This window comes from Equus quagga, chromosome 9, assembly GCF_021613505.1.
Source record: "Equus quagga isolate Etosha38 chromosome 9, UCLA_HA_Equagga_1.0, whole genome shotgun sequence".
Classification (NCBI taxonomy): domain Eukaryota; kingdom Metazoa; phylum Chordata; class Mammalia; order Perissodactyla; family Equidae; genus Equus; species Equus quagga.
Window position 1 is genome coordinate 92,709,614 of NC_060275.1, and position 107,440 is coordinate 92,817,053.

General features: G+C 40.6%; 2 protein-coding genes and 1 pseudogene across 3 annotated transcripts; all 3 read left to right on the top strand.

The window, feature by feature from the left end:
• Nucleotides 1-8,629: 8,629 nt before the first annotated feature.
• LOC124244525 (UDP-glucuronosyltransferase 3A1-like) lies at nucleotides 8,630-30,987 on the top strand. The gene is made up of 7 exons (XM_046671151.1): nucleotides 8,630-8,850; nucleotides 11,213-11,314; nucleotides 17,904-18,018; nucleotides 21,084-21,615; nucleotides 23,944-24,175; nucleotides 25,612-25,831; nucleotides 27,578-30,987. Exons 1-7 carry the CDS (start codon nucleotides 8,757-8,759, stop codon nucleotides 27,852-27,854), a joined length of 1,572 nt encoding a protein of 523 aa, XP_046527107.1. The 5' UTR covers nucleotides 8,630-8,756; the 3' UTR covers nucleotides 27,855-30,987.
• Nucleotides 30,988-43,632: 12,645 nt separating this feature from the next.
• Nucleotides 43,633-64,931, top strand: LOC124244505 (UDP-glucuronosyltransferase 3A1-like). 2 transcript variants are annotated; one of them, XM_046671099.1, is made up of 7 exons: nucleotides 43,633-43,806; nucleotides 46,722-46,823; nucleotides 52,614-52,728; nucleotides 55,165-55,696; nucleotides 57,812-58,043; nucleotides 59,796-60,015; nucleotides 61,773-64,931. In XM_046671099.1, the coding sequence occupies exons 1-7, from the start codon at nucleotides 43,713-43,715 to the stop codon at nucleotides 62,047-62,049; spliced, it is 1,572 nt and encodes a 523-aa protein (XP_046527055.1). In that variant the 5' UTR covers nucleotides 43,633-43,712; the 3' UTR covers nucleotides 62,050-64,931. The 2 variants fall into 2 exon arrangements, with proteins under 2 accessions (XP_046527055.1, XP_046527056.1); XM_046671100.1 differs by having other exon boundaries at nucleotides 43,700-43,802.
• Nucleotides 64,932-79,202: 14,271 nt separating this feature from the next.
• Nucleotides 79,203-98,345, top strand: LOC124245178 (UDP-glucuronosyltransferase 3A1-like; annotated as a pseudogene).
• Nucleotides 98,346-107,440: the final 9,095 nt, after the last annotated feature.

The following is a 107,440-nucleotide window of genomic DNA, read 5'->3' on the forward strand; positions in this document are numbered from 1 at the left end:
TTCCTTCAATAAGTTTTATAGTTTTCATTGTATCAGTCTTTCACCTCCTTGATTAAATTTATTCCTAGGTATTTTATTCTTTTTGTTGTGATTATAAATGGTATTATATTCTTGAGTTCTCTTTCTGTTAGTTTGTTACAAGAGTATAGAAATGCAATTGACTTTTGTAAGTTGATTTTGTACACTGCAACTTTGCTATAGTTGTTTGTTATTTCTAGTAGTTTTCCAATGGATTCTTTAGAGTTTTCTCTATATAAAATCATGTTGTCTGCAAACTGTGAGAGTTTCACTTCTTGCTTGCTAATTTGGATACCTTTTATTTCTTTTTCTTGCCTAATTGCTCTGGCCAAAATCCCACTTGATCATGATGCAGGACCCTTTTAAGGTATTACCGTATTTGGTTTGCCAATATTTTGTTGAAGATTTTTGCATCTATGTTCATCAGCTATATTGGTCTGTAATTTTTCTTCTTTGTGCTGTCCTTGTCTGGCTTTAGAATCAAGGTGATGTTGGCCTTGTAGAATGAGTTAGGAAATGTTCCATCTTCTTCACTTTTTTGGAATAGTTTGAGAAGGATGTGTATTAAATCTTCTTTGAATGTTTGATAGAATTCTCCAGTGAAGCCATCTGGTCCTGCACTTTTATTTTTTGGGAGATTTTTGATTACTGTTTCAATCTCCTTACTTGTGATTTGTCTATTCAAATTATTTCTTCTTTATTCAGTTTTGGGAGGTTGTATGAGTCTAATAATTTATCCATTTCTTCTAGATTGTCCATTTTATTGGCATATAGTTTTTCATGTTATTCTCTTATAATTGTTTGTGTTTCTGTGCTATCTGTTATAATTTCTCCTCTTTCATTTCTAATTTTATTTGAGACTTTTGTCTTTTTTTCTTAGTGAGTCTGGCTAAGAGTTTGTCAATTTTGTTTATCTTCTCAAAGAAACAGCTCTTAGTTTTATTGATCCTTTCTACTGCTTTTTCTTTTTTGGATCAATTTCATTTATTGCTGCCTTAATTTTTATTATTTCCCTCCTTCTGATGACTTCGGCCTTTGTTTGTTCTTCTTTTTCTAGTTATGTTAGGTGTAGTTTAAGATTACTTATTTGAGACTTTTCTTGTTTGTTAAGGTTGGGCCTATATTGCTATGAATTTCCCTCTTAGAACTGCTTTTGCTGCATCCCATAAGAGTTGGTATAGTGTATTTTCATTTTCATTTGTCTCCAGATTTTTGTGTGTATGTGTGTAAGAAAGATTGGCCCTGAGCTAACATCTGTTTCCAATCTTCCTCTTTGCTTGAGGAAGATTGTCACTGAGCTAACATCTCTGCCAATCTTCCTCTATTTTATGTGGGATGCTGCCACAGCATGGCTTGATGAGTGGTGCTAGGTCTGTGCCTGGAAGCCGAACCTGTGAACCCTAGGCCACCAAAATGGAACATGCAAAATTAACCACTATGCCACTGGGCCAGCCCCTCCACATAGTTTTTGATTTCTCCTTTAATTTCTTCAATGATCCATTGGTTGTTCAATAACGTGTTGTTTAGTCTGCACATCTTTGTCACTTACCCAGCTTTATTCCTGTAGTTGATTTCTAGTTTCATAGCATTATGGTCAGAAAAGGTGCTTGATATAATTTCAATCTTCTTAAATGTATTGAGGCTTGCCTTGTTTCCCAACATATGGTCTATCTTTGAGAATGTTCCATGTGCACTTGAGAAGAATGTGCATTCTGCTGTTTTTGGATGGAATATTCTAATGTATATCTATTAAGTCCATATGATCTAGTTTTTCATTTAATTGCACTATTTCCTTGTTGATTTTCTGTCTTTCAGACAGAAGGTCTGAATGGTCTATCCATTGATATTAGTGGGGTGTTGAGGCTGCTCACTATTATTGTGTTTCTGTTCATTTTTCCTTTTACTTCTTTGTGTTTTTATTTTGAGGAAGATTAGCCCTAAGCTAACATCCACTGCCAAATGCCCTGAACCAACATCTATCCCCATCTTCCTCTATTTCATACATGGGATGCCTGCCACTGCATGGCTTGATAAATGGTGTGTAGGTCCACGCCCAGGATTCAAACCAGTGAACCCCAGGCCACTGAAGCGGAGTGTGCAAACTTAGCTGCTATGCCACTGGACTGGCCCCTCCTTTTATGTCTTTTAATAGATGTTTTATGTACTTTGGTGCTCCTGTTTTAGGTGCCTATATATTTATAAGTGTTATGTCCTCTTGGTGGAGTGTCCCTTTTATCATTATTTACTGCCTGTCATTGCTTTTTTTATCTTGAAGTCTATTTTGCCTGATATAAGTATGGCAACACTTGCTTTCTTTTGTTTGCCATTAGCTTGGAGTGTCATCTTCCATCCATTCACTCTGAGCCTGTGTTTGTCTTTAGAGCTGAGATGTGTTTCCTGGAGGCATCATATTGTTGGATCTTGTTTTTTAATTCATCCAGCCACTCTATGTCTTTTGATTGGGGAATTCAGTCCATTTATAGCTAGAGTGCTTATTGATATATGAGGGCTTAATACTGCCCTTTTATCACTTGTTTTCTGATTGTTCTGTATTTCCCTTGTTTCTTGTCACATGTATTTCCAACTGCCAATTCACTTTTGCGACTCTCTACGATGGTTTTCTCAGTTTTTCTTTATTTATCATTTGTGTCTCTGTTCTGATTTTTGTTTAGTGGTTACCATGAGGTTGTATAACAGATCTCATAGATGAGATAGTCAATTTTCCGATAGCTTCTTATTTTCTTAGTCTAAGCAGATCCCATCCCTTTCCTCTTCCCTGTCTAAGTTATTGTTGTCCCAATTTATTCCCTTTTGTATGGTGAGTTTGTGATTAAAATGAAGTTATATTTATTTTTGATGCTTTCCTTCCCTCATCTTTAATTGTCTGTTGACCTGTTCTGATAGAAAGCTACAATTTTCTGATTTTGTATGTGTATTTATCTCCTTGCTCAAGGCTTTGTAAAAGCTTTCTGATTTTCTTTCAGGTATGAGGCAACTCCTGTCCTCCACATCATATCTGCTTGCTAGTTTTGCTACAAATTCCTGCTCACTGGCTTCTTCCTATGATCAGATTTTCTTACTTGGCACTTGTGGCCCTCTTTATTTTCCAGTCAGCAAGGACTCTTCTGTGATTCTGTCGCTGGGTCATTTGGACCAGTGACCCTCAGATTTTAAACCTTGAAGACTGCCTTTCTTATCACATCCTTCTTGCAGGCCCTGAGCATGAACCATTCCACCCTCCATGGCCAGTATCTTCTGAGCCTTTTTCCCTCACTCCTGCTTCCACCACTTCTCATGGATTAACACCTAAGATGGGCACTTTGCTAATTCTTTCATTTTCTATTTGCTTCTCCTGCAAACTCTCTCAAGCTAAGGAAGCTACATGTATCCCTTTGAACAGGAAAATAAATGTTTTCACAGAATTATCTTCCCCCCTCCTCCCAGTCAAGAGACTTTTGTCCTCATTGCCCAGAATTCTGTCACCTGGCTACTCAAGGCTGCAAGGGAAGCTGGGAAAATATCTGCATTGGCAGCTGCTGAGGACTAAGAGAGATGGAAGTAGGTTTTGGATTAACCAACCTGTGGTGTCTGAAGCAGGTGGCAAATGGCCAAAAACCTTCCACAATGCTTGATGGGTCAAAGCAGAATATTCTGTGTTCTGATATTTTGTCCTGGTCTATATTTGTACACCAAAGCAGCCAGAAATCTTGGACATGATAGAAAATAAAAACTTTTGTCTCTTGGTTACAGTCTCTGGCTGGACCTGTGGAAGCACCTGGTCCAAAGCTGGCCTCAATGACTTCCTAAGTGCAGTGGGGACCACAGGCAAGGAGAGGGAGGGGATAACCTCCATCATGAATCCCCAGCCCTTGAGTCCTGTGCAGGTGAGAAGGGGAAATGGAATTGTGGCTGTTGATTCCAAGGACAGCACAGAGAGGGCTGGGTGCTGTCCAAAGGGACTATTGCCAGAAACCAATGGGCAATGAGGCTAAAGTGGTATAAGAAGGGTGAAAGACACCCAATTTGGTGTTCTGTTGAAAACGTGATTTGCAATAGGATTCTCTTTTAGTTTCTCTGAAATCTTACATTCTAAAGACTTTGTACTAGTGACGAGAGGGTAAGTATTAACATAGAAATGTCCTCACGCGTGTGGGAGAATGGGGACTTTACACTTATCAATAGGTGTTAGAATCAGCCTGAGCGTTCATGCGCATGGTGCCCTTATTAAGCCTACCTCACTCTTGCCAGTCTCCTCCTCTTTGGCTGGCATTAAGGTTTATAAAATCCTGGAGTGGGTATCAGGATAGAGGACATGCCGCATGCCACAGGGAATTTTCTCCTCCATGGCCCTCCACAGACTACATGTAAATTGATGCCATATCTACCGTGAAGATCAACTCAAAGAGCAAATAAAGCTGACTCCTTCCCTTAAGTAGAAAACTCAACATCAGATTTTAGCAGAGCTGTCTCCTGAACTCCTGCTACAAAGCTTTGTGGAGAGCTAGTGAGTCCAGAAAAATAGTCCATAAAAGAGGAAAGAGCCACAGAAGGCCCCACGACAAGCTAAAGCTTTGCCCAGAAAGATAAACTCCACATTATGTCTGAAAATTCTGAAAAAGAATCCTGGGAGACTAAAGCTTTGACACCAGGAAAGAGACGGAAATATATGAGGGAACGAAGGTAACTGTCCTGGAAAGGCTTCATTTCTGAGGGAGACAAGGGTAAAAGAGAAGGAGGGAGGCATTCTTTGAATATTGGTGATGAAAGAAGAAAAGAAACCAGGAAAAATGTGGGGCCTTCCAGAAAATATGAAACTAGAGAGTCAGATAAGGTAAACCTTGTCTAAGCCCTCTGCCTAAAACAAAAGCCACACAGTAAGGAGACTTTCATTGCAGATTATTTCTATAGAATTCTGCATATCAGTGGATATCTACATCTGTCTTTCACTGGATATTTATGTCATTCAGTGTGTTATGAACAGGAACATGAAGGAAACAGTAACTCTTTCCCACAATTAAATATATCTGTACAGTGTATGTACAGACCCATTTGTCTGACATGTTTCATGCCTATGAAAACTTAGTAAGTTTAGAATATTTTGCCTGACTCAAAATTTCTTTTTCACCAAATGTGAAATACCATATTGATGTTGTGGGAAATAACTTCATTAATTAATCTCGAAATGAACTGGGTTTATGGAAACTAAGAAATTATGGAAATTGACAGTAGGAGACAAGTGGATCAAATATCTCTTTTTTCTCTTAATGACCTTATCTATTCAATAGTTGAATAGATAGTTGAACCCTATCTAGTTCAATAGAATTGATTAAAAACATCAAGTTGTTTGCTGTTTCAAGAGACACATCCAAAATATGAGGATATGTGAGAGTTGAATACAAAAGGATAGAAAAAGACAGATCATGCAATACTAATGGAAAATAAAACCTGAATAGTTAGGAATAGTAACAGACAAGATAAACTTTAGGTGAAAAGCATTACTAGAGACAAAATTGGTGCTTTCATAATGGAGATTAATTGTTTCACTGGGAAGATATGGTACCTGAAACTGTAATTGTAAATGCGTACGCATCTACTGATGTGGCCTCAAAGTGTATAGAGCAAAATTGAAATAACAAGAAGAAAAATTAAAATCATACTAGGAGAGTTTTAAAAACTTTTTAATGAAACACTTCTAACATTCATAAAAGTAGAACTTCCCATGTGTAACACAGCTTTGACGATTACTAACTCCTGACAGATTTTCTTTCCTTTATATACTCACCCAGTTTCAACCTCACCTCCATCCCTAACCCCAGACATCATAACGCTTCATCTATAAATGTTTCAGAAGTATCTTAAGAGACAAGGAATCTCTTTTTAAATAACCACAATATAACACTGTAACACTTCTCTAAATTGATAGTAACTACTAAATATCATCATACATTGTGTTCCTATTTCTCTGATATTCATAAATGTTTAGAGTTTGTTTGAATCATACCATCTAAAATTTTAATATTCCTGATACCTCACCCTTCACATCTCCTTGCCTATTGGATTTTCCTGGGTAGCATTTGCCATTAACATACTATATATTCTATTTGCTATTGTGTTTAGCATCTTTCTGCCCAGCAGAACAGTACCTGAAATATAATTAGGTATTGATTTAGTTTTTGAATAAATGCATAAGTCTGGAATTAGATTAAAAAATCGTTTATTTTGCTAGCACTATATGAGACGTACAAGAAGAATATATGGGCTGGAGCCTTGTGATGCCTGGTAAAGCCCTGCTTCTCTCTCTCTCTCTCACCACAATGGGCATGGCTATGTGAAGGATGCTCACATGTATAAGAATGTAATGTTTTAAATTCAGATGGGAAAATAAGACCTGTAGACAGAAGACAGTAAGAATACAAACAAAATTCAAGAACCCACTTCATCCTGTAGGCATGGAATACATTGAAGGACTTTCTCTGCCTGTTTTAAAAAAATTTTTAATTAAAATTTCTTTTATTGAGGTATAATTGGAATACATTATATTGCTTTCAATTGTACAACATAATGATTTGATATTTGTATGAATTGTGACATGATCACCACAGTAAGTCTAGTTAACATCCATTACCATAAATAGTTGCGAACTTTTTTTCTTGAGATGAGAACCTTAAAGATTTACTTTCTTACCAACTTTCAATTATGCAATAGTGTATTAACTATAGTGACTATGCTGTACATTACATTCTCATGACTTATTTATTTTATAAGAAGAAGATTCTACCTTTTGACTCCCTTCACAAATTTTGCCCAATTCACGCACCTCGCCTCTGGCAACCACCAATCTGTTCTCTGTATATATGAGCTTGGCTTGTTGGCTTTTGTTTTAAGATTCCACCTATAAGTGAGATCACACAATATTTGTCTTTCTCTTTCTGACTTACTACCCTTAGCATGATGTCCTCAAGTTCCATCCATGTTGTCACAAATGGCAAGATTTCATTCTTTTATGGCTGAATAATATTCCATTGTATATATATACCACAATCTCTTTATCATTGATGGACACTTAGGTTGTTTCCCTATCTTGGCTATCATAGATAATGCTGCATGAACATGAGGGCACATATATCTTTTCAAGTTAGTGTTTTTATTTCTTCAGATAAATACTCAGAAGTGGAATTGCTGGATCATATGCTAGTTCTATTTTTAATTTTTTGAGGAACCTCCATACCATTTTCCAAAATAGCTGCACCACTTTTCTTCCCACAAGCAGTGCACAAAATGTTCCCTTTTCTTCACATCCTCACCAACACTTGTCATTTGTTGTCTTTTTGATGATAGCCATTCTAGCAGGTGTAGGGTGATATCTCATCGTGGTTTTGATTTGCATTTCCCTGATGATTAGTGATGTGGAGTACCTTTTCATGATTCTGTTGGCCATCTGTATGTCTTCTTTGGAAAAATATCTATTCAGATCCTCTGTCCATTTTTTAATTGAATTGTTTGATCTTTTGCTCTTGAGTTGAATGAGTTCTTTATATATTTTGGATATTAGCCCCTTAACAGATGCACAATTTGAAACTATTTCCTCCCATTCAGTAGACTGCCTTTTCATTTTGATGGTTTCCTTTGCTGTGCAGAAGCTTTTTAGTTTGGGGTAGTCCTGCTTGTTTATTTTTGCTTTTGTTGCCTTTGCTTTGTTGTCACATTCAAAAAAATCACCAAGACTGATGTCAAGGAGCTTACCACCTTGTTTCCTTCTAGGAGTTGCATGGTTTCAGGCTCTACATTTAAGCCTTTTCTCTGACTGTTTTAGATTACATGAAACCTTTACTGAAGCCAGTCTTGTTTCGGGGACAGAAAATGCAAAGATGATTTCTGGAGTTTGTATGCCTGTCTTTCCTAGGGCTGCCATTACTGAAAGCAGAATTACAGGATCTCCTCAGCTTGTGCCTGAAGAAACTGTAGAAAGATCTGCAGTCCTATTTTATGATGTTCGTTCAGAATTATAGTCTCAGCTTTAGAGGTTCAGTCCTCAGGTAAAAACCTGGACTTCCCGAGTTAGGACTCTAGCACCTGTTCATGAGTAAATCCCCTCCTTAAGAGGCCCTCAGAGAAATAGTGCAGGAATGGTAGGTCAATTTCCCTTTGGGCTTTGCTTCCAGAGAGTAGAAACAAGCTACTCCCTGGGAATGAACACTATTTCCAGGGTGCAGTATCCCTTGAGTTTGGGACACTAGAAGAGACTTTAGGCCGGTACCTACGGAAATAGTGCGTGAGGAGGGCAATGTGAGGTAATTAGATCAGTTAGATGTGAGGTGGAGTACCATAAGTTCAGGAAGCGTCCATAAACAGAGAGAGCTCTGATCCACTTTGAAGTGGAGCTGTCATCCACGTGATTTCCTAGGTCTCCACCATTCCTGGTTCAGAGCATTTTCTATGGGGACAGAGTCGTGAGTACCTGGACAGAGAGGGGTTAAGGATCAGCTCACTAACCCCTCCTTCCCATTGCCCATGGGTAGGGAGGGTGAGAGGGGAATACCCAATGGGACAGAAGCCTGGGAAGCAGGGCGAAGGGCACCAGAGGGGACTGAGAGAAGAGAGACAGGCAGGATCCATCTCTTACCACCTCCCAAGCTCCCAGCCAGATCCAATCCTTCACGCTTGGGCGCCAACTGTGTCGGGCGCACACAAGTCCCTTGTGGCACGCAGGGCGCAGGGCACGCAGCACAGGAGCGAGCATGGGGAGCCTGAGGGCGCTGCTTCTCATCTCCTCACTTCTGCCTGGGCTCCTGCTCTCAGAAGCCGCCAAAATCCTGACTCTGTCCTTGCTGGGTGAGTGCTTGGCCAAAGAATCCAGAGACAGGCGTGTCCTAGGCACTCACGCCAGGGCTCAGGCAAACAGCCATTAGTCAGAGGGTCATTCCCTGTGGTTTTGCAGACTGGGCGGGTTTGTTTCCCTGACTGGAAGATGAAGGGGTGGGTGCTGTTTGTAGAGGCAGAGAGAGGCCTCTCCCACCACGGAGGTGGAGAAGATAGTTGCAGAGAAAACAGAAATAGTCTTTCCTCTCCCTTCTAACTCAGGAGTAGTTCCCTATAACAGCAGGCTGGGGCCAGAAGGTTAAGATACAGCCCAGTGCAGGAAACTGCTGGCCTCCTTCTCCTGGGCTCGGGCTGGACATGCAGAGGCTCATCCAAAACTTTTAAGTGTTGTGCAGCAATTGCCCGTAGTCGGTGGCTGGGTTTTGCAGGCTTTTGGTGGTCAGGGCAAAGGAAGGTAGGGTGCTCCTGGGGCAAAGCACTAATTTTCTGAGGCTGTGTAGAAGTCAGGGTGGAGCAGGAGAGATATTTCAATGACACTTAGGAAGATGGAGTGGTTTTATCCCAGGGAAACCTGGAGAGCTGATCTGGGCTGAGGAGGAAACCCTGAACATTCCGGTCTCTCTGCATGCCCTTCTCTTTCCCCTACCCCGCTGGAAGTGTTTGAAGGAATTATAGACGTATTAATTCTGCATTTTGTGGCCTCTATTTTATTTCCTTTTTTTGTTTGTTTTTTTTTGCCTCAAAGGGAATAGAATTTGAAAGGAAAAAATTTATCAGGATAAAGGGTCATCATAGGATGGAGCGTCTCAAGATTTTAATCAACCCACAGTGGGATCTCTTAGATGACTTTTAGATCACTGAGAATCAGGGATCTTAGAGGTGGAAGGACGTATACATAAATCATTTAATTCAGTCCCCGCTATGTTTTCCTGAGCAGGAAACCTATGTTCAGGGAAGCAAGGTGCCTTTGGCAGATGACACCAGACCTCCCTGAGGCAGACACCATGAATTCACTCAGCGTTTCTAACCCCAAGACCATCCTCTCCACAGCTCCCACTCTCACCACTTTTCAGTGGGGGGTTTTTATAATCACTCCTTAAGAAACCCTGTAACACCATTGGAAACGTTTTTGTACTTTCTGATTATTAGTAGCAATGAAGCAAAAGAATTTCCTCACCTCTTGAAAGCATGCTGTTCTCCTGCCTCAGACTCTGAGAGGGAGATGGTGTGCTGTGTGAGGTGCTGGAAACCCCGTCTCTGTCCCAGGATGCACTGGGGCTCACAGACCCTCCATGATGGGATGCCTGTGGGGTCACCCCTTCTCCTGGGCTCCCAGGTCTAATACGGATTAAAATGTGAGTGTGAGATGTGAGACATTTGTACTTTATACCTCCTCTGGTACTTCAGACTATGCAAGTCTGGATGTAAAAAGCTGAGAAATAGCTATACACCATTTGTCTAGCACTACACCCCTCTAACCCCAACTCCAAATTCTTGACATTTCCCCTTAACTTCTCTCCTGATCTGACTTTCTTTGCTGCTAACACCCTTAGATTCAAGCAAAGGTTCCATGTTGGAGTGGGATACAAGAGAAGACGTGAGTGTGATGGAACTTGTACCTCCCCCACGATCAAGCTTCTCTTTCCTTAAGATCTCAGGGTTGTCCTAGGATGGGTGATGTCTCAGTCTTCATGCATATAGGATCATGCAGGCCCATTTCACGGCCCCCACAGTTAATCTGAATGTCTTAATTTGATTTTCTGCTCAATTCAGACCCAGCTGAGAAAACTCCTGTCAAATACATTTGAATCTCAAGAATTAGGGCTGTAAGTGGTGGCTCCATGTCCTTCTGCTCCAATGGCTCTTTCTTGGACTCACATTCAAGCTACCGCATTTCTGGCTCCTACACTAGCATAAATTCCCAAAGAGAAGGATTCCAGAAATAGATCTAATTGATTGCCCACAAGGACCCGTCACATTCACATGCACAGCACTGTGCCCAAATTTCTTCTGGAGCACTTATTTCTTTAGGACACGATGTCCCATATGGCCACAGTTAAAATCCATTATGCGCCTGAAGATCAGGAACTCCTTAAGTCCTGAGCACCAAGAAGTTCATCACATTGACATGGAGACCAGAGTCTCATGAGGGGATCTTTGATGGAGGTTTGCCAGAGGTCAAGGATGTGGGCCAGCAGGCTCTGGGGGAGTGGGCTAGGGTGTACACAGATTGATATGGAAAGTGTGACTGACGAAGTTCATCTTTGTCTACTCGCCATCAACCTTCTGTTTCCCTATCCTTCCTTTTATGGATTTGTCACCCCTCAACCTCGGCTCTCATCGTTACAAAAATGAAGTTGTGCATTGTTCCTAGGTGGAAGCCATTTTCTACTAATGGACCAAGTGTCTCAGATTCTTCAAGATCACGGTCATAATGTCACCATGCTTCTCCAGAGAGCAAATTTATTAATACCAGGTATCTTTTCTCACTAATTCTTGATTTCTTCTACTCCAGGCAAAGAGCAACAAGGCTTTTTGCATACAAGAGCTTTTCAAATAGTTTTAAAAATCTTATTGGATTGAAAGAATGATAAAATTATCTGAATGTGTGTGTGTGTGTACGTCAGGTGTTGAAAATCTTCTGAGCTCTGTAGTCCCATGTTTTCCTCCTCTACCTGAACTTCTACTCCATCCATGCAATCCTCCACACTTTATTACAGATTATTTGGTAAATGCTGCTTTATAACGTGGCTTGAAAATACATTGAACAGAAGTGTTCAGCCATAATTAGGATTTCTAACTGGTAAGGATAGCTTTTCTTTTTCTATAGCATAGATTAAGTTCTCCTCCTATGATATCTGAAATTTAAGGAATTTCTCAGGGAATTCCTTATTTATGCAGCTATGATCAGAATCTATCATGGAGATGATCTTGTTTTCTTGAAAAATCAGTGACTGCCTGTAAGTTTGTGCATCGTGATGTTAGAAGTTCCTAACTGCGTCATTGAATCAAAAAAATTTTAGCAAAATGAGCTCATAAATCTTATCAACTCTTCTTTTCTGACAGACAAAGGAATAATACGTCAGAGAACTGAAATGACTTACCCAAGGCCACATGCAGGCTAAGAACAGTGTTAAGTGGATTTAGGACTTTAAGCTCTAGATTGCTCAACCTGAAGGGTTGCTCAGGCTCTGATTTTCAGAAAAAAAAAAAATCCAGTATTAATGAACAAAGTATTAAGCTTTGAGGAGCAAAATTTTGAGAAATTATGAAATTTTGGAAGTGACTTCATGCTTTGTTATTGTTCAGATTGTTTTAAAACAATTTTTTTCAGTGAAAATTCTTTTAAGCTTTTTATTGTGGTAAAATATGCATAACATAAAATTGACCATTTTGACCATTTTTGTATACAGTTCAGTTACTTTAAGTCCATTCACATTGTTGTGCAACCGTTACTGCCATCCATCTCCAGAACTTGTTCATTGTCACAAACTGAAACTTGGTACTCTATAAAAATAACTGTCCATTACCCTCTTGCCCTCAGTCCCTGATAAGCACTATTCTACTTCATTTCTCTAATAATTTGACTATTCTAAATACCTCATCAAAGTGGAACCATACAATATTTGTCCTTTTATAGCTGGTTTATTTCACTTCACATAAATTCTTCAGGTTCCTCCAGGTTGTAGTGTATATCAGAATTTGTTTCCTTTTTGAGGCTGAGTACCATTCCATTGTATGTATATACCACATTTTGTTTATTCGTTCATCTGTCACTGGACATTTGCATTGTTTCCACCTTTTGTGAATAATGCTGCTATGAACACTGGTGTACAAATATCTGTTTGAGTCCCTACTTAAAACTATTTTAATCACTTCTAGATTAGGTTCTGTATTCTCCACTAAACATCAGTTATATGCGTATCCTTCTGTATCTGCCTTGACGGCAGATCTGATAAAATAGCTGTAGTATATTAATTTTTAATGTAATTCTTTTCAACTTAAAAATTGTAATTAAATTTAACAAAAATTATAAATTAAATCAAGTTATATTAAAATTTGGTATTAAAAAATTGCAGAGGCCAGCCTGGTGGTGCAGTGGCTAAGTTCGCATGTTCAGCTTCAGTGGCGCGGGGTTTACCAGTTTGGGTCCCAGGTGCGGACATGGCACGGCTTGGCAAAAAGCCATGCTGTGGCAGGCGTCACGCATATAAAATAGAGGAAGATGGGGACAGATGTTAGCTCAGGATTAATCTTCCTCAAAAAAAACCAAAAAATTGGAGATTGCCCCATGGTCTAGTGGTTAGTTTCGGCAGACTCTGCTTCGGTGGCTTGGCTCACCTCCCAGGCACAGACTTACACCACTCATCAGTGGCCATTCTGTGGGGGTGATCCACATACAAAATGGAGGAAGATTGGCAACAGATGTTAGCTCAGGGGGAATCTTTCTTAGCAAAAAAAAAATATTGGGGAGTTCCCATGAACTTTGAGAAACTGCTACAAATGACAAACCTTCTACCTCTTTGAAAGCTGTATGTACACCAAAATCTATAACCAATTCAGGAAGTTCACGGATCCCTTCAGTTTTATCCTCACTTTCCAGGATTAAGTCTCTAGAGTTTCTTTCACTATTCCCCATTCATGAGCATTTTTGAAGCTTTGAAACAACATATTCATTCTTCACTTCAGTTGTGCAGCCTGGATAAAAATCTGCAAATAAGCAAAACTCATGATTGGGTTATTATTTCTGACCTGATGCCCATTTCAGTGTGGAAAACTTTGAACTTTTCATTGACTCTTCATTTGGACACACTTCCCCATCTTGTTTATTTATTTACAGCTTTAACAACTAAATGACATTAGTGGTACTGAAATAGTAATTGTCTCTAATGCTCACATCAACTAATGATCCAACCAATATCTGAAATCACAATTGGGTTATAGGTAGAGGCTGATAGGTCATTGAGGAGCCTGATAGAAAAAGCCTAGACTGCCTTGAACAGACTGTTAGTAGAAATGCAGATGTTAAGAACTCTGCGAGTGAGGACTCAGAAGGAAGTGAGGAGCATGGTAGAGAAAATCTATTTGGTCTTACACAATATGTAAATCATCCTAAACAGAATTTTGGTAGAAATATAGATGTTAAAGGCCTCTTGATGCTTATAGTAAAACATGAGAGGCAAGAGATGAATTGAAGGAAGAACTATGAAGCATAAAGAAACTAGGACTTTGTGATTTTGGAAATCGGCAGCCTATCTAGATTGCAAAAGATTCTGAAATTAGGGGATTCATTGTGAGGAAAGCAGTGAATTCTTTTCTCTTGTAGACATAACCAGTGATGTGGATGGACAACTTTTTGCTATTGCCCCTGAAAGATTAGAAAGTCAGAATATTTAGTCTTACAGAGAACTCTTTGAGGATTAAGTTTGTGACTCAAGGATCTCATCAGCCATATTGGCAGATGCCATAATAGAGATGAAATTCTTTTGTAAAATATGTGGAGGTGCCTCTTCTGTAGTGAAGTGAATTCCCATGACATACCCAGGAGATCCACAAGGTACTTGAGAATTTTATACCAGAAGAAACATTGTGAGTTTTGTTGGTGTTGCAATCCAATGTACACATCAGGATAGATGTGGAGAGGGCTGATGGCCACTCTGAGTTTATTATAACCAGTGTTTCAATATATACATAGCTTACATCTGTTAAACAAACACAGGTGTTCTGGATGAAGTAATTGGCGAATGCCCAGAATTCTTAGTGATTTCTCAAGGAGCCCTCCCATGGCCTCTGTTTTGATATTATCATGTTATTGCTGTGCTTGTATATTTTATCTCGGAGCAGGCAAGGTCTCCTAGGCAATGGCTCTCCTGCTCCCAATATCGATATCGTGTCTCCATCTGTGTCCCCGGGGCGACCGATGCCTGTCTCAGGTTGCCTCCCCCTGGAGGTCTTACCCGTCATTGGCTAACCGGCCTTCTCACCTCCAGGTCACAGTTTGTTGGCAAGCTTTTTCCAGTGATTATTAACCCTTCCTGCGTCAGGGGCGGCTACGAGTTTGGACTGAAAGAGACAGAGAGAGGATTACATGAAAGAAGGCTGTTAGACTCCCCAAAAGTAAGAAAGAAGCTGATAAACTATTCAGCTGTAGTTTCGTGATACTTTTTTTGAAGGACAAAGAAGAAGTCTGAGACTGAAGCAGTGAGCCCAAAAAGTAGAGCTTCAAGCTCACAAGGCTGAGTTTCTAATTACAGAAGATTATTTCCAGTCCTTAAATTCTAACACTGTTTGCCCTTTTGGATGTCAAAATTTGTTAGGAGGGGCAGCTCATTTTTTTCTTTTCATTTTGTTTCATTTAGAATGATAAGGTCAGTAACTGGTTATTTTATGCCTGTCCCATCATTGTTTCTTGGGAACAGATAACTCCTTTCCTAATTTCATGAGTCTACTGAAGGAGAGAAATTTTACCCCTGGATGGACCATACCCAGACTCTCACCTATGCTTGATTAAATTCTTTGGATGATATAATTGGAGACTTTTGAGCTGATAATATTTAGATGAGATTTTGAACTATGAGTTGATGGTGTAATGGTTTGACACTTTTTGGGATGTTGGCATGGGGTGAATGCATTTTGTATGTGGAATATACAAAAGCGTTTCAGGTGCAGAGGGCAGAACATAGGGGGAAGATGATGTCCCCCCAAAGATATCCATGTCTCAATCCTTGGAACAAGTGAATATGCTACCTTATATAGCAAAGGGACTTTGAAGATGTGATTAATATAAGGATCTTGAGATGGGGAGATTATCCTGTATTATCTAAGTGGGCCTTCTATCAGAAAGAAGAGAACAGGAGAGTGAGGGAATGAAGCGGGATGATGGAAGGAAAAGTCAGAGTGACGTGGTTGCAAGCTGGAAGGAGGCCATGAGCTAAGGAATGTAGGCAGCCACTAAAAGCTGGAAAAGACAAGATAATGAATTATCATCTAGGGCTTCCGGAAGGAGTGCAGGCTTGCCCACACCTTGCTTTTATCCCTATGAGACCCATTTTGGACTTTTGATATCCAGAACTATAAGATAGTAAATTTGTGTTGTTTTAAGCCACTAAGTTTATAGTAATATTTTACAGCAACAATAAGAAATTGATACAATCTTCTTATTGGTCAGGAGAACTCCAGGAGGCACAAGAGTTAAAACCTCTACAGCAAAGGCAACTTTGGGGGCACTCACGGCAGTGCCTATTGTATTGCAATATGGACAGAATCTAGAGGTTTTTGTTGTTGGAGGTTCTATTCAAAGTGGGCTGATTTTTTTTTTTTTTCCTTTTTCTCCCCAAAGCCCCCGTGGTACATAGTTGTATATTCTTCGTTGTGGGTCCTTCTAGTTGTGGCATGTGGGACGCTGCCTCAGCGTGGTTTGACGAGCAGTGCCATGTCCGTGTCCAGGATTTGAACCAATGAAACACTGGGCCGCCTGCAGCGGAGCGCGCGAACTTAGCCACTCGGCCACGGGGCCAGCCCCCAAAGTGGGCTGATTTTTAAGTTAAAAGCATAAATAGCCTTAAGTAAAACATAGAAATGAAAAATATGTTCTCCAGAATGCAAAAAGACCTAAAGATGTTGGACTTTAAATATTGTGGTGTCGCCAGTAAATAGTTGTTTCTTGACAGTGTCATGGATAGAGAGGCCATAGACTGACCACACAATTCCCAGGAATATAACTGAGGTACTGGCCTTGAGCTGTGTGTGGGGGCAACAGCACATCCCTTTGTGTGAGTCCTTTGTGAATGTTTTCATGTCTCGAATGATTGCGGCAAATGAATCTCCTTGGAGGAAGAAGTCCTCACTGTAATGTTATACCTGTGCTCCTGGAGAGAGTTGGATATGGTTAAGATCTTGCTGAAAAAGATTGTGGCCAATGGTAGGGCGATTAGAGTCCCCCATGGGTAACCAGTTAAAGGAATATTCTGTTCCTTCCAAGGTGAAGGCAGCTACAGGAGAGAGCCTGTTGAAATAGTTACTGAACAGAACATATTAGCCAAATGTATGATGGAAAGTATTTGCCAGTAAACACTTAGATAAAGTCAGTATTTTCACTAAGATTGGATCTGGGAGCTTTCATGTGTGGGACCACGCATTAATCTCTCCCCAGCCTCTACAGATGGTTAGGTTAAATGTCACGACTGATGAAGGCCCACCTGCACTAAGAGAGTATGTAAAATTTCTCACTCGAATAATAAGGCCATTTTAGAAGAGCAGAAAAGGCTCTGAAGAAAATCTGAAAAAACAGGTTTCCAGAGCAGGGAGGGATGTCTAGCTTGAGTTTTTATTGTGGGTGGAGGGATAGGATGGGGTGAGGGTTCCCCCCATTGGTCTGACTTGCACGGTTTGAAACTCCCACTAGGGTTAAGGGAGGGATAATGGGACTTTCTTAACAGTTTTTCCAGGCGAGACACAGAAGAGGATGAGAGTTGGGGCTTGAAGCCTGTCAGCAGTCAAACATCAAAACAGACTCAGAGTTTTTATTACTTGTGGGTAAGGGGTGGGGGGCAAGTTGGGAAGTAGAGGTGCAGAGGACTACTATTTCATTAAATCATTGAGTACCTTTTACTGAATCAAAAAATGACTTGGATGGATCACTTTAAATAAGGAGAATGAATTTTTCTAAACCAGATAAAGCAGAGGCTCTGGAACCAAAGAGACCTGTATTTAAACATAAACTGTACCATTTCCTATGTGTGCAACTTTCACAAATTATTTTAAAGTCAGTTAACTTTGTTTTCTCATCCCTGGAGTGAGACCAACATACCTTCAGTGGCAACTTTAAATGGGACCTTTCATAACTGTAAATTGAAAAACATTCCTGAATCTTTGCAAGGTTCTCAGTACCTGTTTTCAATATAAGATTGATTGAATAAGAAAGCAACCAAACCTAATAGATCAAAAGGCAAACATTCCAATAAATACAAAATTATTGGAACAAATAAATGTTGCTATCATGATGCTTATGTTAACCCATGTTGTGAGACATATTTACCATTTTTAACTGATTGATATTTTCTTAGGTTTTAAAGAGGAGGAAAAATCATATCAAGTTATCACTTGGCTTCCACCTGAAGATTATAACAAAGAATTTATGAACTTTTTTGATTCCTTTATGAAAGACGCTTTGGATGGGAGGTAATTTCTTTTTAGTGTTTGAACCAAAGAGTCACTCTTTTAGTGAAACAAATGAATGGATGGATATGTGTATGCTTGGACTGAGGATATGAGAAAGGGATTGATGAATGGATGGATGGATGGATCGATGGATGGGTGAAGGGATAGATGATGAGCGGATGGTTGGGTAAACAAATGTTTCTCACCAAAATATCCAATCCAGTCTCTGGGGATTCTTTCTTACTCTGTACTGTCTTCTGCTCTAGGCATGAATATATCTGTGTAGAAAGTGGAGCTTGTTCTTTCTGGTACTCCCTTGCAATACTTCACTTACAATTTTGTCTATAATCTCTGCAAAGCAGAAGCATAAGCACCTCAATAGGGAAATGAGAACCACCTTTTCCCACTGATTTTTCCTCTTTTTTCCTCACATGTATTCACTATTGAAGGGAAGACTTGTGAGCATTGAATTGTAGTACTCGACCTTCTGGCCATGTAAAGTCTTTTTAAAAAGCAATCAGCCTCATGCAAAACAAGACATGAAGCTAATTCCTTTTGCTTCATCTTGAATGAAAAGGAATGTGTAACTCCCTAAAATTAAACATAAAAGTGGAAGTACAGAAATCCATGTCTATCTGGGTTAATTACAGTGGCCTTCCTCCTTCCTTTGACCTTGAAAATTCTATATACTAATCAAGTTCCTGCTCAAATCTGACTTTTTCCCTAAAGCCTTCTTTCCTCCCTCAAATTGGAAGATCCCAGGCCCTCCTGTACAGGTCTGATCTGACCTCCTTCTTTGACACTCACTGTTAGTCTGTATCGTCTTGAATTGTTCATTACATATTTTAAGTATATGCTTTGTCTCTTCTCCCCTAATTTAATATATTTTAGGACAGGTATAGGTAACCGTGCATTCTTGAAGTATTTTTTTCTATGTATTAGCTAAATTTGAAATATGATTAATGAACTATATGCTAGGAATTTTTACAGCATTACTGATATTATCTAAAATATTTGGCAACCACTCCTATGTTACTTGAAATCTTTAAAAATACCCAGCAATAGATGGCTTCAGCCAGTTACTTCTGTTATGAGATTTGAAGTTTACCCTGAAGATCAGGCAGAGATTTGCATATTGCTAATGTGTTCATCACACCTATGGGGTGTGATGCTGCAGTGGTGCACAATTACAAGTGTGCCAAGGTGTTGATTCTCTTGCTCCTCCAGGCAGCCGGCAGGCCCCTGATGTCTTGAGCCCTTGCACCTGTTACCTCTGGTGCCTTAAAGTGCAGGTGGGCATCCTCATCTATTTCCCCACAAATTAGACAGACAAGAAAAATGATCACGTTCCACACAGGCAGTGATGGGAAAGCATCACAAGAAGATAGGTCTCTGGAGTAATCCCATAGACAAAGTTTTAATTACTTGTCAGTAAGCTTTGCCATTATCTTCTGTGGATACCACAGCGTGCACTGAATTGGAAAGGCTAATACCATATTTCAAAACCAGGGTTTGTTTTCGTTGCTTAACCCATGGGCAGAATTTCTATTTTTTAGCTGAGATTTTTAATTCTAATACCATCAAGGAATCCCTTGGGTGAGGTGATCTGTCATATGCGGAATGCATGGTGATTTTAAAAATATGTCAATATGTTTGGGACTGTGTCATCGAGTAACTTCCACAGTATGGCTGAATAACAAGATAATCACTTATAAAGAGTCAGTATGTAAGTGAAGGTTAAGGAAAACATCTCAGAATTTACCAAGTAGAAAGAGATCTGTGAGGTCTGCTGTGGTCATAGTGATACTGGATTCAAACATCAGTTCCTTACCCACCACACAAGAGGGGCCAAGTAAACCTGGAACACCAGGCTTATGGCAGAAGGTTTTTATTTTGGGTGCTGTGAGCCAGGAGATGAGAGTGAGCCCTCAAATTCATCTTGTCTCCCCAAAATATGGGAGGCAAGGCATTTTAAAGGTTGCAGGGAATGTGGCTGCCTGTAGGGAGGGGGAGCCGGTGGCCTTGCCTGTTGGCACTTTCCTACCAGCCTGCATTTGGCTTTGTGAGGCTGCTTTCAGAGAGGGAGATGGTGAGATAAGGGAATCCACAGGTGGATGTCCTTGGTTGTCTGCCTCCTTGGTGGATGGTGGATTCTGGTGCCAGGAAGCTGAGGAGTTGGGGTCTGGGAAGCTTCAGCTTCTTGATATTCTCTGGATATCAGTTTCCCTATAATAAAACTTCAAAGGACCTGTAACTAGCCAAAAATGTTAGCAAAAGGCCACCTGGGCTTTAACAATTTATAACTTCTTTTCTCAAAGATTGGCAGCTGAGCTAACATCTGTTGCCAATCTTGTTTTTCTTTTCCTTCTTCTCCCTAAAGTCCCCCAGTACATAGTTGTATATTCTAGTTGTGGGCCCTTCTAGCTCTGCTATCTGGGATACTGCCTCAGCATGGCTTGATGAGCACTGCTGAGGAAGACTGGCCCTGAGCTAACATCCATGTCCATCTTCCTCTACTTTATATGTGGGATGCCTACCACAGCCTGGCTTGCCAAGCAGTGCCATGTCAGCACCCGGGATCCGAATCAGTGAACCCCCGGGCTGCCGAAGCAGAGTGTGCGCACTTAACTGCTGCACCACTAGGCTGGCCCCTGAGTGCTTTTGGTTTTAACCCCATATATGCTGGGTTTAATGTAGGAAAACTGATATCAGGGCCAATATCAATAGAAGGCTCCCAGAGGAAAAGGCCCAACAGTGGCAATTTAATTTCAGTTAAGGTAATTCAAGTGTGCCTGTGGATTTCAAGGACTGAGAATTCCAAGACAAATTTTCTGATGAACTGGCTTTGGGATCTTTTGGGATTTGGATTGGAGGGGAGAAGGGAGGGGAGGAAGGAAACACTCTCAGAAGTAGAACATCTGCCAGCCTGACTGAGAAGAGGGTGTTAAAGGGCAATGGTGGAACAGAATGCTGCTGCTCCGTGTGGTCTTGCTCACCTGGGAAATTTCTTTGTAGCCCAAGATTCCTTATGTATTGTGAAATTAACGCCTCGAACTAATGTTTATCACTGATTTTCTTTCTCTCAGAGACTCATTTGCAGACTTTTTAAAGTTGATGGAACTATTGAGTCTTCAGTGCAGTCATTTGCTAAAGAGAAATGATATCATGGACTCCTTAAAGAATGAGAACTTCGACCTGGTGATAGTTGAAAGTTTTGACTTCTGTCCTTTCCTAGTTGCTGAGAAGCTTGGGAAACCATATGTGTCCATTCTCCCCTCCTCGTTTGATGCTGTGGACTTTGGACAACCAAGACCTCTGTCTTATGTGCCAACGTTACATTCCTTCCTGACTGACCATATGGATTTCTGGGGCCGACTAAAGAATTTTCTGATGTTTTTAAATTTCTCCATGAGGCAATGGCAAATCCACTCTAAATTTGACAACACCATCAAGGAGCATTTCCCCGAAGGGTCTAGGCCAGTTTTGTCTCATCTTCTAAAGAAAGCAGAGTTGTGGTTTGTGAACTCTGACTTTGCCTTTGATTTTGCTCGGCCTCTGCTCCCCAACACTGTGTATGTTGGAGGCTTAATGGCCAAACCTGTTAAGGCAGTACCTCAAGTAAGTAAAACTTTAGCTCTCAATATGGGCTTCATGCAGAGGTCTTCTGTGCAGAGCTGGTGGCTGCCTCTGGCAGTGTAATCCTGAGAGTGAAGGCAAGTGAGGCTCCTAGGGCACACTTCTTAAGGAAGTACTCATTTTCAGGGTCATGCAAGTGCAGTGATAGCACTAGTACAATCCTAAGATTGAGGACTTCCTTAAATGGTACTCCAGGGTCTTCTCTTGCCTCACCCTAGTCCAGGTCCTGGCAGGATAAGCCTTTTAATAAGTTGATAATTTTTGTTCACATTTGTAAGATCATATGGATGGTAAGTATGCAGTAAGCATCTGTCACATGCAAGAATTGTTAAGGAGGTGAGTTCTTCACAATGAAACACACAACACTGTGAGACAGGCTGTAACCAAGGCGGGACTACATGGGACTGACTGTAGGCATCATCTCCAGTATCCCCAGCCTGTAGAGCTCTGGTTCCCTGGTTCAACTAGACCTCCTGATTTGGCTGATCTGGGGTCTAGCCTGGGCATTGTCAGTTGTAAAAGCTGCTTAGTCATTTTTGAATGCATAGATTCAGAAGCACTGTTAGAAGTTTTCAAAATGGTGGGAGCTGAGATTAGTTGGCTCTCTGTTGCCTATCAGCACTGGTTTGACATTATATGAAATTTATCTTTTATACATATTGCCACCTAGAGGGTAGTATGACGATCTCCATTTTAATAAACAAGAGGACAGAGGCTCAGGTGGTGCGAGTGACTTCTGCACTATTTTTCATTTCAGAGCCAAGAAGAGCCCTGATTTGTCCGGGCCTTTCAGACGCTAATGTGTCTACCTTTCCACTACTGACTTTGCATTGAATGAGCAGAAAGAGTTGAGGAATGATCCATGGGCTAGATGGGCTCTGAGTTGGTGGCAGGATGTTTTAGGGATGGAGGTGAGAGGAGAGGCATTTCAGGACGGGAGAACATGGAGTCCCAAGTGTGGAGGTAGAAGTGAGATGACCATGACTCTGGGTTCCTTGGGTGACTCTGTCTAAACTAGAGAGTGGAAGATTCAATTGCACAAATATAACCAGGCCAGATTGCAGAGGTCTTACCCAGAAGATTGACTCCAGCCTGGGCCATAGGGCCAGGGGAGGGAATTGTTAAGCAGGAGCATAATGGGAGTGAGGGTTGCAATGGCTGTGAGATAATGGAGGCTTTTCTCAATTTATCTTTTCTGTATTTTCCAATTTCTATGTAATGGTCTTATGTTGGTTTTTTTTTTGAAGAAGAAGATTGGCCTTGAGCTAACATCTGTGCCCATCTTCCTCTACTTTATATGTGGGATGCTGCCTCAGCGTGGCCTGAAGAGCAATGCATAGGTCTGCACCCAGGATCCGAACCAGCAAACGCTGGCCCACTGAAGCAGAGTGCGTGAACTTGACCGTTAAGCCATGAGACTGGCCCCCTTATGTAGCTTTTGTAATTATATAAGGCTGTTTTAAAGTCATCCTTTGAGATGGTAAATTAGGCAATGTTATGCTGGATGGAATCAACCCAACAGAATGAGAGTGTAGGAGCTGGGAAGGAGGCACAGAATCCCAGAGAGAGTCAGAGTCCTAAGAAACATTTGGAAGTAAGAATTGACAAAACTGCTGTTAAAGGCAAGATGGCAACATTAGGTCACTACCCTCCTTAAGAATTGCCTGAGGAAATTGAAAAAGTTGCTAATGTGCCCAGGCCTGGGGTTGGTGCTGGGCATTGCCATTTTTAAAAGTCTTCCCATGTGGATATAATTTGCAGTCATGTGGGTGAACCACTGAGGTAGGAGATGAACTACAAAGATCAGTGACTGAGAATATCATGGAATATCAGAGCAAAGCATGTGACATGGCGCATTGGGTGTGGGTGGCTAGGTGCCTTCCCTATTCTGCCTCCACTTCTTATGCCAGAGGTCTTCTCCCAGCCTCTCCTCTCTAACCTCCAGAAGACCCACCTCCCACTGCTGGACCCTGATCCCCACTGGAATTCCTCCTTACACCACGACATCTGGTCTGGCTTTGGAAAACTCCCAAGTGCCCATGTCTCCATGCGCCCAAAATGAGTAGAGAGATGGCTCTGATTCTAGTGTCACGGTTTCAAAGAGGAAAAATGTTCCCACCAACACAACCGGGACGTGCATAATGCAGAGGATACTGAGCTGTCCCGGGAGCTATGATAATAGATTCAGGACAGTGAGCTCTAGGAGTGACAGGAAGGTGTCTTCAGTAAATAAGCTAGCTTTCATTCCTCACTATGCTGGGTTTCATAAACAACTTTGTAAATCTCTTTTCCTTTCTTTCCTTTCTCCAGGAATTTGAGAATTTCATTGCCAAGTTTGGAGACTCTGGTTTTGTTCTTGTGGCCCTGGGCTCCATGATCAGTGGCTCTTCATCCCAAGAATTTCTCAAGGAGATGAACACTGCCTTTGCTCATCTCCCTCAAGGGGTCTTATGGAGGTGTAAGCCTTCTCATTGGCCCAAAGACATCAAATTAGCAGCAAATGTGAAAATTGTGGACTGGCTTCCTCAGAGTGACCTCTTGGGTGAGGACTACCCGGGTCTACTTCTCTCTTATCATTTACATGTCTTTAGGGCTCCTCAGGGCTCTGACCTCTAGTTGGGCAAACCCATCATCATGAGAAGGAGCTGCTAAGAGCTAAAGACAAGTCTCCTGGGGGCAGAAGCAGCCAGCTGGAGTTCTTGGGGAATCAGGCTATACTTCCAGTGAGATCAGATGCCAAAACAGCCATCTCCCCTTCAGTCTTTTCTATCCCAGGGTGGATGTTAGCAGCAATTAAAGTCACATTGACTTAAGGCATTCGGTCTTGAACAAGGTCACCTACATACAGGCCAAAATAACCCATGAAATCTGAGAACACATACCAGAGGCACATTGCCACTGTATTTAGTGTCTTCATGAGCACCTGTTCACCCATGTCCCCTTACACACACACACACAGATACATCTTCCTTAGCTGCTAAAGTGTGAATGACTTCTACCTTCACAACACTGATATACACAGTGTCTTTAGGATGTGCCAAAATACCTCAGTGTCAAGCTGAGTTACCTTATAGCCAGTTATTTGGTCTATTGAGCCTCTAGTCCTAGAGAGTCTCCTTATTCCTCAATAGGTTTGCTCTGTGCCCACTGATGCTCCTTAGAGACTCCTCACTGCCATGGCCACTGGCTAGATCAGAGTCTCTTAACCATGATTATGACTCAAAATCATCTGGGGAATTTAAGAAACAGATTCCTCATTCCAATTCTGCAAATGTATTTCTCTAATCTGGGGTGGAGCACATGATTCTTATTTGAAAGAGACATAAGGAGATTCTGATGCGCATTCCAGTTGAGTGGCACAGGCTGACAGGAACTCTTCATTATCAGCAATCATTTTAGTTAGCTCTAAATAAGCGTTGGATGAAAACACTGGAACTGGAAGTACTGAGGTGTAGGTTCTAGTCTTTGCTTTCAAGGATCTTCTCATATATTTGAGGAGAAAACCCAAACACTGTAAGTTTTATGAGTGCCACATATATTGTGATGTTAATGAATGTGTTAGGAATTCTGAGAAGTGGAAAATTAGTTGGCAAGTGAGAAAAGATTGCTCAAGAGAAAGAAACAGAGAAATGCAAACAAGAGATGAGAGAAGCAAAGAAAGGCAGTGGGATGACAGAAGGATGGATGGGTGGATGGATGGAGATACATGCCTTGCTTAGCATGATTCTCTACAGAATTCATTGGGTTATCAGTCTTAGTTGGGTTCTATCTTTGGCAAGGAGTCTCTGTACAAAGGCAAGACTTGGAATCCTGTATGTTGGAACACACACCTTGAATGTGTATGAAGCAAAATTATCTTTACAATGGTTTGAACACAATTTGAGAGTCCATTGTTATTTTCTTCTGCCCTTTCTGCTTTACTTGGTATTTTGAAACTTTTTATCCTCAAATGTTCTGCACTCACTCTTATTTGGACAGCTCACCCTCACATCCGTCTCTTTGTCACCCATGGTGGGATAAATAGCATCATGGAGGCCATCCAACATGGCGTTCCCATGGTGGGGATTCCCGTCTTTGGAGACCAGCCTGAAAACCTGTTCCGAGTAGAAGCCAAAAACTTTGGTGTCTCTATCCAGTTAAAGCAGATCAAGGCTGAGACACTGTCTCTGAAGATGAAGCAAGTCATAGAAGACAAGAGGTATGTGGCTCTCTGGGCTTGTGGTCACGTAGGCTGAATGAAGACATCAAACATGAAGGGCGACATGTGTGTCTTTTTTGCAATAAAAAATGCAACTTCCAAGATATGGAATAATATGTGTGCAATGTTAACAGCTGACCTCTTTCCTCTGTGAGCAAAACTAGGCAATTTAGGTAAATGCTAAGAATAGTTTTCTGCTTTATGGGTTGTGAGGAAACCAAACTACTTACGCAGGTTCTCTCTGAGAGGTCTTATTAATTGGGGTGCTTTAAGTAGAATCCAACTGGGTAGGAGGTGGCCTTCCTGTACCAAATGTGCCACCCTGTTCCTTACCTCAGGACCTTTGTCTGAGCTGGTGCCTAGAGCACGCCTTCCCTTCTCTTCACAAGGCTGGCTCCTTCATCACTTTTGGGTCTTATGTCCAGTGTTACCTCCTTAGAGAGGCCATCTTTGTTTTTCATTACTATCTAGACTCCTCTCCTGCCACTCCGATCTTCATTCATTGTTTCCTTCTTGACATTCCTCAGGATCTGAGTACTTCATTTCTTTAGGTTTTAATTTATTGTCTGTCTCCCACACTAGAAAGTAGAGAGTAAGCGCCCCAGGACAGCATGTGTCTCTTGTTTTCCACAATGTTCCCAGCACCCAGCACAGGGCCTGCCACAAAGTGAGTCTGAAGGAATTTCTGTTAAGTGAGCCAACAAAAGGGCCCATTGATCTCTTAGTTGACTTCCCATCCAGCACAATGATCTCAAGTGAAGAGAAAAATATGTGTATATTTTTTATAACTAAGAGAGACTGAATAAGTTGGAGTTCAAGGGCACAAACCTCAATCAGACCTCAAGACCTAACATATTACCTTGCGTGTAGGAACCCCACAAGTTGTTCTTATTTAGATGAGTAGGAAACAGCCATACAGCTTGTGATTCTTAGCCCTAGAAAAGGTGTTAAGTTCCAGGGGTCAGCAAACCCAGAAATTTCATGTATATTTGATATGTAATTGTTGCAATTTTCATTTTCTGAAGAATGGTTTTCTAACATTTTTGGTTTTGAAATACCTAGACCCAAAATGGCCATGAACTTCTGACCCCTGTGAAGGAGTCATTTGGTCTGGGATCGTCCCCAGACATGCATCAGGGCTGGCTTCATAACTTGTGGTGGCAGATGTAATATGGAAATGTAGAGCCCCTTGTTATGAACTTTAAATATTTCCAGCTGGTGACAGCAGAGAATTAAATCAAGCACAGGACCCATCTAAGTGTGGGGCCCTGTGCAAATATGCAGGCTGCAGCCCATGGAGCTAGTGCTGGTCAACATGATGCTCTGAAGGGGCAGGAAAGTGCTGGTGTCCTCCTGGGCCACAATCTCTAGAGTCACATGAGTCGCTAGTCCAGACATAAGCTCAAAGTAGGTGTGCACTGTCTCTATCTCTCCCTCTCTCTAAATTACATTATGTGTATATTTTTATATAGTATATTATGTCTCCTTGTGGTAGAGACTAGTTCTTACAAACTTATTCGATTTTTATAGTTTCTCCCTTTTAGCACTAAGTGTAGATCATAGCATGTTGGTACCGGTTGGACCTTTTTCAAGGGGACAGAGCTAGCTAGTGGCAAGCCCAGGCCAAGGACTTTTCCTTGAAATGGAGCCTTTGTGCGTATGGTGGGAAGTGCCTGTGTGTGATACAAGGACTCTAAGGCTTCTGAGACCACAAGAGTAACGCCCCGCCTCTGTCTCTACCAACAGGTACAAATCTGCAGCCATGGCCGCCAGCATCATCAGACGCTCCCACCCCCTGACTCCTGCCCAGCGACTGGTGGGCTGGACCAACCACATCCTGCAGACAGGGGGTGCAGCGCACCTCAAGCCCCATGCCTTCCAGCAGCCATGGTATGAACAGTACCTGCTCGATGTCTTCTTGTTCCTGCTGGTGCTCACCGTGGGCACCATGTGGCTCTGTGGGAAGCTGCTGGGCATGGTGGCCAGGTGGCTGTGTGGGACCAGGAAACTGAAGAAGCCCTGATGCCAAGAGTGGCCTGGGGTGGCAGTATTTGGGGGGGGTCACCGTTTCTTGGGAGGTTCCCACTAGTTCTGGCAAGCCCTGTTCTCCACATCATATCCACTTGCTAATTGTGCTATGAATTCCTGCTCACTGGCTTCTTCCTATGATCAGATTTCTTTACTCAGCACTTGTGGCCTTCTTTATTTTCCAGTTAGCAAGGACTATTCTGTGATTCTGTCCCTGGGTCATTTGGACCAGTGACCCTCAAACTTTAAGCCTTGAAGCCTACCTTCCTTATCATGCCCCTTATTCAGGCACTGAGCCTGAACCATTCCAGCTTCCACGGCCAGTATCTTCTGAGCCTCTTTCCATCTTTCCTGCCTCCACCACTTGTCATGGAATAACACCTAAGATGGGCACTTTCCTAATTCTTTCATTTTCTATTTGTTTCTCCTTTAAACTCTCTTCCAAGTTCAGGAAGCCTGTCCTACACATCTGCCTTCAGGGCCAGAAACACCCTTGCAGGACCGTGTCTGGCTCCTGCCTTGGTTGCTGCAGAGAGCTCCTTCCTTGCTGGTCAGGTGTGGAGGCTGCAGAGTAGTCAGGGGCTGAAGTCGCCTTGGTCACTGTGTTTCATTGCAGTGAGCTGTCTTCTAATTTTCCCATTAAAAAAAATAAAGTCATGAGAAAGAAGTTCATTTCTTTTTAAACTGAGTGTGCTTTTGTGCCTCTTGACAGTTGAGCCTTTCTCTACATGACATACTCTTGGGAATTGCATCCACCTGATAGTAATAGAAACCAGAAAAAAAGTGGCTGTGACAGCTAAGAGTTTTCTTCTCTTTCTTTTGTTTTTTGCCTCATGTAAAAGAGATCTGCAGGTAGGCAGGCAGTGCAGGGCTGGCATGGTGGCTCCATGATGTGCTCAACAGTGCAGATTTCCTGTCTGGTTGATCTGCCTTCTTCAGCAGGTAGCTTTCATCCTCAAACTCACCCTGGTTTTGCCAGATAGTCTTTTTGTATCCAACCAGCACCTGGAAATTTGGGCAAGACAAGGGAAAATTGGGAAAAGTGAATTAATCAGGTCCTTGCCAGCTGAGTCAGCCCTCATTAAAGAGATTTCCCAGACACTCCAGCCACCCAAAGACTCCACTTACATCCCATTCACCAGGCCTGAGTCTCGTGACCACCCCTACCTGCACAAAAGGTTGAAGAAATGTCCCCATTTCCATTTCCTGCTGCTGGGTTGGGTGTTGTTAGAAAGAAAGACAAAGGACAATGAATAATGGGAGGAAACTAGAGCCTCGACCACATGTGGAGCTCAGGCAGGAAGTGCTGAATAGATGTCTTGTTCCACCTGTGACCCTGTGACTTAGTGACCTCAGGGAAAGTCTTATACCCACTGTAAATGCCCCAGGTGGAAAGCAGACCTTTCAGAGTGGTGAACAGGCAAAATAGCAACAGCAGTCCTTTACCGTGGTGAAGTGTGTTATGTTTTCCTGGTTCTTTCATCTCCTTTCTGCCATTTAACTGGGTAGATGTGTCTAAGCAGCCCAAGTCAAGGAAGCAGGTACTAGCAGGGGCCACCACAGATGGAGAGGGAGCCATGGTGCTAATTAAGAAGAGAGCAAGAAAACCTGCTGCCTCCTCCATCCAAGACACAGGGCTTGGGGAGTGGAGATGGGCTGGTTTGAGCCCCTACTGGTCCCTCTTGTGGGTTCCTCTTTGCAATGAATAACCTGCCCTACCACATGGTGGTCCTGGCTGGTGGACCCTCCCGCCAAGGTGATTCCACGCCCACGCGTGCAGAGGGGAGTTTGATCAGCTAGGGAATTCTCTTGGGGTATTTTGTTTTAGGCGTATTTTTTTCCATAAGACCTAGGGAGCCTCCTTTGTCCATGCCAGCCTTTAAATTAGTTAATCATTTATTTTTTATAAGTATTCAAATGGAATATTTAGAACTTTAGAGACACAGATCTGTCAGAGCGAATTTTTCTATACATTTCTTCAAATTTTATCTCAAGATAGCAGTAATTAGCAATCAGATACCACTTGCATTAGTGATTCAATCCTCTGGGTTTTCTTTTTCCTGATTAAAAATCCAAGATAAATTTTAAGAGATCTTGTGTTAGGACAAATGCAAAGAAGAGAAGCTTCCACAAACAAGAGTGGTAGACACCTCCAGGTGACGGAGACCCTCCCTTGTCTGTAGATGAGATCCTTGAGAGGGATGGCACCCAGTGACCACTATTCCTTTCTCATTTTGATTGAGTGGTGAGTCTTTTCTGTACTCTACAGTGATTTCACAAATAAGCAAGCCTACAAATATAACGGAATAGAGCTACAGACGTAAAGACCAAATAATAATTTGTTTCATTTCATTCTTTCCCCTTGTCATAATTTCTCTCCTGGAATTTTATTGAGCAAGGCTTTTTGTTCCATATTCCTTTAGTGACCATTTATGAACTTCGTATTGCCTCAGATGAAAGATATTGTCATTGAGAAATCAACTAGCCAGCAGCAACTGAAAGCCTCGGCAGAGGGGCTTAAGTCAGTGGCCTTCAACCTGGGCTCTCTGCGCCTTAATGTGTGCATGAAGACCTTTCCAGGGCTGAATGGCACACAGCCTCTAGAAACAATAAGTCTCCACCTATGTGTACGCTACTTTCCTAACACTGGTCTGCCTAACACCGTGATGTGTTTATTTGATTGAATCTGTTTCCTGTCACACTTTTCACAATTTCCTCTTATTTTGCAAAAGAAACACACAGCTTTTACGCATCCCTATTCTCAGCATGGTGCACTGCCCCAGGGTTGAAAAACAGGGGTACCAAATAGACAGTTCGAAATGTAATGACTAAGCAAGAACTCTTTGTCATTAAAATGATTTGGAATTCTTTGTTTTTAACAAAAATAAAGAATGAACTTTGATTTTTCAGCTATTAGACCATTAAAAGTAACTTTTCATGATGGATTTCTGTGTGATTTTTGGCGTATCATTTTCAAGATGGTCATAATAAAACTCCTACTACTCTTGTTACTTATTGATGTGAATAATTTTTTCATTTATAACTTATATAGATATAAAAATATCTCATTCCAGAATTAGATAATTTTTATCTAGAGACACATGGATTAATTTTAAAAGATTTGAAAATAGCCCTTTATCTCATTGTAAGATGTGTATTTTGTGTTTGGTAATTATTAATCAAATTGGAAATATGTGGGGTGTTTTTGCTAATTTAATGCTTTTAATAAAATTTAGAAAGATAATTTGGTAAAAATATTCATCTCTTAAAGCCTCATTCTTATAGGAAATAGAAATATTACTTTGAATTTGAATACATATTTATGATGCTTAAGGTTATAATAGAATACCTGACATAATTCTTTCAAGGATAAATTCATAGAGAATAGAATTGAATTCTCTGAAGAAAGTGGAATAGAAATAATAATTCAAGGAAACTATGGAATGATGTAAAATTTCCAACTGATAGTGAGAAGCTTCTTTATCTATGTCAGGAATGGATGGTCGCGAGTATCAAACTGCTGAGACATTAACTGACTGCATCAATTGAACAGAGTGACATAACTGTTTACTTTAAAATCACAATATTTTATTGCACCAGAAATGACATCCTACTCAATTATTTAACTTGTGATGAGAGATTTTAGAAGTCAATTTAAAAATGTATTTTTACAAAAGTATTGTTAGCTACAGTTGAGAAAAAAAATTGAATATCACAATTTTTTTTTCACATGGACTTACACAAAAAGAGTTATTTTTCCTACATAAAAAGTAGATGGGAGGTAGGCAACTGCTGGCCTTGTTTCAATACCTCTGCAATGTCAAGAAGAATGCGTTTACAATTCTTGCCCATTAACTCATGGTTACAAGATGGCTGCCCAGCTCCAGATATTATGTGCATCTTCCAAGAAAGACACAAAAGGAGAATGGGTTAGTATGAACTGTGTGTATCCCTTTGATCAAGAGAGCACACTTCCCACAGAATTATATTTCCCCCTCCTCCCAGCCAACAAACTTCTGTCCTCATTGCCCAGAATTCTGTCACCTGGCTACTCAAGGCTGTAGGGGAAGCTGGGAAAGTCTCTGCATTAGCAGCTGGAGAAGACAAAGAGAGCTGCAGGTGAGTTTGGGTTACCCAACCCACAGTGTCTGAAGCTGATGGCAGATGGCCAAAAAACCCTCCACAATGCTCGACACTTCAAAACAGAATTTTCTGTGTTCTGTTGTTTTCTCCTGGTCTGTATTTATAAACCAAAGCAGCCAGCAATCTCGGACATGATAGAAAATAAAGCTCTTTGTCTCCTAGTTACAGTGTCTGACTGGGCCTAAGGCAGCACCTTGCACAGAGTTGGTCTCAGTGACTTTCTGAGTGTGCTGGGGCCACAGGCAGGGAGAGGGAGGGGATGATCTCCATCATGGAGCCCAGCCCTCGATTCTTGTGCAGATGAGAAGGGGGAAGGGAATTGTGGCTGTTGATTCCAAGGACAGCATCTCCCTCAAAGGTCTATTGCCATAAACCAGTGGGCACCAAGCCTTAAGTGGTGTAGGAAGGTTGCCCAATTTGGTGTTCTGTTGAAAATGTGATTTGAAATTGGATTCTCTTTTTAATTAACATGGCTCTGAAATCTCCTTTGCAAAAGACTTTGTGCTTGTGACCAGAGGTAAGGATCAACACCAAAATGTCTACACATGTGGGAGAATGGGGACTTTACGCTTATCAATAGGTGCTAGAATCAACTTGAGCATTCATGCATACGATATCCTTATTAAGCCTACCCGACTCTTTGCCAACTCAACCTTTGCATTGAGTATGCAATACTAATGGAAAATAAAACCTAAATAGTTAAGAATAATGTCAGACAGAAAAAGACTTTAGGTGAAAAGTGTTACTAGGGACAAAAGTGGTGCTTTCATAATGAAGATTAATTGTTTCCCTGGGAAGATATGGTACCTGAAAGCATGATTGTAAATGTGTGTGCATCTGCTGATGTACGCTGAAAGTGTATACAGCAAAAATTGAAATAATAAGAAAAATGAGAATCATAGTGGGAGAGTTTAAAGACTTTTTTAATGATATGTTTCTAACATTCATAAAAGTAGAATTTCCCATGCCCAACACTTAGCTTCAATGAATACTAACTCTTGACAGATTTTCTTTCCTTTGTATTCTCACCCACTCTCAACCTTGCCTGCATCCCTCACTCCCTATCGTTTTGAACCCAGTCCCAGACATCATAACACTTCATCTATAAATGTTTCAGAATGTATCTTGAGACAAGCAATCTCTTTTTAAATAACCAAAATTACATTGTGAAACTTCTCCAAATTGATAGTTACTACTTAATATCATCACATATTGTGTTCCTGTTTCTCTCCATATGGATAAGTGTTTGGAGTTTGTTTGAATCATACCATCTAAAATTTTAGTATTCCTGATACCTCACCCTTCACATCTCCTTGCCTATTGGATTTTCCTGGGTAGCATTTGCCATTAACATACTATATATTCTATTTGTTATTGTGTTTAGCATCTGTCTGCCCAGCAGAACAGTACCTGAAATATAAATAGGTATTGATTTAATTGTTGAATAAATGCATAAGTCTGGAATTAGATTAAAAAATCCTTTATTTTCCTAGTACACTATGAGAGGTACAAGAGTAATATATGGGCTGGAACCTTGTGGTGCCTGGTAAAGCCCCACTTCTCTCTCTCTCACTACAGTGAGCATGGCTATGTGAAGGATGCTCACATGTATAAGAATGTATTGCTTTATATTCAAATGGAAAAATAAGACCTATAGACAGAAGACAGTAATAGTACAGACAGAACTAATGACCCACTTCATCTTGTGGCAAGGAATCCATTGAAGGCCTTTCTCTGCCTTTTTTTTTTCATTTTTAATTTAAGTATTCATTATTGAGTTATAATTGAAATATAATGTTATCTTACTTTCAGGTGTACAACTTAATGATTTGTTGTTTGTATGTGTTGCAAAATGATCACCACAATAAGTCTAGTTAACATCAGTTACCACAAATAGCTACAAATGTTTTTTACTGAGAAGAGAACTTTTAAGATCTACTCTCTTACTAACTTTCAAGTATGCAATACAGTGTTACTAGTGATAGTCATCATGCTGTACAGTATGTCCATATGACATTTATTTTATACCTGGAAGACTCTACCTTTTGACTCCTTTCACTCATTTTACTCACCTCCCATCCCCCACCTCTGGCAACCACCAATCTGTTCTCTGTATGTTCGAGCTCGGTTTGTTTGTTTTGGTTTAAGATTCCACACGTAAGTGAGATCATGTGGTATTTGTCTTTCTCTGTCTGACTTATTTCACTTAGCATGATGCCCTCAATATCCATCCATGTATTTGCAAATGGCAAGATTTCGTGCCTTTTAAGGCTGAATAGTATTCCATTGTGTGTATATATATATATATATATATATATATATACACACACACACCACAATTTATTTATCCATTCATCCAGAGATGGACTCTTAGCTTGTTTTCTATCTTGGCTATTGTAAACAATGTGGTAATGAACATGGGGGTGCATATATCTTTTCAAATTATTGTTTTTGTTTTCTTCAGATAAATACGCAGAAGTGGAATTGCTGGATCATATGCTACTTCTATTTTTAATTTTTTGAGGAGCTTCCATCCTGTTTTCCATAGTGGCTGCACCACGTTATTTCCACCAGCAGTGCACAAGGGTTCCCTTTTCTTCACATCCTCACCAACACTTGTTATTTGTTATCTTTTTGATGATAGCCGTTCTAGCAGATGGGTGGTGATAGTTCATTGTGGTTTTGATTTGCATCTCCCTGATGATTAGGGATGTTGAGTACCTTTCCATGTATCTGTTGTCATCTGTATGTCTTCTTTGGAAAAATATATATTCATATCCTCTGTCCATATTTTAATTGGATTGTTTGGTTTTTGCTATTGAGTTGGATGAGTTCTTTATATATTTTGGATATTAACCCCTTAACAGATATATGATTTGCAACTATTTTCTTCCATTTGGTAGGTTGCCTTTTCATTTTGTTGATGTTTTCTTCTGATGTGCAGAAACTTTTTAGTTTGACACTGTCCCAGTTGTTTATTTTTCTTTAGGTTGCCTTTGCTTTTGGTGTCAAGTCCAAAAAATCATCACCAAGACCAATTTCAAGGAGCTTACCAGCTATGTCCTATGTTTTCTTCTAGGAGCGTTATGGTTTCAGGTTTTAAATTCAAGTCTTTTCTTTGCCTGTTTTAGAGTTGCACTGAAAAGCTTTTCTAAAGCCAGTCGTGTTGATGATAGAAAATGCAAAGATGATTTCTGGGGTTTGCATGCCATGTCCTTCCCAGGGCTGACGTTACAAGGGGGTAGAATTATAAAATGTTCTCACCTTGTGCCTAAGGAGACTGTCCAAAGATCCCCAGTCCTATTTTATGACGTTCATTCAGAATTACAGACTCAGCTTTAGATGCTCAGTCCTCTGGGTAAAGACATGGACTTCCTGAGTTAGGACTCTAGCATCTCTTCCTGAACAAATTACATTCTTAATTGGCCTTCAGCTTTTATACCCTGCAACTTTACTGTATTTGTTAATTATTTTTCATAGTTTTTTTGGTGGACTCTTGAGAGTTTTCAGTATAGAATTCTGTCACCTGCAAATAGTGACAGCTTTAATTCTTCTTTGTCTACTTGGATCCCATTTATTTCTTTTTCTTGTCTAATTGCCCTGTCTGGGACTTCTAATATTATGCTGAATAGAAGTGATAAGAGTGAGCATCCTTGTCTTGTTCTCAGTGGGATAACTTTCATTTTGTCACCATTGAATATGATGTTGGCTCCGGATTTCTCATACGTGAGCTTTGGTATATTGAGGTACTTTGCTTCTGTATCCATTCTATTGAGAATTTTTATCATAAATGCATGTTGAACGTCAGCAAATTCTTTCTCTGCATCTATTGAGATGATCATGTGATTTTTATTTTTCAACTTGTTAATAGGGTATATCACATTGATTAATTTGTGGATATTGAACCATCCCTGCATCCCTGGAGTGAATCTCACTTGATTGTGGTGCATGATCTTTTTAATGTATTGTTGTACTTGATTTGCTAATAATTTGTTGAGGATCTTTGCACCTATGCTCATCAGTGATATTGGCCTGTAATTTTTCTTTTTTGGGTTGTCCTTGTCTGCTTTTGGTATCATATTGGTAACATAAGTAATGTTGCCCTTGTAAAATGATTCAGCAAGCATCTCATCCTCTTCAATTTTTTGGAAGATTCTGAGAGGATAGGTATAAAATCTTCTTTGCATGTTTGGTAGAGTTCACCAAAGAAGCTGTCTGGTCTTGAACTTTTTTTCAGGGGGAAGGTTTTTGATTACTGTTTCAGTGGTTTTACTTGTGATTGGTCTATTCAAATTTTCTATTTCTTCTTTTTTTTAATTTTTAATTTTTATTTTATTTATTTATTTTTTTTTTGAGGAAGATTAGCCCTGAGTTAACTACTGCCAATCCTCCTCTTTTTGCTGAGGAAGCCTGGCCCTGAGCTAACATCTGTGCCCATCTTCCTCTACTTTATACGTGGGGATGCCTACCACAGCATGGCGTGCCAAGCAGTGCCATGTCTGCACCCGGGATCTGAACCGGTGCACCCTGGGCCGCTGAGAAGTGGAACATGTAAACTTAACTGCTGTGCCACCAGGCGGGCCCTCTATTTCTTCTTGATTCAGTTTTGTGAGGTGGCATGATTCTAAGAATTTATCCAATCTGTTGGCATTTTGCTTTTTATAGTATTCTTTATAATCCTTTGTATTAAGGTGCTATCTGGTGTAATTTATCCTCTTCAGTTTCTGATTTTATTTATTTGAGACTACTCTCTTTTTTTCTTAGTGATTCTGGCTAAGCGTTTGCCAATTTGGTTTATCTTTTCAAATAACCATCTCTTAGTTTCAATGATCCTTCTTATTGTTTTTTAAATTGTCTATTTCATTTATTTCTGCTCTGATTTTTATTATTTCCTTACTTCTACTGACTTTGGGTTTTGTTTCTTCCTCTTTGTCTAGTTTTTTAAGGTACATTCAGTTGTATTTCAATACATTAATGAGGAACTTTCAGAAAGAGAAATCAAGAATACAATCAAGAATACAATCACAACAAAAAGAATAAAATATCTAGGAATAAATTTCCCCAAGGAGTTGATAGATCTATGCACTGTAAACTGTAAGACCTCATTGAAAGAAATTGTAGAAGATATAAAGAAACGGAAAGACATTCCTTGCTCATGGATTGGAAGAATAAATATAGTTAAAATGTTCATATTACCTAAAGCAATTTACAGATTGAATGCAATCCTAATCATAATCCATCCCAATTACATTTTTCATGGAAGTGGAACAAAGAATCCTAAAATTTCTATGGAACAATAAAAGATCCCAAATAGCCAAAGCAATCCTGAGAAAAAAGAACAAAGTTGGAGGTATTACATTCTCTGATTTCAAAATATAATACAAAGCTATAGTAATCAAAATAGCCTGGTATTGTCAGAAAAACAGGCACACAGGTAAATGGAGCAGAATTGAGAGCCCAGAAATAAAGCCACACATCTATGGATAGCTAATCTTTGACAAAGGAACCAAGAACATACAATGCATAAAGGATAGTCTCTTTCGTAAATGGTGTAGGGAAATCAGGACAGCCACATGGAAAAGAATGAAACTAGACCATTATCTTACATAATACACAAAAATTAACTCAGAATGGATTGTAGACTTGAATTTAAGACCTGAAACCATGAAATGCTTAGAAGAAAACGTAGGCCGTATGCTCTTTGACATCCATGATAGCGGGAGCTTTTTGAATACCATGTCTTCTCAGGCGAGGGAAAGAAAAGAAAAAATAAACAAACGGGACTACAGCAGAATAAAAAACTTTTGTATGGCAAAAGAAACCATCAACAAAACAAAAGGACAACCCACCAACTGGGAGAAAATACTTTCAAATCATATATCTGACAAGGAATTAATTTCCAAAATATATAATGAATTCATATAACTCAACAACAAAAAAATGGACACTCAATCAAAAAATGGTGGAGGATATACACACACATTTTTCCAAAGAAGATATACAGATGGCTAATAGGCACATGAAAAGATGTTCAAAATCACTAATTATTAGGGAAATGCAAATCAAAACTACAAGGAGATATCACCCCATGCCCAAGAGAATGGCTGTAATTAACAAGACAAGAAATACCAAGTTTTGGAGAGGATGTGGAGAAAAGCGAATCTTCATACACTGCTGATGGGAATGCAAACTGGTGCAGCCACTATGGAAAACAGTATGAAGATTTCTCAAAAAGTTAAATTAGGAAATACCATATGATCCAGCTATTCCACCTCTGGGTATTTATGCAAAGAACATGAAAACACTAATTGGATAAGATATACGTACCCCTATGTTCATGCAGCATGAGTTCACATTAGCCTAGACTTGGTTAGTCTAGCTAAAGGCTTTTCAGTTTTGTTTATCTTATCAAAAAATCAGCTCTTGGTTTCATTAATTTTTCACGTTGTTTTCTTAGTCTCTATTTCATTTATTTCTGCTGTGATTTTTATTATTTCCTTCCTTCTACTGATTTTGGTCTTTGTTCTTCTTTTTCCAGTTCCTTTAGGTGCACTGATAGATTGTTTCTTTGGGATTTTCTTGTTTGTTGAGGTGGGTCTGAATTGCTATAAACTTCCCTCTTAGAACCGCTTTTGATGTATCCCATAGATTTTGGCCTGTCATATTTTCATTTTCATTTGTCTCCAGGTATTTTTTTATTTCTTCTTTGATTTCTTCCTTGACCCAATCATTGTTCAGAGGCATTTTGTTTAATCTCCACATTTTTGAGGCTTTTCTGACATTATTTCTGTAGTTGATTTCTAGTTTCATGCCTTTGTGGTGAGAAAAGATGCTTGTATTATTTTGATCTTCTTAAATTTATTGAGAGTTGTGCTGTGACCTAATATGTGATCAGTCCTTGAGAATGTTCCATGGGCATTTGAAAAGAATGTGTATGCTGTGGTTTTTTGGATGGAATATTCTATATATCTACTAAGTCCATCTGGTCTAATGTGTCCTTTAAGGCCAGTGTCTCCTTATTGATCTTCTGTTTGGGTGATCCATTGGTGTCAGTAGAGTATTAAATTCCCCTACTATTATTGTGTTACTGTATATTTCTCCTTTTATGTCTGTTAATAATTGCTTTATGTATTTAAGTGTTCCTATGTTTGGTGCATAGATATTTACAAGTGTTATATCCTCTTGTTGGATTGTTCTCTTAATCATTATGTAGTACCCTTCTTTGTCTCTTGTTACAGTTTTTGTTTTAAAATTTATTTTTTTCTGATATAAATGTTGCTATCCCTGTTTTCTTTGCTCTGCCATTTGCATGGAGTATCTTTTTCCATCTTGTGACTTTCAGTTTGTGGGTGTCTTTAGGTCTGAACTGTGTCTCTTGTATGCAGCATATATATTGGTCTTTTTTTTTTTTTATCCAATGGGTCACCCTATGCCTTTTAATTGGAGCTTTTGGTCCATTGCCATTGAAAGCTGTTATTGATAAATATGTGTTTAATGCCATTTTGTTACTTATTTTTTTTTATGGGTGTTTTAGTAGTTCTTCTCTGTTCCTTTCTTCTTCTCTTGCTCTCTTCCCTTGTGGTTTGATGGCTTTCTTTAGAAATATGTTTGATTTCTTTCCTTTTACTTGTTTATTTATTATAGGTTTCTTGTTTGTGATTACTGTGAGGTTCCTATATAATATTCTACATATATAAGAAACTATATTGAGTTGATAATCTCTTTGGCTTACCTCTTTCTAAAAGCTATATTCTTTTACTCCCCTCCTCCCACATTTTATGGGTTTTTTTTTGAGGAAGATTAGCCCTGAGCTAACATCTGCTGTTAATCCTCTTTTTTTTTGCTGAGGAAGACTGGCCCTGAGATAGCAGCCATGCTCATCTTTCTCTACTTTATATGTGGAATGCCTGCCACAGCATGGCTTACCAAGTGGTGGGTAGGTCCACACCTGGGATCTGAACCGGTGAACCCCAGGCCACCAAATCAGAATGTGCAAACTTAACTGCTGCACCACCAGGCCAGCCCCTCCCACATTTTGTGTTTTTGAAATCATAGCTAATCTCTTATTTTGTGTATGTCTATCCATTACTCTCTTATCATCAAAATAGGTAATTTTAGTACTTTTGTCTTTTAACCTTCATATTATCTTCATAGGTTGTTGATCTGCTACCTTTACTGTATTTTTGCCTTACCAGTGATTTTATTGCCTGTTTTGGGTTTTTTTGAAACTTTTCTTATCCCTATTTTTGGTCTTCTCTTTCCCACTTAAGTGCTTTTAGCATTTCTTGTAGAACTGGTTTCTTGCTGATAAACATCTTTCCTTTTTGTTTGTCTGGGAAGCTCTTTATCTCTCCTTCCAATCTGAATGATGACCTTGCTGGATAGAGTATTCTTGGCTGTAGGTTTTTTCCTTTCAGTACCTTAAATAAGTTGTGCCACTGTCTTTTAGTCTGTAGGGTTTTATCTGAGAAGTCCGCTGATAGCCTTATGGGCTTTCCTTTGTATGTCACTTGTTGCCTTTCTCTTGCTGCTGTTAGGATTCTCTCTTCATCTTTAATTTTTGACATTTTACTTATAATGTTTCTTGGTGTGGGCCTCTTTGGGTTTGTCTTGTTTGATGATCTCTGTGCTTCCTGTACCTGAATGACTGCTTCCTTCCTAATGTTAGGAAAGTTTTTAGCTATTATTCCTTCAAATAGATTCTCTGCCCCTTTGTTTCTCTCTTCTCCTTCTGGGACACCTATAATACGAATGTTAATGCACCTGATATTGTCCCAGAGTTCCCTTAGACTCTTCTAATTCTGTCTAATTCTTTTTTATTTTATCTATTCAGCTTGAGTGATTTCCTCATCTTTCTTCCAGCTCAAGGATCCATTCTTCTGTATTATCTACTCTGCTATTGAGTCCCTTTAGTGAATTTTTCATTTCCAGTATTGTATTCTTCATTTCTGATTGGTTCTTTTTTATATTTTCCAGGTCTTTGTTGACATTCTCACTGTGTTCATCCAGTCTTCTCCACATATCAGTGAGCACCCTTATGAGTTTTTGTTTGAATTCTTTGTCAGGTAGATTACTTATTTCTGTTTCATCTAGTTCTTTATCTGGGGCTTTGTTCTGTTCCCTTGCTTGGAATGTATTCCTTTGCCTCCTCATTATGCCTCTTTCTCTGTGCTTATGTTTATGTATTAGATGAGTCAGCTATGTTTCCTGATCTTGGAGAACTGGCCTTATGTAAGAAATACCATTTGAGGCCTGGCAGTGTGCTTCCCTCTTGTCATCAGTCCAAATGTTCCAGGGGTGACCCCTGTGTGGGCTACTTGTGTTCTGCTGCTGCAGCAGGGTTGCTTTACTGCTGGTACCCAAGGAGTCTAGGCTTTCCCTCCCTGGCCGATTGTTTGTAAACTGGGTTTGGGGAGCCCCCACTGGCTCCAAGGTCTAACAGCCCACTCCTGTTGCAGTTTTCCTGTTAATTGGGTAGGTATCCAGTGTAGCTGGTTGCTAGGCTCAGGGGCTTACAGTTGCTCTAGGCCTCAGGCTTGCAAGGCTTTTGTCAGCTCACTTAGGATTGCAGCTGAGTGGGGCTGGCCCCAGGCATGGGAGCACCCAATTTTTTCAGGCTTTGGAAGGTGGGACTGATCCTCTTTGTGGCTGTTTGTGAAGCACAGGTCTTTTGCCACTGATAAGCCCTACCCCCCCACAGGCCCACACACACCATCAACACAGTCTTGGCCCCTGCACACTTCCCAAGCCCCTGGAGTATACCCAGTCACCCCACTGCAGAGGTCTCCACCTCTCCACCAACGTCCCCCACAGTTAACATAGTCCTCACACAGGCCCTGTTCCACAGAAGTATACACACTCGCCTACCTGTAGAGGATCAAGTCACCCAGTCTATGCAGGCTGACAAGTAGCCTGAGGGCTTGCTGTTGGGTGGGGCTGGTCCCTAGGGTGTGCTGCCTGACCTGGCTGAACTGGATTAAATCTGAACTCTAGTGGGTATGGCAAACTCCAGGGCTAACAGGCTAGGGGAAGAACTTTAATGGCGTCTGCTAGTCTGTGTCAGCAGTCCTGTACTAGGTCACGACAATGGCCTTCACCAATATCTCAGTCTCCACAGAGGTCTCCTCTCACTGAGATGCACCTAGAGCCTACCAGGTGAGTCTCTTTTCACCAAAGGTCTGTGCAGCCTTCTTTCTGGTGATTTTAGGTTGTTCTCTGAGATGGGTAAATTTGTGCATAGGCCCTTTAAGAGCTGGGTTTTTCAGCATTCCTCCAATAGCTTTTCTGGGGATATGCCCCTTGCAGTTAATAGCCAGTGAACCAAATAGTAGTACACTCGTCTCAGTTGTGCTGAGTCTGAAGGATGCTTATAGTGATAATGTGCCCCTACTCAGATCCCCACTTCTCCAGGGAGAGCTGCATACCTTAGGGTGACTCCCACCTGGCTGGCTGTGAAGCTCTGGTGCTTGCAAAGGTGGCTTTTTTTTCTCTCCAGAAGGAATTTCTGTCTCTTCTACCTCAGTCAGGACTGTCCCTTGTTGTGAGGGTTCTTTTTATCCAGTTTTAAGTTCTCTCTCTGGGATAATTTTTGCAAGAATAGTTGTAATCTGGTTGTGTTCATGGGAGGAGGCGAGTTCAGAGTCTGCCTACACTGCCATCATGACGAGATTTTCTCCACAATAGCCATGACTTGGAAGCAAACCAAGTGCCCATCAATGGATGAACAGTGTATTTACACAAGGGAATATTGTTAAGCCATGAAAAAGACAAAGTCATGCCATTTGCAACAACATGGTTGGACCTTGTGGGAATTATGCTAGGTGAAATAAATCAGACAGAGAAAGACAAATACTGTATGATTTCACTCATATGTGGAAGATAAACAAAAAACACATAGAAAAGGAGAAGACTGGCGATTACCAGAGAGGAAGTGGTGGGATGGGGGCAGAAGGGGTAAAGGGCCACTGATGTATGGTGACTGATGGAAACTAGGCTTTTGGTGGTGAACATGATGCAGTCTATACAGAAGCTGAAATACAATGAATTTATATAATGTTATAAATCAATATTCTCTCAAAAAATAATAAAAAGTGAAAAAAAGAAAATAAAACAGGACCTCGGAGGTATAATATAGGAATGGTAGCTTGATTTCCCTTGGGGCTTTGTTTCTAGAGAGTAGAAACAAGCTACTTCCAGGGAGTAGTGTCCCTTGTGCTTGGGACACTAGAAGAGATTTTAAGCAGGTCCCTGGGGAATGGGTCATGGGAACAGCAGTGTGAGGTAATGAGAGCAGTTTGACTGGAGGTGGAGTACTATAAGTTTGGGAAAGGTCCATAAAACTGAGATAGTTCGAGTCACTTTGAGGTGGCGCTGTCATCCACGTGATTTCCTAAGGTCTCTACCATTCCTGGTTCCGAGTATTTTCCATGAGGTGAGTGTGGTGATTACCTGGGTAGAGAGGGGTTAAAGATCAGCTCACTAACCCATCCTTCCCACTGCTCACGGGCAGGAGGGTGAGGGTACAATGTCCAATGGAGCAGGAACTCAGGGAGGAGGGGCAGAAGAGGAGGAGGAGACAAAGAGAAGAGAGACAGGTGGAATCCATCTCTTCCCACCTCCCAAGCTCCCAGCCAGCACCAATCCTTCACTGCCTGTGCACCACGTGGTCCCTTTTCTTGGAGGAGGCACAGGCTCCCAGCAAGGAACCAGCATGATGAGGCCACGGGTGCTGCTTCTCATCTGCTTCGTCCTACCTGGGCTCCTGCCCTCAGAGGCTGCCAAAATACTGACTGTGTCCTTGGTGGGTGAGTGCTTGGCCAAAGAATCCAGAGACAGGAGCGTCCCAGGCATCCGTGCCAGGGCTCAGGCAAATAGTCCTAGGTCAGAGGGTCATCCCATGTCATTCTCCAGGCTGAGTGGGTTTGTTTCCCTGACTGGAGGATGAAGGGGTGGGTGCTGTTTGTGGAGGCAGAGAACGGTCTCTCCCACCACTGAGGTGGAGAAGACAGTTCTGGAGAAAACAGAAACACTCTTTCCTCCCTCTTCTTACTTGGGACCAGCTCCCTATAGTGCAGAGCTGGGGCCAGAATTTTGAGATGCAGCCCAGTGCAGGAGACCCAGGCCACCTCCTCCAGGCTGCCGGTTGGACATTCAGGGGCTCATCCTAAACTTCTGGGGGGTGCTCAGCGGTTGTCAGTACAGACTGTGGCTCCTATTTGTCAGTTCTTGGAGGCTGTGGGGGAAAGGTGCTCCTGGGGGCAGCAGCACTGATTCTCCAAGGCTGCACGGGAGCGCGGGTGGAGCTTGAAGATATTTCCATGATAAGCAGGAGGGTTGAGAGCTCTCATCCAGGGGAAACTGGGAGAACTGACCAGCGCTCAAGAGTGGACCCTGTCATTCTGATCTATCCCATTCCTCCTACCTTTCACCCCTGTTGCTGGAAGTGTTTGAAGGACTCATGGAACTCTTCATTTCACATTTTGTGGCTTTAGTTTTATTTCTTTTACTTTTGCACCAATGAGAATAGAAGATGAAAGGGAAAAATATATCACAATGAGGGTGATAAAAATATATCATGATAGAAATTTCGACGAAAATAATCCATAACCAATCTATAAATGAAAATTTGGGTGAGTTTATTCTGAGCTAAAATCTGAGGACCATGGCCTGGGGCCTTTCTTCCCAAAGGAAGAAAGTGCACCAAAGAAGTGAGGTATACAGAGTGGTTATATACCCCCAAACAGGATGTTTCACATATGATTGAAATGTCCCTCCCACAATAGTTACAAGATTGCCCTGTCAGCACAGCGCTTGATGGACACAGCAGGTAGTGGGTCTGCTATCTCAGACAGCGCAGCTGGAAGCAAGTCTATTGTCTCGAGCTGGGTGGTCATGGGTGAGCGCAGCAATCAGTTTCTAGCCTAAGGAAAGATGCTTAATCCTTAAGGAAATGCCAAGTTGGGAGGGGGAGGGAAGTTGCACCTTTATCTCAAGGGCCTTTGTTCTTGCCATAGGGAATCTCTAAAGCAGATATACAATGCGTACTCAACGGTCACGGTCAGGCCCTTTTGGAAAGACAAGGTCAGGCCGAATTAGGTTTACACCAAAGGGCTTCCTCATATACTCCAATATATTCTATTGCTTGCCATTTCTATTTGTCAGGATGGAGCTTCCCAAAACTTTATTTCAACCCCTTATATCACTTTTGGGTCATGAGATCTTAGAGCTGGAAGGAACCACAAACCATCCACTTCAGTTCCCACCATAGTTTCCTCAGCAGGAAACTAAGGGTCAGAGAAGGGAGGCACATTTTACAAGGTGACAACAGAGCTCCCTAATGGTGGACACCATGAATTTACTCAGCGTTTCTAACCCCAAGACCATCCTCTCCACAGCTCCACTCTCACCACTTTACAGTGGGGCGTTTTTATAATCACTCCTTAAGAAACTCTATAACACCATTGGAAAGCTTTTTTCCTCCTTTCCAATTGTTAGCAGCAGTGAAGCAAAACAGCCTCCTCACCTCTTGAAGGCACACTGCTCTCCTGCCTCGGACTCGGACATGGAGCTGGTGTGGTTGTGAGGTGCTGGAAGCCCCTTCTATGCCCCAGGAGGCACTGGGGCTCACAAGACCCTCCATGATAAGATGCTTGTGAGGTCACCCCTTCTTCCTGGCTCCCAGGTCTAATAAGGATTAAAATGTGGGTATGAGATGTGGGACATTTGTACTTTATACCTCCCCTGGTACTTCAGACTATGCAAGTCTGGGTGTAAAAAACTGAGAAATAGTGACACACCATTTCTCTAGCACTACACCCCTCTAACCCCAACTCCAAATTCTTGACATTTTCCCTTAACTTCTCTCCTGATCTGACTTTCTCTGCTCTAACACCCTTAGATTCAAGCAAAGGCCCCGTGTTGAATCAGGATCTAAGAAAAGACATGAGCATGATGGAACTTGTACCTCCCCTGAAGATCAAGCTTCTCTTTCTTAAGATGCCATGATTGGCAGAGAATGGGTGATGTCTCAGGCTTCATGCATATGGGATTCAGCAGGCCCATTCCACAGGCCCCATGATTATCCTGAACATCCTAATTTGATCTTCTGTAAAATTCAGGATCCAAGTGAGAAAAATTCTGCTAAATATGTTTGAATCTCAAGGATTTGGGCTGTCAGTGGTAGCTCCATGTCTTTCTGCTCCAATGGTTGTTTCCTGGACTCACATTTAAACTCTCATATTTCTGGCACCTACACTGGCATAAATTTCCAAAAAGAAAGACTCCAGAGACAGCTCTGATTGATTGTCCATTAGGACTCTTCACATGTACAGCATAACACTGTGCCAAAATTTCCTTCCAAGCAGTTATTTGTTTAGGACACGATGCCTCCATTTCGCCATGGCTGAAATGCAGCATGCATCTTAGGATCAGGAATCCCTTAGGCCTAAGCACCAGGAAGCTCATCACATTGACATGGAGACCAGTGTCACATGAGGGGATCTTTGATGGAGGTTTGCCACAGGTCAAGGATGTGGCCCAGAAGGCTCTGGGTGAATGGGCTAGGGCGTACCCTGATGGATATGGAAAGAGTGAATGAAGAAGTTCATCTTTCTCCCCTTATGATCAATTTTCTATTTCCTAACCCCTCCTCTTCTGGACTTAGCAACCTCCGAACCTCTGTTCTCATCATTACAAAAGTGAGTTTGAGCATTTTTCCTAGGTGGAAGCCATCATCTACTAATGGACCGAGTGTCTCAGATTCTTCAAGATCATGGTCATAATGTCACTGTGCTTCTCCAGGAAGGAAATGTATTGATACCAGGTATCCCTTCTCACTAATTCTTCATTTCTTCTGCTCCAGGCAAAGAACAACAAGGCCTTTTGCATAGAAAGGTTTTTCAAATAGTTTTTAATGTGTATTTACATTATTTGGATTTGGATTGTGTATTTGGATTGAAAGAATGAAAAAGGTGTGTATCTCTGTATGTGTGTGTTTCTGTCATGTGCTGAAACACTTCTGGGCTCTGTTGACCAGCACTCCACACTCTGTAGGCCCCTATTTTCCTCCCTTACTTGGGCTTTTACTCCATCCATGCAATCCTCCACATTTTATTACAGATTATTCTGTAAAGGCTGCTTTGTAACCTGGCTTGGAAATATATTGAACAGAAGTGTTCGGCCATAAATAGGGTTTCTAATAGGAAAGGATTACTTTTCTTTTTCTCCTCTCATGATATCTGAAATTTAAGGAAGCTTTCTCAGGGAGTTCCTTCTTTATGTAGCTCAGATCAGAATCTATCATTGAGATGATCTTGTTTTCTTGAAAAATCAGTGATTGCCCATGAGTTTGTGTAAAGTGATTCAAAAGTTCCTGAGTTGTTGTATCCAAAGCAGTTTAGTTAAATGGGCTCATAAATCTTATCAATTCTTCTTTGCTGAGGGACAAGGGAATGGCAGGTCAGAGAACTGAAATGATTAGCTCAAGGTCACAGGCAGGTTAATAACAGTGTTGGGTGGATTTAGGACTTTAAGCTCTGGATTGCTCAATCTGTAGTGTTTCTAAGGCTTTGATTTTTCAAAAGAAGAATCCCAAATTAAGCTGAATTTTTGGGAAACAAAATTTTGAGAAATTATAAAACTTGAAGGTGACTTCAGGCTTTGTTATTATTCAGATTGTTTTGAAACAATTTTTTTCTGTCAAAATTTCTTTTAAAGATTTTATTTTTTCCTTTTTCTCCCCAAAGCCCCCCCGGTACATAGTTGTATATTCTTCGTTGTGGGTCCTTCTAGTTGTGGCATGTGGGACGCTGCCTCAGCGTGGTTTGATGAGCAGTGCCATGTCCGCGCCCAGGATTCGAACCAAGGAAACACTGGGCCTCCTGCAGCGGAGCGCGTGAACTTAACCACTCGGCCACAGGGCCAGCCCCTGTCAAAATTTCTTTTAAATTTTTTATTGTGGTAAAATATATATAACATGAAATTGACCATTTTGACCATTTTTGTATACAATTTACTGACTTTAGCTCCATTCACATTGCTGTGCAGCCATCACCACCATCCATCTCCAGGACTGTTTTGTCATCACAAACTGGAACTCTGTACCCTGTGAACAACAACAGTCCAGTATCTCTTGCCTCCAGGCCCTGATAAGCACCATTATACTTTATTTCTCGAATTATTTGACTATTCTGGATACCTCATTAAAGAGGAATTGTACAATATTTATCCCTTAATGCCTGGCTTATTTCACTTTGCATAATGTCTTCAGGCTCATCTAGGTTGTAGCATATATGAGAATTTGATTCCTTTTTATGGTTGAATAACATTCAATGTATGCATTTACCACATACTGTTAATCCATTCGTCTGTCACTGGACATTTGGGTTGTTTCCGCCTTTTAGATATGGTGAATAATGCTGCTATGAGCACTGTTGTGCAAATATCTACCTGAGTCCCTACTAAAAACCATTTTAATCACTTTCTAGAATTAGGTTCTGTATTCTTCATTGCACATCATTTTTATACATATCCTTTAGCATCTGCCTTGACAGCAGACCTGATTAAACAGCTGTAGTATGTTAATTTTTGTCATTATTTGAATGTAAAAAATTATAATAAAATTCAATTAAAATATTAAATTACATCAAGTTAGATTAAAATGTTAGAATAAAAATAATTTTGACTGTTCCTATGAATTTTGAAAAGCTACTGAAAGCTACAGACCTTCTACCCCTTTAACAAACATCTGTACACCGAATCTATAAACAATTCAGGGAGTTCATGGAGCCCTTCAGTTTTATCCTCAGGTTCCAGGCTTAAGTGGGTGGAGTTTCCTTCACCATTCTCCCCTCATGGGCATTGTTGCAGCTTTGAAAAGGCATATTCATCCCTCACTTCAGTAGTACAGCCTGGCTAATTGTCCGCAAGAAGGAAAACACACGATTGGGTTATTGTTTCTGACCTGATGCTTGTTTCACTGTGTTGAAATATTTGAACCATGCACTAACTACTTGTTTGGACACATTTCTCCATCTTGTTTATTTATTTGCGACATTAACAAATGAATGCCATCAGAGGCAGTGAAGTAGTAAAGATCTCTAATGCTCACAGGTACTACTGCTCCACCATTATATAGAATTACAATTGGGTTCTAGGGAGAGTCTGATAGGACATAGAGGAGCTTGACAGAAAAAGCCTAGACTGCCTTGAACAGACTGTTAGTAGACATGCCGATGCTAAGAACTCTGCCAATGAGGACTCAGATGGAAGTGAGGAACATGGTAGAGAAAATCTATCTGGTCTGTATGTCTAAAAGACAATATGTAAATCATCCTAAACAGAATTTTCATAGAAATATAGATATTAAAATATTCTTGCTGCTCATAGTAAAATTTCAGAGGAAAGAGATAAATTGAAGGAAGAACTATTAGGCATAAAGAAACCAGGACTTCATGGTTTGGGAAATTCTCAATCTATCCAGATTGCAAGATTCAAAAATTAGGGGATTCACTGTGAGGAGAGCAATGAATTCTTCTCTCTTCTAGAGAAATGCAGTGGTGTGGTTGGATAAGCTTTTGCTGTTGCCTCTGAAGGATTAAAAGGTCAGAATATTCAGTCTCACTGAGAGCTCTTTGAAGATTAGATTTGTGACTTGTGGATCCCTTCAACCATATTAGCAGATGCCAAAAAAGAGATGAAATTCTTTTGTACAATCTGTGGAGCAGCCTATTATCCTGAGGACTGAATTCCCATGACATATACAGGAGATGCACATGGTACTTCAGAATTTTATACCAGAAGAAATACTGCTGGTTTGGACTGAAAGGGACAGAAGATGACATGAAAGAATGCTGACAGACTCTAAAAATATGAAAGAGGCTGATAACTATTCTACTGCAAATACATGATACTTTTTATAAAGAATGAAGAAGAAATTGAGGGCAAAACAGTGAGTCCAGAGGGTAGAGCTTCAAGCTCATATGGCTGAGTTTCAGGTCACAGGGGATTATTTCCTGTCCTTAAAACTTAATGTTGTTTTCCCAGTTGGATGTCAAAATGTTGTAGGAGAGACAACTCATTTTTTGGTTTCTTTTTGTTTTTTTGAGTGATAATGTCAGTAACTGGTATTTTGTACCTGTCCCACTATTGTTTGTTGGCAGCAGATAATTTGTTTCCTAATTTCACAGGTTCAGAGATGGAAAGAAATTTTGTCTCTGGATGGATAATTTCCAGACTTTCACCAATACTTGAAAAATTATTTGGATGACATAAATTGGGGATTTTGAGCTGATGATATTTAGGTGAAATTTTGGAGTACAAGTTGATGGTGTAATGGTTTGAGAAGTTTGGGGACGTTGGGATGCAGTGAATGCATTTTCCACGTGCAATGTACATGAGTATTTCAGGTGCACAGAGCAGAGGGTAGTTGAAAGATAATGTCCCCCAAAAGATGTCCATGTCTTAATCCTTGGAACCAGTGAATATGCTACCTTACCTGGCAAAGGGTCTTTGCCGATGTGATTAATGTAAGGATCTTGAGATGGAGAAATTACCTAGATTATCTCAGTGGGCCTGATATGATTACAAGAGGCCTTCTATCAGAAAGAGGAGGACAGATAGTAAGAGAAGGAAATGTAGTGATGGAAGGAAAAGTCAGAGTGGTGTGATTGCCAGTTGGAAGGAGACCACGAGCCATAAATGCAGACAGCCAGTAAAATCTGGAAAAGGTAAGAAAACAGATTGTCTTCTAGGGCTTCCAAAAGGAATGCAGGGCTACCCACAACTTGCTTATATCTCAGTGAGACTCTTTTTGGACTTCTGGTATGTAGAAATATAAGATAATAAATTCGTGTTAAGACACAAAGTTTATAGTAATTTTTTCATAGCAGCAGTAAGAAACTACTACAGTCATCACAGGAGGTGAGGAGCGCTGCAGGAGGTGCAAGAGTAGTTTGTCAAAGCCTCTACAGTAAAGGCAACTTTGGGGGACACTCATGGCATGGCCTATTGTATTGGAAATTGGACAGATTCTAGAACCCTTTGTTATTGGGGACCATATTCAAAGTATGCTGATTTTCAAGTAATAAGCATAAATGGAGTTAAGTAAAACATATAAACAGGAAATATGTTGTCTCCAGAATGCAAAAAGGCCTAAAGATGTCTGGCTTGTTGAAATTTTGTGGTGTCGTCAGTGAATAGTTGTTTCTTGACGGGGTCATGGATAGAGGGGCCCTAGACTGACCACACAATTCCCAGGAATATAACTGAGGCACTGGCCTCATCCAGGGGGCAATGGCACATCCCTTTGTGTGAGTCCTTTGTGAATGTTTCCATGTCTTGAATGAGTGTGGCAAACGAGTCTCCTTGGAGGAGGATGACGTCACTGTAATGTCATCCTGTGCTCCTGGAGAGAGTTGGATATGGTTAAGATCTTGCTGAAAAAGATTGTGGTCAATGGTAGGGCTGTTGAAGTCCTTGATGGGTAACCAGTTGAAGGAATATTCTGTCCCTTTCAAGGTGAAGGCAGACTACAGGAGAGAGCCTGTTGAAATAGTCACTGAACAGAACATATTAGCCAAATCTGTGGTCTAAAATACTTGCCAGTAAATACTTGGATAGAGTCAGTAATTTCACCAAGATTGGGTCTGGGAGCTTTCATGTTTGGGACCACACATTAATTTCTCCCCAGTCCCTACAGATGGTTAGGTTAAATGTCATGACTGATGAAGGCACTTGCATTAAGAAAGTATGAAAAGTTTTATTCAAATAATAAGGCTTTTTTTTTTTAAGAGCAGGACATTTTCCCAAGCAAATCTGAAAAATGGCTTTGCAGAGCAGGGAGGGATGCCTCGCTTGAGTTTTTCCCGTGGGGAGATGGCTGGGATGGGGTGAGCGTTCCTGCTGATTGGTCTGACTTGCATGGTTTGAAACTCCCATTAGCTCCATGGGAGGGAGCATGGGGAGTTTCTTAACAGTTTGTCCAGGTGAGACACAGAAGAGGGAGTGGAGACAGAGTTTGAGACCTGTCAGCAGTCAAACCTCAAGAGCTGACTCAGACTTTGTCCTACACGTGAGTGATGGGGAAGAAGCCAAGTTGGTAAAGAGGTGCAGAGGACTACTATTTTATTAAGCCATTGAGGATGTTTTACTGAATCAAAAAATGATTTGGATGTATCACTTTAAATAAGGAGAATGAATTTTTCTCATCCACAAAGAGCAGGGGCTCTGGAATCAAAGAGACCTGTATTTAAATACAAAGTCTACCACTTCCTACAGGTGTAACTTTGACATTTTATCTTAAACTCAATTAACTTTGTTTTCTCACCTGTAAAGAGAGACCAATAGCTATACCTTCAGTGGAAGCTTTAATGGAAGCTTCCATCACTTTAAACTGAGAAGCATTCCCAAATCTTTGCAAGGTTCCCAATCCATGTTTTAGTTTATAAGATTGAATGAATGAGAAAGCAACGAAACCAAACAAAAACAGTTCAAAAGGCCTACATTCAAATAATTATAAAATTATTTGAACAAACAAACGTTGTTATCATCATGCTAATGTTAATCCATATTTTGTGACATATTTATCATTTCTAACCCTTTGGTGTTTTCTTAGGTTTTAAAGAGGAGGAAAAATCATACCAAATTGTCACTTGGTTTCCACCTGAAGATGATTTCAAAGAATTTTGGAAGTTTTGTAAGTTCTTTATGGAAGAAGCTTTGGCTGGCAGGTAATTTCTATTTATTCTTAGAACCAAAGAGGCACTACTTCAGTGATACAAATGAGTGGATGGGTATATGTATGCTTGGACTGAGGTTCTGAGAAAGGGATGGATGGATGGAGTGATGGAGGGAGGGAGGGAGGGATAGACGATGAGTGGATGATTGGGTAAACAAGTATTTCTCACCAAATCATCCAGTCCAGTCACTGGAGATTCTTTCTTGCTCTGTACTCTCCCTTTTCCACTATAGGCCTGAATATACTTCTGTAAAGTGGAGCTTTTTCTTTCTGGTACTTCCTTGCAATACTTCACTTACCATCTTTGTCTATAATCTCCCCAGCATAGAAGCATAGGCACCTCAACCTCTCCCTGTTGATAGGGAGATGAAAGCCACCTTTTCCCTTTTATTTTATCTCCTTCTTTTCACAGATATTCATTAGTGAAGGAAAGACTTAGGAATGTTGATTTTGTAGTACTTGAACTTCTGGCCACACAAAGTCCTTTTAAAAAGTAATCAACCTCGTGCAAAATAAGACATGAAGCTAATTCCTTTTGCTACATCTTGAATGGAGGGGAACACATAACTCCTTAAGCTTGAACATAAAAGTGACAGACAGAAATCCATGTCTATCTGGGTTAATTACAGTGTCCTCTCCCCTTCTTTTTACCTTGAAAATTCTACTTACTGATCAACGTTCTGCCCAGACATGACTTTTTCCCTAAAGCCTTTTTTCCTCACTCAGATTGGAAGATCCCAGTTGCTCTGTACAGGTCTGATCTGACCTGCTGATCTGACACTTGCTGTTAGTGTATATGATCTGGCATTGTTTGTTAGATATTTTAAGTGTATGCTTTGTCTCTCCTCCCCTAAATTAATATTTTTTGAAAACAGGTTTGGGTAACAGTGCATTCTTGAAATTTTTTTTCTATTTATTAGTAAATTTTATTTTAATTTATTTTTTTATTGCCACCTGACCTAACAACTGTTGCCAATCTTTTTTTTTTTTTTTTCTTCTTCTCCCTAAAGCCCCGCAGTACATAGCTGTATATTCTAGTTGTGAGTGCCTCCGGTTGTACTATGTGGGATGCCACCTCAGCTTGGCCTGATGAGTGGTGCCATGTCTGCGCCCCGGATCTGAAGCAGCAAAACCCCGGGCTGCCAAAGTGGAGCACACAATCTTAACCACTCGGCCACGGGGCCGGCCCCTATTAGCTAAATTTTAAATGTAACTAAAAAACTATATTCTGGGAATTTTACAGCAACACTGCCATTATCTAAAATATTTGGCAACTACTCCTTTGTTAGGTGAAATCTTTAAAAATACCAAGCAGTCACTTCTACTGTGTGAGTTGAAGTTGATCCTGAAGATCAGGTAGAGATGTGCATATTGTGAACGAGTTCTCAGATTGTGAGACTTCTCTGTCTGGGATGTGATGTTGCAGTGGTCTACAATTAAAGGTTTTTTCAGTTTTGACTCTCTTGGTCCTCCAAGCACCTGGCAGGCCCCTGATGTCTTGAGCTGTTGCACGTCTTACCTCTGGTGCCTTAAAGAACAGATGAGCATCCTCATCTATTTCCCCATATGTTGTACAAACAGGAAACAGGATCATTTTCTATATAGGCAGTGATGGGAAGGGATTAGAAGAAGTTTGTCCCTGGAATAATTCCATAGGCTGAAGCTTAATTACATGTCAGTAAGATTTGCCATTATCTTCTCTGGATACCACAGCATTTATTGAAGTGGAAAGGTTAATAATGTATTTCAAAACCAGGCTATTTTTTTTTCATTGCTTAACCCATGGGCATAGAGATGTGGAATTCCTATTTTTAGCTGAGATTTTGAGTTCTAATACAATCTAAGGATCCCTTGTGTGAGGTGATCTTTTATATGCCAAATACACAGAGATGTTTTATAAAGTCTGTATGTCAATATTCTTGGAACTGTGTGTCAAGAAACTTCCCCAGTTTGGCTGAGTACTCAAGAAAATTACTTATAAAAAACCAGTATGTAAATGAAAGTTAAGGAGAACATCACAGGATTTATCAAGTAGGAAGAGATTTGTGAAGTCAGCTATGGTCATAGAAGGCTCTCAGGGCAGAAGGTCCAACAGTGGCAGTTTGATTTCAGTTAAGGTAATTCAACTGTGCCCATGGATTTCAAGAACTGAGAGTTCAAAGATAAAGTTTCTAATGAACTGGCTTAGGGAGTGCTTGAGATTTGCTTCATAGAGGAGATGAGGAAGGGAGGAAGGAAACATTCACAGGAACAGAATATCTGCCAGCCTGATGGAGAAGAAGGTATTAACGGACAATGGTAGAATAGGATGCTGCTAATAGATGTGGTCTTGCTCACCTGGGAAATTTCTTTGTAGCCCAAGATTCTTTTATATATTGTGAAATTAATGCTTTCAAAGAATACTTATCTTTGATTTTCTTTCTCTCAGAGACAAATTTGAAAACTTTTTAAAATTCATGGAACTACTGGGACTTCAGTGCAGTCATTTGCTAAAGAGAAATGATATCATGGACTCCTTAAAGAATGAGAACTTTGACTTGTTATTTGTTGAAGGATTTGACTTGTGTTCTCTCCTGGTTGCTGAGAAGCTGGGGAAGCCATTTGTCTCCATTATTTCTACCTCGTTTGGCTTTATTGATTTTGGACTACCAAGCCCCCTCTCTTATGTGCCAGTATTTGATTCCTTGCTAAGCGACCGCATGGACTTCTGGGGCAGAGTGAGGAACTTCCTGAAATTTTTTGATTTCTCCATGAAGCAATGGCAAATTCACTCTACATTTGACAACACCATCAAGGAGCATTTCCCCGAAGGCTCTAGGCCAGTTTTGTCTCATCTCCTAAAGAAAGCAGAGTTGTCGTTAGTTAACTCTGACTTTGCCTTTGATTTTGCTCGGCCTCTGCTCCCCAACACTGTGTATGTTGGAGGCTTAATGGCCAAACCTGTTAAAGCAGTACCACCAGTAAGTGAAACCTTAGTTCTCAATATGGGCTTCGTGCAGAGGTTGTCTGTGCAGAGCTGGTGGCTGCCTCTGGTAGTGAGATCCTGGCAGTGGGGTAGGATGAGGCAAGTGAAGCACCTAGGGCACACTTTTTAAGGAAGTACTCACTTTCAGGGACATGAAAGTAGAGTGATAGACTTGCACAACCCTGCAATTGAGGATTTCCTTAAATGGAACACCCAGGTTCCTTTCTTGCCTCAGCCTAGTCCTGGCCCTAGTGGAAATAAGCTTTTTAATAAGTTGATATTTTCATTTGAATTTTGTATGATCATATGTACAGTAAGTATGCAGTAAGCATCTGTCACATGCAAGAATTGTTAAGGAGATGAGTATTCACAATCAAACACACAACACTGTGAGACAGGGTGTAACCAAGGTGAGACTGCATGGGACTGACTGCTGACATCATCTCCAGGATCCTCAGCCTGTAGAGCCTTGGTTCCTACCCCTACCTATACCTCCTGATTTGGTCAATCTGGGTCAGTATTGGGCATTGTCAGTTGTAAAAGCTGCCCAGTTAGTTTTGAATGCATAGACTCAGAACCACAGCTAGAAGTTTTCACAATGGAGGGAGCTGAGATTAGTTGGCTGCCTGTTGCCTATCAGCAATGGGTTGCCATTTCACAGAATTTATCTTATATGTATTGCCACCTAGAGGGAAGTATGATGATCTCCATTTTTATAAATGAGAGACAGAGGCTCAGGTGGTGTGAGTGAATTTCCCACAATCATTCATTTCGGAGCGAAGAAGAACACTGATTTGGCCTGGGCCTTCCAGGCACCGATGTGTCTACCCTTCCTCTATTGACCTTGCGTTGTGAGCAGGAAAAGTTGGGGAATGATCCATGGACTAGATGGACTCTGATTTGGTGGCAGGACTTTTACGAATGAGCAGGAGGAAAGGCATTACAAGTGAAGAGAACAGGGAGCACCAAATGTGGAGTTAGAAGTGAGATGACGCTGGGTTCCCTTGGTGACTTGCTAGACCAGATAGTGGAAGAGTCACTCACAAATATAACCAGGCCAGTTTTCAGGAGGTATGACGTAGGAGGGTAAGTCAGGCCTTGCCCATAGGGCCGGGGGAGGGAATTGTTAAGCAGGAGCATAATGGGAGTAAATGTTGCAATGGGTATGAGATAATAGACGCTTTCTTCAAAAAATTTTCTTCTCTGTATTTTCCAATCTCTAATAATGGTCTTATGTTGTTTTTGTAATTATAAAAGGCTGTTTTAAAGTGGTCCTTTGGACAGGTAAACAGGCAGAGTTATGCTCGATGAAATCAACATAATAGAATGGGGGTCTAGGAGTTGAGAAGGAGCCACAGAAGTACAGAGAGAATCAGGATCATAAGAAATTTTGGAATTCAGAATTGACAAAACTGTGTTAAAGGCAAGATTGCACCATCAGGTCACAACTCTCCCTAAAAACTGTCTGGAGGACTTTTAAAAATAAAGTGCCCAGGTCTGGAGTTGGGATTGGACCTTGCTCTTTTTAAGTCTTCCCATGTGTATGTAATTTGCATTCACGTAGGTGAACCACTGAGGTAGGAGATGAACTACAAAGATCAGTGACTGAGAATATCATGGAATACCAGAGCAAAGCATGCGACATGGCGCGTTTGGTGTGGGGGGCCACGTGCCTCCCCCATTCTGTGTCTACTTCTTCTTATGCCAGAGGCCTTCTCCAAACTTCTCCTCTCCAGCCTCCAGAAGTCCCACCATCCACTGATGGTCCCTGATCCCCACTGGAATTCTTCCTTACACTACCACCTCTGTTCTGGCTTTGGAAACTCCCAAGTGCCCATGCCTCCATGCTCCCAAAATGAGTAAAGAGTCTGGAATGCCTCTGATACTGTGTCAGGGCTTCAAAGAGGAAAGATGTTCCCACCAACACAGTGGGCATAAGCACAATGCAGAGGATGCTGAGTTGTCTCTTGGGCTCAGATAATAGTTTCAGGACAGTGAATTCTAGGTGTGACAGGAAGCTGTGTTCAGTAAATCACTGACTTTCTTTCATGGATGTCCTGGCTTTTGTGAAAGCTTTGTTCACCACCTTTCCTTTCTTACCACTCTCTAGGAATTTGAGAATTTCATTGCCAAGTTTGGAGACTCTGGTTTCATCCTTGTGGCCCTGGGCTCTGTGGTGAACATCTTTCAGTCCCAGTATGTTTTCAAGGAGATGAACAGGGCCTTTGCTCATCTACCTCAAGGGGTGATATGGAAGTGTAATCCTTCTCATTGGCCTGAAGACATCAAATTGGCAGAAAATGTGAAAATTGTGGACTGGCTTCCTCAGAGTGACCTCTTGGGTAAGGACTACCCGGATCTGCATCTCTCATCTTATTTACATGTCTTTATTGCTCAGCAGGGCTCTAACCTCTGGTTGGGCAATCCCATCAGCATGAGAAGGAGCCACTGGTAGTTAAAAGCAAGTCTTCAGAAAACAGGAATGGAACAGCTAGCTGGAATTCTTGGGGACTCAGGCTATGCTACCAATGAGATCAGATGTCAAAAGAAGCATCTCCCTTTCATTCTTTTTTATCCTATGCTAGATGTCAGCAGCCATCAAAGTCATATTGACATGGGGCTGCCCCATGGCTGAGTGGTTAAATTTCCACATGCTCTGCTTTGGCAGCCTGAGGTTCACGGGTTCGGATCCCAGGTGTGGACCTACTCCACTCATCAGCCATGCCATGGAGGCATCTCATATACAAAGTAAAGGAAAATTGGCACAGATGATGGCTCAGGGCTAATCTTCCTCAAGCAAAAAAAGAGGAGGATTGGCAACAGATGTTATCACAGGCAAATCTTAATCACAGAAAAGAAAAGAACATTTTTAAAAAAGTCACATTGACATGCTGCATTTGTCTTGAATAAGGTCACCCAAGCACAATCCAAAACAACCTGTGAATCCTGAGAACACATACCAGGGGCAGGATGTCACTGTATTTAGTGTCTTCATGAGCACCTGCTCACCCACATGCTCTTACACACACACAAACACACACCACACAGACACACAGATACAACTTCCTTAGCTGCTAAGCTGTGAACAATTCATACCTTCACAACACTGAAGCCCACAATGTCTTTAGGATGTGCCAAAATACCCAAGTGCCAAATTGAGCTACCTCATAGCCACTTCTTTGGTCCATTGAGTCTCTGGTACCAGAGAGTCCCCTCACTCCCCTTCAGATTTGCTCTGTGCCCACTGATGCTTCTGAGAGACTCCTCACTGCCATAGACATGGGCTGGATGAGAGAGCCTTAACCAAGATTACGAATCAAAATCATCTGGGAAATTTAAGAAACACATTCCTGGCTCTACGTCTGCAAATGTATTTCTCTAAGTGTGGAGTGGGGCACATGATTCTCATTTCAAAGGAAACAAGGAGATCTGATGCAGCACAGGCTGAGATGAGCTCTTTATTGTCAACAAACATTTTAGTTAGCTCTGGTTAAAGGTTGGATGGAAACACTGGAACTGAAAATACTGAAGTGTAGGTTACAGTCTCTGCTTTCAATGGTGTTCTTGTAAATTTGAGGAGACACACATACGGTGTACTTTTATGAGTGCCACATGAGTTGTGATGTCAATGAATGTGTCAGGAATTCAGAGAAGAGGGAAGTTAGTTGGCGGATGAGAAAAGATTGCTCAAAACAGAGGGAGACAGAGACAGAGAAAGAGACACAAAGAAAAAAGAAAAGAGAAAAGCGAAAAAAGGCACTGGGATGATAGAGACAAGGATGGAAGGATGGACGGGTGGAAGGATGGATGGATGGAGATACATGCCTTGTCTAGCACCATTCTCTACAGAATTCACTGGCTTCTCAGTCTTAGTTGGGTTCTGTCTTTGGCAAGGAGTTTCTGTACAAAGGCAAGACTTGGAATCCTGTATGTTGGAACAAGCACCTTGAATGTGTCCCAAGCAACATTATCTTTACAATGCTTCGAACACAATTTGAGAGTCCATTGTTGTTTTCTTCTGCCCTTTCTTCTTTACCAGGTATTCTATAACTATTCATCCTGAAATGTTCTACTTTCTTCATTATTTGCAACAGCTCACCCTCGCATCCGTCTCTTTGTCACCCATGGTGGGATAAATAGCATCATGGAAGCCATCCAACATGGTGTCCCCATGGTGGGGATTCCCTTCTTTGGTGACCAGCCTGAAAATCTGTTCCGGGTAGAAGCCAAAAACTTTGGTGTCTCTATCCAGGTAAAGCAGATCAAGGCTGAGACACTGGCTCTGAAGATGAAGCAAGTCATAGAAGACAAGAGGTATGTGGCTCTCTGGGCTTGTGATCATGTAGGCTGAATGAAGACATCAAACTTGAAGGGCACCACGTGGGTCTTTTTTGCAATAAAACCTACAACTTCCAAGATATGGAATAATATGTGTGTGATGCTAACAGCTGACCTCTTTCCTCTGTGAACAAGACTAGGCAATTTAGGTCAGATGTTGAGAATAATTTTCTGGTTTATGGATTGTGATGAAACCAAACTACTTACACAGTTTCTCTTTGAGAGGTCTTATATTTTGGGGTGTTTTTAGTAGAATTCCAACTGAGTAGGAGGTGGCCTTCCTGTACCAAATGTGCCACACTCTTCCCTACCTCAGGACCTTTGTGTGTCCTGCTGCCTAGGACACATCTCCCCTTCTCTTCACAGGGCTGGCTCCTTCATCACATTTGGATCTCATAACCCATATCGCCTTCTTAGAGAGGCCATCTTTGTTTTTCATTCCTAACTAGACTCCTCTCCTGCCCACACCAGTTGTCATTCATTGTTTCCTTCTTAACACTTCCCAGGATCTGAGTACTCCATTTCTTTAGGTTTTAATTTATTGTCTGTCCCCCACACTAGAAAGTAGAGAGTAAGCCCTCCCAGGACAGTACCATGTGTCTCTTGTTTTCCACAATGTTCCCAGCACCCAGCACAGGGCCTGCCACAAAGTGAGTCTGAAGGAATTTCTGTTAAGTGAGTCAGTAAAGGGGCCCATTGATCTCTTATTTGACTTCCCATCCAGCACAATCATCTCATGTGAAGAGAAAAATATGTATATTTTTTCTTATAACTAAGAAGGACTGAATAACTTCAAGGGCACAAACCTGAATCAGACCTCAAGACCTAACATTCTACCTTGCATGTAGGAGCCCCACAAGTAGTTCTTCTTAGATGATGGAAAAACAACCACATAACTTGTGATTCTAAGTCCTACAAAAGGTATTAAAATTCAGAGTCAGAAAACTCAGAAATTTTATGTATATTTGGTATCTCATGTGTTACAAATGTTTACTTTCTCAAGAATGGATTTGTAACTTTCATTGGAGTTTCAAAGACCTTGACCCAAAATGGCCATAACCACATGCCCTTGTGAAAGAGTCATTTGGCCTGGGATGGTCCCCAGACATCGTGGATCAGGGTGGGCTTCATAATTTGTGGGGCCCGATGCAACATGGAAATGTGGAGCCCTTTGTAATAAAGTTTAAATATTTCAAGATGTTGACAACTGAGAATTAAATGAAGCGCAGGAGCCATCTAAGTGTGGGGCCCTGTGCACACATGCAGGCTGTAGCCCGTGGAGCCAGTGCTGGTCAATGCGATGCTTTGAAGGGGAGAATAGTGCAGGTATCCTCATGGGCCACAGTCTCCAGAGTCATATCTGTCACTAGCCCAGACACCAGCAAAAACTAGGTGTGCACGCTGTCTCTTCCTCTCTCTCTTCATATATAAATTATATCATGTATCATTTTCTGGAGTATATCATAAGCCTCCTTGAGGTAGAGACTAGTCCTTATAGACCCTGTCACTCTTTTATAAGTTAGCACTTTCAGCATTAAGCGTGGATTGTAGCAGGTTGATACCAGTTGGAACTTTTCAAGGGGACACATCCAGCCAGTGGCAAGCCCAGGCCAACGACTCTTCCTTGAAGTGGAGCCTTTGTGCATATGGTAGGAAGTGCCTGTGTGTGATACAAGGTCTCTAAGGTCTCTGAAACCACAAGAGTAATGCCCCGCCTCTGTCTCGGCCAACAGGTACAAATCTGCAGCCATGGCCGCCAGCATCATCAGGCGCTCCCACCCCCTGACTCCTGCCCAGCGACTGGTGGGCTGGACCAACCACATCCTGCAGACAGGGGGTGCAGCGCACCTCAAGCCCCACGCCTTCCAGCAGCCATGGTATGAACAGTACCTGCTCGATGTCTTCTTGTTCCTGATGGTGGTCACCGTGGGCACCATGTGGCTCTGTGGGAAGCTGCTGGGCATGGTGGCCAGGTGGCTGTGTGGGACCAGGAAACTGAAGAAGCCCTGATGCCAAGTGTAGCCTGGGGTGGCAGTATTTGGGGGGGGGTCACCGTTTCTTGGGAACCTCCCACCCTTTCTTGGGTTCTGGCAAGCCTTGTTCTCCACATCGTATCCACTTGCTAATTGTGCTGCAAATTCCTGCTCGCTGTTTTCTTCCTGTGATCAGATTTCTTTACTCAGTACTTATGGCCTTCTTTATTAGTGAGTCAGCCAAGGCTAGTCTATGATTCTGTCCCTGGGGCATTTGGACCCAGTGGCCCTCAGACTTTAAGCCTCGAAGCCCTTCCTTATCATGCCCCTCTTCCAGGCACTGAGCCTGAACCACTCTAGACTCCATGGCCAGTATCTTCTGAGCCTCTTTCCCTCTCTCCTGCCCCACCACTTGTCATGGAATAACAGCTAAGATGGGTGCTTTCCTAATTCTTTTATTATCTGTTGGCTTCTCCTCCAAACTCTCATCAAAGGTAGAAAGTCTGTCCTGCGCATGTGCCTTCAGGAGGGAACCACCCTTGCAGGACCCTGTCTGGCTCCTGCCTTGGTTCCTGCAGAGAGCTCCTTCCTTGCTGATCAGGTGTGGAGCCTGCAGGATGGTCAGGGGCTCAAGTGGCCTTGGTCTCTGTGTTTCATAGCATTGAGCTGTCTTTCAACTTTCATATTAAAAAAATAAATTCATGAGAAAGAAGGCTATTTCTTTTTAAACCGTTTTTTTGTGCCTCTTGACAGTTGAGCCTTTCTATATGTGACATACTCTTGGGAATTGCATCCATTTGATAGTAATAGAAACCAGAAAAAAAATGTAGCAGCCACAGCTGAGGGTTTTCTTCTCTTTCCTCCTTGTTTTTCTCATGTAAAAGAGATCTGCAGGTAGGCAGGCAGTGCAGGGCTGGTGTGGTGGCTCCAGAATGTACTCAATGCAGATTTCTTGTCTGGTTGATCTGCCTTCTTCAGCAGGTGGCTTTCATCCTCAAGGTTGCCCTGGATTTTCAGGAATGTCTTTTTGTATCCAGCCAGCACCTGGAAATTTGGGCTAGATAAGGGAAAATTGGACAAAGTAATAAAGCAGGTTTCTGCCAACTGAGTTGCCCTTTTTATTCACCCAGACTCTCCAGCTACCCCAACACTTCTACTTAAATCCCGTTGACCAGACCTGAGTCACATAGGCACCCTTAGCTGTACAAAAAGTCTAAGAAATGTCCCCTCTCCTGGCTCCTGGGTTGGGGTTGGTAGAAAGAAAAACAAAGGACAATGGATAATGGGGGGAAACCCGAGCCTTGGCCACTTGTGGAGGGCAGGCAGGGAGGGGCTGGATGGGATGTTTTGTTCCACCTTTGACCCTGAGACTCAGTGACTTCAGGGACAGTCTTACACCCACTATTTCCACCTGTAGGTGGAAAGCAGACCTTTCAGAGTGGTGAATGTGCAAAATAGGAACAGTAGTCTTTTATCTTGTGAAGTGTGTTCTCCTTTCCTAGTTCCCTCCTTTTGTTTCTGCCATTATGGGGTGGATGTGTCTAATCAGCCCAACCCAAGGAAACAGGCACCAGCTGGGGCAACCACAGATGGAGAGGGAGCCATGGTGCTAATTAAGATGAGAGCAACAAAACCTGCTGCCTCCTCCAACCAAGGCACAGGGCCTGAGGAGTGGAGATGGGTTGGTTGAGTACCAACTTGTCCCTCTTGTGGCCACCTTTTTGCAGTGAATAACCTGCCCTACTACATGGTGGTCCTGGTTGGTGGAAACTCCCCCTCAGGCTGATTCCCTGCCCACACATGTAGAGGGCAGTTTGATCAGCTAGGGAATTCTCTTGGGATATTTTCTTTTAGCCACATTTTTTGCCCCTAAGACCTAGGGAGGCTCCTTTGTCCATGCCAGCCTTTAAGTTAGTTAATTGTTTATTTTTTATAAGTATTCAAATGAAATATTTAGAACTTTTAAAACTCTGTCAGAGTGGATTTCCTACAAATTTCTTCAAATTTAATCTTAAGATAACAGTAATTAATAGTCAGATAACACTTGCACTAGGGATTAAGTCCCCCGTGTTTTTATTTTCCCTCATTAAACCTCCAAGGTGAATTTTGAGAGATCTTCTTGTGTTAGTACAAATGCAAAGAAGAGAAGCTTCCACAAACAAGGTCTGTGGACGCCTTCTGGTGACAGGCCCCCTCTCTTGTCTGAGGTGAGACCTTTGAGAGGGATGGCAGCCAGTGACCACTCTTCCTTTCTCATTGTGGTATCAAGGTGAGCTTTGTCTTCTGGAGAGATTTTACAAATGAGCAAGCCTACAAATATCACAGAAAAGAGTGCCAGAGGTAAAGACCAAATAATAGTTTAGTTCCTTCACTCCTTCCCTTTGTCACAATTTCTCTCCTGGGATTTTATTGAACTAGACTATTTTGTTCCATATTCCTTTAGTGGCCATTTATGAACTTCATGTTGTCTCAGATGAAAGATTTTGTCATTGGGAAACCAACTGGCCACCAGTAATGCAAAGCCTCAATAGAGGGGCTGAAGTCAGTGGCCTTCAGCCTGGGCTCTCTGCCTTAATGTGTGCGTGAAGACCTTTCCAGGGCTGCATGGCACAGAGCATCTGGAGGTGATAAGTTTCCACCTGTGTGTACTCTAGTTTCCTAACACTGGTCTGCCTAACAATGTGAAGTTTGGTTGGTAGAGTCTCTTTCCTGCCACACTTTTCACAATTTCCTGAAACTTATTTTGCACAAGAAATACACAGCTTTCATGCCTCCCTATTCTCACTGTGGTGCATTGCCCCAGGGTGGAAAAACGGGGGTACCAAATGGATAGTTTAAAATGTAATGACTGAGCAAGAACAGTTTGTCATTAAAATGCTTTGCAATTCTTTGTTTTAAATAAAAACCAAGAATAAACTGTGATTTTTCAGTTGTTGGACCATTAAATGTAACTTTTGGTGATGGATTTCTATCAGATTTTTTGCATAGCTTTCCGAAGGTGTTCAAATAGTTGAGGCGCATCTTTTTCAAGATGGTCATAACAAGATCTTGTCAAGGTGGTGGTGTGAGCAGATGTTGAACTCGTCTCCTCCCACGAACACAACCAGGTTACAACTATTTTTGGAAAAATTACCCTGGATAGGAAACTGAAAACTGGATAAAAAGAACCCCCACAACAAGGGACAGTCCTGACTAAGGCAGAAGAGGCAGAAATTCCTGCTGGAGAGAAAAAAACCACCTTTAGGAGAAGTGGAGCTTCTCAGCTGGCCAGGTGGGAGCCACCCTAAGGTACGAGCCCTCCAGGGAGGATCAAGGTCCGGAGCGGGCCTATACTGATATACGCATCCTTCAGACTCAGCCCAACTGAGACAGGAGTCTTACTGACTGGCTTTGCTGGCTATTAACTGCAGCGAAGACACTCCCAGAAAAGCTACTGGTGGAAAGCTGAAAAGATCCGGGTCTTAAAGGGCCCACGCACAGACTCACTGATTGCAGCAGCCTAAAATCACCAGAGAGAAGGCTGAAGGTCCTTTGGTGAAAAGAGACTCACCTAGTGGGCTTTGGGAGCAACTTGGTGAGAGGAGGTACCTCTCCGGGATTGAGACATTGGTGGGGGCCATTGTTTTGACCTGGTCCAGGCGTGCTGACACAGACACAGGTAGGCACCATTGAGGTTCTTCTCTTGGCCTGTTAGCCCAGGGATCTGCTACACCCACTAGAGCACAGATTTAATCCAGTTCAGCCAGGACAGGCAGCCTGCCCTAGGGACTTGCCCCATCCAACAGCAAGCCCTCAGGCTACTTTTTGGCTGCACTGACTGGATGCCTTGATCCTCTACAGGCAGGTGAATGTCTCCGCCTCTGTGGGGCAGGGCCTGTCTGAGGACCAGCTGAACTGTGGGGGGCATTGGTGGAGAGGTGGGGGCCTCTGCAGTGCAGTGTTGGGGTATGCTTCAGGGAGTTGGGAGTGTGCACAGACCAGGATTGTGGGATACAGGAAAAGCAATTCTAAGAGGGAAGTTTATAGCAATTCAGGCCTACCTCAATAAAAAAGAAGAATCCCAAATAAACAATCTAACAGCACATCTAAGGGTACTGGAAAAAGAACAAACAAAGCCCCAAATCAGCAGAAGGAAGGAAATAATAAAAATCAAAGCAGAAATAAACAAAATAGAGACTGAAAAGCAATAGAAAAGATTAATGAAACCAAGAGCTAGTTCTTTGAAAAGATAAAGAAAATGGACAAACCCTTAGCTAGACTCACTACAAAAAAAGGAGAGAAGGCTCAAATAAATAAAATCAGAAATGGAAGAGGAGAGAGTACAACGGACACTGCAGAAATACTAAAGATAATAAGAGAATACTATGAAAAGCAATACGCCAACAAATTGGATAATCTAGCAGAAATGGATAAATTCTTAGAACCATTCAACCTTCAAACACTGGTCCAAGAAGAAGTAGAGAATTTGAATAGACCAATCACCAGCAAGGAGATCAAAACAGGAGTCAAAAACCTCCCCAAAAAGAAAAGTCCAGGACCAGATCGCTTCCCCGGTGAATTCTACCAAACATTCAAATAAGACTTAATACCTATCCTTCTCAAACTCTTCCAAAAAATTGAAGAGGGGGGAGAATTCCTAACTCATCCTAGGAAGCCAACATTATCCTGATACCAAAACCAGACAAGGACAACACAAAAAAAGAAAATTACAGGCCAATATCACTGATGAACATCGATGCAAAAATCCTCAACAAAATACTAGCAAATCAAATACAGCAATACATAAAAAGATCATACATCATGATCAAGTGGGTTTCATTCCAGGGATGCAGGGATGGTTCAACATCCACAAATCTATCAATGTGATACACCACATTAACAAAATGAAGAATAAAAATAACATGATCATCTCAATAGATGCAGAGAAAGTATTTGACAAGATACAGCATCCATTTATGAGAAAAACTCTAAATAAAATTGGTATAGAAGGAAAATACCTCAACATAATAAAGGACATATATGACAAACCCACAGCAAATATCATTCTCAGTGGAGAAAAACTGAAAGCTATCCCTCTAAGAACAGGAACCAGACAAGAATGCCCACTGTCACCACTCTTATTTAACATAGTATTGGAAATCCTATCCAGAGCAATCAGGCAAGAAAAAGAAATAAAAGGGATCCATACTGGAAAAGAAGAAATAAAACTGTCACTCTTTGCAGACAACATGATTTTATATCTAGAAAACTCTAAAGAATCCACTAAAAAACTTTTGGAAACAATAAAAGAATACAGTCAAGTCATGAGATACAAATTCAACATACAATAATTGGTTGTGTTTCTATACACTAACAACGAAGTGGCAGAAAAAGAAATTAAGAATACAATCCCATTTACAACTGCAACAAAAAGAATAAAATACCTACGAATAAACTTAACCAAAGAGGTGAAAGATCTGTACACCAAAAACTATAAAACATTATTGTAAGAACTCAAAGAAGATACAAAGAAATGGAAAGATATTCTGTGCTCTTGGATTGGAAGAATTAACATAGTTAAAATGTCCATACTTCCTAAAACAATCTATAGATTCAATGCAATCCTTATCAAAGTTCCAACAACATTTTTCTCAGAAATAGAACAAAGAATCCTAAAATTTATATAGAACAACAAAAGACCCCAAATAGCCAAAGGATTCCTGAGAAAAAAGAATAAAGCTGGAGGTATCACACTCCCTGATTTCAAATTATACTACAAAGCCATAGTAACCAAAACAGCACAGTACTGGCACAAAAACAGACACACAGATCAATGGAACAGAATTGAGAGTCCAGAAGTAAACCCACAAGTTTATGGACAGCTAATATTCGACAAGGGGGCCAAGAGCATACAATGGAGAAAGGAGTCTCTTCAATAAATGGTGTTGGTAAAACTGGACAGCCACATGCAAAAGAATGAAAGCAGACCATTTCCTTACACCATGCACAAAAATCAACTAAAAATGGATTAAAGACTTGAATGTAAGACCCTAAACCATGAAACTTCTAGAAGAAAACATAGGCAGTACGCTATTTGACATCGGTCTTAGCAGCATATTTTTAAGTCCCATGTCTGACCAGGCATGGGAAACAAAAGAAAAAATGGACAAATGGGACTACATCAAACTAAAAAGCTTCTGCACAGCAAAGGAAACCATCAACAAAACGAAAAGACAACCTAACAATTGGGAGAAGATATTTGCAAACCATATATCAGATAAGGGGTTAATATCCAAAATATACAAAGAACTCATACATCTCAACAACAAAAAAACCAACAATCCAATTAAAAAACAGGCAAAAGATCTGAGCAGAGATTTCTCCAAAGAAGATATACGGATGGCTAACAGGCATATGAAAAGATGCTCAGCATCATTAGCTAACAAGGAAGTGCAAATCAAAACTACAATGAAGTATCACCTCACTCTGGTCAGAATGGCTATAATTAACAAGACAGAAAACAACAAATGTTGGAGAGGGTGTGGAGAGAAGGGAACCCTCGTACGCTGCTGGCGGGAGTGCAAACTGGTGCAGCCACTATGGAAAGCAGTATGGAGTATCCTCAGGAAATTAAGAACAGTTCTACCATATGATCCAGCTATCCCACTGCTTGGTATTTATCCAAAAACTTGAAAATGCAAAGGCATAAAGATACATGCACCCCTATATTCATTGCATCATTATACACAATAGCCAAGACTTGGAAGCAACCTAGGTGCCCATCCAGGGACGAATGGATAAAGAAGATGTGGTATTTATATGCAATGGCATACTACTCAGCCATAAGAAATGATGAAATTCAGCCATTTGTGACAACATGGATGGTCCTTGAGGGTATTATGCTAAGTGAAATTAGTCAGAGAGAGAAAGTCAAATACTGTATGATCTCATCCATAAATAGAAGATAAAAGCAATGACAAACACATAGCATTAGAGATTGGATTGGTGGTTACCATAGGGGAAGTAGGGGGAAGGCAAAAGGGATGATTAGGCTCACATATGAGGGGATGGACTATAATTAGTTCTTGGGTGGTGAACATAATGTAATCTATACAGAATTTGAAATATATTACCATGTACATCTGAAAGCTATATAATGCTATAATCCAATGTCACTGCAATTAAAAAAATAGAAAATTAAAATAAAATTTAAAAAAATCAAAAAAAAGATGGACATAACAAATGTCATACTACTCATGTTACTTATTGATGTGTATAATTCTTTCAGTGTTGACATAACTAAGAGATATAGACACAAAACTATCTCATTCCATATTTAGGTAATGTTTATCTATAGACACATGAGTTAATTTTAAAAGAATTGAAAAGCAGCCCCTTATCTCATTGTGAGATAGGTATTTTGTGTTCAGTAATTATTAATCAAATTGGAAATATGTTTATATTCCTTTAGCTAATTTAATGCAATTATTAAAACTTAGAATGATAACTTGGTAAGAATATTCAACCCTTGGAGCCTTATTGCTATAGGAAATAGAAATATTAATTTTAATTTGAATACATATTTTTGATGCTTAAGGTTATAATAGAATACTCAGTATAATTCTTTCCAGGATAAACATGTATAGAATAGAATTAAATTCTCTAGGGAAAGTGGAATAGAAATAATAATTCAAGAAGAAATGGAATGATGTAAAATTTCTAACTCATAGTGGGAAGCTTACTTATCTATGTCAGGAATAGATGGTGGTGAGTATCAAACTGCTGAGACATTTAGAACCCACTGCATCAGTTGAACAGAGGGATGTAACTGTGTACTTTAAGATCACAACATTTACAATGCAGTGGAAAGAACATCCCACTCAATTATTTAACTTATGATGAGAAATTTTAAAAGTCAATTTAAAAATCATTCCTACAAAAGAGTTGTTAGGTATAGTTGAGAAAAAATTTAAAAATCATGTGATTTTTTTTGGCATTGACTTACACAAAAAGATGGTATTTTTCCTACCTAAAACGTAGATGGGAAGTAGGCAACTGCTGGCATTGTTTCAATACCTCTACATTGTCAAGAAGAATGTGTTTACAATTCTTGCCCCTTAACTCATTGTTGTAAGAATGCTGCCCAGCTCCAGATACCATGTCCACATTCCAAGGAGGCCAAAAAAGGAGAATGAGCAGTATGAGCTACATATATCCCTTCCATCAGGAGAGCAAAAGCTTTCAAGGAATTATGTTCCCCCCTCCACTCAGCCAAGAGACTTATGCCTCACTGTCCAGAATTCTGTCACCTGGCTACTCAAGCCTGTGAGGAAAGCTGGGAAAGTCTCTGCATTAGCAGCTGGAAAGGACAAACAGAGCTGGAAGTGAGTTTGGGTTACCCAACCCAGAGTGTCTGAAGCTGGTGGCAGATGGCCAAAAATCCCTCCACAATGCTTGACACATCAAAACAGAATTTTCTGTGTTTCTGATATTTTGTCCTGGTCTATATTTATACACCAAAGTGGCCAATAATCTTGGACATGACAGAAAATAAAAACTTCATCTCTTGGTTACAGTCTCAGGCTGAGCCTAAGGAATCATCTGGCGCTGAGTTGGCCTCAATGACTTTCGAAGTGTGGGGACCACAGGGAGGGAGAGGGAAGGGATGATCTCCATCATGGAGCCCAGTCCTCGATTCTTGTGCAGATGAAAAAGGGGTAGGGAATTGTGGCTGTTGAGTCTAAGGACAGCACAGAGGGGGCTGGGAGGTGTCTATCAAGGGGCTATGCCAGAAACCAATGGACACAAGGCCTTAAGTGGTACAAGAAGGGTGAAAGTCATCTTATTTAGAGTTCTGTAGAAAACGTAATTTGCAAATTGATTCTGTTTTCAATGAGCATGGTTTTGAAATCCTCTGTGCAAAAGATTTTGTACTATTGACTTGGGGGTAGGTATTAATTTAGAAATGTCCCCACAAGGGTAGAAGATGGGGACTTTAGACTCATTAATAAGTGCTGGAATCAACCTGAGCATTCATGCATGTGGTTTCCTTATAAGCCTACCCCACTCTTTGCTAATCTCCTCCCCTTTGTCTGGCATGAAGGTTTATAAAATGCTGGAGTAGGTATCAGGATGGAGGACATGGAGCATACTACAGGGACTTGTCTCCTCCACGGCCCTCCACAGTCTGCATGTAAATCGATGCCATACACACTGTGAAGATCAACAAGAAAAGTAAATAAAGCCCATGTTGCCGTAAGTGGAAAGCTCAACATCAGATTTTAGCAGAGCTATCTCCTAAACTCCTGCTACAAAGCTTTGTAGAGAGCTAGTGAGTCCAGAAAAATAGTCCGGAAAAGGGAAACAGGCCACAGAGGGCTCCCAAATGAGGCAAGACTTTGCCCAAAAAGAAAAAAATCTACATTACTTATGGAAATTACGAAAAAGAATTCTCGTCGATTGAAAGTTCAACAACCGGAAAGGGAAATGGAAGCATGAGGGACTCTAGGTAACAGACTTGGAAATGCTTCATTGCTGAAGGAAGTGAGGATAAAAGGGAAGGAGGGAGGCACTCTTTGGATAAAAAATGATGAAAAACAAAAAAGCAACCGGGGAAAAGTGGGGTTTTGTAGGACAACAGGAAATTACAACTTTGGACAATGCAAATCTGTAAGCCAGTTGCCAAACACAAAAGCCAGACATTAATGAATCTGTCGTTTGGATTATTTTAACAGAATTCTGCATATCAGTAGATATGTACATCTGTCTATCACTGGATATCTTTATCATTCACTATGTTATGAATGGGACCATGAATGAGAGCGACTCTTTTTCCACAACTAAAAATATATGTACAGTGTATGTACAAACTCATTTGTCTGACATATTTTGTATCTATCACAATTTAGGAAATGTAGAATATTTTCTCTGAATCACAATTTCTTTTTGATCTAATGTGGAATGGCATATTGGAAATGTGTGAAATGACTTCATTAATTAGTTCCAAAATGGATTGAGATTATGGAAACTAAGATATAGAAATTAGGGAAATGGACCCTTTAGGAAAGAAATGGACCAAATATCTCTTTATTCTCTTAATAACCTTATCTATTCATTACTTGAGTAGACACTTCATTCCTCTCTAACTCAATAGACTTGATTAAAATATAAAATTGTTTGCTATTTCAAGAGACACACCTAAAATATGAGGATACAGGAGGGTTGAATATAAAGGGATAGAAAGAGACAAGTCAAGCAATACTAATGGAAAATAAAACCTAAAGAGTTAGGGATAATATCAGACAAAATAGACTTTAGGTGAAAGCGTTACTAGAGACAAAATTGGAACTTTCATAATGAAGATTTATTGTTTCAGTGGGAAGGTATGGTACGTGAAACTGTAATTTAAGTGTGTATTCTTCTACTGACGTAGCCTCAAAGTGTATAGAGCAAAAATTGAAATAACAACAGGAAAAATTAGAATCATAGTGGGAGAGTTTAAAAACCTTTTAACGATACATTTCTAACATTCGTAAAAGTAGAACTTCCATGCCCAACACTTAGCTTCAATGAGTCCCAGCTCCTGACGGTTTTTCTTTCCTTGTATTCCCACTCACTTTCAACCTTGCCTCAATCCCCCGCCCCAGTATTTTGAAACTAATCCCAGACATCATAACACTTCATCTGTAAATGTTTCAGAAGGTATCTTGAGACAAGGGACCTCAATTTAAATAACCACAACAACATTGTAACACTTTCAAAATCAAGAGTAACTATTAAATATCATCACACATTTGTGTTCCTATTTCCCTGGCATTCACAAATTTTTAGAGTTTGTTTGAATTATACCATCTAAAACTGATGCCTGACCCTTTACTGCTGGATTTTTCTTAGTAGCATTTGCCATTAACATACTATATACTTTATTTTTTATCATGTTTAGCATCTGTCTGCCCAGCAGATTAGTACCTGGAATATAATAAGCTATCAACATAATTGATGAATAAATGTATAAGTTTGGAGTTCAATAAAAAATCCTTTATTTTCCTAGTACATTATGAGAAGTACAAGAGTGGTATATTTGCTGGAGCCTTGTGGTGCCTGGCAAAGCCCCACTTCTCTCTCTCTCTCAACGGGCATGGCTATGTGAAGGATGCTCACATGTATTAGAATGTAGTGCTTTAAATTCAGATGGGAAAATAAGACCTGAAGAAAGAAAATAGTGAGTGTACAAACAGAATTCAAGGATCCACTTCATTCCGTAGGAGAGGAATCCATTGCAATCCTCATTCTGCCTTTTAAAAAAAGTTTTAGTTTAAAATTTTTTTATTGAGGTATGATCAAAATATAACATTATATTACTTTCAAGTGTACAACTTAATGATTTGATGTTTCTACATATTGCAAAATGATAACCACAAAAATCTACTTAACATCAGTTAACATAAACAGTTACAAATTTTTTTCTTGGGATAAGAACTTTTAAGATCTACTCTCTTCACAACTTTCAAATATGCAATATAGTATTATTAATCATGGTCATCATATTGTACATTACATACTCATGACTTCTTTATTTAACCTGAAGATTCCACCTTTGGATCCCTTCCACCCATTTTACCCACAGCCATCCTCTGCCTCTAGCAACCACCAATCACTTCTCTGTATGTATGAGTTTGGTTTGTTCGTTTTTGTTTTAAGATTCCATATGTAAGTGAGATCATCTGGAATTTGTCTTTCTCTGTCCGACTTATTACACTTAGCATGATGCCCTCAAGATCCATCTATGTATTTGCAAATGGCAAGATTTCACTCTTTTCATGCCTGAATAATATTCCATTATTTATGTATACAACAATTTCTTTATCCAGTTATCCATAGATGGACGCTTAGGTTGTTTTCATATCTCGGCTATTGTAAAAAATGCTGCAATGAACATGGGGGTGCATATATCTATTCAAGTTACTGTTTTCATTTTCTTCAGATAAATACTCAGAATTGAAACTGCTGGATTATATGGTAGCTCTGTTTTTAATTTTTTGGGGATCTTCCAACCGTTTTCCATAGTGCCTGCACCACTTCATTCCCACCAACAGTGCACAAGGGTTCCCTTTTCTCCACATCCTCATCAACAACTTGTTATTTCTTTTCTTTTTGATGATAGCCATTCTAGCAGGTGTGAGGTAACATCTCCTTGTGGTTTTGATTTGCATTTCCCTGATAACTAGCAACGCTGAGCATCTTTTCGTGTATCCATTGGCTATCTGTATCGTCTTTGGAAAAATGCCTATTCATATCCTCTGTCCAATTTTTAATTGGATTATTTGTTTTTTGCTATTGAGTTGTATGAGTTCTTTATATATTTTGGATATTAACCCCTTAACAGATACATGATTTGCAAGTATTTTTCTCATTTTGTAGGTTGCCTTTTTATTTTTGTTGATGTTTTCTTTTGATGTACAGAAAACTTTTAGATGATGCAGTCCCACTTGTTTATTTTTGTTTTTATTGCCTTTGCCTTTGGTGGCAAGTACAAAAAATCATCACTGAAACAAACTTCAAGGAGCTTACCACCCATGTTTTCTTCTGGGAGTTTTATAGTTTCAGGTCTTAAATTCAAGAGTTTTCTCTGCCTGTTTTAGAATTGCACTGGAAACCTTTACTACAACCAGTCTTGTGTTGAGGATAGAAAATGCAAAGATGATTTCTGGAGTTTGCATGTCCAGTCCTTCCCAGAGCTGACACTACAAGAGGGCAGAAGGCATTCTCACCTTGTGCCTAAGGAGACTGTGGAAGGATCTGCAATCCTATTTTATGATGCCAATTCAGAATTATGGATTCAGCTTTAGATGTGCAGTCCTCTGGGTAAAGACTTTGACTTCCAGTGTTAGGACTCTAGTATCTCTTCATGAACAAATTATCTTCTTAATTGCCCCTCAGCTTTTGCACCCAGCCACTTTACTGTATTTGATAATTATTTTTAATAGTTTTTTGATAGATTCTTGATGGTTTTCTATATATAGATTTCTGTCATCCTCAAATAGTGACAGTTTTACTTCTTTCTTTCATATTTGGATCACTTTTATTTCTTTCTCTTGCCTTATTGCTCTGGCTAGGACTTCTAATACTATGTTGAACAAGAGTGATGATAGTGCACATCCTTGTCTTTTTCCTGTTCTCAGTGGAATAGCTTTCAATGTTTCACTGCTGAGTATGATGTTGGCTGTGGGTTTTTCATATGTGGCCTTTATTATGTTTAGGTACTTTGCTTCTACAGCCACTTTATTGAGACTTTTTATCATAAATGGATGTTGAATCTTGTCAAATTCTTTCTCTGCATCTATTGAAATTATGTAATTTTTATTCTTCATTTTGTTAATATGGTGTATTACATTGATTGATTTGTGGTATTGAACGATTCCTGCACCCATGTAATAAATCCCACTTGATCGTGGTGTATGACACTTTTAACGTATTGTTCTTTTCAATTTGCTGATAATCTACTGAGGATCTTTTTATGTCTGTTCATCAGTGAAATTGGCCTGCGATTTCCTTTTTTTGCATTTTCTTGTCTGGTTTTGGTATCAGGGTAATTTTGTCCTTGTAAAATAAGTTGAGAAGCACCTTGTCCTCTTCAATTCTTCAGAAGAGTTTGAGAGAACAGGTAGTAAATCTTCTTTGTACATTTGGTAGATTTCACCAAAGGAGCCATCTGGACCTGAACTTTTGTTTTGGGAGGTTTTTGATTAGTGTTTCAGTCTCTTTACTTGTGATTGGTCTACTCAGATTTTCTATTTCTTCTTGATTTAGTTCTGAGAGGCTGTATGATTCCAAGAATTTATCCATTTCTTCTGGGTTACAATTTGTTGACATTTAGCTTTTCATAGTGTTCTCTTACAATCTTTTGTATTTCTGTGCTATCTCTCATAATTTGTCCTCTTTGTTTTCTGATTCTAGTTATTGGAGCTTTCCTTCTTTTGTTCCTATTGAGTCTGGCCAAGAGCTTGTCAATTTGGTTTGTCTTTTCAAAGAACCAGGTCTTAGTTTCATTGATCTTTCCTATTGTTTTTCATTCTCTATTTCACTTATTTCTGCTCTGATTTTTATTATTTCCTTCCTTCCAGTGATGTTGGGCTTTGTTTGTTCTGCTTTTTCCAGTTTTTTAAAGGTATATTTGGTTGTATTTCTATATACTAACAAGGAACTAGTGGAAAGAGAAATCAAGAATAAAATTCCATTTTGATCACCATAAAAAGAATCAAATACCTAGGAATAAATTTAACCAAGTAGTTTTAGACATATACAGTGAAAAGCATAAGACATTATTGAAAGAAATTGTAGAAGACATAAAGAAATTGAAAGATATTCCTTGCTTATGGATTGGAAGAATAACCTAGTTACAAAGTCCACATTGCCTAAAGCAATCTATGGATTCAATGCAATCCCAGTTAGACTCCCAATGACATTCTAACAGAAATGGATCAAAGAATCCTAAAATTTATATGGAACAATAAAAGACCCCAAACAGCCAAAGGAATCTTATAAAAAAAGAACAAAGCTGAAAGTATCACACTCCCTGATTTGAAAATATACTACAAAGCTATAATAATCAAAACAGCATGGTACTGGCAGACACAGGTAAAAGGAACAGAATTGACAGTCCAGAAATAAGCCTACACATCTATTGATAGCTATACTTTAACAAAGGAGCCAAGAACATACAATGGAGAATGGATAGTCTCTTCAATAAATGGTGTTGGTACAACTGGACAGTCATATGTAAAAGAATGAAAGTAGACCATTATCTTACACCGTGCACAAAAATTAACTCAAAATATATTATAGACTTGAATGTAAGATCTGAAACCATGAAATGCCTAGAAGAAAACTAGACAGTATACTCTTTGATGTTGGACTTAGTAGTATCATTTTGGATACCATGTTTCCTCTGGCAGGAGAAAGAAAAGAAAAAATAAACAAATGGGGTATATCAGACTAAAAAACTTCTTCACAACAAAGGAAACCACTAAAAAACCAAAAATACAACCCACCAACTGGGAGAAAATATTTGCAAATCATATATCTGGCAAGATGATAATTTCCAAAATATGTAAAGAACTCATAAAGCTGAACAACAAGAAAATGAACAATCAAATCAAAAGGTGGGCAGAGGAAACAGACATTTTCCCAAAGAAGATATACAGATGGCCAATAGTCACATGAAAAGATGTTCAACATCATTAATTATCAGGAAAATGCAAACGAAAACTACAAGGAGATATCACCTCACGCCATCAGAATGGCTGTAATTAACAAGTTAAGAAATACCAACTGTTGGTGAGGACGTGGATAAAAGGGAATCCTCATATGCTGCTGGTGGGAATGCAATCTGGTGTAGCAATTATGGAAAAGAGTATGGAGATTCCTCAAAAAATTAAATTAGAAATACCATATGTTCTAGCTATTTCACTTCTGGGTATCTATGCAAGGAACATAAAACACTAATTGGATAAAATATATGCTCCCCTATGTTCACTGCAGCATTAACTCACAATAGCCAAGACTTGGAAGCAACCCAAGTGCCCATCAATAGATGAATGGATAAAGGAGATGTGGTATATTTACACAATGGAATACTGCTGACAAATAAAAATGGCAAACAATAGGACATATTGGAGAATATGAGGAAGCCATTTGGTGTAAACCTAATTCGGCCTGACCCTGTCTTTCCAAAAGGGCCTGACCGTGGCTGTTGAGCATGCATTGTATATCTGCTTTAGATATTCCCTATGGCAAGAACAAAGGCCCTTGAGATAAAGGTGCAACTTCCCTCCCCCTCCCAACGTTGGCATCTCCTTAAGGATTAAGCATCTTTCCTTAGGCTAGAAACTGATTGCTGCGCTCACCTGTGACCACCCAGCTCGAGACAATAGACTTGCCTCCTGCTGCACCCTCTGAGATAGCAGACCCACTACCTGCTGTGTCCATCAAGCACTGTGCTGACAGGGCAATCTTGTGACTATTGTGGGAGGGACATTTCAATCATATGTGAAACCTCCTGCTTGGGGGTATATAACCAATCTGTGCACCTCACTTCTTTGGTGCCCTTTCTTCCTTTGGGAAGAAAGGCCCCGGGCCATGGTCCTCAGATTTCAGCTCAGAATAAACTCACCCAAATTTTCATTTATAGATTGGTTATGGATTATTTTCATCGACACTGCTCAGCCATAAAAAATACCAAATAGTGCCATTTGGGAAACATGGATGGACATGTGGGTATTATGCTACGTGAAATAAGTCAGACAGAAAAAGACAAACACAGTGTAATTTCACTCATGTGAATGATAAACAAATAAACAAACACATAGATAAGGAGAACATATTGGTGGTTCCCAGAGGTGACCTGAAATCTGAAGGGGTAAAGGGCCACATAGGTATGGTGGCAGATAGAAACCAGACGTTTGGTGGTGAACATGATGCAGTCTATACAGAAGTCAAAATACACGAAATTTCTATAATGTTATAAACCAATGTGATCTCAACAAAATAATAAAAATTTAAAAAATGAAAGAGGCTCTCAGAGATATAATGCAAGAAGGTAGGTCAATTTCACTTGGGGATTTGCTTCCAGAGAGTATAAACTAACTACTCCCAGGGAGTAGACACTACTTTCAGGGGGGGAGTGTCCCTTGTGCTTGGGACACTAGAAGAGATTTTAAGTAGGTCCCTGGGGAAATGCGTCATGGAGATGGCAGTGTGAGGTCATTAGAGCAGTTCGACTGAAGGTGAAGTTTCATAAGTTTGGGAAGGGTCCATAAAACTGAGATGGCTCAAGTCACTTCAAGGTGGAGCTCTGATCAACGTGATTTCCTAAGGTCTCTACCATTCCTGGTTCCGAGTATTTTCTACGGGGAGAGTGTGGTGATTACCTGGACAGAGAGGGGTTAAGGATCAGCTCACTAACCCCTCCTTCCCACTGCCCATGGGCAGGCGGATGAGGGCAGATTATTCAAAGGAACAGGAGTCTAGGGAGGAGGGGCAGAAGAGCAGGAGGAGACAAAGAGAAGAGAGACAGGTGAGATCCATCTCTTACCGCCTCCCAAGCTCCCAGTCAGCTTGAATCCTTCACAGCCTGTGCACCACATGTCTGGGGTGCACACAGGTCCCTTTTCCTGCAGGAGGCACAGGGCTCCCGGCACAGGAACCAGCATTATGAGGCCACGGACGCTGCTTCTCATCTGCTTCCTTCTGCCTGGGCTCCTGCTCTCAGAGGCCGCCAAAATCCTGACTGTGTCCTTGCTGGGTGAGTGTTTAGCCAAATAATCCAGAGACAGGAGCATCCCAGGCACCTGTACCAGAGCTCAGTCAAACAGCCCTAGGTCAGAGGGTTGTTTCATGTGTTTTTCCAGACTGGGCGGGTTTGCTCGCCTGGCTGGAGGATAAAGGGATGGGTGCTGTTTGTGGATGCAGAAAAGGGCGTCTCCCACCACTGAGGTGGAGAAGATAGTTCTAGAGAAAATAGAAATACTCTTTCCTCTCTCTTCTCACTCAGGACCAGCTCCCTATTATGCAGGGCTGGGGCCAGAATTTCAAGCTCCAGCCAGTGCAAGAGACCCCAGGATGACTCCTCCTGGGCACAGACTGGACATTCAGAGCCTCATTCTAAACTTCTGAGGGGTGTCCGTCAGTTGCCAGCAGAGGCTGTGCCTAGACTTTGCAGGCTCTCTGAGGGAGGGGGCAGCAGTAATTTTTGGAGCCCATGGGAGCCCAGGTGGAGCAGGGGAGATATTTCAACGATAATTAGAAGGGTGGAGTGTTCTCATCCAGGGGAAACCTGGAGAACTGACCAGGGCTGAGGAATGGCTCCCGTACATTCAGGTTTCTCCCGGTCCCCCTTTCTTTCACTCGTGCTGCTGGAGATGTTTGAAGGACTCGTGGAACTTTTAATTCTTTATTTTGTGGCTTTAGTTTTATATACTTTATTTTTTCACCAAAGAGGACAGAAGAGGAAAAGGGAAAAAATATCATGATGAAGGGGTCATGAAGGACGTAGCTTCCCCAAATTTTCTTTCAACCCAGGGTGGACTCTCTTAGATCACTTTTAGGTCACTGAGAATCAGGGGACCTTAGAGCTGGGACGAAGAATAAACCATATGATTCGTCTCCCACAATGTTTTCCTGAGCAGGAAAGCATGGGTCATAGAGGGGAGGTGCTTTTTGCAGATCACACCAGAGGTCCCTAATGCGGCGAACACCATGGATATACTCAGCATTTCTAACCCCAAGACCATCCTCTCCACAGCTCTCCTTCTCACCACTTTTTAGTGGAGAGTTTTTATAATCACTCTTTAAGAAAACCTGTAACACCATTGGAAAGCTTGTTTTTTCCTTTCTGTAGTAGTGATGAAGTAAGAGAGCTCTCTCACCTCTTGAAGGTATACCCTTCTCCTGCTTCAGACTCGGAGAGGGAGCTGGTGTGGTTTGTGAGGAGCTGGAAGCCCCTTCTCTGCCCCAGGATGCACTGGAGCTCACAAGACCCTCTATGATGGGATGCCTTTGGGGTCACCCCTTCTCCCAGGCTCCAAGGTCTAATATGGATTAAAATGTGAATATGAGACATGGGACATTTGTACTTTATACCTCCCCTGGTACTTCAGACTATGCAAGTCTGGGTGTAAAAAGCTGAGAAATAGCGACACACCTTTTCTCTAGCACTGCATCCCTCTAACCTTCATCTCCAAACTCTTGGCATTTGCCATCAACTTCTCTCCTGATCTGACTTTCTCTGCTGCTGAGACCCTCAGACTCAAGCAAAGGTGCCGTGTTGGAGTGGAGTCTAAAAGAAGACTTTACTGGGATGGAACCTGTACCTCCCCTGATGATCAAGCTTCTCTTTCATTAGGATCCCAGGATTGTGCTAGGATGAGTGATATCTCAGTCTTCATGCATATAGGTTCCTGCAGGCCCTCTGCATGGACCCCCAAAATTATCATGAATGTCTTAATTTGATGTCATACACAATTCAGGCCCCAGTTGAGAAATGTTCCGCTCAATACATTTGAATCTGAAGGATTTGGGCTGTAAGTGCTGACTCCATGTCCTTCTGCTCCATTGGCTGTTTCTTGGACTCGCATTCCTGCTCGCATATTTCTAGCTCCTATGCTAGCACAAATTTCCAAATAAAAGGTTTTCAGAAATATCTCTAGTTGATTGTGCAACCCTTTACACTCACACCCACAGCATTGTGCCAAAGTTTCCTCTGGTGCAGTTATTTCTTTAGGAGATGTTGTCTCCAAATTGCCTGAGCTAAAATGCAGCATGTACCTTAGGATCAGGAACTCCTTAAGGCTTAAGCACCAAGGAGCTCATCATTGACATGGTGGTTAGAGTGACAAGGGTGGACCTTTGATAGAAGTTTGCCATAGGTCAAGGATGTGGGCCAGCAGGCTCTGGGGGAGTGGGCTAGGGTGTACCCTGGTGGATATGGAAAGTGTGAATGATGTTCATCTTTCTCTAATTACCATTAATTTTCTGTTTCCTTACCCCTCCTCTTCTGGATTTATCAACCCATCAACCTAGAACTTCTGTTCTCATCATTATAAAAATGAAGTTGTGCATTGTTCCTAGGTAGAAGTCATTATCTATTAATGGACTGAGTGTCTCAGATTCTTCAAGATCATGGTCATAATGTCACCATGCTTCTCCAGAGAGCAAGATTATTGATATCAGGTATCTTTTCTCACTAATTCTTTATTTCTTTTACTCCAAGCAAAGAACCACAATGCCTTTTGCATAGAAAGGGTTTTCAAACAGTATTTAAGATGCAATTGGATTGAAAGAATGAAAAAGGTGTGTCCGTGTGTGTTTGTGTTTATGTAAGGTGTTGGAAACCTCCTGGGCTCTGTCAATCAGAATGCTATACTCTGTAATCCCATATTTTCCTCCCTTATCTGGCCTTCTACTCTATCCCAAGCAATTCTCCACACTTTATTACAGATTATTTTGTAAATGCTTCTTTATAACCTGGCTTGAAAATATGTTGAATAGAAGTGTTCAGCCATAAATAAAGTTTTTAATTGGTAAGATTACTTTTCTTTTTCTATAGCTTATTAAGTTCTCCTCTTACGATATCTGAAATTTAAGGAAGCTTTCTCAGGAGTTCCGTATTTATGCAGCTAAGATCAGAATCTATTATTGAGATGATGTTTTTTCTTGAAAAGTCAGTGGCTCCCCGTGAGTTTGTGCATAGTGATGTTGGAAATTCCTAATTGAGTCACTGAATCCAAATAAGTTTAGCTAAAATGAATTCTTAAATGCTATCAACTCTTTTCTTCTGACAGACAAGGGGATGGTGGGTCAGAGAATTGAAATGATTTGCTCAAGGTCACATGGCAGGCTATTAATAGTGTTGGGTGGATTTAGGACTTTAAGCTCTGGTTTGCTTAGTCTGAAGTATTGCTAAGGCTTTGATTTTTCAAAAAAAATCCAATTTTAAGCCATATATATATATATGTATTTTTTAAGCCATATATATATATATATTTAAGCCATATATATATATATATTTGGTGTGGATGATTGGGTCTGAGCTAATATCTGTGCCAATCTTCCTCCACTTTGTATGTGAGATGCCACCACAACATGGCTTGATTAGCACCTGGGATCTGAACCTGTAAATCCTGGGTCAGTGAAGCAAAACATGTGAACCCAACCACTGTGCCACTGGGCCGGCCCCAAGCCACATCTTTGAGGAACATGATTTTCAGACATTATAAAAATTGAGGTGACTTCTGGGCTTTGTTTTTGTCAGATTGTTTCAAAAGAATATTTTTCTGTGAACACTTTTTAAAGTTTTTTATTGTGGCAAAGCATACATAATATAAAAATGACCATTTGGACCATTTTTGTGTACAATTTTAGTGACTTTGGGTATATTTACATTGTTGTGCCACTGTCACCAGCATTTTTTCATCATCACAAACTGGAATTCTGTACCCTTAAACAATGATGGCCCATTACTTGCTTCCCCCAGCCCTTGATAACCACTATTCTACTTTTTTATCTAATAATTTGGCTAGTCTCAGTAGAAATGAAACTGTCACTCTTTCTAGATGACATGATTTTATATGTAGAAAACCTTAAAGAATCCAACTTATAGAAAACTTATAGAAATAATAAATGAATGCAGTAAAGTTGCAGGATACAAAGTCAGTATATGAAAATCGGTTGCATTTCTATACACTAACAAGGAAGTAGCAGAAAGAGAAATTATGAGTACAATCCCACTTACAACTGCAACAAAAAGAATAAAATACCTAGGAATAAACTTAACCAAAGAGGTCAAAGATCCATACACTGAAAACTATAAAGCGTTATTGAAAGAAATTGAAGAAGATGAAGAAATAGAGAGATATTCTACGCTCTTGGATCGAACAATTAACGTAGCTAAAATGTCAATATGTCCAAAAGCAATCTACAGATTCAATGCAATCTCTATCAAAGTTTCAACATTTTTCACAGAAATAGAACAAAGAATCCTAAAATTAATATGGAACAACAAAATACCCTGAATAGCCAAAGGAATCCTGAGGGAAAAGGAGCAAAGCTGGAGGTATGACACTCCCTGATTTCAAAAAATACTTCAAAACCATAGTAACCAAACATCATGGTATTGGCACAGAAACAGACACACAGATCAATAGAACAGAATTTAGAGCACAGAAATAAATCCACACATCTGTGGACAGCTAATTTTTGATGAAGGAGCCAAGAACATACAATGTAGAAGTGAAAGTCTCTTCATTAAGTGGTATTGCGAAAACTGGACAGTCATATGCAAAAGAATTAAAGTAGACCATTATCTTACACCATGCAAAAAAATTAACTCAAAATGGATTAAAGACTTGAATGTAAGACCTGAAACTATGAAACTTCTAGAAGAAAACATAGGCAGTACGCTCTTCTACATCAGCCTTAGCAGCATATTTTCAAGTACTATGTCTGATCGGGCAAGGGAAACAAATGAAAAAATGAACACATGAGACTACGTAAAACAAATTAGCTTCTGCACAGCAAAGGAAACCATCAGCAAAATGAAAAGATAACCTAACAATTGGGAAAAGATATTTGCAAACCGTATATCTGATAAGGGGTTAAAATACGAGATATATAAAGACCACATACATCTCAATAACAAAAAATCTAACAACCCAATTAAAAAAATAGGTCAAAGATCTAAACAGACATTTCTCCAAAGAAGATATACGGATGGCCAATAGGCACATGAAAAGATGTTCATCATCACTGATCATCAGGGAAATGCAAATCAAAACTACACTAAGATATCACTTTACACCCATTAGAATGGCAAAAATAACCAAAACAAAAAGTAACAAATGTTGGCGAGGTTGTGGAGAAAAAGGAGCCCTCATACACTGCTGGTGGGAATGCAAACTGGTGCAGCCACTATGGAAAACAGTATGGAGATTTCTCAAAAAATTAAAAATAGAAATATCATATGACCCAGGCATCCCACTACTGGGTATCTATCCAAAGAACTTGAAATCAGCAATTCCAAAAGTCCCATGCACCCCTGTGTTCATTGCGGCATTATTTACAATAGCCAAGACATGGAAGCAACCTAAATGCCCATCAATTGATGAGTGGATAAAGAAGATACGGTATATGTATACAATGGAATACTACTCAGCCATAAAAAGGATAAAATAGTCCCATTCACAACAACATGGATGGACCTTGAGGGTATTATGTTAAGTGAAATAAGCCAGATACAGAAAGACAATCTCTGTATGACTCCACTCATATATGGAAGTTAAACATGTGGACAAAGAGAACAGATTAGTGGCTACCAGGGGAAAGGGGGGGGGTGGGGGGATGGGCACAAAGGGTGAAGTGGTGCACCTACAACACGACTGACAAACAATAACGTACAACTGAAATTTCACAAGGTTGTAAACTCTCATAATCTCAATAAAAAGTTAAAAGAAAATTAAGAATAGAAATACCATATGATCCAGCTATTCCACTGCTGGGTATTTATCCAAAGAACATGAAAACATGAACTCATATACATAAACCCCTATGTTCATTGAAGCACTATTGACAACAGCCATGACTTGGAAGCAACCTAGGCGCCCATCAAGGGACAAATGGATAAAGAAGATGTGGTATATATACACAGTGGAATACCACTCAGTCATTAAAAATGGTGAAATCTAGCCATTTGTGACAATACGGATGGACCTTTAGGTATTATGCTAAGCAAAATAAGTCAGAGAAAGAAAGTCAAATACTGTAAGATCTCACTCATAAATAGAAGATAAAAACAACAGCAAAAAATCACATAGAGACAAACATTGGATTGGTGTTTGCCAGAGGGGGAAAGGGGTAATTAGGTACCTGTGTGTGGGGATGGATTGTAATTAGTCTTTTGGTGGTGAATTTGATGTAATCTACACAGAAATTGAATTGTAGTTATGTGCACCTGGAATTTATATAATGTTATAAACCAATGTTTCTGCAATAAAAAAAGAAAAAATGATATTTTTTGCAGTTCCCATGTAGTTGAAAAACTACTGGAAGCTACAGACCTTCCACTCTTTTAACAAACATCTGTACACCAAATCTATAAACAATCCAGGGAGTTCGTGGAGCCCTTCAATTTTATCCTCAGTTTCCAGGCTTACGTGTGTGGAGTTTCCTTCACCATTCTCCATTCATGGGCATTTTTTAAGCTTTGAAAGAGTATATTCATTCTTCACTTCTGTCACACAGCTTGCTAAATGTCTGCAAATAAGGTAAACACATGATTGGGGTTTGATGTCTGACCTGATGTTCGTTTCACTGTGTTGAAATATTTGAACCACTCACTAACTCCTCGTTTGGACACACTTCTCTATCTTGTTTATTTATTTGCGACACTAATAAATGAATGATGTCAGTGGCAGTTAAGTAGCAAAGATCTCTAATGGTCACGTGTACTACTGCTCCACCAATATAAAGAATTACAATTGGGTTATGGGGAGAGTCTGATAGGACATAGAGGAGCTTGACAGAACAAGCCTAGACTGCCTTGAACAGACAGTCAGTAGAAATGCAAATGCTAAGAACTCTGCTAACGAGGACTCAGAGGGAAGTGAGGAGCTTGGTAGAGAAAATCTATATTGTCTTAGATAATATGTAAATCATCCTAAGTAGAACTTGAGTAGAAATAGAGATGTTAAAGGCTTCTTGCTGCTTATAGCAAAATGTGAGAGGAAAGAAACAAATTGAAGCAAGAATTATTAAGCATAATGAGAGCAAGTCTTCACGATTTTGGAAATTCTTAGCCTATACAGATTGCAATAGATTCTAAATTTAAGGAATTCACTTTGATGAAATCAAAGAAAACCAGTGCTTTTACAGAGAAAACCAGTGGTGTGGCTGGATAACCTTTTGCTATTGCCCTTGAAAGATTAAAAGTTCAGAATATTCAGTCTCACAGAGAGCTCTTTGAAAAGTAGGTTTGTGATTTGTGGATCTGTTCAGCCATATTAGCAGAAGTCAAAAATAGAAATGAAATTATTTTGTAAAAATCTGTGGAGCAGCCTCGTGTCTAGTGGAATGAATTCCTATGACATACCCAGGAGATCCACAAGGTACTTGAGAATTTTATACTAGAAGAAACACTGTGAGTTTGGACTGAAAGAGACAAAGGGAAGATGATCTGAAAGAAGGCTGTTAGACTCCCTAAAAGTAAGAAACAGGCAGATAAACTATTCAGGTGCAAACACACGATATGTTTTATAAAGAACAAAGAACCATGAGGTGAGGCAGTGAGTCCAGAGGGTAGATCTTCAAGTTCACAGGGCTGAATTTCAAATCATAGAGGATTATTTCCTGTCCTTAAAACCTAATATTGTATGCCCAGGCGGATATCAAAATTTTTTAGAATGGGTAATTTATGTTTTGCTTTCATTTTGTTCCACGTAGAATGATAAAAAACAGTAACTGGCATTTTACACAAGACCCACTATTGTTTCTTGGGAGCAGATAACTTGTTTCCTAAATTTGTCTGTTCACAGATGGAGAGAAATTTGGCCCCTGGATGGATCATACCAAGACTCTCACTCATACTTGAAAAATGCTTTGGATGATATAATTTGGAACTTTTGAGCTGATCATATCTAGATGAGGTTTTGAACTATGAGTTGATGAGGTAATGGTTTGAGACTTTAGATGTTGGGATGGGGTGAATGCATTTTGCACATACAGTGTACATGAGTGTTCAGTACAGAAAGAAGAATGTAGTAGGAAAATAATGTCCCCTGAATGATATCCATGTCTCCATCCTTGGAACCAGTGAATATGCTACCTTACCTGGCAAAGGGTCTTTGCCAATGTGATTAATGTAAGGGTCTTGAGATGGGGAGATTACCTGGATTATCCCGGTGGGCCTGATATGATTACAAGAGTCCTTCTATCAGACAGAATAGGACAGGAGAGTAAGAGAAGGAATGTGGTGATGGAAGGAAAAGTCAGAGTGATGTGATTGACAGTTGGAAGGAGGCCATGAGGCAAGGAATACAGGCAGCCACTAAAAGCTGGAAAAGGCAAGAAAAGAGATTGTCTTCTAGGGCTTCCAGAAGGAATGCAGGGCTGCTCACACCTTGCTTTTATCCAACTGAGACCCATTTTTGACTTTTGATCTATAGAACTATAAGATAATAAATTTGTCTTGTTTTAAGTCACTAAGTTTATAGTAATTTTTTAGGAAGCAATAAGAAATGACTACAGTCATCATAGGTGGTCAGGAGCACTCCAGGAGGCATGAGAGGAGGTTGTTAAAGACTCCACAGTAAAGGCAACTTTGGGGGACACTCATGGCAGTGCCTATTATGTTGCAAATTGGAGAGATTCTAGAGCTGTTATTGGGTGAGCAATTCAAAGTGGGCTGCTTTTCAAGTAATAAGCATAAATGGACCTAAGTAAAACATATGAACAAGAGCTATGCTGTCTCCAGAATGCAAAAAGGCCTAAAGATGTTGGACTTGTTGAAATATCATGGTGTCATGATGAATAGTTGTTTCCTGACAGTGTTATGGATAGAGAGGCCTTAGACTGACCACAAAGTTCCCAGGAACATAACTGAGGTACTAGCCTTGAGCTTTGTGTGGGGGCAATGGCACATGCCTTTGTGTGAGTCCCTTGGTTGAATTATTCCATGTTTTGAATGAGTATAGCAAGTGAATCTCTTTGGAGGAAGAAGTCCTCAAGGTAATGTCATACCTGTGCTCCTGGAGAAAGTTGGATGTGGTTAAGATCTTTCTGACAAAGATTGTGGCCGATGGTAGGGCAGTTGAAGTACTCCATGGGTAACCACTTAAAGATGTTTTCTGTCTCTTCCAAGGTGCAGGCAACTGAGATTGAGAGCCTGTTGAAACAGTTACTGAACAGAACATATTAGCCAAATCTATGATGTAAAGCGTTTGCCAGTAAATACTTGGATAAAGTCAGTAATTTCACTCTGATTGGGTATGTGAGCTCTAATGTGTGGGACCATGTATTAATCTCTCCCTAACCACCGTACACAGTTAGGTTAGGTGTCATGGCTGTTGAAGGCACATGTGCATTTAGAGAGTATGAAAGGTTTATTACTCAAATAATAAGGCCTTTTTTTTTGAAAAAGCAGGACAAGTTCCCAAGCAAATCTGAAAAATGGCTTTCCAGAGCATGGAGGGATGTCTTGCTTGAGTTTTTATTGTGGGTAGGGGGATGGGATGAGCTGAGGTGTCCTCCTCATTGACCTGCCTTCTGCGGTTTGAAACTCCCAATAGAGCCAAGGGAGGGAGCATGGGGAGATTCTTAACAGCTTGTCCAGACGAGGCACAGAAGAGGGAGTGGGAGATAGGGCTTGAAACTTGTCCACAGTCAAACATCAAAAATAGACTCATACTTTCTGTTACATGTGAATAATGGGGGAGAAGCCAAGTTGGTAAGTAGAAGTACAGTGAACTACTATTTCAGTTAAGCCACTGAGGTCTTTTAGTGAAACAAAAAACGATTTGGATGTATTGCTTTCAATAATGAGAATGAACTTTTCTAAACTAGAAAGTGCAGAGGCTCTGGAATCAAAGGGACTTGTATTTAAATAGAAACTCTACCACTTCCTATGGGTGCAACCTTGACATATTATCTTAAGCTCAATTAACTTTTTTTTTTTTCTCACCTGTAAAGTGAGAGCGATAGCTATACCTTCAGTGGAAGCTTTAATGGAAGCTTCCATTACTTTAAACTGAGAAGAATCCCTGAATCTTTGCAAGGTTCTCGACCCATGTTTTCAGTTTATAAGACTGACTGAATGAGAAAGCAACCAAATCAAACAAAAATAGTTCAAAAGGTAAACATTCAAATAAATATAAAATTATGGGAACAAAAACATGTTGCTATCATCCTGCTAATGTTATTCCATATTGCATAACATATTTAACATTTTTAACCCATTGGTGTTTCTTAGGATTCAAAGAGGAGGAAGAATCATACCAAGTTCTCAGTTGGTTTCCACTTGAAGATTATAACAAAGAATTTAAGAAATATTTGTATTTCTTTATGAAAGCAGCTTTGGCTGGCAGGTAATTTCTATTTATTATTTTAACAAAAGATTCAATGTTTTAGTGATATAAATTAATGGAGGATGTATGTATGTTTGGACTAAGGATATGACAAAGAGGTGGATGGATGGATGGATAGATGGATGAATGAGTGGATGGATGGATGATGGGATAGATTATGAGTAGATGGTTAGGTAACTAGGTATTTCTCACCAAATCGAGTACCATCTCTGGAGATTCTTTCTTACTCTGTATTCTCCCTCTTCCTCTACCAGCATGAATATATTTTGGTAGAAACTGGGAGTTGTTCTTTCTGGGACCTCCTTGCAATACTTCACTTAACAATCATCATCTGTAATCTCCCCGACACTAAAGCACAAGTCATTGCTGATAAGATAATGAGAGCCACCTTCGTCCACTTATTTTTCCTCCTTATCACAGTTATTCATTAATGAAGGGATGATTTGCGAAGACTGATTTTGTAGTACTTGAATAGCTGGCCATGGAAAGTCCTTTTAAAAAGCAATCAGACTCGCGCAGAATAACACGTGAATCTAATTCCTTTTGCTTCATCTTGAATGGAAAGGAACATATAAGTCCTTAACCTTGGACATAAAGGTGGACAGACAGAATCCGTGTATATCTGGGTTAATCAGAGTGGCCTAACCCCTTCTTTTTACCTTGAAAATTCTATTTGCTAGTCAATGTCCTGCTCAGACATGACTTTTCCCTAAAGCCTTCTTTCCTCACTCAGATTGGAAGATCCTAGTCCATCCTGTACAGGTCTGATCTGACCTGCTTATCTGACCCTTAGTCTGTATCATCTTCATTGTTAGCTACACGTTTTAATTATATGTTTTGTCTCTTCTCCTCTAATTTAATATTTTGAGGACAGGTATATGTAACTGTGTTTTCTTGAATTTTTTTCTATTTATTAGCTAAATTTTAAATGTAATTATATGAACTATATTCTAGGAATTTTTACAGCATTACTGAAATTATCCAAAATATTTGGCAACCACTCCTTTGTGACATGAAATCTTTAAAAGTAAAGAGCAGAGGATGATTTCAGCCAGTCACTTCCATTGTGTGATTTATAAAGCTGATCCTAAAGATCAGGTAGAGATTTGCATATTGCTAAGGAGTGCTTAGCTTATGGGCCTTCTCTCCCTGGGGTGTGATGCTGCAGTGGTGCACAATTACAGGTGTGCCAGGTATTGATTCTCTGGGTGCTTCATGCAGCTGGTAGACCCCTGACGTTTTGAGCCCTTGCACTTGTCACCTCCGGTGCCTAAAGTACAGATGGGCATCCTCATCCATTTCTCCATATATTGTACAAAAAAAACAGGATCATGTTCTATACAGGCAGTGATGGGAAAGCACTGCAAGAAGTTAGTCCTGGAATAATCCAATAGGCAGAGTCTTAATTGTATGTCAGTAAACTTTGCCATTATCTTTTCTGGATGCCACAGCCTTTATTGAAGTGGAAAGGCTAATAGTATGCTTGAAAATCAGGCTTTTTTTTCCTCATTTCTTAATTGATGGGCATAGTAAGGTAGAATTCCTATTTTTAGCTGAGATTTAGAGTTCTAGTAAGATCAAAAAGTCCCTTGGGTGAGGTGATCTGTCAACTGCAGAATATAGCATGATTTTTAAAAATAGCCTATATGTCCATGTTTTTAAGACTGTGTCATCAAGTAACTTGCAGTTTGGCTGAGTAAACAAGACAATCACTCAGCAAGAGTCAGTATTTATGTGAAGGTCAAGAAGAACATCATGGAATTTATCAAGTAGAAAGAGATCTGTGAGGTCTGCTATGGTCGTAGAAGGCTCCCAGAGGAGAAGGCCTAACAGTGGAAATTTGGTCTCAGTTAAGGTAAGTCAACTGTGACCACGGATTTCAAGACTTGAGAGTTTAAAGATAAATTTTCTAATCAACCGGCATAAAGGGTGCTTGGGATTTGGATCAGAGAGGAGAGGGGAGGGGAAGAAGGAAACACTCTCAGGAGCAGAATATCTGCTGGCGTGATTGGGGAAAGCATATTAATGGACAATGGTGGAATAGGATGCTGCTGCTAGGTGTGGTCTTGCTTACCCAGGAAATTGTAGCCCAAAATTCTTGTACTGTGAAATTAACACCTCCAACAAATCTTTATCGTTGATTTTATTTCTCTCAGAGACATATTTGAAAACTGTTTAAAATTGTTGGAACTACAGGGATTTCAGTGCAGTCATTTGCTAAAGAGAAATGATATCATGGACTCCTCAAAGAAAGAGTACTTCAGTCTGATATTTGTAGAAGCATTTGACTTGTGTTCTTTCCTGGTTGCTGAGAAGGTTGGGAAGCCATTTGTGTCCATTCTTCCCACCACATGTGGCAACATGGCCTTTGGGCTACCAACCCCCTGTCTTATGTGCCAATATTATGTTCCTTCCTGACTGACCGTATGGACTTCTGGGGCCAAGTAAAGAATTTTCTGATGTTCTTTGATTTCTCTGTGGAGCAATAGCAAATTCACTCTACGTTTGGCAACATCATCAAAGAGCATTTCCCCAAAGGCTCTAGGCAAGTTTTGTCTCATCATCTAGAGAAAGCAGAGTTGTGGTTTCTTAATTCTGACTTTCCCTTTGATTTTGCTTGGCCTTTGCTTCCCAACACTGTGTGTTTTAGAAGCTTAATGGCCAAACCTGTTAAAGCAGTACCACAAGGAAGTAAAACCTTAGCTCTCAATAGGGGCTTCATGCAGAGGCCTTCAGTGCAGAGCTGGTGGCTGCCTCTGCCAGTGAGATCCCGGGAGTGGAGTAGGGTGAGGCAAGTGAGGCTCCTAGGGCACACTTTTTAATAAAGTACTCATTTGCAGGGTCATGCAAGTACAGTGATGGCACTAGTACAACCCTAAGATTGAGGACTTTCTTAAATGCTACTCCAGAGTCCTCTCGCCTTGCCCTAGTCCTGGCCCTGGCAGGATAAGCCTTTTAATAAGTTGATAATTTTCATTTGCATTTGTATGATCATATGGATGGTAAGTATGCAGTAAGCATCCGTCATATGCAAGAATTGTTAAGGAGGTGAGTTATTTACAATGAAACACGCAACACTGTGAGACAGGCTGTAACCAAGGCGGGACTTCCTGGGACTGACTGCAGGCAGCATCTCCAGTATCTCCAGCCTGTAGAGCCCTGGTTCCTAACTCCACCTAGACCTCCTGATTTGGTTGATCTGGGGTCTGGCCTGGGCATTGTCAGTTGTAAAAGCTGCACAGTCATTTTGAATGCATAGACTCAGAAACACTGCTAGAAGTTTGCAAAGTGGAGGGAGCTGAGATTAGTTGGCTGCCTATTGCCCATCTGTACTGTGTTGCCATTTCATGGAATTTATCTTATATATATTGTCACCTAGAGGAAAGTATGATCATCTCCATTTTTGTAAATGAGAGACAGAGACACAGGTGGTGTAAGTGGCTTTTCCATTTCAGAGTGAAGAGGAGCCCTGATTTGGCCTGGGCCTTCCAGGCACTGATGTGTCTACCTTTCCTCTAGTGACCTTACATTGAGTGAGCAGGAAGAGTTGGGGAATGATCCATGCGCTAGATGGGCTCTGAGTGGGTGGCAGGATTTTTTAGGAATGGAGCTGGGAGAGAAGCCATTTCAGGTGGGGAGAACAGGGAGTACCAAGTGTGGAGGTAGAGTGACATGACCATGACTCTGCATTCCCTGAGTGACTCTGGCTAGACAACGAAGTGGAAGATTCAATTGCACTAATATAACCAGGCCAGATTGCAGGAGGTTTTATCCAGCAGGGTGACTTAGGCCTTGCCCATAGGGCTGGGGAGGGAACTGGTAAGTAGGAGCATAATAGGAGTGAGAGTTGCAATGGCTGTTAGATAACAGAGGCTTTTTTCGAAACATTTTCTTCTCTGTATTTTCCAACTTCTATATAATGGTCTTATGTTGCTTTTGTAATTATGAAAGGCTGTTTTAATGTGGTCCTTTGAGATAGTAACTCAGGCAATGTTATGCTAGATGGAATCAACCCAACAGGATGAGGGTTTAGAAGTTGTCAAGGGGCTGCAGAAGCCCAGAGAGAGTCAGAATCCTAAGAAATTTTGGAAGTAACAATTGGCAAAACAGTGTTAAATCCAAGATTGCAACATTAGGTCACAATCCTCCTTAAGAACTGCCTGGGGAATTTTAAATATAAGGTGCCCAGGTCTGGATTTGGGATTGGTCATTGTCACTCTTTTAAAAGTCTTCCCATGTGGTTATATTTTGCATTTATGTGGGTGAACCACTGAGGTAGGCAATGAACTACAAAGATCAGTGACAGAATATCATGGAATATCAGAGCAAAGCACATGACGTGGCACATTGGATGTGGGTGGCCAGGTGCCTTCCCTATTCTACCTCCATTTCTTATGCCAGAGGCCTTCTCCCAGCTTCCCCTCTCCAGCCTCTGGAATCCCACCTTCTTCTGCTGGATGCTGATCCCCACTGGAATTCTTCCTTACATTACCACCTCTGTTCTGGCTTTTGAAAACTCCCCATGTGTCCATGGACCCAAAATTTATAGAGGGTCTAGGATGGCTATGATCTTACAGTCAGTGTTTCAAAAAAGAAAGATGTTCTCACCACCACAATGGGCATGAACACAATGCAAAGGATGCTCAGCTGTCCCTTGGGCTATGATAATAGTTTCAGGACAGTGAGCTTTAGGAGTGACAGGAAGGTGTGTTCAGTAAAGAGCCAACCTTCATTCCTTGGTTCTCCTGGCTTTCACGGACAACTTTGTACACCTCTTTTCCTTTCTTACCTCTCTCCAGGAATTTGAGAATTTCATTGCCAAGTCTGGAGACTCAGATTTTGTCCTTGTGGCCCTGGGCTCCATGGTGAGCATCTCTCAGTCTCAGGAGCTTCTCATGGAGGTGAATGTGCTTTTGCTCATCTCCCTCGGGGTGATATGGAGGTGTAAGCCTTCTCATTGGCCCAAAGACATCAAATTGGCAGCAAATGTGAAAAGTGTGGACTGGCTTTCTCAAGGTGACCTCTTGGGTAAGGACTACCAAGATCTGTGTCTCTCATCTTATTTACATGTCTTTAGGGCTCATCAGGGCTCTGACCTCTATTTCGGCAAGCCCATCATTATGAGAAGGAGCTGCTGACAGCTAAAAGCAAGTCTCCAGAGAATAGGAATGTAGCAGCCTGCTGGAGTTTTTGGGTAATCAGGCTACACTTCCAGTGAGATCAGATGCCAAAACAGCCCTCTCTCCTTTCTTTTTTATCCTAGGCCAGATTTCGACAGTCAATAAAGTCACATTGATTTACTGCCTTTGGTCTTGAACAAGGTCAGCCAAACACAGTCCAAAATAACCTGTGAATTCTGAGAACATCCCAGGATCACGTTGCCACTGTATTTAGTGTCTTCATGAGGACCTGTTCACCCACGTGCCTTTATGCACACAGACATACAGATAGATCCTCCTTATCTACTAAGGTATGAGCTTTCATACCTTAACAATATTGACACCAACAATGTCTTTAGGATGTGCCAAAATACCTGAGGCCAAGCTGAGCAACCTCATAGCCAATTATTTGGTCTATTGAGTCTCTGGTACCAGAGAGTCCCCTCATTACCCAACAGGTTTGCTCCGTCCCTACTGATCTGAGAGTCTCTTCACTGTTGTAGCCAATGGATGGGTCAGAGACTCTTAACTAAGCTTGTGACTCAAAATCATCTGGGGAATTTAAGAAACACATTCTTGTTTCTACTTCTGCAAATATATTTCTCTAAGACTGGAGTAGAGCATATGAATCTCATTTGAAAGGAACACAAGGAGATTCTGATGCACATCCCAGTGGAGTGGCACAGGTTGAGATGAATTCTTCATTGTGAACAACCAATTTAGTTAGCTCTAAATGAGAGTGGGATGGAAACACTGGAACTGGAAATATTGAGGTGTAGGCTCTAGTCTCTGCTTTCAATGGTGTTCTCATATATTTGAGGAGACACACATATAGTATAGTTTTATGAGTGCCACATGAGTTGTGATGTCAATGAATGTGTCAGGAATTCAGAGAAGAGGGAAATTACTTTGCAAGTGAGAAAAGATTGCTCAAAACAAAGAGAGAAACAGAGAAAGAGACACAGGGAAACACAAAGAGTAAACAGAGATGAGAGTAGGAAAGAAAGATACAAGGATGATGCAGAGAAGGATGGATGGATGGACGGAGGGATGGATGGAGATATATGCTTTGCCTAGCATTATTCTCTACAGAATTCCCTGGGTTCTCAGTCTTAGCTGGGTTCTGTCTCTGGCAAGAAGTATCTGTAAAAAGGCAAGGCTTGGAATCCTGCATGTTAGAACATCTACCTTGAATGTGTCCCAAGCAGAATTATCTTTACAATGGTTCCAACACACTTTGAGAATCCATTGTCATTTTCTTTTTGCCCTTTCTGATTTACTGGTATCCTGAAACTTTTCATCCTGAATGTCCTGCTGTCTTTCTCATTTGCAACAGCTCACCCTCACATCCATCTCTTTGTCGTCCGCGGTAGGGTGAATAGTATCATGGAGGCCATCCAACATGGCGTACCCATGGTGAGGATTTCCTTCTTTGGAGACCAGCCTGAAAACCAGTTCCAAGTAGAAGCCAAAAAATTTGGTGTCTCTATCCAGTTAAAGCAAATCAAGGCTGAGACACTGGCTCTGAAGATGAAGCAAGTCATAGAAGACAAGAGGTATGTGGCTCTCTGGGCTTGTGGTCACATAGGCTGAATGAAGACATCAAGCATGAAGGGCACCACATGTGTCTTTTTTGCAATAAAAATGGAAAGTCCCAGGCTGTGCAATAATATGTGTGCAATGGTAAAAGCTGTCCTGTTTCCTCTGAGTGTAAGACTAGGCAATTTAGGTTAGATGCTGAAAAGAGTTTTCTTCTAATGGGTTATGAGGAATCCAAATTACTTACACAGGTTCTCTTTGAGAGGTCTTATATGTTCGCGTGGTTATAGGAGAATTTCAACTGAGTAGGAGGTTGCCTTTCCATCCCCAATATGCCACACTGTTCTCTACTTCAGGATCTTTGTCTGTGCTACTACCTAGAACACTTCTTCCCTTCTTTTCACAGGGCTGGTTCCTTAACACATTTGGGTCTTGTCTCCAATGTCGCCTCCTCAGAGAGGCCATCTTTGTCTGATAGTCCTAACTAGACTTGTCTCTTGCCTACTTCACATTCATTGTTTCCTTTTTAACACTTCTCAGGATCCCTAATTACCCCAATTCTTTAGGTTTTAATTTATCATCTGTCCCCAACACCAGAAAGTACAGGGTAAGCCCCCTAGGACAGCAGCATGTGTCTCTTGTTTTCCAAGATGTTCCCAGTGTCTGGTACAGGGCCTGCCACAAAGTACGTCTGAAGGAATTTCTGTTAAGTGAGTCAACAAAAGGGACTTTTGGTGTCTTAATTAACTTCCTATCCAGCACAATGATCTCATGTGAAGAGAAAAATACATATATTTTTTGTTATAACTAAGAAGGACTGAATAACTTGGAGTTCAAGTGCACAATCCTGAATCAGACCTCAAGACCTAACATATTACCTTGCACGTAGGAGTTCTGCAAGTAGTTCTTGTTAAATGACTGAAAAACAGCCCAAAACTTGTGATTCTAAGCCCTAGAAAAGGTGTTAAACTCCAGGGGTCAGAAAACCCAGAAATTTCATATATATTTGATATCTCATGTGTTGCAAATATTTACTTTTGCAAGAATGGGTTTGTAAGTTTCATTGGATTTTCAAGGACCTAGACCCAAAATGGCCATGAACCACTAGTCCCAAGGAGTCGTCATTTGGGCTGGGATGGTCCTCAGACATTGTGGATCAGGGTCAGCTTCATAACTTATGGGGTCCAATGTAATATGGAAGGTAGAGCCCTTGTTATAAAGTTTGAATATTTCAAAAAGGTGACAGCAGAGAGTTAAATCAAGCACAGGACTGCTCTAAGTGTGGGGCCCTGTGTAAATATGCAGGCTTCAGCCCATGGAGGGAGTGCCATTCAACATGATGCTCTGAAGGGCAGGAAAGTGTAGATATATCCTCCTGGGTGTAGTCTCCAGAGTCATATGTGTCACCTCACCAAGACACCAGCACAAAGTGATGTGCTATCTCTCTGTCAGTCTCCCTCTCTCTGTATAATTTACATCTTATATAATTTTCTATAGTATATTTAAGCCTCCTTCTTGTAGAGACCAGTCCTTAGAGACTTCGTCACTCTGTTATGGTTTAGCACTTTTAGCGCTAAGCATGGATCGTTGCATGTAGGCACCAGTTGGAACTTTTCAAGGGGACCCAACTAGACAGTGGCAAGGCCAGGCCAATGACTCTTCCTTGAAAAGGAGCCTTTGTGCTTATGGTGGAAAGCGCCTGTGTGTAATACAAGGTCCCTAAGGCTTCTGAAACCACATGAGTTACGCCCCACATCTGCCTCTGCCAACTGGTACAAATCTGCAGCAGTCGCTGCCAGCATCATCAGGAGATCCCACCCCCTCACCCACACCTGGTGATTGGTGGGCTGGACTGAACACATCCTCCAGACAAGCGGTGTGGGGCATCTCAAGCCCCATGCCTTCCAGCAGCTTGATGTCTTCTGTTCCTGTTGGTGGTCATCTTGGGCACTGTGTGGCTCTGTCGGAAGCTGCTGGGCATGGTGGCCAGGTGGCTGCGTGGGACCAGGAAGCTGAAGAAGGCCTGATGCCAAGAGAAGTCTTGAGGGCTGTATTTGGGAGGGGTGTGTCACCATTTCTTGGGAGCCTCCCACCAGTTCTAGCACTCTCTGTTCTCCACATCATACACACTTGCTAATTTTGCTATAAATTCCTACTCATTGGTTTCTTCCTGTGATCAGATTTCTCTTGTGGCCTTCTTTCTTTGCCAGTCAGCAAGGGCTGTTCTCTTATTCTGTCCCTGGGTCATTTGGACCAGTGACCCTCAGACTTAAAGTCTTGAAGCCACCTTCCTTATTACACACCTTTTCTGGTCACTGGGCCTGAACCATTCCAGCATCTATGGCCAGTATCTTCCATGCCACTTTCCCTCTCTCCGGCCTCCACCACTAGTCATGGAATAACATCTAAGATGGGTACTTTGCTAATTCTTTTCTTTTCTGTTTGCTTCTCCTGCAAACACTTCTCAAAGCTCAGGAAGCGTGTCCTGCGCATGTGTCTTCTTGTTGGAACCACCCTTGCAGGACCATGTCTGGCTCCTGCCTTGGTTCCTGCAGAGAGTCCTTCCTTGCTGATCAGATGTGGAGCCTGCAGGGTGGTCATGGGCTGAAGTGGCTTTGGTCTCTGTGTTTCATAGCACTGAGCTGTCTTTCAATTTTCCCATTAAAAAAATAAAGTCATGAGAAATAAGTTCATTTCTTTTCAAACTAAGTGGGCTTTTGTGCCCCTTGATAGTGAGTCTTTCTATATGTGACATACTCTTGGGAATTGCATCCACTCGACAGTAACTGAAACCAGAAAAAAAGTGGCTTAGGATTTTCTTCTCTTTCCTTTTTGTTTTTCTCATGTAAAAGAGATTTGTAGGTAGGCAGGCAGTCCAGGGCTGATGTAGTGGCTCCAAGATGTGTTCAATAGTGCAGATTTCTTGTTTGGTTGATCTACCTTCCTCTGCAGGGGTATTTCATCCTCAAGGTCACCGTGGATTCTCAAGATGGTCTTTTTGTATCCAGCCAGTACCTGGAAATTTGGGCAAGACAAGGGAAAATTGGGTAAAGTGGATAAAGCAGGTCCCTGCCAGCTGAGTCAGCCCTCATTAAAGAGATTTCCCAGACACTACAGCCACCCAAAGACTCCACTTACATCTCATTCACCAGACCTGAGTCCCGTGACCACTTCTAGCTGCAGAAAACGTCTAAGAAATGTTCCCCATCTCCAGCTGCTGGGGAGACATGTTAGAAATGTAAACAAAGGGCAATGAATAATAGGAGGAAACTAGAGGCTTGCCCGCATGTGGAGGGCAGGCAGCGGGGGCTGAATTGATGTTTTGTTCCACCTGTGACCCTGTGACTCAGTGACCTCAGGAACAGTCTTACACCAACTGTAACTGCCTGTAGGTGGAAAACAGACCTTTCAGAGTGATGGACATGCAAAACAGGAACAGCAGTACTCTACCATGGTGAAGTGTGTTATACTTTCCTAGTTCTTTCATTTTGGTTCTGCCATTTAATGGTGTAGACGTGTCTAATCAGCCCAACCCAAAGAAGTAGGCACCAGCAGGGGCAACCACAGATGGAGAGGGAGCCATTTTGCAAATTAAGACGACAGCAAGAAAACCTGCTGCCTCCTCCAACCAAGGCACAGGGCTTGGGGAGTGGAGATGGGCTGGTTTGAGCCCACACTCATTCCTCTTGTAGGCACCTTTTTGGGATGAATAACCTGCCCTACCACATAGTGCTCCTGGCTGGTGGACCCCCCTTACCCAGTGAGATTCCAAGCCCACCCAAGCAGAGCGCGGTTTGATGAGCTGGGAAATTCTCTTCTGATATTTTGTTTTCGGGGCATTTGTTGTCCCTAAGACCTAGGGAGGCTCCTTTCTGCATTCCAGCCTTTAAATTAGTTAATCATTTATTTTTTAGAAGTATTCCAATGAAATATTCAGAACTTTAGACACATATATATCCAGAGTGGATTTTCTGTAATTTTCTTCAAATTTAATCTCACGATAACAATAAGTAATAATCAGATAACACCCGTACTAATGATTCTGTCCTCTGGGTTTCTTTTTTTGCTAATTAAAACTCCAAGATGAATTTTGAGAGATCCTCTTGTGTTAGGGTAAATACAAAGAAAAGAAGCTTCCACAACAAGGGCTGTGGACACCTCCAGGTAACAGGGCCCCTTCCCTGTCTGTAGATGAGATCCTAGAAAGGGTTGGTACCCAGTGACCACTCTTCCTTTATGATTTATGGTATTGAGAAGCGAGCTTTGTCTGTCCTCTGTAGAGATTTTACAAATGAGCAAGCCTATAAATTATAACAGAAAAGAGAGTCAGACATAAAGACCAAATAATAGTTTATTTCATTCCACTCCTTCGTCTTGTTACAATTTCTCTCCTGGAATTTTATTGAGCTGGGCTTTTTGTTTCGTATTCCTTTAGTGACTGTGGACGAACTTCATGTTGTTTCAGACGAAAGATATTGTCATTGGAAATCAATTACCCACCGGTAAGCGAACACATCAGCAGAGGGGCTTAAGTCAGTGGCCTTCAGCCTGAGCTCTCTGTGCCTTAATGTGTGCACGAAGACCTTCCCAGGGCTGCATGGCACAGAGAATCTGGAGGCAATAAGTCTCCACATGTGTGTACTCTAGTTTCCTAACAGTGGTCTGCCTAACAATGTGCTACGTTTGGGTGGTAGAGTCTCTTTCTTGCCACACTTTTCACAATTTCCTGACTCTTATTTTACAAAAGAAATGCAAGGCTTTGCCCCCTGCCTATTCTCTCTGTGGTGCATTGCCCCAGGGTGGAAAAACAGGGGTACCAATGGACAGTTTGAAATGTAATAAATGAGCAAGAACCCTTTGTCATTAAAATGATTGGCAATTCTTTGTTTTTAACAAAAACCAAGAATAAACTGTGACTTTCAGCTGTTAGACCATTAAAAGTAACTTGTGCTGATGGATTGCTATGAGATTTTTGGCATAGCGTTCTGGAAGTGTTCAGAGTTGAGGCACATCGTTTTCAAGATGGTCATAACAAATGTCCTATACTGATGCTACTTACTGATATGAATAATGTTTTCAGTGTTTACATAATTAAGAGCTATTGATATAAACCCATCCCATTCCAGAAGTAGACAATATTTAGTTATAGACGCAATAGTTAATTTTAAAAGCACTGAAAAACAGCCCCTTATCTCATTGAGAGATGCGTATTTTGTGTTAGATAATTATTAATCAAATTGGAAGTATGTTATGTTTCTTTGAGTAATTTAATTCAATTATTAAAACTTAGAGTGATAACCTGGTGAACATATTCAACTCTTTGAGTCTTATTGATATCGGAAATAGAAATATTAATTTCAATTTCAATACATGTTTTTGCCACTTAAGGTTATAATAGAATGCTCAATACAATTCTTTCAAGCATAATCATATATAAAGTAGAATTAAATTCTCTGGGGAAGGTGGAATAAAAATAATAATTCAAGGAGAAAATGGAATGATATAAGGCTTCCAATTGACAATGAGGAGCTGACTTATCTATGTCAGAAATGGACAATGGTAAGTATCAAACTGTGGAGACATTTACAAGCCACTGCATCAATTGACCAGAGTGACATAACTGTTTACTTTAAGACCACAACATTTACAATGCAGCGGAAATGACGTCCTACTCAATTATTTAACTTATGATGAGAAATTTTGGAAGTCAATTTAAAATGTATTCTTACTAAAGTCTTGTAGACATAGTTGAGAAAAAAATTGAAAATCACAATTTTACTGTCATTGGCTTACACAAAAGGAGGGTTATTTTTCCTACGTAAAAAGTAGATGGCAAGTAAGCAGCAACTGTCATTGTTTCAGTAGTTCTACAGATCAAGAAGAATGTGTTTACAATTCTTGCCCATTAACTCATGGTTGTAAGATGGCTGCCCAGCTTCACATATCTAGTCCACGTCTCAAGGAGAACAAAAAGAGAAGGGGTGGTATGAGCTATATATATCCCTTTGTTCAGGAGAGTAAAAGTTTTCACAGAATTGTGTTCCCCCCTCCACCCAGCCAGAAGACTTCTGTCCTCAGTGCCCAGAATTGTGTCACCTGGCTCTTCAAGACTATAAGAGAACCTTGGAAAACCTTTGCCTTAGCAGCTGGAGAGGACAAAGAGAGTTGGAAGTGAGTTTTGGATTAACCAACATGTAGTGTCTGAAGCAGAGGGCAAATGGCCAAAAAACCCCTCCACAGTACTTAACCTGGCAAAGTAGAATTTTCTGAATTTGGGTATTTTGTCCTGATCTATGTTTATACACTAAAGCATCAATTTTGGTTTTGATATAAAATAAGAACTTTGTCTCTTGGTTATGGTCTCTGGCTGGGCCTGAGGAAGCACCTGGCCCAGAGTTGGTCTCAGTGACTTTCTAAGTGTGATGGGACCACAGGGAGGGGATGATCTCCACCATGGAGCCCCAGCCCTCGATTTCTGTGCAGCTGAGAAGGGAGAATGAAATTGTGACTGTTGATCCCAAGGACAGCGCAGAGTGGACTGGGTGCTGTCCCTCAAGGGACTATTGTCAGAAACCACTGGGCACTAAGCCTTAAGTGGTATATGGCTGAAAGCCACTCAATTTTGTGTTTTGTTGAAAGTGTGCTTTGCAAATGGATTCTCTTTTCAATGAGCATGGCTCTGAAATCTTCTGTGTAAAAGACTTTGCCCTAGTGACCAGGGGGTAAATATCAACATCAAAATGTCCCCATATTTGCAGGAGAATGGGGGCTTTAGACTTATAAATAAGTGCTAGAATCAACCTGAACATTCATGCATATGGTTCCCTAGTTAAGCCTACCCTACTCTTTGCCAACTTCCTCCCCTTTGTCTGGTGTTAAGGTTTATAAAATGCTGGAGTAGGCATCAAGACGGAGGAAATGGAGTATGCCACAGGGACTTTTCTCATCCATGGCCCTCCATAAACTACATGTAAATCAACGCCATACACACTATGAAGATAATACAAAGAGCAAATAAAGCCCACTTCTTCCCATAAGTAGAAAATTCATCATCAGATTTTAGCAGAGTTATTTCTTGAACTCCTGCTACAAAGCTTCATGGAGATCTAATGAGTCCAGAAAAATATTCCAGAAAAACGAAAGGGCCACAGAGGGCCCCAAAATGAGCCAAGACATAGCCTAGCAAAAGAAAATCTATACTACTATATACTACTATATGAAAATTCCGAAAAAGAGTCCTGGTAGATCAAAGCTTTGACAACAGGAAAGGGACCAGAAAACATGAGGGAAACAAGGTAACTGTATTGAAAAGCCTACATTGCTGAGGGAGACAAGGGTGAAAGGGAAGAAGGGAGGCACTCTTTGGATATTGATGATGAAAAAAGAAATGAGAACCAGGGATAAAGTTGGGTAATTGTGGCACAACAGGAAACTAGAAAGTAAGACAATGGAAACCTCTAAGCCCATCGCCAAACACAAAAGCCAGACATTAATGAGACTGTCATTGTAGAATATTTCTGTACAATTCTGCATATCTGTGGATATCTACATCTGTATATACACATCTGGATGTGTATATCATTCACTATGTTGTGAATGGGAACATGAATGAAAGAGTGATTCTTTTTACCTCATTGTGGTTTTGGTTTTGATTTACACTTCCCAGATGATTAGTGATATGGAGTACATTTTCATGTATCCATTGGCCATCTCTATGCCTTCTTTGGAAAAATGTCTCTTCAGATCCTCTGCCCATTTTTTAATTGGATTATTTGGTTTTTGCTCTTGAGTAGTATGAATTCTTTACATATTTTGCATATTAACCCCTTAACAGATATACAATTTGCAACTGTGTTCTCCCATTTGGTCGGTGCCCTTTTTATTTTGTTGGTGGCTTCCTTTATTGTGCAGACGGTTTTGAGTTGATGCAGTCCCACCTGATTATTTTTGCATTTGTTGCCTTTGCTTTTGGTGTCTTGTCCAACAAATCATCACCAGGACTAATTTCAAGGAAGTTAGTGCCTAGGTTTTCTTCTAGGAGTTTTAACTTTTCATGTCTTAAGTCCAAGTCTTGTCTCTGCCTGTTTTAGAGTTGCACTGAAAAACTTTTCTAAAGCCAGTCTTGTGTTGAGGATAGAAAAGGCAAAGATGATTTCTGGGGTTTGCATGCCATCACCTTCCCAGGGCTGGCGTTGCAAGGGGGCAGAATTATAAGATGTTCTCACCTTTTCCCTAAGGAGACTGTGGAAGACCCCCAATCCCATTTTATGATGCTTTTTCAGAATTGTAGTTTCAGCTTCAGAGGTTCAGTCCTCTGGGTAAATACCTGGACTTCCAGAGCTGGGACTCTAGCTCCTCTTCATGAATAAATTATCTCCTTAAGAAGCCCTCAGCCTTTGTATCCTGCAACTTTGCTGTATTTGTTAATTATTTCTAATAGTTTTTTGGTGTATTCTTCAGAGTTTTCTATATATAGAATGATGTCATCTGCAAATAGTGACAGTTTTACTTCTTCTTTTCTTATTTGGGTCCTCTTTATTTCTTTGTCTTGCCTAATTACTCTGGCTAGACTTCCAATGTTGAATAAGAGTGGTGAGAGTGGGCATCCTTGCCTGCTCCTATTTTTAGAGGAATAGCTTTTAATTTTCCACCGTTGAGTATGATATTGGCTGTGGGTTTGTCATATACGGCCTTTATTATGTTGAGGTACTTTGCTTCTATACTGATTTTATTGACAGTTTTTATCACAAACGGATGTCAAATGTTGTCAAATTCTTTCTCTATGTCTATTGAGATGATCATGTGATTTTCATTCTTCATTTTGTTAGTGTGGTATATCTCGTTGACTGACTTGTGGATGTTGAACCATCCCTGCATCCCTGGAATAAATTCCACTTGATCCTGGTGTATTATCCTTTTTACATACTGTTACATTTGATTTGCTAATGACTTGTTGAGGATATTTGCATTTATGTTTATCAGTGATATTGGCAAGTATTTTCCTTTTTGGGTTGCCCTTATCTGGTTTTGGCATCAGGGTAATGTTGGCCTTGTAAAATGAGTAAGGAAGCAGCTCATCCTCTTCAATTTTTAGAGAGAGTTTGAGAGGATAGGTATTAAACCTTCTTTGCATGTTTGGTAGAATTCATTAGAGAAGTCATCTGATCCTGAGCTGTCGTTTTGAGAGGGTTTTGGTTACTATTTCAGTCTCTTTACTTGTGATTGGTCTTTTCAGATTTTCTATTTCTTCTTGATTCAGTTTTATGAAGTTGTATGATTCTAAGAATTTATCTATTTCTTCTATGTTTATCCAAGTTCTTGGCATTTAGCTTTTCATAGTATTCTCTTACAATCCTTTGTATTTAGGTGCTATCTATTGTAATTTATCCTCTTTGGTTTCTGATTTTATTTATTTGAGGCTTCTCTCTTTTTTTCATAGTGAGTTTGGTTAAGAGTTTGTCAGTTTGGTTTATCTTCTCAAAGAACCAACTCTTAGTTTCATTGATCTTTTCTATTGTTTTTTAGTCTCTGTTTCATTTATTTCTGCTCTGATTTTTATCATTTCCTTACTTCTGCTGATTTGGGGGCTTTGTTCTTCTTTTTCTAGTTTATTTGGGCACATTCAGTTGCATTTTGATACACTAACAAGGAACTAGCAGAAAGAGAGATCAAGAATATAATCCCATTTACAATTGCAGCAAAAAGAATAAAATACCAAGGAATAAATTTAACCAAGTAGCTGATAGACCTACACACTGAAAACTATAAGACAATATTGAAAGAAACTGTAGAAGACATAAAGAAATGGAATGATATTCTATGCTCATGGATTAGAGGAATAAACATAGTTAAAATCTGCATATTGCCTAAAACAATCTATAGATTTAATGCAATCTCAATCAGAGCCCCAAAGACATTTTTCATTGAAACAGAACAAAGAATCCTAAAATTTATATGAAACAACAAAAAGTCAAAACAGCCAAAGCAATCCTGAGAAAAATGAACAAAGCTGGAGGTATCACACTCTCTGGTTTCAAAATATACTAAAAGCTATAGTAATCAAAACATGTTGTATTGGCAGGAAAACAGACACATAGGTAAACAGAACGGAATTGAGAGCCCAGAAATAAACCTACATATCTATGGATACTAGTCTTCAACAAAGGAGCCAAGAACACAAAATGGAGAAAGGAAAGTCTCTTCAATAAATGGTGTTGGGAAATCTGGACAGCGACATGCAAAAGAATGAAAGTAGACCTTTATCTTACATCACACACAAAAATTAACTCTAAGTGGGTTAAAGACTTGATTGTAAGACCTGAAACCATAAAATGCCTAGAAGCTAACATAGGCAGTACATTCTTTGACACTTGTCTTAGCAGTATCATTTTGAATACCATGTCTCCTCAGGCAAAGGAAAGAGTAGAAAAAAAAAAATGGGACCACATCAAACTAAAAAGCTCCTAATGTCAAAGGAAACCATCAACAAAACAAAAAGACCACCTGCCAACTGCAAGAAAATACTTGCAAATCATATATCCGTCAGGGAATTAGTTTCAAAAATATAAAGAACTTATACAACTCAACAACAAGAAAATGAACAACCCAATCAAAAAATGTGCAGAGGATTTGAACAGACAGTTTTCCAAAGATGTACAAATGGCCAACAGGCATATAGAAAGATTTTTAACATCAGTAATTATCAAGGAAACACAAATGAAAACTTCTTCTCATACACTTCAGAATGGCTGTAATTAACAAGACAAGAAATACCAAGTGTTGGAAAGGATGTGGAGAAAAGAGAATCCTCATCACTGCTGATGGGAATGCACACTGGTGCAGCCAGTATGGAAAACAGTATGGAGATTCCTCAAAAAGTTAAATTAGGAAATACCATATGTTCCAGCTATTTCACTTCTGGGTATGTATGCAAAGAGCAGGAAACACTAATTGGATAAAATATATGCACCCCTATGTTCATTGCAGCATTAATTCACAATAGTCAAGATTTGGAAGCAACTCAACTGCCCATCAATGGATGAATGGATAAAGAAGATGTGGAATATTTATACAATGGAATACTACTCAGCCATAAAAAAGACAAAATCATGCCATTTGCAAC

Coding starts and splice junctions, on each gene's coding strand:
- LOC124244525 (XM_046671151.1), top strand. CDS start 8,757: ATGGGGAGCCTGAGGGCGCTGCTTCTCATCTCCTCACTTCTGCCTGGG. Junction 21,616..23,943: donor CTGTTAAGGCAGTACCTCAA/GTAAGTAAAACT, acceptor TCCTTTCTCCAG/GAATTTGAGAATTTCATTGC. Junction 24,176..25,611: donor TCCTCAGAGTGACCTCTTGG/GTGAGGACTACC, acceptor TTATTTGGACAG/CTCACCCTCACATCCGTCTC.
- LOC124244505 (XM_046671099.1), top strand. CDS start 43,713: ATGATGAGGCCACGGGTGCTGCTTCTCATCTGCTTCGTCCTACCTGGG. Junction 43,807..46,721: donor ACTGACTGTGTCCTTGGTGG/GTGAGTGCTTGG, acceptor CATTTTTCCTAG/GTGGAAGCCATCATCTACTA. Junction 60,016..61,772: donor CAAGTCATAGAAGACAAGAG/GTATGTGGCTCT, acceptor CTCGGCCAACAG/GTACAAATCTGCAGCCATGG.